Here is a 124883-nt window from a genome sequence, read left to right on the forward strand (position 1 = left end):
ATTAACTAATTAAAACCAAACTGATTAGAAAAATGAACACTTGAACGTACATCAGTGTCATAAGCGCTACCTAAAATAACGGAAACCATCTTTGGGAAGAATGTATTTGATGTGTATTTTGAGTTTTTAGTTTGACCCATGACCCACCTGCTAAGGGAGGGGTTTATGAGTTGTACCGCAGCCAGCCACCGGGGGGCGATCAAGAGATTTGTACTTTTGGGGAATGTCAAGCACCTTCATATACAGTCAATGGTTTGCGCCTACAACATGGGCTTACATCTTCTCATCTCAGTTAAAATAATGAAAGTGTTTTTGAGAAAAGATACCGTATCACAAAGCACAATATCACAATACTCAAGTGTATTTGTATTTTTCTTGCACCCCTACTGAACACTGCAGAAACACAACATGTGCAGCATTAAAGTGACTGCATGCATTCACACCCACACTAAGAGGTTGAACGAACAGAGCAGAGCCAGAGCAGCGGCGTCTCCTCCTGCTCATCTGTGGCCTACGTTAATATGATTAGACTGGATTATGGTAATGTGCAGGGGGATCTGGTGGGTGTGGGGCGATGCTTTGCTGCTCTCGTTTCGGGGAATAGTTAATTGGTTGGGTTGCTTTGATGTTGTGGTGATGAGAGAAGGGGGTTGGTGGGAAAGGCTGGCAAAGGCGCCCTACAACTCAAGCCCATTTTATTTTTGGCCTACGAGGGATCTGTGCTGGCGAGCGGTGAAAAGGAATGAAACCTGATGAAAGCAATGAGAAATGACGCAGATCTGGAGAGGCAACACAGTGAATATTCAGATAACAAGTACGGGAGCCACACAAGCCATATTTTTATTCTCTCCTGCTGAGTGAAGCACGTTAAATCAACTGTTGATCCGCTCTCACAGAGTTTAGTTTGAGGTCCGTTAAAGCTTCTTTAAATCGAGCAGCGATTCACAGTGGTTGATAACCTCTTGAAAAAGGTTGATAAGCTTGTGTTAGTAAAAAGAGGAGTTTCACACCATATTCTTCTACAAATGGAAATTAAAACACCCACGTCGCGTGATGCAGCAGCCTTGCACAGCTTTTCCAGCTCAGCTGTAGTTTTAACTCCATCATTTAAGCAATTTCAAATAGCCCTCACAGCTGGAGAGGTTAAGGGTGTGCAAAGGGTTTTAAATTCCACATTTTCAACACAGTTGCGGATGGGGAAAATGCTGCTGCTCCGCCTTTATATTCATCTGTAGGCCGTGACTTTTTAAACACGTTACTCTGCTGGCCACCGACACAATCGAGGCCAGCAGGTGTTCTGCCTCAAGATGTGAAACACCTGCCGTGATGGTGACCTGCACAGATAAGCATACATTTATATGTGCGGTAAATAAGTATACCAGTAGGCCGTGCCTGTTGCAGCTGCGTCCAAACCACATCAGTATTGACACGACACGCACAAAGTAAATGCAGCGGTGATGTGAAATCAATAAGCAGTTGTCGGACAACTCAAACTAAAAAGGAGATTGTGAGTCAGGCCTTTTGGTCCAACATCAGTGTGTGACCTCACAAATGCTCTGCTGCATGAATGGGCACAAATTCCCACAGAAACACTCCAACATGTTGTGGAAAGCCTTCACAGAAGAGTGGAAGCTGTTAGAGCTGCAAAGCTGTCTGTGTGTTTACTATGCTGTGTCATTAAGGTCCCTGTTGGTGTAAAGGTCAGCTGTCTCCAAACTGGTGTACTTAACACCAACAAATCTAAACATCAGCTTAGACTCAGCCCAAACATGAACACAGGACACCAAAACAAACTCATGAGGAAGCATTTTAAAAAGAATTATTTGTGTAGATTCACATTACTCAGTTCTTTACTTTGGATTTCATCACAAAGACTTGAAAGTTACTTCTGACTTGCAAAACAACTGCTTTTCTACGGTGGCCCTGAGGTGCCAAACAGAGCATTTCTGAAAACCAATCAGCAACACAGCAGCAGCATTTCAGAAAACTGTTCTGTTGATTTGTTTTTTCAAAATAATCTTGTGTTTTGCACCTCAGGGCCACCGTACACCAATACAGCATGATTTACATATTTATTGTCTTTTTAGCTTTTCAAAACACTCCGTTTCCTGTGAACTGACATAACCTTGGAGACTCAAAGTTAGAACATTCAGGACTGAGCCTCGCCTTGAAGACGGGTCACATTCCAAAGATCAAAAACCAAGGCGGCGCTTGATAAGTAAAAATCTTGCAATTTTATTTGCATATAAAGGCAGCTAAATATATCACAATGAACTGAAAGAGAGAACTAACATTTCCATGAAGAGGGATACAATCAGAGAAAGAGCGAGAGAGGAACAGAGCACAGAAAGAGCATTTACAGCTGCAAAGTTGAGACAACTATTGGCAACATTTTTTTGTGCTAGCAAGATTGCATTTACACACAGTGCAAAATTAGAAAAAAAAAGCAATAAAACACAAATACTATCAGATTTACACTTTAAAGGACAACTTAACCATGTTTAGGCAGGTGAGTTGCTGGGAACAACCGGCACCTGTTGAATTGTGACTCTGACAGATTTTCCTCTCTCATCCAAAATGAATGTCTACCCGACTGCGAGAGTCGATACAAAAACATTAAAGAAAGCTCCGAGGAGCGTCTGATGGGAGCATTTCAAGAAGCTTGTCAATCATACATCAGGTGCAGACACACAAAAAAAACGCACCAGATTTCCTTTTTTTTTTTCATCCAACAACTTTTAGTACAGATGTTTTACAACATGAATATATAATATATATATATATATATTTTATACATACATTTTCCAAATTAGATCAGAAATCCATAACGGGATGTTACAAAGGTAATTTTTTTGGGTTGTAATTTGATAGCTTGCTGTCCCTGCGTCAGTCAGGTGTTGTTTTGCGGGGATGACGGGTAATAAATAAGGACTTTTCTCTGAGCTCGCAGAGAGTGGGGCTCTAGCTGAGAACATTAAAGCTAGTTTAAGGCAGCGTCCCTGTCAGCCAATAAGAAAAGAGGAACTGACCAGAAAACAGAAAAGATAAAATAAAATGGACCTAAACACAAAATATCAGATGATACAACATAAAACAATGGCATCCATTGTCCGGCCAATGCAAACCAAACATAAAGAAATTGTACAAATTCACAAAGCATCATTTATCTTACAGATCTGACCAATATTTATCAAGAGCAAGATTGTTTCAACCACAAAATCCCTCTGAAAAAGGAGAACACCGGTGCCTCTCGCAGCTCATTTTAACTTTCCCTCCAAAATTCTGCATCACGTACTGCATTCATCCTGACTCGTTTACGCCTCCGTCACATGCAGATGTGATGGTACCGAAGTACGGAAGGCCGGAGAGGACAAAAGTGTAAATATTCCTGAAGTTATGTTTTTCATTTCATGATCACAGAAGTTGTAATTGCAAAATACTACCATAAAATAACACCATATCCCCATAATGAAAAAATATCGATAGTTTTCTGTGTTGCAAAGAGCTGTCACACCGCAGTAAAAACGGTCTTAAATCATCTCGCTCTCTTCTGGCGTTCTGCACTCAAGCAAAGTGATCATTTCCTGGATGAGGTTTCCATTTCTTGCTGGGGCGGTCAGGTGATTGACACCAAGTAGCACCAATTTAAATACGCTCAGCCCTACATGGCAAAATCAAAGGACCAAAAAAAAAGTTTCCTCTTGAATCTCACTTTGTGGAAGATAAAGATAAAAAGGTAAAAAAAAGTTTTTCAGACTACGCGAGCAAGAATCTGAGAGGGAGACCTGCATTGTTGGCACAAATAGGAAAAGATAAAGATAAAACACCGGTATTCTCCTTTAACCCTCCCACACAAACTCCCCACCCCATCCCATGTCTCCAAATCTCCTCAATCTCAACAACAGCTTGGAGAAGACCAAAAGTTTGCAAAGAAACACTTAGAATTTTTTTGTTTTTTTTTTTTAAAATTGACATATTTATAGAAAAAAAGTAGTTTATCCGGTCCGAGACCCTCCCCGCCCCTGTCCTCTGGTCTCAGGAGCTGGAGGGGTTGGGCAGGTCGAACACGATGGGGGGGTTGGTGGGCTGGAAGCTGACGGTGCAGGTCGACGCGTTGATGAACGTCGTGTAGCCGTCTGTCATGATCCCGTAGCCTGAAGGAGGGGAGAGGAGGGGGGAGAGGAGGGGGGAGAGGAGGGCAACAGCAACAGGCAACATTCAGTCAACCGTCAGAAAACTTTGCAGCGCCCACGTCTCATTTTACCGTCACTTCATCGTGTTCATTCACCGCCTTCTTTCCACGTCCTCATCTAGCTGCTAGCACTAGCTGCTAACGACTGGCTTGAGCCAAAGTTTCATTCAGCTGCGCGTATAATTCGTCCTTTATTTTTGCAGGATAAAAAGTTGTTTAGATGTCACGATTGTTGTGAGTGACCTCATCGAAGTTCTAAACGAAACTCTTTGTAACTGAAGGCGGGTACACAATCTTTCTGTTAACGTAAAGTAACTAAGTAAGTTGAATGTTTAAGATTAGTTTAAGGGAAAGAAATACATTTGATGAGTGCAGGAGTTAAGTCACCTCATGGAATGACAGATAATTTTAGGTTAGGTCAGAATCTCTTTGAAGGAACAACTCAGTCCGACACGCCCGGCGGCCTTGCGTGTTGGTTCCCTGTCTGTAACAGGGTCTTGTAAACCTTGAATGTGATCCCTGTGTGGATCCATCATTCAAACCAGACGCCGGGTGTTACGCTCAGTACCTTCGTGTATGCCTCCGAAGGCGTGAAGTTTGGGTCGCACCCGCTTCTGGACCGTGTTGAGCAGCTCCACGCAGCCGACCCGCTGCAGCTCCTTAGGGACCCAGTCTCGGAAACCTACGCAAACACACAAAGTAAAAATTCTCAGTTTCTCGAAACGGTCCGGGGGTCGTTTCCCAGTGTTATCAAGGGCTTCCATCACGCCAGAACCACAAGACCTTAACTGGATGTCATGAAGCGGCTGCAGAGGAAACACACTGAGCACCCATGAAGCAAAACTGTGAGGAGAACAGTGGAAACACTACATGTTGCTCGAGTGTAAAAACCAAAAAGTTCCTCTAACGCAGGTGAGCTGAGGTACACCAAAGTGTAGCTGGTTGTGCTTAAAAATCCTGGCACCGAGAAAATAACCTGCTTTTGCTGATAGTATTTGTAGCAGAGCTGCGAAGGTGTAGTCTGATACTGCTGTCAAAAATTTATGATAAATAACTAGATATTGTCTAGTATTGCGAGCTGAAAGTCTGGCTTTCCTCTTGAATGGGCATTTAGGGCCGACTCCTCCTGCTGTTACTCTGACGAACAGAAAAGCACTTGATGGTCAGTCACAGCAGCCTCCAGCGCTGAGAGCTTATTGAGCAACTTGTGACATGTAACCATATCACATAGTAGGACAGGACTGAAGACTCGACAGCGTCTGTCTGTCTGTGTGTGTGTGTGTGTGTTCTCACCTCCTGGAAACATAAATAATGTGTTTGATTTCAGAGAGCGTTGGAGCCTGTTTGCAGTGTGTCTCCTGCAAGCTGCACAGCAGAGCATGTGATTTAGAAGGAGCGAGCAGCAGAGCATTTTTAATTAATCCAGAGATGACGTGACTGACGAGTCCAGCTGACTGGTCACAGAGTAGACAGAATTTCAGTCAAGCACAATAGACTTTGGTTTACTGCAGCCCTAACAGCATCAGCTGACTCAGAGGCTTTGACTGGTGACCACAAAGCTAAGAAAGATCGACTGAAAGTTTATCTAAAAGTACATTTCTGAACTCATTCTGAAGCAGCTCCTGATGCCGAACCCTGTAAAGTAAGTACACGTTCGCGCAGATGAGACCTGCTCTTCATATTTCTTCCACAGTCGTGCAAACCCTGATTTTTGTTCTTTCTCTTTTCCACTTTCTCTCTTCCTGTTTCGGAGAGCCACCCCAACATCTCCGGCTGCAGCGTCCCCCCACAGCCCTGCTCTCCCCTCCCCTGGTCTCCAATCGTTTGCAGCGTCTGTCACACTGGTGCAAAATCGAGTTTCTATGCAATCAAATGGCCACAGCGGCTGCCGCAGCAGCACCGGCAGCAGCAAATCCTCCGTAGGCGAGAGGGAAGGAAATCACTCAATAAAGCCAGATGGAGGAAAGAAAAAAAAGAAAAGCCAACAAACTGGGAAAAAACAACTAGAAGGAAAACTGAATCAGTCTGCGGTGAAAAACAACAGTATGTATTTTCTTTTTCATAACGTCAAACACTAATATTGAATCAGAGTGTGTTCAGAGGGTTTGTTCCAGATACGGTTGGATTTAGACGAAAACACACACACCTACACACACACAGCCTGCTGAGACGCCTCCAGTGACTTCATACAGGTTTTGAATAATGAGGCACAACCTCATTAGATATGGTGATGAAGGGACTGTGATTGGTTAATTGGACTCACCGAGTGGAGGACCGTGGGTCATCAGGATGTCGATGCCTTCAGGGACCAGGTTCCATTTATCCAGCAGAGACTGACCTCGAGGCAGGTTGAACCCCCAGCCGTTAAACCACGGAGTCCTGCAGAGACAGAGAGGGACAGACCACATTAACATCGCCCGGGAGACTCAACCACGACTCTGACGTGAAGAAAAGCTAAAGCAAAAACATACGACTGATTTTCAGGCACCTTTTCTTCAGCATGCAACTTCTCAGAAGCTGCAGCAGTGAAAATGTTTTCATGTTTATGATGCTCCTTGAATAAATTCACTTCATAAACTGCTACAGCTTCGCCCACAATCTGTTTGCAAAACCACATAACTTCAAACAAAACCAAACTGTCTCCACATGTCCGACGCTGCTGCAGCTCATCCGGGTGTTTTTGTCCCCAACCACAGCAGAGTTAGAAAAATTCATTAAAATAGCTTAAATATATACATGAACAGCTGCAGGAAAGCAGGTCCATACAATGCAGCAGCTGGGGGGCAGAGTAACCAAAAGTTTGAGCCACATCAGTGTTGACTTTCAAACATTTTTCATTTAAAGTTCCTGCGCTGCGAACCACAACAAAACAGTAACGTAAAAACAACAACAAAAAGAAGACCTGAATCATGCTACAACACAAAGCTGAGGGCCACCCCTTTCACATAACATGAAGGTATTTCGTCTATTGCTAACATAAAATTATTGATTTTAACAGCTGTGAATGGCTGAAGTGATGAAAGTGGAAAAACAGGCACAATACACAGTATAAATAGTGCATTTCACATGAAACCTGCAAAAACAAAAATGCACATGCCACAACAGGACCCGCAAGATAAAATAACCCGTCAGCCCAGAGGACTCGCCGCTGCACACTCAAACGTTATGTAGTGACAACTCACGAGATGGTTAATTTGCTCCGACTGTTTACCCGGGAATGGGGGGGGCGCTTTAAATTCAAAGAGCCACAGTCAGGTTTAAGTAATTTTAAAAGCCGAAACTACACAGCTGACTGCACAGCCTGCTTAAAAAAAAGGAAAAAAAAAAGTGAATTTCTAAACAGCAGGGAGCCACATCATGTGTCAACCCCCATTCCCTCTGCGACACAGGCTACAGATTGATTGACAGCAGCCGGGCCACCTCCGGCAGCCTGGATGGGAGTGTGCAGCACAGGGCTGACAGGCAGCATCTCAGCCTTCCCCGCAGACACAAAGAAAGCCTCCATGTGGCTGAGTGAGGATGGATGGATGGATGGATGGATGGATGGATGCATGCAGGAGGGTGAAAACAGATGAAGAAATAAAGAGAGCGGGGGGAGGGGAGACTGTGGCGAGAAACAGAAATCGAGTAGAATCTGGTTGATAAATTGAGCCTTCATTTATCACAATAGTGGTAATGGCAGAAGAAGGCTGACAACAGAGGAAAGGAAGACAGATTATGGCCACATAATGCACCTCAGTACATAAGCCGACCCGCTGCCACAAGGCCAGAAAAAGATCCTTTTAATTTTAATTTGAGCTCTGCAGCAGAGAGTAACTCATGCAAAGATGAGCTTGGCTCTGTTATTCCCAGGTCACTGCTGGACGGCTTCCACTCACTTAGCGATATGGGCTGCGTGTGGTATTTGACCGAGAGGAAATCAGGGCTGCGCAAACATCAATAGGCTTTGTTACAGTGAGGGATGGATGCTCGGGCGCTGATCAATACTTCCTGTTGGACAGGAGGGCAGATGGGGCTAACCAGAGCCCGAGCAGCCTCATGATGTGTAAAACATGAGGTCTCAATCCCTCCTGGTTCATTTTAAAACACAACCAAGCTGCTGAAGTATATCTCTGCTGAAAACAAGACGCCACAAAATAATTCGGCTTGGCGAGAGAAAAAGAGCATTACTGCGTAGCCTGAACACCGGCTCAGGCCGTTCGGGTCCGGGTTTGAACGGTATCGAGTGTTTGTGCGTTGGGCAGACCTGAGGTTCGCTCTTTGATTTGCTCGCTCAGCCGTTGCCTCGTTCTCTCGCTCGGTGGAGAGCTGAGAAATGAGGTTAAAAATGAAATGTGAGGAGCGCGCGGGGGAGTGAAGGCCACAGACTGAACTGATTAATTAGAACTAATCACACAAATCGGAGTTAATGGAAGTCTAATGGATTACTGGGAAGACTCGCCACTTCTCAGATGGAAACGGCGCTGCTGCTGTAGCGAAGAGAAACTTCCAAAGCAGTGAATCAGAGAAGAGTTGGCTTGGTCGGCTGGCTGCACACGCAAAGAAAAAAAAATCACAGACAGAGCATTTGTCTGGCTCTAGTTTTGACTAATAGCGCTAAGGCCAAACTCTGAAAAATGGCCAAACGCATTTATTTCCCCCCCATCCAGAAAAATAAATCGTGGTTTCTTTCAGCAGAAATAAATAAACAGCTGGAACGTTGATTTTTGCGCCGTGTTTCACATGTTTTCCCCCGCATAAACACATTCGTCCGAGAGATGAAACATAACCCTCGACACGAGCCGTGGATCTGGAGCCAACCAAAAGGTCCTGAGTGAATGCAGAGCGGGACGCTGCAGCTCGACGCCACAATGGCCCCATTGTCGACTGTCTGCCTATGAAATATACCTTCCATGCAAGTGCATTTGTTAACCTCCGCCAAGATTAATGACATCCCGGTCACATAAAGGAGAGATTGTTTCCTGTGTGGCTGTGACACAGGTTTTATTATACTGTGCTGCTCGGTGTGTGTGTGTGTGTGTGTGTGTGTGTGTGTGTGTGTGTGTGTAGTGGGCACAGTGCACATCCACCAGCATCTGAGTAGGATGTCAGTGTTGAACAGAATGTACGCTGCCAGTGTCTCAGTCTGTTCTCAGTGTGTATAAATGTAGACCAGTGTGTGTGTGTGTGTGTGTGTGTGTGTGCACGCGTTGTGATAAGAGTACATTCGGAGCCTGGTCTTGCCTTGACACTTGCCATCTGGAACGTGTCGCCGTGGCAACAAAGGAGAAGCATCTAGAGCCAGGCGCAGTGGGAAGTAGCACACCATCACAGAAATAGAAGCACAAAGAGAAAGAAGAAGAGGAGGAAGGAGGTGGCGATCAGAGCAAAAGGAAGAAAAGATACAAAGGGAGGAGGAGGAGGAGGAGGAGGAGGAGGAGGAGTTCTGCTGTAAACAAGATAAAAGACAGAAACTTCACCTGCCGGACGCCACGTGTTTCTGGTGCAAGTGCGCGTCGACTCGAGATGAGGAAGGAAAAAGATCCCTGAACCTCAACAAGAAAACGTGCAGAAAAAAACTAACAAATAAACAAAAAAAACTACAAAATCGCATCTTTAATTGCACAAAATACTGCATTGAACACAGGTTAAAAACGTCCAGTCTGGGCCGGCGGCGGAGACGAAGCAGACAGAAACCATTTAGCCCTCGTGTGCAGAACGTCAATATTCAATTAGGCCGGTGGACATCATTAGGACGGAGGCGCAGCGTCTCTCTGGGCGTGACTCCACTCTTAACCCTTCTGCCCCCCCTGAGCTGCTCTCTCTGGGTCCCCAGACGGACTCTGATACCCCCCCATACCAGACACACACAAACTGAACGCTTCACTCCTCTCATTAGGCCTTTGAAAGCCGACTCCTCCTTCACTTCATGGATCATTTTAACCATTATTTTACCCCTCACTGAATCAGCTGTTCGAACGTTTAAAAGGTCCTCTGACGTTTCTGTGTCAACGACCCCGACATTATTTTGGAGCCTCAAAGGGTCAGGCGGACACTTGTCAGACCTCATCGACATGTGGTGTAGTTGCATTCGGTGCATCAGCAGAAAAATAATTCTGACAGTTACAAGTAAAAGGAAATTTTAAAGCAAAAACTTTTGTGTAGTTCCATCTTCAGTGTGAGGATTTACTACTTCTCTGTTGTATATTATAGTAAATATCTTTCAGGTTTGTTGGTCCAACAAAACAGGACATCTGAAGAACGTTTTTCCAGTATTTTCTGATATTTTATAGACCAAACAAATCACTGACTGAATCAAATAATCCACAGTTTAACAGACAGGTAACACAACAGCAGCCATATTCTGGAGCTTTACAAAACCGACTGGTTAATTTTGTTTACTGACTTACAGTTAAGTGTTATTATATTGATCATCATCTTCATCGCCGTCGTCTCATAAATTAAAGCAAAAATGATCCCAAACCACTGATTATTTTTCTGGGAGGCTCTGGGGTAAACACACTCAGGCCAACCTCATTCATGCGCTTCTTGAAGCAAACACACACACACACACACACGTACCTTCATTTACCCTGTGCACTCCACAGGGTAAATGTTTCCCAAACACAGGCCACCTCTGCTTGTGTCTCAATCAACAGACAACTGGGAGACAGCAGTACAGACGTCATGCAAACACCCCAGCTGGTAAGGCACTGACTGTCTGTTAAGGCCCTGACTGCATTCAGTTCTTCAGCTGAAAGTCCTACAATGTCCTGTAAATGTCCTAAAATGACTGCTTTGCCAAAGAGGCTGCAATGTCCGTGTTAAAGACAGCCTGAATGATAAAACGATGATTCATTTACTTAAAAGCAAAGACCAACGTTGTTCAAGTCTGACCAGCGACGAGACTGAAAGCAAAGTTTGTCCTGAGATGACGCCAGAGGATTTGGGCTCATTAAAGTTCACACCCACGAGGAGAAGAAATGTGGTCTATAAACTTCACATGATTTCAATATTTCTTGTATACAAATGAAAAACAAAAGGTCCTCTGGCAGGTGTCGCATCCACAGCAAACATGAATGAAATGCTTGGGATAAAACTGTTGGCCGAGTGGAAAATTTGACCTGAAGGTGGCACCACAGCAAAGGCTGAACGCACCTGAGACTGTTGGACTGTTGGTCGGACAAAAAAAGTGATCTGAAGACGTCACTTTGAGTTCTGGGAAACTTCGATGAGCAATTTAAACAATTAATCAAGGAAATATTCAGCAGATTAATGGAGCTGGTTCAGTCTTATTACGAGTGTCAGAGAACAATTTCTCCAACCAGGACAGCAGGAAATGGACCAGAATACGATGCAGCAACAGGACGTGATGGTTTTGTGATCACACTCGGTCAGCCATCTCGTTCTGAGCCAATGCAGCAAGCTCCCGAGTGATTATATTCCCCGTCACCAAATCTGAGAAACGAAGGTGCTGAGTGAATACTGACACTGGAGGAATCCCCTCGTCTCTGTGAGCACATCTGGTCTGCAGAAGAACAGTACAAGAACACACACACACACACACACAGGGCGAGACACAGCGCAGTGTGTGTGTCGTGGTTGTGTTACGAGAGCAGAGATAAAATCGAAACATGTCTCAGGTAAAGTATGAGCCTCTGCCTAAAAGCTGGGGAACAGCTGCACCCTGGGATATCAGCGCGGCGCTGAAAATGCGGCGGGACGAACAAGCCGCTCTGTGACCGGGCCACAGATAACAGCGGAGGGAGGGAGGGAGTTGTGTGCAGGTCCAGCGATCCATCGTGTCTGACCTCTGAGTCTGAGCGGCCCCGGGGTCAGAGGAGGAGGGGGGGGCTAATTGATCAACCTGTCAGAACCAATGAGGAGGGCCATGTTAATGGGACTTTTATAAGCCCCTTGGGACGCACCACCTGACACTCAGAGCTGTAAGAGTATGTGCAAAGCAGAGTGCATACCCTGTGTGTGTACCTGTGTGTTTGCGTGTGTGTGCATGTGTGTATGTGCAATCCCAGAGCCCAGGTAGCCTTATTAAAAGGAGCCAAGTGGAGACTGTGGCTGGGTTTTGACAAATGGCCTCTCAACACCAAGGCCACCTTTGCAAACTTTGGGGACGAGGTAGAAGGCGAAGTCATAAGGGTGAAGGGGCTGTGTGTGTGTGTGTGTGTGTGTGTGTGTGCGCTCTGCCCCAGCACTAATAACCTGTGCCCAGTGACTGATGGAGTGTGGAATGGATTAATCTCGCTGTAGTCATGCTGCCAAACGCAGAGGAGCTAAGGGTTAGCCACCAGACTTAGCCCGCTTAGGAAAGGCTACAACCATGGGGACGGGTTATCACACACACACACACACACACACACACACACACACACACACACTCCCCAGGGTTTGTCTACACGCTGAGATGCAGCCAGCTGCAGTTTGACCTGCGGGCCGCTAATGTGAAACAACCGCTGCATCAGCCAGCAGACACTTCACAGCAAACACAGCTGCTCTCGACGACCCAGCAGCTTCCAGCTATCCACTACATTCAGGTGTGAGAGCGAGTGAAGACAGAGAGACGATGAGTGGAAGAACGAGGAAGAACGAGGAAGAAAAGAAGAAGAGAAAAGCGGTCAGTGAAAAACACTGTAGCAGGAAATCAAATGAGAGCCGAGACGTTCAGGGTGTATCTCATGCTATCATTACATCGAAGAGACTTCCTCTTTAAGCACCACCAACCCCACCTCTCTCTCTCTCTCTCTCTCCCTCACACACACACACACACACACACAGCCTATGCAACCGGAGATACACTGGATTAGCGCAGACATCAAAGCCATCAGAGACTGCAGTGACTGAAACTGCCAGTATGGACGGGTGGGACTGCGTGAGCATGCATGCATGCATCGTGTGTGTGTGTGTGTGTGTGTGTGTGTGTGTTTGTGTGTGTGTGTGGCAGCAGAGGGAAAACAGACAGTTTGTTAAAGGGTAAAATGAAATCTACATTTGATGTGCTGAAGAGCTGAAGTACCTGAAAGCATCACATAAACTGAACCAACTGTTCAATATTCTACAGAAAACCATCAGAATAATCTGAAAGCTCTAATTTCGTGAAAAATCCTTCACAAAGAGGCTTCGAGGATGATATTTGTCTGAAATCACAGCATCTCATTTAAACTAAAACTGTAAAACTGGCTTTACTACAGAACATAAAACACTTCAGAACCAACAAACAAACAAATAAACCACAAGCGGTTTAATAAAAGAGCTCACAGCATCTGAAGTTGAGGCAGTTTTTCTTTTTTGTTTAGTCAGAAACTGCTTTGACATAAACATACCAGTTACATCAGTTTGGTCTTGTTTTGGCCTTTTTTTACGAGCTGAAAGTTAGCTATTTTCCACTTCAAAATCCATTAATTCTCTCTCTCTTCATCAACTCATTTTGAGGCATCGATACCAAAAATCTACTTGTTTATATTAAAAATGAAAATACACCAATATGTTACTGGGACATGTTTTTGCTTTCCAGTCAAAAAGTCGTGTCAGTTTTCTGTAGTTTGACTGAAGTCCAAACACACTGCGGATTAAAGTCTATGTTGCAACAGCACTAATGCAGGGCTGCCTGTGGATGTGGCGGGTGGAGTCTGGGAGGAGCCGCGTGGTGCTGTGGGAACTCGGATGCGTCTGAACTCGAGGATGGAATCTAAACACTTTGAAATACAGACATTCGGGAAGCTGAGCAGGTCTGCAGAAACTGGAGAGCAGACTAATAAAAAGAGGGGAAATCAGGGTCCTATTCAGAGAGGCCGTATGAGGGCTGGGGGCAGGGGCTGAGAGCCATTCAACCTGCCCCGAGACACAGGGTCCCATTACCCTCTCGCAGCCCTGACCCCTGTGAACTTGATCCTGGTGAACAATGGGGGGGGTGTAGAGGGAGAAAATGGGGGAGGATAATATCTCTGGGAAATAAGTGAGCTTCCCTCGGTGACAATAACCAGCAGACGGGGTTTCAGTTCTCAGCTCTGGTCCGAGGACCGGCACTGCGGCCTTTTCGTTGTCTCTAAGGATTTCGAACAGAACAAGGTGATCTTAAAATCGAATGCACACACTTCGTTACACAGGTGTGTCTTTCAGGCTGTTCAGCCCCTTACTGCTTTTCTTCCTCGGCATAAAGACTGCAGCTCCAGGTCCGCAAGTTAATTGGAAAAATTTTGAAAAAAAAAATTGTTTGAGCATCTCAAACTTTCATTTATGACACACAATACTGAGAGCACCAAAAGGATGAAAGAAAATTATTAAAAAGGACCCTTGTGTGCTTTGGCCTCTGCTAGTCCTTGTGCCAATTCAGGCCCGACGCTGAAGGTCTGCTGCTCTTCAGACACAGACAGAATTTTAACAGAAAGAGAAATCATACAAAACAAATCGAGATGCTTTGACATAAATTAGCCCAGTGCAGTGACACTAGAAGTTGGGACATTCAGACTTCTTTGTTGGCTTAATAAAAATCCAGACTGTGTCCAAAATCACTCACTATTCAGTACATAGTCCCCCATTTCTCTCTCCTGCTCTGGAGAGGTCAATGCTCCACCACGTTAGCCTTCCTTCCATGGATTTATTTAAGAGTACTCCGCCTATTTAGCATCACACTGCTGTCGAAACTCGGCAGTGGACTGTTCAAGCGATCAAAATCAATGCAACAGAACCAGACATATTGCTTATTTTATATATTAAATCACAATCTCCATACCCAAAGCTGGTGCTGCTTTTAGCCACAATTCAGCTCGACGGCAGACAGTCCCATCGCAGTCTACAGAGGTCTCACTCCACATCCACATCTACTGTACATTTATGAGCTACTTGCAACACAAAGAGACATGTCTCACTTGATTTAACTTTAACTTGATTTTCTGTTGCAGCCTGTGGCTACTGTTTCGTATTGGGAGTTGGATGTCAAGTTTCACTAAACTTCAAACTACAATTTGACTCCACAGTGTTTAACATTAAGAGGGCATTTAGTTCAATACAGCAGAATCTAAAGACAAATACAGGTCAGTGTGAGTTCATAATAAGATTTCAGCCTGAATAAAAACTTTTTCATACTATCAAAAAGATGTTCTAAGCCCTGACAACAACCAGCAAGTGGCTCAGTGCAGCTAATGTTCTTTCAGTTACTAAAATTGTCTTCAATCTCCTTCACAGCTTTCACACTAGTTGGCTTTCCTTGTCACAGTCAGACGCAGAGTAAACCAACATCATCAATAAAGCGTACTGCAGTCATTACTGCTCTGATTATATTCCTATTTGTCGGCTCTGTGGTGCAGAATTACTCTCCTCCTGAGGCATTTGAGAGAACAAAACGGCATGTTCTCACAGGTTCCTGTCAAAGGGCCGGGATCGCACCCTGCCTTGTCCTGACATGACAGACCGACCGGTCTTTACAGCGCAGTTCAAAGGTCAAGGAGGGAGGACAAGGCGGGGGGTGTTAAAGGCAACAGGAAGGGCCACAGGGTCAAGCCGGTGCAGAGACATGGCACTCTGTTAGCGGTCATTGTCTCGACCTTACAACGAGTGGATGCAAGCGGGGGCACAGAGGCGCAGTGGCAACAATAGGCACAGGAAAGCACACAAACTGGCATTGTTACTCTCATGGGCTTGTACACAAAGAGCCGGAACACAAGCAAAACAAAACGCACGGGGCCGAGCAGGCCGGCCTGCACAAAGGAGCTCGGGACGCACCCATAAAACAAAAACCACAAAAACACAAATTTGAAAAGAGATTATTTCAGGAGACTAAGATTATTAAACATCCAAGGGAACAGGATGTTTAATAACCCAGGGGAGCGGTAAACGATCGATTTAAGGTAAGTTAGCTACAGTCACACAGCTTTCAAACTCGACAATAAATCATTCCACTTCCCCATTAGTTTGGCATATTCCTTAAAAAACATGTTATTGCAACTGGTGGTTGTTCGCAGATCACTGAACGCGGGTTGCAGTGTATTTATTTAGGATTCTACATCCCTGCTGACACCTGGATGTTCCTACCACCCACATCGGGTGTCTAAATCCAGCGGGACGAGATAAGCAGAGTCCCGTCCTTGCCACTGAAGCTGTGCAGAGGTCAGCAGGAAGGAGGGGAAGTGCTGCACGACGACGTGAATGCTATCACCACCGAGCAGGAACGAGTAGGTAGGCTGCCCTTCTGTTTATGGAGCTGTCGGTGCCGCCGTGATTGATGGCTCGACTGCAGACAATCCACATCTCCCTCACGGGCCACGCGGTGACGTGGGAGACAAAGTGGGAGAAGCATAAGTGTGTGAAACAAAACACAACTTGGAGAACCAGTTCCAACCGTGGCGAACGTGAAGCTCGGCTTTTCTCGCACTTTCAACACGTCCACGACCATTAAATCAGCTCATGTTTTATCATTAACTCAATGGAGTTCTGAGTTTTCAAATCAGGCAACTTTCACTGTCTTATTATCACATTCAGAATAACAGAATCAAAGTTAATAAAAATGCTGAGCTCCTCCCGTTCAGTCCAACACTCGTGGCTTGTTCCACTTCATCCCAAAGGGGTTGTGCAGACCAGGCAAGTTCCTCCACACCAGACCAGCTCTTTAATGAGATGACTTTGTGCATGAGAACATATTTTCCTGATTTTCCAACAGGAAAGGACCTTCTCTCAAACCGTTGCCACAAAGTTGAGTGTAATAAAAGTAAAATAAATAAATAAAAATAAAAAAGTACAATATCCTTGCAGACTGTAGCTCCCTTAACTGGAACTAAGGGGCTCAATCCATGACCGACAGCCCCAGACCCCAGACTGCACATTATATGGACACACATATGGTTTGATTATGAATTCAATAATCTGCCCCTTGGTGTAAAATACAGGGGACCAAGCTTGAAATACGGGCTGCTTTTAGCAAAAAATATCACCTTCAACAGTCCCCGTTTTACTCCATCTTAAATCATTAATGTTTTCTTCCATCTAAAACTTGCAAGAAAACTCAGTGGAGCTTGCACCTCTTTTCTCTCTATCAAAAACCTTCCAGCACTTTGCATCTCCGCTGCTGTATGCAGACTTGTTGTCATTGCTGGCATTACTTATTCATCTGGGCTTCAGCTGCGGCAGCACTTCGGTTTATGACCTTTCGCACCACACTCTGCGGAGAATAATGGCGAAGACAGTTGGAGTTGAAATCTATGTTTAGACAGGGAAAAAAAAAAAATAATAAGTCACTGTGGTAAAAGGTGCAGCTAATGCAGGGCTGCCACACCTCAGGTCACAGCAGCTGGGGACTCAGGGCTTCCTCTGCCTTTCAAATATTTATCCCCCCATAGCGTGAGGCGCAGCATGGGACGGAAAACAAGATGGAGTCCTGCTGGGCCCAGGATCTGCCAGTGGACACACATACACACCAGGACAAACAGAGCAAAGAAAAAACAAACAGATGGGGCAGATTCAGATGTCAGAGACATACATGTGCCCCCTTGGTAACCACCACCACAGTGTTGATAATGACGGAGACCTGCTGAAAGAGCAGCCTGGAGTTTTTAGCAGCTTCTCCAGTGAATGAGCAGGTAGCCTGCGGTCGGAGTTCAGGTGCAGCACAGGGGACCGTCTGCTGACAGATCGTCTTTACTCCCCGGCTGCTTGCTGAGCCATCTCGGGCTCCCTTCCAGGGGATTGTGATTGCATTTTATAGCCTCGAGCAGCCTCCTTGTGTCATGTATCGCTCCTCGTGGCGCCGACATCTGCTTAGCTCTGGGCTCTTCTCGTCTCCCCTGCGCTCCCCGCTGTGCTGGATCGTTTGATTAAGCCTGCGTCACTCGTAATCAGACTCGGAGCTCCACCCAACCCCCATACCTGCAGACCTGCTTCCTAACAGCCTCAGTCACGTGACAGCTGCAGTTTGACTCTCTGATATGATGCATTTTCAGCGTAAACAGGAAGTTTGTAAAGCATGTGAAAAGAGCCAGAAAGGAACAACCACATTGAAAAGAAAACAAGGCTTTCAATTTGCGACTTGATGTTTTCTTTGACATATGATTAAAATATGATGTGAATTTATTTTATAATTTCGGTACAGGCACTACTTTGTTGTTTGTTATGTCCTTTATCTCGACTTGTGCAAATACATTTTCAGTGCGTAAAACCTGAATTATTATTCTTTCAACACATCATGCACAAAGTGATGACATGTCACCGGACGGCGTAGGACGAACTCGATTCATTTGTACATGCTTGCCTGTTAAATTCTGAGCAGAACGAAACCTATTTATTACCACTTGCTCACCTGCCCCATCACTAAGCTATTCATTATCAAGGTGACTAACCTGCACAGCCATTAGCTGCAGTACAATTCATATCCCGTTACTCGTCCAGTTAGCGCAGGTATGCTGTTAACGGGAGACGTGCCATTAATTCTGCAGGTACAAAGGAAGACGTGACCCCGTTTCAGAGAGCTGCGGCGAGCCTCTGCACCGCCAACACACCGCCGCCGTGTGTTTAACGGGCCTCGTAGGGGGAAAGAGACTTACAGTGTGTTTACACAGTGGCATCTCTGAGCTGGTATTAATAATAGAGCCACTTAGCATTCAGAGGCTCCGGTCTCAGCCACGCTGTTTGTTTCACAGGTCATTAAATTTATGCCGCAGCCCTAATGTTCATTACGGCAGCAAACCGGCCAGGGGTCTGTAACACTCGCTCACTGTCTTTAATCCCCCGCTGTATTCCTAACACTGGCTTTCTTTTCATCCCTCGCTCATTCTGCCTCTCTCACATCTCAGTCCATTTGCTCGACAACAATCTTTTTCCTGGTTTAATTAAAAGGACTGCACCAGTGTTTCCAGGTTTCTTGTCTTTGTTTCCTCCTGTCCTCGCTATATTTTTCAGCCAGCACACACAGGAAAAAAAAAAAACATCGCTTTCAACAAATGTAAGTGCAAAAAGCAAATATTTTAATGTGGAGAAAATGTTTGTGTTTTCGACTACACCCTTCAGTGGTGTAGTTCGTCCACCTGTGAAAGCTGTAGCTGCTGCTGCTTTCAACAGTTTCACCCTCATAGGTGATGCTGCCAAGAGGATGCTAATCTTTGCTCAGGTTTAAAGGCACTGAGACCACACCAAAGTCAACATGCTGCAAGCTAACAGAGGCTGCAGGTCAAAATGATAGACAAAAGACACACAAGAAATAATTTGAAATAAACTGACTGGCAAACACCAGGCAGGGAAACATGAAGAAATGAGTTTGTTTTTCCTTTTCGAACATTATTTTCTTAAAAACCATTTTCCTTAATCTCTATTGTCCACTTTTCCATCTGAACTATTTATTTTTGCCTCTCATCAGGTGCTGCAGAAAAAGCAACATCAATCCTAACCATCTCACACATCAGACCCACAGATACAACACCAGCAGGCCTGAAGGGGCACATTTAACATGCACACAACACTGCGTAGATTCATGTTGGAGTCACAAACAGCAGCTTGGTCCCACAGGCTCCAACCGCCCACCAATCCCTTCATTATTCCTTAATGCAGCTGATTATTCTGTTTAGAGAAAGAAAAAAAAACAACCCATTGCCACACAGTCCTGCAGGAGAAAAAGCAAACACTTTAAGGAGCGAGCAAACGCTCTGTTTAATCTAATTAATCTTCTTGGAAATGTAGCGCACTTTGAAGGCCGCATGCTCAGCTGCTGCAGGAAACAGCAGAGGGAAAACAGAAATTATTTCTCACAGGTGGTCAGATGCTAGCTGTTCATGCTAACACAGACTGCGTAGAGCCACGGGACAAAGGAAAAACAGATCTGACGTTAAAGCTCACAAAGACGAGACAAAGCAGTGATGTGTGTGAGTTAACTTGCTTCTCAGATGCAGATACAGGTGGACCGTGCGCTCCATTCATCAACCATCATTTATGACAGTAAATGATGCTGCACTAACTGGGGCACAAGTGGCCAGTTATCAGACACACTCGCTGACCAACAAAACCCAGGAAGAAGACATTAAACTCAAACAGACTCACAATCTTGAATCCTCCAACAGCTGCTGTGTTCAGAACCCAGCAGACTTGTGGTACAGGATGTTACTCATTTAACAGTTTTTATGATGACCCCAGTCATTGTCACAATCCTCCAAAGTCACTTAAGGTAGAGATAGATAAAAATGTCTCAAATTAGAATATGCAGAATTACAACCAGCATTTGTAAAACTGCGATTATACCCAATGTTTCTCTTGGGTTGGCTGAGTGTGTGTGTGTGTGTGTGTGTGTGTGTGGTCACATGTATCTGTGGTCCCTTCTGCATGGCCCAACCTGAATCTGAGTGAGGATCAGGGGCTCTGCAGGGCGTCCAGTCGTGTGGCTCTCTAATTAAAGCTGACGCAGCCACTGGAGCCCGCCAGCTCCTGGATCAAAGGTCACGGTGCAACCATTGATGCAAGCAGGTAGCCAGCCACTGTGACACGGGCTGTCAAGGGCAAGATGCCACTAACCACCACCCCTTCCCCTCATCCACCTCTTTAACCTGTCCTCCTCACCTGAATGATGGTCCCTGCTTCCCTCTTCCTCAATGCTCTCCCACCTCTCCACTCCGAAAGTTTCGTCTCCTCAAGAGAAAAAACACCCTCCCAATGACATGGAAGAGAGAGAGTCAAGACTAGAGGAAAGACGGAAAGAGGGAGGGAGGGAGGGAGGGAGGGAGCAGCAGAGCATCTATAGGAAACTTCAGAGCCCTTTCAGTGCGATGAAAGAGCAGAAACTCTGAAGCGAAGACACAAGGCCACATGTCACTGGAAAAGAAAATGCTGTAGGTGGAGAAGTGAAGCTCCCTGTGTACCTCTGGTATGAATGATGCTATCTGTTCACCAGAATAAAAGCATGCTGTTGACCTTTGCAAGTTCGCCCTTTCAGGGCAAAGTGGAACTGGCCTTTGGTGGATTTTCCCAGCGACATCGTCAACAAAAAAAGGTCTTCAAGGACGCCAGTGTTGAGGAAGAGGGAGCAACTGCACTAAGCAAAGCCATTTATCTTGTTCATAATAAAAGTACGAAGAAAAAAAAAAGGTCTCAAACACAAAGTGAAGGGGTCTCTTATTGTGTCCAGTAAAGTAAAAGTCAGCTACAGCTTGTAAACAGAAGTCACATGGACTCGGGGTGTTTAAAGTTCAGAGTCGTAACACCGCGTCTGCCCCGGAGGTCAAACACCGCCGGCTGTAGGAGGAGGTCCGGCAATAGTGTAGTTACTGCAACTCCACCTACAAGGTTCTCGGCCTTTATGCTGAAGCACACGGCTTTCGCATCACGAGGACCTGCTGGCTGTCAGATGTTAACACTCCAGCACCTCCTTCTGCTGCTCAGAAACTCTTGTGCTTTTGGTTTCCTGGAACTGATTGGGCATTGAGTATATTGTGCTTCCATCACTGGTTATTCTTTGACACTGCAATCTTTAGTTTTACTGCAAATGTCTATTGGTTCCAAGTACTGTTAATAATCAGTATCAGCCAAGAAAAAAAACAAAAAAACATATCTACTAGTGCAGAGACAAAAATGATAAGTCTATACTCATAGAAGCTGGGTTATGATACGTAACCAACGTTCTGTAAACACATTTAAAACTTGTCAATATTTAGATTTAAATCAGAAATCATCTGATAATAGAAAAAGTAAGCAACAACACTAAAAGGATCAGATGTTCAATGCCATTTTCAGCACCTCCAGCTGGTACCAAAAACAAAGTATGGAGATGAAGACTTTGTCCTATTTGTCATGTTTACAGATTATTTTAAAAAAGACAAAAAAGGCTGAAACCCAAATGGGACCTGAGAAGTGACAAACGTCTCTGTGAACACTGGAACCAAATTTAGCTGAGGCTGAGATGCACTTCCTTTCAGCCTGGCGCTCAGTGTCTCGCTGCCGCAGATGGACGTGTTCTTCACACTTGTGAAGAAAATCTAGGGCTTCAAGATAAAAGATGGAAACCACATTAGGTGATAAGAGCCCAGAGACTCACATGGCTGCCAGTTATGCATGTTCACATCACAACATGCAGACAAAGAGTGAAGATTTAGTGCCTTGAAAACATCCTGCTACATGAGACCGCTTGTGCACATTTTATATCCATTAGTTTCCATACGTTTGGTCACACAAGCAGAGAGACAGCGTTCCATATCTGTCTCTCAACGTCCCCGTCAAACGGACGAGGCCGTCGAGACAAAAAAAAACAAAAAACCTGCAACACAAGCATAGACATGTAAACCACCAATTACACCTCACAGCCAGAGGCTCTGCATGCACTGTGACCGCAGTCTGTCCACACAATCAGGGATGAGCACTAATCTGACCTCAGAGCAGCGCTAACAGTCTGCTGCAGAAACACACACGGCCGTCTCACTCCATTATCTCACATTATTACTTTTATTCACAGACCGCTCAATCTTACATCACACGGAAGGTGGGGAACCTCACAGGAGACTGAGCTGCAGACATAAACACATTAAAATTATTCATTTTGCTTTGATAATGCAGGGAGACAAGCAGAGCAGGAGGTCAAACTCCCCACAAAGGCCTCTTCATTTCTTTTCATCTCATTTTCTTTTTTGGAAAATTAAAAAAAAATAAATAAATAAAAAAAATAAAAAAATCAAATCAAAACAAATGTAGCAGCCAAAAAAAAAAAAACAAAAAAAATCGAAAGGCTACAACAGGACATATGCTGCAGCTTTCCAATCCAAAATAACGATCAGTACAGTCCAAAGTACTGACGTCTAGAGTTTCCAAATCGATACCCAACTAAATGACTAATCTTTCCTTTATGGGATCCACCAAAAGTGTCAAGAAAATGTCAACACAATTCTCACAGTGAAAAAGAGGGCTGAACAAAAAAGCAAAGCGCACGACCCTTCCTTGCTGGGAGATTTTATTTTCCTTCGCTTGTGTAAGAAAATATTCCGGACACCGAAGACGACTCTTGTTTCTGGAGTCTCAAGTCTCCAAACTGGGTGAGTTTTAAAGTGTGTTTGTCCATTCACCTGCGTCACCTTGACAGAACAAAAACCTGCACTCAAACGAAAAACTTTTCCTCCGACAACAAACCACGCTGACTGACTTTTCAAACTGGTTCATTTTCCTTCTTTCCTTGCAGTAAATCTGTGGCCTGAATCCGTGGCAGGATTTCGGCTGTGTCAGCCCTTTTTTCCAGGCCCGCGACTGTTTGATGGAGCTGCTGGCTGTCGCGTGGCGAACCCCCCCCCCCAACTGTCCGGCCGGTGACTGATGCACACGGGCCCACAGAGGAGAGCTTTATTAAACGATGGCGAGGACCCATCACTCTCCCTCTGACATATTGGGGGCTCACCTTGGTGTGGGGGTGTCAGGGAGATATGAAACATTTAGTCCGTCTGCATTAACACACCCTTCTGAGGACGTATGGTGTGTGTTTGGTTGGTTTCCAGTATGCTGCACTTTCGAATTTTGACTGCGTTTCATATTTTTGTTGCACCAGGGCCATCTGAGAAGGCTGCCTCTGTATGTATGTATGTATGTATGTGTGTGTGTGTGTGTGTGTGTGTGTGTGTGTGATTTAGCGGGGGACGCTGTGAGCCATCACACTGCAGAGAGCGAGGGCACGATGACAAATCCATCACTTAACCCCCTCATTCACTCCTCTGACACACACTGGAGAAGCAGAAAAACACGTACACACACACACACACACACTCTACAGCTGCAGACCCGGACCTCCTCCTCCTCCTCCTCTTCCCCTGCCCCTCAGCCCTCATCACCAGCTGCAGGAGGCTCCATACAGTCTGCACCTCCCAGCATCTGTAACCCGAAGACTACCTGCAGCTCCACCGGCACCCACGGGTGCACCAAGCAGGCCCAGCGACAGCAACAATAACACACAAACAGCAGGTGCGCCCGCCACGATGCAGCCTCGTTAAGAGACGCGTGACGATTTCCATTTTATGCTCCATTAAGTAAAGGTGTCACATTTTAACATCAATAAATCATTATCTCATTAACTTCTGAAATATTGCTGCAATTAACGTCAAACAACTGCTGACAGAAAAAATATTTCATTTCAAAAAAGTTTTTCAGGAAAGCTGCAAAAGGAAACTTTTTGTTTATCTGATCACATTCTGAGAAGGTGTACAAATCTGCAGCTTATCTCAGTTTATTTACGTGTGTTTCATGTTCATTTTGGGCCTGCAACTAACAATAAACTACTAATCAATTCTTTGGTTTAGAATACGTCAGAGAAAGTGGAAAAGCCCACTACTTCAGCTACTAAGATTACTTGTTTTATCCCACCAAAATCCAAAACAAACATCCTCGCAGTGTTTGGGACAAAAACGCAACTTTTTCTTAATTTACTAATTTTCTCGTACGACTGTTGGAGAACGCATAGAAGAGAAAGCAGAAAGAAAGAGACCATCCATGCGTCGTCTCCTTGTCTCCAGGTCATAATGTGACTTTTCAGAGGTTCAGAAAGCTTCACCAGACGAACTCTCTGCAGAGTGAAAGAAACGAGGGCAGAGCGGCCATGAAGCCCTTGACTTGTTGGTGACGGACGTTTGTCAGGGCCCATTACCTCATCAGAGCTAACGCTGCCATGTGCTCACACCCCGACAGAGCAAGCAGTGTGTGTGTGTGTGTGTGTGTGTTTGTGGTGGGCAGAAAGCCAACACAAACTGACAGAGGCTGGCGCCGACAAAGAGGTGACTTAGGGGTGATTAAGCTGAAAGCAGCTGACACAAATGTCACATCTCAGAGAAGCAAACAAATGAAAACATCAAGTTAAAAATATTGACTTTCACTTCTTTGTTGCTGTCCAAATGCACACTAAAGTTCTGATAAGAAACACCTCATTGCACCGAAAATGTTAATAAATTATTTTCTTATTTTACATCTCGGTTTTTGAAAGCCATATAAACTTAAAACCAATTTTTACATGCAGAAAAAAAATGTTTTGATTTCACTACTTGCAAGCGCAGGGGATTACGTATATTTATGTATAAAAAATATGTCTATTCAAGATCATTTAGATTGATAAATGTTTCTTTAGTAAATGTAGAAATTCAGCTAAATAAAACTCACAGAAGCTTTACAGATATAAAATGAGTTTGGAGCTTCCTCTCACACGTGAGTGAAGCACATAAAGTTAATTTTATTTTAATTTATCTGCTGTGAGCCCATACTCATTTGGGAGCTTTTTCTTTCATTTGATAGGACAGGATAGGATTAGACAGGAAAGAGCAACAGAGAAGGAATCCAATGCTGAGGACTTGGCTTCTTCGCACACGAGGCCTGCTCCCCTCCAGGTCGGCTATAAGACCAACCTGAGATGAATTCTGCTTTTAAAACAGCACATTTTGTCACATACCAACCCCCTTCATGTACCAGTAAGATCTGGACAGCTTTGGTCTTTAAAAACTAGATCTGAACCATCCACACACAACCTAAACGTATGAGTAGACCTATCACCTGTCTACCTGTCTGCCTGCCTGCCTGTCTGCCTGTGGTAACTGCAGATGAATAAAAACTCAGTGAGCTATCTGTTAAGAGGAAATACAGACTGGAAGGACACAACACACTGTCAGATCAAAAGTCCAAATAAGTTAATCCATTCTAAAAAGTTTTGGGTCGTTTCTCTGAGGTTCCTCGTTATTCTGTTTCCGTCAAATTTATTCTGCAGGTTTGTTGTGTTGCTTCTAATGAGGACACGACTTGTTGTCAGATGAGAGATCAGACAGTTTATACATCAAATGCAAAGATCTTATTAGATTCAATTAAAAGAATATTGCGGCCAGTCGCTCTCAGCCTGTCTTTTCAAACTGCACCCACCCAGAAGCAGAGAAAACCTGTATGTGTCTGTGTGTGTGTGTGTGTGTGTGTGTGTGTGTGTGTGTGTGTGTGTGTGTGTGTGTGTTCAGGGTCATGGGTGGTCTGTATTTTACAGCATCAGGATGTTCATAAAACAAAAGGCCATTTCCTGAGAGGCAGCGTATGAGAGAAAAGAGAGAGACTGAGGGAGGTGACAGGTTTTTTAACGACATACGCCACATGCTCAAAAGTATGTGGACACTTCAACATGATACCCAGCAGCGTCTCTACTTCCTGAGAAGGCTGAGAGCAGTCAGTGTTGCAGACGACACCCCTCGTCCCTCACACACACTCTGCACCCTCTTGCCGTCTGGTAGGAGGCATGGGGGGCATTCGGTCCTCCACTACCAGACTCTGAAATAGTTTCTTTCCCCAAGCTGTCAGACTCCTAAACTCCCAGGGACGGGACACACACAAACACACACACCCCACACCCGAAACTCGGCACCACACACACTTTGTCTTTGTCTGTCCTCTTTGTGTTTAACTGTGTATGTAATTTTGCACATTTCTATTTTTCATTTTACTTATGTGTAGTCTTCAGTGCAGGACGATGTAGGATCCTGGAGGAACTCTGTTTCATTGCTCCATGTTCTGTAATGACAAAGCTTCTTGAATCCTTGATACTCAAGTGATGAGCGAACATGTCATTCCCAAACCACCAGCATTAATCTGCTGCTCTAAGAGCCTCCAGTCTTGTGGTTTCTGGCTTTCCACCACATGCAGAACCTGCTGCAGGTGATTTGCTCCCATCATTTGCGGAGGTCCAACACTGACGGTAGGCGATCAGTTCTTTCTCTTTTCAGAGAAAAGAGTGCTGGACGGGGTTTAGGTTTTTGGGAAGCCCCCTTTACTTTATGGACTTTGTGCACAGTGATGTTATGTTGAAATACTCCAGTATTAAGAGCTTTCTTTTAATTTTTTTTTTGGCTGGAACTTAACCCCAGACCCCCGGACACCCTGTCCACATACTTTTGTCCACATACTCATCAGAGTAGACAGACAGGAGGGATTAAAAAAAGGGAGTCCAGAGGAAAACAAACCTCTCTGATCTTTGCCCTCCTCATAATGAAAACAACCAAAGCTAAACATGCTGATACTCAAACATCACTGCTGTGTATCCCTCTCTCTCTCTCTCTCTCTCTCTCTCTCTCTCACACACACACACACACACACACCCAAGTATGCACACATAGCTGACCTTTACAGTGAAAAATGAATACATGAATAAAACTAAAATCTGCAAATGACAAATCTGCATTTGGCCCTCCAGGTTTCCCCTGAGGTGAGCTTCAGAGAGTCAAATGAGGGCAGTCGGATTTAATCTGCCGCCTCTGGGATGCAGACACACACGCACGCACGCACATGCATGCGCACACACACACACACACACACAAATACATCCACAAGCCAGCAGACTGAGTTGCTATCGAATAAACCAACCAAACATTGATTTCCATTTCATTTGTTAAGAAGAAAAAACGAAAGCAAGTACTGCAAATAAAAAGAGGAGAGGGAAGAAAATCAGAGGACAGGAGAGGCAGGGAGAACAACAAAAAAAGAGGGATATGAGATGGAAGGAAGGAAGAGAAATGAGGAGAAATGAGGAGACAAAAGAGGACAAGAGAGGAGAAAGAAAAAAGCTACGGTGTCAACGGGACAGGAGGAGAAGAAAAGAGAGGAGGAGGGGAAAATTATGACAGAAGAGGAAGCTGGAAGAAGGGAGGAGAGGGGAGGAGAGTCTCCAGTGGATGAAGCAGAGGGGAGGAGAGTCTCCAGTGGATGAAGCAGAGGGGAGGAGAGGATCAGGAAGGTGGCAGAGGGGGGAGCAGCAACAGTTTGACCTTCGACCGGGGAGTTAAGTTGTGGTCAAGTCCAGAATCGCAAAACAGTTAATCCCTACAGAGGGAGAGGGAGTGAAGGGGAAAGAGGGGGAGACCCGCCTTTGTCTCTCCGCTCCCTTCTGCTCGTACTTCTCTGGTCTGAATCAGTCAGCAGAGCTTATCAGAGGGGGTAAAACCAGCAGGATTCCTCACATATCTGCGACCGGCCTGCCGTCGCTCCTGCGTGTGCAGCAGCTTAATGATAATTTCCAGGGCTTCTTTAAACTGTTTCATACCCGAGTCTATAAAACAATAACATCGCCAGGTTCACAGAGCTCAAAATGATGTCCTCAGGTCAGCGGATTTAGTCTCATTACAGAGTTTACAGTGAGAGGAAACAACAGCAGCACACAGTCACACTGGAGAAGCTGGGAAAAATCAAACAGACGGAGCAGAAAAACAGTTCTGAGTCCATTTCTGAATGAACTGCATCAACTCATTGTCCCGTTAGCAGCTGGGCTAACGAGTTTTATTTCTTCCTTTGTTGAACCTGCTATATTTGAGTTTCTAGACACACATTATCTGTCTGAAGGCTGCGGTCTACATCATCTAATAGTTTATTTTGTCTCATCTGTTTGAGATGGAAATATTTCACAATTTTAGTTGACAAAAGACTCCGTCATTGTTTACAGTCTTGCAGCTGCAATCATCTAACATTTCAGCATGGATCTGAACTGTTTTTAAGTCAGACTACTGAGCTGCACTTTTACAAAGAGGGCAAAACACAGAAATTCATATCCTGCAGTACATTAAAGACTGAAGATTATAAAAGGATGAATAAACACATTAAAATGGGAGAAAAGGAGTCAGAGCAGAAAGAGTTAACAACGTGAACGAAATCCAACGCTGTCATGCTCCAGAAGACCTTCAGCCCCTTTTGACGAGGTTTGACTGACAAGGCGCAGAAGCCTGCACGTCTTTCCACTGAGTGTGAGTGTGAGTGTGTGTGTGTGTGTGTGTGTGTGTGTGTGTGTGTGTGTGTGTGTGTGTGTGTGTGAGAGAGGCAGGAGGAGGCTCAGGTATTCGGTCTGTTAAGCATCTGTCATTAAACAGTGTGTGTTGTGTGTCTTTCATGGTACACTGCGTCGACTCCGAGTCTGAGCTGAGTTTTGCTCAGCACGTGTAGTAACGCAGCATCCGGAGCGACGTGAGGTATTAAAAACGTTTGGTAAAAATAAAAGGTGGCAGGAAAATGGGTTTTAAAAGAGGATGAAAAATCTCTAATGTCCTTCGGGTCATAAAATCATCCAGAGACAAAAACTGCAGAGCTGAAAATGATTAGTCGATTGATGAAATGCAGTAAGCAACACAGTCTGATTATTGATAAATCATTTATGAGATTTTTCAAGCGACAAAGTTGTTTCAGCTTCTCAAATGAGAGGATCTGCTGCTTCTCTGTATTTTACAAAGCGGGAGCAACAAGAAGACGTCACCTTACAAAGAGTTTGATTTCAACAACGATTAATCCAACAGAATAAAAAGCAGCCTAATCAATAGCAAAAAGAAGCTTCTTTGAGATAACTTGCTTTTCAGACACGCACACATTTAAGTAGCTAAAAAGCCTTGTGCGTGTGTGCGCACGTGCGAGAGCTCGGCCTTGTTCAAATCCACGTCGCTCCCAGCAGAGTCGAGTTCAGAGTAGGCTTTACATCCTCAGTTTCTGAAGATGAAAAAGATGAAACTATCGGCGTGGGAAAGAGCAGATCTTCACTGATACGGCGTGAGAGCGTGTTCCGTTTGCGTGTGCTCGCAGACATGGATGAATGCTTTCAACATGTTGCACTGACTGAACTCTTGCTCCTCCACCACATATCCAAATCTTAATGCTGTAAACGGTCGCATGCTGAACTGACAACCTGCTGCAGCTAATTATAACATGGACTGTGTTTAAAAAGCGTTGCGGCAGAGAGACATTTCACTGATGGACTGATTTTAAAACAATAATGGCAGCGGTGGGAGCAGTTTCCGATCAGTAGGTCAGAGCTGAATGTTTCCTTTCATCCTGTACAGAAGAAAACCTGAAGTGTCGTTATGTGTAATTACTGCGTATGAACTGCTGCTGCTCTGCACTTTCCAAGAGAAAACTTCAGAGTCCTGCATGCTCTTGCAGTAGAAATCAGTTTAACGGATCCGGTGGCTAATGTAAGCAGAGGAGCACACTCAGCTGAGTGCAGATCTCTGTCAGGCTTACGCTCGAGATAGCATCAAAGCGGGGATTTATTCATACTGCATCAAGACTAACTTCAGTGGATCACAACATGGCTGCTAAGGAATCAATTTGCAGATGTTCCCCTTTGAGATGAGATCAAAAATTTCTGGTTCTGGTTTTAAACCACAACAAAGGCCAAAATGTGGCTGATGATCCTGAGGTCTTGTGGTAACACAAAGCCTGCTCTTTATGACAGACTCACAAACAATCTTACCGATATTTATTTACTCTCAACGTAATGAGATTAGGGGTATGTGCTGTCACAAAAGGTACTGAAGAAGTACACTTCACTGGGACGTGTACACATTCGATGACACTATTTCTAATATACCCTGAGCATGTTTTTTGGCAGCCAAACTGATTCACTGGCCAGGCTCTGATCACCATTTAACCTGCAAACAGATAACGAGCCCATAACACACGAAGCATCTCTGCAGCTGGAAATGGCCCACAGCACATCAGGCTGTAAGTCATTTTATACTCAGAAAAGGGAAGCTAATTGACCTTTAGAATTCGCTAAGTTCTTCCACAATGTGGTTGATATTACTTACATTCAAGGACAGATATTAATACGTGTCGTCCACTGAAAGCAGATGTGTGAAGACTGAACTGGCCGCCTGTTCACATGTTCTCTCACTGCATTTTAAAACAGCAGCAGCCAAACACTACAGCAGCGTTTATCAGGTGGCAGTTACACGCTACATTTCCTGAGTGATGCCGTCGCGTCCCGGCCTGCAGCAGCAAAACCGCTGAGGACTCGGAGCAGCCCGGCCACCCAGGCGGCGAGCTGGTGAGCTGTTGATGAAGTGAGGGGTCACTGCAGGGCTAAGTGAGACCTCACACTGGACAAGCAGGCCAGACCTCAGGCCATGGTGGCATATGGGTGTGAAGGAGGTGAGGAAGCCGAGGAGGGGAGGGGACGAGTGGGGCCGCCAAGCTGTCCACTCCACTCTCATGAGACCCCCCAGCTGTCACAACAGACACTTACCAGCCCTCACACTAAACACCCACCAGGGAGTGGGGGTGGGGGAGTGGGGGGGGGCATCCTTCCTCTTTCACACAGAAGGATGGAAAAGAGGAAGGATGGAGGGAAGAGAGAGGGTAATCTCTTCTTCCTGCTGCTGTGATGTCTGAGGAATGCTGGGATCTGCCCCCGCCGCTGTCCTTCGCCACTTCTGAAGCCAGGCCGCAAACGTGCTAATTATAGCCGCTAAAGGATGGAGGTGTGACCTAAATAGTTATTTTAAGTGTGGAGCAGGCTTGTGAGAACCACTGAGCACAGAGAGCAGAGGGAGTCGCAGCAGGATGGACAAGTTCCAGCCCCGACCGTCACACAAGAAAACACAGAGCGGCGGCGAAGGCGAGCCGAGGTCAGACTGAACTCTGACAAACAAAGGATCAATAGACACAACCCAGTACTGCCAAAATACCAGCATCGGGTTACTGATAATAAACAATTAGTAAATTAGCAGTATGAGAATTAATTTATAATTTTGGTTTATTTTCTCTGTGTCACATTATTATATTTTTAAATCTTGGTTTTGGTTCCTTTGATCGTAATTGTAATAATTCTTTTGGTCTTAGGTAGTGATAGAAAGACTAATTGAGGCAACATGTGGAATCAGCTAATGCCTGCAATCACAAACAATAACACAGAGTATTGAATAATGCAGCTGAACGGCGTCGCATCAGGCACACTGACACAGCAGTCACTGATAACCCAGTGTTGTTCTCCGTTTCATGAATGAATAAAAACTCCATCAAAGGCAACACGTTCCTGCTGACAATAACATCAATGTTAAATAAATGTCCATTTAAATTCAGCAGCTTGGGGTCTCATTGGTAACTACTGTGCAGTTGCATTTCATCAGATGCACAAGTAAAAACAAACAACCTGATATCGGCAATGTGCCGTGCCCATCGGCTGCTCTGCCCTCTAAATACAAGCACCGACCAATGAAAAACCCACGTCCTCGAGCGCCAGTCTTGAACCATTATTAAAAAAAATAATAATCCATGGATGGAAATAACTGCTCCGGTCCAACATCCTGTAATACGAAGTGCAGCACTCATGATGTTTTATGATGGTGCTGGGTGCAAGCCAGGTTTCATGTGACGCTTAATGCACTTTATGCGAGCTCAGATGATAAAATCGTTAACACGTTCTATATCTTTATCTCATTAGGTTTGTGTATTTTACAACATTTTGCATATCTTGTCTTGAACTCCGGTGTGCGTATCACCTGCCCGCAAGATGAAGCTCCCTTCATCGCCTGAACCAAGAGTGCAGCAACACGATTAAACCAATTCAGCGTGTTATCGGCGTCTTGCTTACAAAACAAACGTTTACTGTTTCAACACAAACAACCTACAGCTTACCCAGGAATTTACTTTAAAATGACACCATGTTGCCATGTTTAACATTACAGCATGATGTTTCTAAATAAATCTGCACGTCAGTCCGGACATCCAGGAGCACAGCAGTGATCGTCATCATCGAGAGTTTCCTTCTATCCCCACACAGACTTTCTCTGCACAAACACTCCCACCCGCCTCTGTTTGTCGAATGCACGCCGCCTACACCAAACACACCCTCCCTCCCCTGCTTTTCTTACCACACCTGAGAGCCTATTGACAGAGTGTCCCGGTAACACGCGTATCACTTAACCCCGTGTCAAAACACAGGTGTAACGTAAGCCCGGGGAGCAGGCGGAGGTCCTGAGCTCATAAAGGAATGTGCGAGCTGGGAATAGCACCCTGCATGCAAGGGAGGCCCCCGACTGAGAGTGTACAGCAGAGTACTGAGTTACTGCAGGGAGGGGAGCTGGAAAACAGCCAGACACCGACAGAGGGGAGGGGGGTGGCACGGCTTCACCTCAGGGATCCACAACACAACACAACGAGACAGGAATGCGACTCAGCGGCTATGAAAGACGGAAAGTGATGAGAGTTTTGGATGCAGGGAAGAAAGAAAACGGTTGGTGGTCTTACCATGGCGTCCCGTATATCCGGAATCCCTTTATGGTGACGTCCGAGTCCTGCAGGTACACACAGTTTGTGAGGAGCGACTGGACATTGTCAAAGTCCTCTGGTTTGAGTTTGGAGACCGAGGGGAATCGGTAGTAATCCTGCTTGACCAGCTCGGCCATAAAGTCCTTATCAAAGGTGAGCTCGTGGTTGCCGGCGATCACCACCTTAAACTCGTACGGGAGGCCACCTGGAAGAGACAAGAACAAGCAGGAAGAGGGCAGTGAGCTGAGGTCCCTTATGCTGAACTCTAATGGAAATACTGAACACTTTAGAGTTATGGTCTGGCTGACCGAGTGGAACAAAGAAACTGCAATCTATAAAACTTTCTCTCATCAGAGGCTGCTCTTTAATCAACGTCAACGAGCAGATTTAGAAAATTAAGAGGCCAAAATTCAAGAGGTTTGATCTATAAGCATCTTAATATCCTGTTTCTGCATAAAGTATTGTGTTTTAACTGTTACGGAGATGTTAATCAGGACCAATCATACCAAGAACAGCTTCTGTTCATTTAGAGATTTCAACCAGACCTTAACCCAGCAGTGATTCAGCATTCCTGCTTCAGGGTGTTTGAGAATTCAAGCCTGAATCTCTAATTCTTCACATTGAACAAATCTTTCAAACACAGCATGTCTGGTCCATACCGTGCAGCTCCTTCAGGGCAGAGCAGTACTTCATAAAATCATAAAGGTGTTGTACTTTGTACAGAAACAGCAGGTTGTCCTTATATGTTGTACACGGAGCAAACACTCCCTCAGCAGCTCCTTGTGCACCTGACCCTGAGCACAGTTCAGGACCGGACAAAAACTCAGGTAAGTGGACGGGAAAAATACCCTCAGTTCAGACAGTCGGAGAGGTTACAACCACAGCTGACGGCTCTGCTTGACCCCAGCAGGCCACCGTCCATCTCCGCAGACGCCGGGCAGCTGGGAAAAGCATGAACCTGAACTAAATCGAGGAGAACATCCATTACAATTCTCATCCCCTCATCTTTCAACTTCTGCGGTGCCCTTTTCGCTCTCCTCTGTCGGGGTGATTTGTCCCAGTTCCCCTTCGCCATCAAGAAACTGACTTACTACTTTATTCCAGCCGATTGAGCACTCCAGCAAAGGGTCTGGCCTTCATCACCCTTCCATTCTCTCTCTATATTTCTTTTTTTCCTCTCTTGGATTCTGTTATTATTTTTTCATGTTTTTTTTCCTGTTGATTTTGTTCCAGTCTTCCTTCCTTTCGGTCGACTTTTTAGCCGACTCTGTGGGTTCTCCACAGGCTAATTTCTGTGCAGAGTTGGCTGAATTATCTGCAGCACCGCTGGCTCCAGGGTAACATCAGCCGCACAAAGCAGGCCATATAATTTCATTATCATTTGATTAATATCATAATTATTTTCTTAATTAATCTATTAATCGTTTGATCTGAGAGATGACAGAAAACACTGATAAACGCCACAATACAACCTGAAGAGCTGTCATCATATTTCTTGCTTTGTCTGAGTAACAGTCCAAAACCCAGACATTTCTGTTGACTATGACATAGCACAAAGAAAAGCATTAAATCCTGGGGGACATTTGGCATTGTTTTGGGGGCAGCCGCAGTCTAGAGGTTGGAGAAGCGGCTTGTGATCGGAGGGTCACCGGTTTGATTCCCCCACCGGACGGGCAGGAAAAATTTGGGTGTGGTGAAGTGATTAACGCGAAAAAATTGCTAGCCGTCTGATGTGCCCTTGAGCAAGGCACTTAACCCCCAATTTTCTCCCCGGGCGCTTGATGCTGCCCACTGCTCCTGTGTGTTTCACTGCATGTAATTTGCTGGGTGTTGCACATGTGTGTGTTCAACTAAAGATGGGTCAAATGCAGGAGACGAATTCAGTGTGTGTATGGAAAAACATATACTGCCAATAAAGTGATTCTTAATTCTAATTCTTAATTTAGGGCTGCAACGATCAGTCGATTTATCAATTAGCTGATCGGAAGAAAATTAATTGTGCTGATTGATTTAGCAAATATACAAGCAAATATATGAAACATCTGCGGGTTCCAGCTTCTTAAAATGTCAGAATTTGCTGCCTGTTGTTTGGCTCAATTAGAGAATCAGAATCAGAATCAGAATCAGAATCAGAAAAGACTTTATTGCCATGTAAGTGAAGAGGTTTCACATTACTAGGAATTTGTCTTGGTGATTGGTGCATACATAGAACATAACAGTAACATATAATTGAAGAATAAAAATAAAAAATAAAGATAAAAATAAAATAGAGTAAGGCAACACAAAATAAAATAAGTGAAATAAATATTTTTCTGGAGGTAGTTCAAAAGTAAGGTGCAGGGTGGAGTATAGTGCAAGTGGGTGAGGTAGACAGTGCAAATGAACAGCAGGTGAACCGTGAAAGAGCAAAATCAAATGCTAAGGTGCAGGGCAGCATGTTAGTCAGTTGTGTTCAACAGTCTAACAGCACAGGGGAAGAAACTGTTCTTGTGGCGTGAGGTTTTGGTCCGAATGGACCGTAACCTCCTGCCTGAAGGGAGTTTTACAAAGAGTCCATGTCCAGGGTGAGAAGGGTCAGCTGTGATCCGACCTGCACGCCTCAGAGTCCTGGAGGTGTACAGGTCTTGGAGAGATGGAAGACTGCAGCCGATCACCTTCTCAGCAGAGCGCACAGCACGCTGCAGTCTGTGCTTGTCCCTGGCAGTGGCCCCAGCATACCACACGGTGATGGAGGAGGTGAGGATGGACTCGATGATGGCCGAGTAGAACTGAACCATCATCTTGGCAGGCACCTTGAGTTTCCTCAGTTGCCGCAGGAAGAACATCCTCTGCTGGGCCCTTTTGATGAGGGAGCTGATGGTCAGCTCCCACTTGAGGTCCCGGGTGATGGTGGTACCCAGGAAGCGGAAGGAGTCCACCGTGGAGATGGGGGTGTCTGTCAGGGTGAGGGGGAGCGATGGAGCTGGCACTTTCCGAAAGTCAATGATCATCTCCACCGTCTTCTGGGCGTTCAACTCCAGGTGGTTGTTACCGCACCAGGACACCAAACGGTCCACCTCCCTCCTGTAGGCGGACTCATCCCCGTCCGAGATGAGACCGATGAGGGTGGTGTCGTCTGCAAACTTAATCAGCTTGACAGACTGGTGGCCGGAGGTGCAGCAGTTGGTGTAGATGGAGAAGAGCAAAGGGGAAAGTACACAGCCCTGGGGGGTACCGGTGCTGATGGTCCGGGTGTCCGAGACATTCTTCCCCAGCCTCACATGCTGTTTCCTGTCTGTCAGGAAGTCAGTGATCCACCGGCAGATGGGGTCAGGCACGTTCAGCAGGGACAGCTTGTCCTGGAGGAGAGCTGGGCGGATCGTGTTGAAGGCAGAGCTGAAGTCCACAAACAAGATCCTAACGTAGGTTCCCGGGGAGTCCAGATGCCGCAGGATGAAGTGTAGTGTCAGGTTGACTGCATCGTCTACAGACCTGTTGGCTCTGTAGGCAAACTGCAGGGGGTCCAGGAGGGGGGTTGTGATGTTCTTGAGGTGGGACAGAACCAGGCGCTCAAATGACTTCATGACTACAGATGTCAGTGCCACAGGTCTGTAGTCATTAAGTCCAGTGATCCTTGACTTCTTGGGGACTGGGACTATGGTGGAGGCTTTGAAGCAGTCTGGCACATGGCATGACTCCAGAGAGGTGTTGAAAATATCTGTGAAAACTGGAGTCAGCTCATCTGCACAGTGTCTCAGGGTGGAGGGGGACACACCGTCTGGTCCAGGAGCCTTGTGAGGGTTCAGTTTCCTGAACAGCTTGTTAACGTCCTCCTCCTGGATAAAGAGGGCTGTGGTGGAGGAGGGGGGGTCCGAGGTGGATACTGGTGGAATGACTTCAGGGGTGTGGGGGGTGTGAATGGTCGTGTTGATGGGGTGAGTGGGGGTGTCAGGGCCGGCAGATAGTCCATCAAAGCGACAGTAGAACTCATTCAGACTGTTGGCTAGTCGCAGGTCGTCAGTAGAGTGGGGGGCTTTGGGCTTGTAGTTGGTAATTTGCCTAAGCCCTTTCCACACAGAGGCCGAGTCGTTAGCTGAGAATTGCTGTTGAATTTTCTCAGAGTACAGTGATTTAGCGCTTCTCACCTCCTTGCTAAACCTGTACTTGGCCTCTTTGTAGCTGTCTCTGTCCCCACTCCTGAAAGCAGACTCTTTCACTAGCCTCAGCTGTCTGAGTTTAGCTGTGAACCAGGGTTTGTCATTGTTATAACTCACCCTGGTGCGTGTTGGCACAATACTGTCCTCACAATACTGGATATATGAGGTTACAGTATCAGTATACTCGTCAAGACTATCTGTAGCAGCCCTAAACACGTCCCAGTCCGTTGAATCCATACAGAAACGAAGCTCCTCCACAGCCTGGGTGGTCCACCTTTTAGATGTGCTCACCACAGGTTTGGCGAGCTTCAGCCTCTGTCTGTATGTGGGGATCAGGTGGATCATGACGTGGTCAGATAGACCAAGAGCGGCGCGGGGCACTGCGCGATATACTCCGCTTATTGTGGTGTAACAGTGATCCAGTGTGTTCTCCTCTCTGGTCGGGCATTTGATCAGCTGGTTGTATTTGGGTAACTCTTGGCTCAGATTTCCTTTATTAAAGTCACCAAGGACAATAATTAAGGAGTCTGGGTATGTTTGCTCCACACACAGTACCTGATCCGCGAGTACGCGCTGAGCTTCGTGCACGTCCGCACTCGGCGGGATGTAAACAGCGGCCAGAATGAATGAAGCAAACTCACGCGGAGAATAAAACGGCTTACAGTGTATGAACAAGTATTCCAGAGCAGGAGAACAGTGCTGGGAGATCACAGTCACATCGGTACACCAGCCGCTGTTGATGTAAAAACAGACACCTCCACCTTTAGTTTTGCCGGAAAGTTCCTTGTGACGATCCGCTCGGAGAAGTTGGAATCCCTCCAGCTGCAGCGCGCAGTCCGGTATCTGTTCACAAAGCCACGTCTCCGTGAAGCACAAAACACAAGATGAAGAAAAGTCCCTGTTATTTCTCATCAGCAGTGCCAGCTCATCCATTTTGTTGCAGAGTGAGCGTGCGTTAGAGAGAAAGATCCCAGGTAACGGTGTGCGCGTTCCGCGTCTGCGGAGGCGCACGAGTGCACCCGATCGCTTTCCTCTGCGTCGGCGCCTCACTTTTTTGACTAAAATGCGGATTAAATCCGCAGCAGATGCTAAAAAAACTGGAGATAAGTCAACGGGTGTGGAGTATCTGATGTTCATGAGCTCTTCTCTGGTGTAAGAGCATGCGGACACACAATAATTACACAAAAACAGACAAGACAGAGCGCACCAAAACACCAGGGCGTCCGTCCTTGGCGCCATCTTGGTTGAATGAATAATTAGAGTCATAAAGTCAAGATTTACATGACTGTATGGGCCCGATACAACGCTGCTCTGCTCATACATTTTGCAGCAGAAACCATCAAAAATCCCCACTTCCAACAGATTACCGAACCCTTAAACGTACCACCATGTGAGGGTGAGTGTGCAGAGCTGTGTATTCTGTATTACTGTTGTATGACTGTTGCAACGATCAATCGATCGGTCGACTAGTCGTTCAAAAGAAAATTAGCTGCTACTTAACTTACTTAACTTTAAACAATTAATCACTTAACTGTGATGGATTTGGCAAACTGATCTATAATTAAAATAACTGTTAGTTGCAGCCCAACTTTGGTAGCTCTAAAAAAAATCTGCATGTCACATTGTTTTCAAGTAACAACGATGTCAATGTGCACTCACTTCTTGCAGCAGAAGCTCGTGAATTCTGCATACATTTTTTTTTTATTTAAATTATTTTTTGAAGTTAAGATTTCCTGCAGAGCGTCTGCAGGAGGTTCAGCAACATTTCAGGTGTCTGACTGAAATAAGCTGAAGTTAACAGAAAAGTTAAAAGCTTCAAATTCCACATTGCACATATCCTTTAGCTTAGTGTTGAAACATAGCTGTCAAAATGATTGACAAACGTTACAGAAAAGAAAGAAGTCGTTCACATACGCTACATGATTATCACACACGTTTCCAAGCGAGATGCCAGCATCCACCTACAACACCGAGTCTGACTGACAAGAACACATTCGGCTCACCAGCACGCTGACTCTCCCATTTTAAGTTTCAGTTCCACATTATTCTGACCAGAGTGTAAATACTGAATATAGTAAATATAAAATATATATTTGCTACATAAAAATGATTTTGACTTCTGACATGCTAAGTGAAAGAAAAGATGTAAAAACGCTGCTCAATTCAGCACTAGAAGTAATAGACAGAATATAAATTCAGTCGAGATGCGCTGGCTCAATGCAGATAAATAAAAAATTCCCCCGCATCCGTCGCAAGTGTGTGTGCGCATGTGTGAGTGTGAGACAGAGTGTGTGTTCTCTAATGCTGAAAATGAAAGAATCATGGTTCCCCTGGTCTATAAGGTTTCATTCCCGCAACTCTAAATTAGCTCTTGTCGCGTCTCAGGATCATAAATTCCAGTCTAACCTTATATGAGAGCACCGTCTCTCGGTCCCCTGCCACTCTAACTGGATCACACAAACACACACACACACACACACACACACACACACATACAGGACCAAAAGCGAATCATCTTCTCCACCACCACCATGCAGTGATAAGGTGGGGGGGCAGGAAACATAATTACGCTCAAACAACTCCATCTCCATTACTCTGCTGGGAATTTCCACTGCTTTTTATTGCCACCGTGATACATCTTACAGAGGGGAGGAGGATACAGTGAGATTTATTTTCTATTCCTCGCCCACAAACAGGGGGTATGAAAGTCAGAAAGAGAATCAAAACAAAATCCCTGTGAAGAACAAGAACGTAGTGTGCAGAGAAATGTTTTGTCATTCCTCTCAAGAAGGCAGACTTACATTTGGGCAAGATTTAAGAAGAGAAAAACATCTGCACACAGAGTTTCATTACAGCACGACAACGAAAAAAATACTCTTTGAAACCAGTATAAAAAGAAATCATATACTACATCCTTTAAAATTAAAAAGGTGAACATCTAAGAAAATTAAATTGCCGTCCCTCTCATCTGCTCTCCCACCTCCTTGAGGGAATACGACTCCAGACGATCAACACGCCTTCCGGATGTCTTTTCAAACGACTTCCCGTCAGCTCCGTGGACGGTTTTAGCACCTTCTGGGTTTCTGCTCTGGTGTTACAATCTTCATCTTTACCATCCTGGTTGTTTGCAGCCGCGGAGGACAGCTGGTTACAGGAATAAAGATCTGACACACCCGCTGTGCTCAGCACCAAACAGAACACAAAGTTTAGAGCCAAACGCTTCCTGCAGCAGTTTGTGGGAAACAAACCAAAGCTAACAGGAACGTGAATGCTGCACCTACGATCGTCAGGTGGCCATTAACATGCTTGCTGGATGTGTAAAACTATTCTCACGTTCAGTCATGTTAAGTCCATAAAATGTCGGAAAATATTTTAACAAAGCCCATGACAAGTCACATTTCATTAAATGTCTTGTTTTGTCCAGGCGGTAGACCACAACTCAAACACACTGAGCAGGTCCTCGAGAGGAAACCGGGTCCCGATTATCAAAATAGTTGCTAATTATTTATCTTCCAAGCAACTAATCAATTAATCATTTCAGCTCTGGTGGAAATAGGCCATCCTTTGTTCATTCATTCGCCACAAACTCTTTACAAGTCGATAATATGTAAATACTGCTGCTTATGCAACTGACGCATCCATTATGATTAAAGACATTTTTCACATCAAATCTCCACAGCTCAGTATCTTGTCTCAAACGTTCAAACTGTTACCTCGACAAAGACATCGGTGTGTATAATTTTGGTCCTGTGCAGAAGCAGGGGTTGTGTGTGCTTTGAGCTAATTTGACAGGACTGTGATATTTGTTTTCATTTCACATGATTTACTCTTTAAACAAACGGAAAACTAAGGAAGAGCCGCAAATGCTGTGTCAAAGCATCTCCGGCGATGTAAAACGGGAAGTGAACAAAACCTTAAGCTGACTTAACTGTTCAACACGTATCATTAGCTCCCGTATGTACACGCATCACACACATCTGAGCTCAGACGCAAACACACACACAAGCTAGCGAGGCCTTATGGGAGCAGCTTAGAGCAGCAGATCAGAGCCGGCGCTCCACCATCAGACAGGCCGGGTCGGGCAAAGCTCGTTCCTCTGCATCGATCTCCAATGATTTCCCTCCACAGGCCCAGCATGAGTCGATGGCCCGGGCAAACTGCTGCCTCCCCCCCGAGTGTGAGAGGAGCAGACGGAGGAGGCCGGGAGGGAGGGGAGGCAGCAGAGGAGCACAAACACTCTGCTCAGTTTGCAGAAGCTTTAAGCCTACAATAACAACCTTATTCCAGTTTAGCCTCTGTTTGGATTTCGTTGATTATATGGTGTTAGTCACCACTTTGCTTTCAGGAGACACTAAATTACAGCATGTCGCTAAGAGGAAAATCCCACATGTTTTCCTGACGATTACACAGGAAGTTTAACATTCAACTGGTGCAAAAGTCAGAAAACAGTCAAAATTTAATGTGAAAGGTTAAAATTTGTCCACAAGTATTGTGTACACGTTAAGAGCCGTTTCAAACCATTAATCTCAATCTTCAACATCTTAGACACAACGGAAAACCGGTGTTGTTAATAATACTAACAGATGCTCGTTCCCCTTTATAAAGCAACACGTGACTACAAAGACGTGTCAGTGTAAATGACGTCAGTATGTAATTTAAATGTGACATGTAGCAGCTGAGATGAAACTTTAATTAATTCTTATAATGAGGACATCGTTCTCGTTTCTGCTCCTGAGCTTCATGCAAGCCAATTCAATTTTTCAATTCATTTATTTATATCGCGCCAAATCACAAACAAAAGTTGTCTCATGACCCTTTCCATTTAGAGCAGGTTCAGACCAAACTCTTTCAAGTCACTGTGGAAAAAGCCACCGTTTGTCTACCCAGTCAGGAACCGCAACCAATTTAATACCGATTCTTGATATCCAACCCTAATCCTCACATCCTAACAAATGTTTACTGGAAGACGGATTGTACAAGCCTCTGCAGAAAAATCCAGCGACTATCAGGACACAATGCATTTCCCAAAGAATATTTCAGTTGGTTCATAAATGAAAACCACTGATGATGATGGCAGAAATTATGAAGCTTCGCGTCTTGCAAAATGAAAAAGAGCAGGATAAAAAGAAAAGTTTGGTCAGTTTTACGACTTTTTGGGTGAGATTACAGCTTTAATCTCAACATTATGACTTTTTGCCTTGAGATCACCTGACCTGAAATGTTTTAGCTGTCATTATCTACCAACCTGTTAGCATACCTGTTACCAACTGCACTGAGCCAATCTCCACTTTGCTCTGCATCGATTCACCAATACGAACCATATTGCCATTTTCACCCCAGCTTAACTAAGCACAGACACACTCGAACACACATTTGACGCAGTCGTCCGTGTTGATGGATGGAGGAGTTTGATAGAAAAGCTGAGCAGTGAGTCCTCCTGGTGGTGCCAGGTGCTGCACTGGCGGTGACACAGCAGAAAAACAGAGGGGGGAAGAAATGGGACATGCCTGCATGTGCATGTGTGTGTGTGTGTGTGTGTGTTTTCAACCTTTGTGTGATGTTTCAGGAGAATTAGGGCACAGCACCTGGCAGTGCTTTAAAGAGTCAGCCTGGCAGAGTGGGTTCACCAACAACAAATTGCAGTCACAATTACTCAGAAAACTGAAACTCCAGCTTTAAAAGTGAGTTTAAAACTATGAAAAGACAATACTGAGTGTGCAATTGATCCAACGCAAGCCTGTGTCTTAAAACACAGCAGTCAAGAGTTCAAATCTTAATCCTGCAAGGGCATTAAACTTTACTTTCTCTGTTCTTTTAAGACATTGTGCTCCTCCCAGAGTTAAACTTCAGGAGGCTGTTGTGTCTCTCCTGTCGAGACCTGATCAACAGGCAAACACAAACGAGTGAGACGCAGACAAAAGAATTCAAAAGTCCTCAAACGCCACAGGCCAGTGTTGTGGGTGGCACTTATTGATTTATGCACATGGTGAGAGGGAATGTCAGACAGCATGCGTGTTTCTGTGTGTGTGAAACATGACTACATGAGATGGACCAAAAAAAAAAGCATGACAGCTCTCGTCTGGAAGGTCTACAGATGAAACAGTAGGACACACACACACTCACACACACGCAGCCCAGCGCTCACACCCACAGCTTGGGGCCAGAGAAAGAGGTCAAAGGTTAACTGAGCCAGGGTGTAAGGTCAGACGGATTAAACTGGACACTTAAGCACAGAAGCTGTGGGGTCAACCGGGGAGGGACGGGGGTTTGCTGTGTGGTCCAGTTATGGCTCTCATCAGACGCTGCGCCTTTGCGTGAGTGTGAAAACAGCGCGTGCCTCCAGCGGCTAAGCGTGTGCCCTGAACAGCTCAGTACCTAGCCAGTCGTTGAACTTCTTAACCTCGGAGGGCAGGCCCAGCTCGGTGAAGTCACCCATGTGCAGCAGCACGTCGCCGTAGGGCATCTGGATGCCGTCTGTACGCGAGTGTGTGTCTGACACACACACAAACCTGGTGTGTCCTGCTGGCTTGGGAGTGTCATAAGGAATGGGGTCCACCCTGAAGAGACAGAGACAAAGAGAGACGGGGCTGCTGAGATCAGGGCAGGACAGTGATGCACAGTAAGCAAAGTATTTCATAATTCATCAGTGGTGGCTTCTCATTTCTGCTATACTGATTTTGAGTCTGGATGGGGAACTCGGTTGCACGATGTCCCCCATCACGCAGTCTGCTGTTGTTTGTTTCACTTTGCTGCATCTTAACATAAACTGAAAAGAAAAAGTAAACAAAATGATCTGTCAGTAAATCATGCATCAGTGGGTTGAGATTTCTAATATCAGAGTTTGTTTCACTGAACTCGGTTCAGTTTGCTGCCCAGCTGATAGTGTGTGTGTGTGTGTGTGTGTTGATGTCGCTCCTCTTCTTTGTTTTCCTCCCTCGAAGAAAGACGTGTGCTACCCTTCAGTCTTTGTACAGTATTAACATCAGCTTCGACATGCAGAGATAATCAGCGACTCACACGTGTTTTATTGTGTTGAACGAAGAGTTTTGGTATCAGTGATACGTTTTGTTATGCTCTTATCTGTCAATCACCTGAGCCAACAACACGCGTCTCCTGTGACTGAAAACACTCCTTATATGTGGTCTTGCCGAGGAGCAGGAACTGCAGGCGTTTAGCCTCAACATGTTACTGTTCGTAAGCAACGTCTTCAACACCACACTGCACAGCTGCACAGTGCTGATATGTTACCATTATGACAATGTCATCAGTGTGTTCGGGTCCATGAAATCAATAATAAAAACTTCCACTCATTCATGAGATGCAAGTCCTTGCTTTAGTCATTTCACAATTGTGAACATTATTCTCTGAAATTCAATAAACGTGCCTTTTTTTCCCCTCTTTGTTTTTTTTTTAAAAAAAAGAAAATGTGCACTCGATCCACAAGCATATTTTTAGGAAATATATGCTAATTTCATACCAGATAACAGAAGGAGCACAGCTGAAAAGACTGAAACCTTAAAAAGATCATTTGTTGTGCAAAATAAATTACATGGTCCACAGAATAATGCATGCAGCCGAGCAAAACGCATCAGAAAGAGAAGAGGAGACATTACAACGGTGAAAGATGTGTAGTTTGGGCTGGAAAACAACCAGCGCTCGGGTTGATTTGTGCACACAAGGAGGGCAATGGCTGTTTTTGTGGCATCAGTTTGGCTAAAGAGACGGTGAATTAAAGCATGCTGGGTGCTTTCTCTCCATTATCTAAAAGGAAAAAACACTTAGACCCAAGTCTGGCTGGGAGAAGCCTTTTCTTCTGCCTTTCTGTCCGATGTAAGCACGTCTGTTAAAAAGGAAGAAAAACCTGTACTTTTTTTTCTGCACTGAAAGCAAAGAGGGAAAAAAATCATCTTGTCTGTAATTGAAGTCTACAATGTGCAATCTTCCAGCACTCTGCCACTCGACCATTATTTCATTAGAAGGGATGTCACTCTGTCGACAACATCAGACACATAATCAACGCTGCAATCTCCAACCTGACAAGCACACACACACACACACACACACACACACACACAGTTAACTTGCATGTGTGCAAAAACATGGCATAAAACCAGCCAGAGAAAAAGATGAAATCAAAGTGTTTCAGACTGCGGAAGATGCCATTAACAAAGGTGAAGAAAACACACACCTCAGCACAAAAGAAAATCTTATTGTGGGGAGGGACAACATTACATTTGTGGAGTTCTCATTTGAGGAGGTTTTATGTTGTCATTTCCAGTGCATGTTGAGCAGAATATTAGACATGGAAAAGCTTCGCAAACAGCCTGCAAGCTGTTTTGTTTTAGAGTTGAACAGTCATCTGTGAGGTCTTGTTAGTGGTGGGACGACGGTGGACCAGCTGGTCACCATCTGTAGTGTGTAGTCACTGTATGCAGTCTGTAGCGCTGCCACCATCTGCAGTCACTGTATGTGGTCAGAAGTCTGCAGCAGCAGTGGGCGACGCGGACAAAATCTTCAATCAAGATAAACGCATGGACGGAAGCAACAAAATATTCTATTCATGTTATGCTGTGTATTCTGAGAGCCTCGTGTTCAGAGACCTTTATTTTGAAATTGACGAGGTGTGATTGTTTTTGCTTCAAGATTGCTTCTGTGATGACTTTCCAGAGCAGTAAAATTCTGAACTTCTGCACAGCGTCAAACTGCTGGATCTGTAACTCAAACTGGAGCTCTTACGTGCCCCCAACAGGGCAGCCCCTTGCATTTCTGTTAAGACCCAGAATTTTCCATTTAGAAAAGAACGAAGTGAAGTGAAATTCTGTCTGGGTTCTAATCTAATCATTTGTGATTGTGAAAGCTTTTCTGATCGGTGAATTTAAAGACCACAGATTTGTTTTTAATGAACTCTGGCCAACAAACAGCCGCCAGTCAGTCAGACAGAGACTACTGGACAGACCCTGTAAACTCTTTGTGGTTGCAGCCTTCAGTCTTCAGTTCATTGCTTTAAAAAACTACTACTCTACTCAGTCTACTCTGTTGCCTGTTAATTCTCGTCTGTAGCCACCGTCAGTCGGTCAGTAGTTTGTACTTGGTAGTCAGTGCTCCAGTCCCGTCTTTAAAGCTCTTTCACAGATCTCAGCTTCGCTCTGAGATGCTGCAACAGAACGTGCAGGCCTGGACTCCACATTAAACACACTGGACAACATGGAAAACTAGTTACAGACATAATGTTATTTACTATTGACTGTGTGCAGTAAATAATTTTCTGTGCTCTAACACACACACACACACACACATTAACTTAAGCCAGCATAGCTGCACATACATTGCAGTGGAGCTGGAGATTAGATTTGGTGCTCTGTGGTGCCTGGACGTCATGCAGCTTTACAGGATTCGACAGTTCTCGTCATGGAGGAAGGACGAACGCAGAACCACATGGGATGACAAAACACCCAGCAAACACACACACACACACACACACACACACACACTTATATATAAGAACACACACAAGCATGCATATTAAAACAAAGCCAGGAGAAAAAACAACCTCCACCCCCTCCCCTTTCCTTTGAGATTTAATCCACCCTGAGAATGTAAGTAAATACCAGCAGCCCCTATCAATTAGAGCAGGCCCGGGCCAAGAAACCTTCATGATAATGCTGCATAGGTCTCTGACACACACACAAACACAAAGAGAGAGGGCCCCCGTCTTTCCTGTTAACATATGACTGTATAACAATCCAGAGGTTCGTTAGTAATGTATACAGGAGTGCAGGAGTTCAGCAGTGCAGCGCAGAGCCTCTGATCTATTGTAAACGGAGACGGCGAAAATGAAAAAGTCTTCTTGCACTCCGGCAGAAGGTAAAAGAATATTCTCCAGTGACGGACCGAGCCGCGTTAGCATGAAGGTTGGTGTTAACATGTCTGAGCTCCGGCGTGACATCAGAGGGAAGACTGCGGAGGGAAAAGGAGCGGGGGGAGAGCAGAAATGCTAATGCGCTCGAGGAGGGCAAGAGCACACTTTCAAATCCGCCATGACATTGGAGCTGACACAAAACCGAGGTCTGTGGCTGCAGAAATATCTGCTGCATGAAGGAACGTCTGTGATCCCTCGCAAACCTCACTGCGTTAACTTCTCCTCACCTACGGCTGTAGAAATCACAGCAAAACGTTGGCTTTAAGATCAAAACTGTGATTGTTTGTCGCATTTGTAGGATTATGTTACTGCACTTCTGCCACCTTCATATTCATTTTCACTTTGATCACAAAGTGCAGTATTTCTTGGAGCTAAAACAGGAATTCACAGATGACAAAAGATGCTCCACATTTGAGAACTAAAACCTCTCTGAAAACGGAGGCAATTTCTCCTTTTCACTTTTCCTTGTTCTGCTCTCCAGGTTTCTGTGCTGCTTTAACATCTGAGGTGGTCATTTATTCGCACCACATAAAGTCTCAGATTCAAATGTTTCTGTGCAAATTCAAAAAGGGCTTTCATGTGAATTTGGAAACTCCCCCCTCAACAAAACACTTCAATATCGTTTTATGGTCTGATTATTAACATTACAGCCCGCAGTAATATAAAAAGCCCTGCAGCCTCCATAAATCACATAAATAGCACATTTCTAACACCAGCACTAAAATGAGTCTGACAAGCTTGAGGTGCTTTGACCTAAGAAGCAGATCAGAAAAGTTAAATGCAAAATACAACTAAATCCTGCAATTGGATTGGCACACACACACACACACACACACACACTGCTTACATGTGACACACAGAAGAAAAGAAGAGTGAGACGAGCGTAAGTCAGAGTGGGTGAGACAGAAGGAGGGAAGGAGGAGTCCTCCCTGCTGTCTGTGGGAGGACATTCAATATGACTGAGCACACTTGGCTTCCGTGGCCTTTTGGAAAAAACACACACGGGGTCAAAGTTCAGCCCGAGCTTACTTCTTCAAACGTGACACTTCAGATAAGAAGGTCGCCGCTGATGTCGCTCCCTGACTCGTCGAGCTCTTTAAGGAAGCCACATAATCGTTATGATTGATTACAACACTTCCTCAGTTGTTTTTTCTTTTCTTCTTTTTCTCTCTGAAAACCTCCCGAGTCTTCACGCCGTCCAGAACAGACCGAAGCCGTTTGCTGTGCGGCCAAAAAACTGTCCAGCTGAAGAGCTCTTATCATACATTATAATATTTAAAGCACGCTATCCATCACCGTAAGAGATACGTCCATCTATACCACTGATGTATTGATAAGAGCTGACCAAAGGAAAGAAATACAGCACACGTCTTTCCCCCGTGAGGGTGGGATGCCTCTTTGTCAACCATCTGCATCAGCTCACTCACTCTTACAGTGGCAGCTTGTTAAATTTTAAGTAGTGTGTTTGTGGTGTGCTGAGGTCAGCCCTTTAACGTTTAAAGTTAATATTCTTCTCCAAGAAGAAGAAGAGCTTTCAAGTTTCAAATAAACTTTAAGTCAGTTTAAGAACAATTAAGGGTGATTCTGATGGCACAAAAGTTAAAATGAAGTTGACTCATAACCAGTGATTAAAGAAAAAAAAAAGATCAGAGGCATTAAGACTCACGTTCAGAATTAAACTTCAGCTTAGACAGAACTTCTTCTTCTACTTCCACCTTTAAATGTGTTTATTCATCAGTTAATAATTTAATGCTGTTAACGTGACAGACCTGAGACCTGCAGTGACTGATCTGCAGACAGAACCGCTCGAGAACAGAGCTGCGGCCACAAGTCGACTAACCGATTAGTCTGCTGAAAATTCTGATAATTGATCAGTGTTTCAGTCGTTATCCAACTTGCAGTCCTGCGCTGGTTCTTCACCCTTACTTAACTTGTCAGTTTTTCTGTCCTTGTTTCTAGCTGTACGTGTATTTCTGTGGAACAAACTGAGAGCCATGTAAAGCCGGAGACAAATTCCTTGTATGTGCACACATAATCAGCGTATCAAAGTCAAGATTCTGATCTGTTGGTTCCAGCTTCTTAAATGTCAGAATTTGCTGCTTTTCTTTGTCATTTGTGACAGCAAATAATTTGGGTTTCGAACTGCTTGCTGCACAAAAGAAGCAATCTGATGACGCCAATACTACTTCAAAAAATGTTTTATATATTAAATCATCAATGAATTAATCATGAAAATAATCAGTGGACTAATCATTTATGAAAACAACTGTTTACTGGTGTCCTACCTGGGAAATACAAAAACGGGTTTCATCTGTTTAAACTACATTTTCGCACATGCTATTACGCTATACATGTGCCATAAATAATACATAACGTGTGCACATAATAGAACAGGTTCTGTACATTCACTACAGAAACACTACAAGAAGTATGTGGATAATCAACGTGAACGGCTTTACAGCATTACAACCATATGTTATACCAGAACTGTGGGCAGCAATTCGCTGCTGCGGCTGCCTCCACTCCTCTGACAGATACTGACTGCTGGGATTTGCTCCCATTTGGCCATGGGAGCCTTCGTGAGGTCAGCCGCTGATGCTGGCTGATACGGCCTGGCTCGGGTTCTGCGTTCCAGTTCATCCCTAACGTGTTGGATGGGGCTGAGGTCAGGACTCAGTGCAGGTCAGTCCACTTCTTCCAACTCAAACTGGAAAACAGTTGCTGTACGGAGCTGATTTCATCATGCTGAAACAAGAAGGAGCCTTTTCTAAACTGTTGCCACAACGTTTAAATTAACTAAACATTATTATGTGCTACAGCATTTAGGCCCCCTTTAACTGGAACAACTGGGGAGTCCACAGACCTTCCCACTTGCAGACTAGCATAGGATATGAAGATTGTGTCCTGGAAGGGTTAATAGGGTCAACGACCTCTGAGCTGTCCACTTGTCTCAGACAGGAACACATGTCAATCACAGTCCAGTCTGCGTCTCGGTCCATTTCATATGTGCTGCCACCTGCTGCAGAAAGATTAGCCTCCAGCTCCTCCTTCTCCCTCTCTCCTTCCTGCTCCTTCATTGTTAGTGGAGTCGTCCCGCTAATGATTTCTCATCAATAAGGCCACCAGCGGGGACTAAAAAAACCACCTAAAACATCCAGGGTCAAAGGGGAAATGTGGAAATAGATTGCTAACCAACTCAAGCTGCCCTGTCCACACCTGACAAACCTGATCAAAACTCGCACACACCCTGGTTCACACAAAGCTCCAATCACACCGACTCTACAGGCAGCCATTTTTAGAGCGTGTGAAACTGCAAAGACAAACACAATTCAACAGTAAGCTGACAAAGTCAAACACCGCAGACTGCAAGATTATCAGATTGTTGTTAACCACAGCAACTGACGTGGCGCTTTAAGCACTGCTGGTTGGAGTGTGTGGCACAAAGAGTCGCACATCCAGCAGATCCAACACGTTTCTGAGAGCGTTCGGTCGCAGTCGGTCAGTTTGATTGTTCCCTCGCTCTCCGCCACACTGATTGGTGCACATCGCGTTTTGGCTAGCAGCGACATGATCTTTGGCTACGAGCCGTCCTCGGTCACGGCAGCTGGCTTGTTCTTAATGCAGCGCAGCAACATGGTGGTGTTACAGCTGAACTGAAAAGGAGCATCACACAGATCACATCACTTCTTTGTTTGTCAGGAGGAGAAGTGCGCACAACCGAGCTTTGTTTGGCGCACTTCTTTTATCTTCTTTAACTGCAAGCACCGAAGCCTTAGCAGTGCGTTTGTATGTGTCAACAAATTAACCCACAGACAGATGTGCAAAATACTGTCGATAGTCCCTACTCCGAGGTTTACCATCTGGCTGAATTTTAACTTCCAGAATTTGACAAATCTGCAGACCGTTTGTAAAATAATTGAATTTGAGTCCCAATCCCAGGTTGTCACAACGGTTTTGTGTTGGTGCTGAGCTGATGAGAAATGAGACTCTTTCTCTTTCTCCAGAATCACTTAATGGTGTGTTTACAGACAAAAACCAACACTTGCTGCATATTAAATTAAATAAAATAATTTTCACTTGTTGATTAGTTAGTGCCACATATTCTAACGCAGTCACTTGGTTTGACATGTGGGGGGCGCGCTGACAGAAAGAGTCGCTGCAGACAAAATGCAGCTTCAACGGTCAGAAGTAAAACCACATCAGCTGATAAATGGACCTCAAGACTCCACCACAAAGCCTGTCAGACGAAATTTGATATTTGTGTCCACTACGCTAAACGAGTGGTGCATTTAAAAGATAATCACAGCCAAACTGGAGACAAAATAGCTACTGTTCCACCACTGAGCTCGCACTCTTTATCGCTCTTTCAGGAGAAACATCAAAACACAATGCTCCCCATTTCCTCCATCTATAACCTCAGCATCAGCTCCCCTCCCCCCTCCAACAGACTCACTCACACACACACACACACACACACCGCTCACTCATCCACAGCGCAATACCATTTCTCTGAGAGCAGCAGAGAGAGCGCCTCTCTTATCTTCTGCATTTCAGCTGTCTGCGCTAATTCAATAAACTTCAGAGGAACAAAATGAACACTGGAAAAACGGAGAGGAGGCTGCTGCTGCTGCTGGTGGTGGTGCTGCTGGTGGGGGTGCACAAGGGAGCAGAGAACGAGGTGAAGGTGGGAGACGAGAACAAGCAAACGAGAGAGCCTGACAGGAAAAGAGGGGCAAAAAGCACGAATAGAATTCAGATGCAGAACGACATAAATTCATGAGAGGAAGAAAAAATGAAAAGAAACAGAGTGCACTGTAAAAAACAAAACAATAACAATAATAATAATAATAACATTCAGATGAGAATTGATTTTAAAGAACAGTGAACGACGGCCCTTTGCCTCCATGCCCTCCCCCTTCATTCCATTTGTTCAGGCAGGGTGCGTCCTCCTCATCCTTCCCATAATGGCATAAAGGCACACAAAGCCTGCGCTGGAATATCAGCACCACAGAAACCTTCCGGCACTGCGCTGGGAAATAAATTGCTTCTGCTAATGCCCCTTTCATTACGGCACAGCCCTTAATTGTGCTGCTGACAGTCCGCCTGGCCGCAGGGCTGATGGGAGGAAAGCTGAGGAGACGGTGCGATGTGGCCCCTGAAGCCAAACCCCAACCAGCAGACTAAACCAGTGGAGCAGCAGTCACCTGGACAGGCAGCATCACTCACAGCAGAGAGGCTGCATGTGAAAAAATAATAATAATAATAAACAAACATGGCAGCTTCACCTAAATGGCACTGCGTCAAGCAAAGGTCATCAGAAGCGTTTCTGTGAGGTAGCACTGACACCACTTCCTGTCGCTCAGAGCAACGGTCAACCGTGGGCAACGGGACTCATGTTCCAAATTACAGGGCAAAGTTCTTTCTGTGTGATCAGACAACATTAAATGCTTCGTTTGTTAAATGAAAGAGAGAGTCTGTAGAAAAGCTTATTTATCAAAAAGTACAATTTCCACACAGCCGTTCATACAACGATTATTTCTGACAAATGCTGCCTCGGTAATCAGGCAAACATACATCGCATGTGCGTAACACAGACGAATACAATTAATGCATCGAGTGCAAAAGCAGAAACACTGAAGTCCAATTATGAAAACTTCCTGAAAAGGCCCATTTTGTTTTTCAATCAAGATCAAAAACCTTTCAGGAGAGATCCAAAAAACGTTAATGTTTATTTAGGAAGCGATCCATCGACACGAGACTAACAACAACTTCTCACTGTTACGTCTGATCATTCACAGGAGAAATGAAACGCTCATCTCCATGTCTGCAGGTGGGGCGCGTTCAACAGTGATGTATCAGTTATATAACAGAATATCTTGAAGAAAAGCGTGTCTGCAAGCTTCCATGGAACAGAATGACCGAAACCCCGATGGCTGGTAAAGGCAAACCAAACACACTTTAAACTGCATAAATGGAGGACATGTCACGCTGACAAGTTGCAGGCCCGGGCAGCTTTACCTCCATTTCATGTCAAAGGAGGAAGTGACATCATCAGGAGATCGTGCCCTGTGATGCCAGGCGCCGCGGCTCAGAGGCCAAAAATCTCCAAGACATCAAACGGGCTTCAATCTCCAAAACAGCAGATCTGTCCAATGTCAACTGTCACTTAACCCCCCTCACCACCACCGCCACCACCACCGTCCGTCCCGCCGGGCTCCAACAGCAGGTCAAGGGTGGAGAGGGAACTTAATCAAGGGTTCTCCTGTTACAAAAGCCCCTCCACTCCTGCCGGCGAGCAGCGGCGGGCTGACAGAAACAAAAGAGCACAAAATGGGACTGGCTCTTTGTTCTCACGAGAACCGAAGCCTGACTGCCGCTCCTCCACGAACCGTGTGGGAGGAAAAGGGGGGACGGCGAGGTGAGAGGTAAGCACGAGGCTGTACCATTATATAGAGAATCTGTTTATTGTTGGGCTTTTTTGCTTTTTGTGTTTTTTTTTTAAAAAAGTGGCCATTGAGGCTGCTGAGGTGGTTTCAGTTCCCGAAAAAAAGAAACCCGTTGTGGGACATCAACGGGCTGATAAACAGACTGAACTGCTGTTTTGTTCACTTCATTATTCAGTCTGACATTATGTTCATGTTAGCCGTTTTCTGTTTGAGAAAGGAGGGGTCATTTCTCTGTCAGTATTCGACCCAACGTCACTGTTTTCCGTCCACACGGTAACGGTTGCTAAGTTAACTTAACATTCGTTATATGGAGTGAGGAAAGATGTCGATCTACAACACTCTGTGTAGCTCATGTAGCTCACCCACACCATGTTTTGTTTAGAGTGGACTTTCCAACCTAGTTCATCCATACTATATGGACAAAAGTATTGGGACACCTGACCATCAGCTTCCACTCTTCTGTGAAGGCTTTCCACAACATGTTGGAGTGTTTCTGTGGGAATTTGTGCCCATTCATGCAGCAGAGCATTTGTGAGGTCACACACTGATGTTGGACCAAAAGGCCTGGCTCACAATCTCCGTTCCAGTTCATCCCAAAGGTGTTGGATGGGGTTGAGGTCAGGGCTCTGTGTGGGCCAGTCAAGTTCTTCCACACCAAACTCATCCAACCATGTCTTTATGGAGCTTTGCTTTGTGCACTGGGGCACAGTCATGCTGGAATAGAAAAGGGCCTTCAACAAACTGTTGCCACAAAGTTGGAAGCATAGCATTGTCCAAAATGTCTTGGTGTGCTGAAGCATTAAGATTTCCCTTCACTGGAAGTCAGGGGCCGAGCACAAACCCTGAGAAACAGCCCCATCCCAATACTTTTGTCTATGCAGTGAATCATAATCAGTAAACTAATCAAAGAAGAGATTCAAAAGTCTCCATTAGAAATGAGTCGGGCTGTAATGAATTTCTTTGTTTAAACTTTCAACCTTCTATTGAGGGCTGAATGTTTAAATGGAGCTTTGAATTTTTTAAATCCCATTTTATGATGTCATGAAGGCGTTTCCGATCGTTTTTGTTTTAACAAAAACAATCTTGGTAAAGCCGGTTTTTAAAGGGCAAACTCACTTGGGAAAATAGCATTTTGGTGCTCAAACATACACTTGGATGTTTGCAACGTCCATACTGGAATACATAAGGAACAGTACTGGGAAGCTACACAATAAAATATCATTGGACCATTTCAGTAATTTACCAAAGTACAATATTGCTTAGCTGGGCTGTAAGAGCAGCGTAGCTCCTTTAAAGAACAGGGAAGACTTCAGCCTTTAACTGTCGCTTTTTCATGCAGAGAGGAAGGTGTCGGTGAAAGGAGTGGAGCAGGAGGAAAAGAGTGGCAGAAACTGTCAGTTTAGCAGTAAATGTACAGTGCAGGTTACAGTTTGTCAGTAAATAAAAGCTGCAGCTTCTTCAGACCAAAGTGAAGTTTGTGTGTGTTGTTTCCCAGCTGCTGGAAAGATGCAGGGTGTTTGCCCCGAAGCAAGAATCAACTTCATCTCAGAGGAAAACAAACATCTCGTCTGCTCACCGACTTCGGTCTGGAAACCGAACAGGGAAGGCTAACAGCTGAAACACAGTTTTTTTTCTATTATTGAGGTTATATAAACGTAGCGTATGGTGCTGTACGTCACAGATCGCTCTGTGAGATAAAAACATGATGTGAATTTTGTAATTGTTACTTCTATCTTTTTCAATAAATTGAGCTTCAACATGACCAATCAGAACCATGTGATCCAAACAAACATAAACCTCATACAAAGCATCTGTGGGAAATCAGAGCAACAAGCAACACAGGGAAAAATAAAAAAAAGCTGGAGAACAAAATCCTCAACAAGTTTTAGTCCCTGGATCATCATCATGTCATCTGGAGACATTCTGGTTTTAGACCAGACAGCCACAAAGGAAGAACAGAGCCTGGACAGAGTTTAACTTCAGGTTGTAACTGCACCGCAAGCTAATAAAACACTGTAACAATTACAGTGCAGCAGTGACCGTGAAAAGCAGCTGCTGCTATTTTGAAAAACACTGGGGTAAAACAGCAAAGACAAGTGTTTGAGCTCGAACATTAAATTCAACAGTCAAGGGTCTCAAATCAAGACAAATAAGCGTCGACTACAGCGGCGATGGCAGAACAGAAACGAGAGGAGCGGAAACACGACGGGTTCCACTGCAGAACGCGAAGCAGACCCTGAGATGCTCGGAAAAGAGGAACATTTAGCTTTTCTTTGCGTTTCTATCCGAGATCTACGAGCTGCAGCCAAACCCAGAGGAGAGGCTGACATCTCTGACAACACAGGGGAGTTTTGAAATCACTTCAGTCTGAAAGTCACAAATTCTCACACAATTAAACTGCCAATTATCTGAGCATTTGCATCTTCAAAGCAGCCCCCGCAGCTGAGGGGTCTGCACAAACTTGTTTATCCACATCATGATGCAGGAGAGGACACGGAGGGTCTCTCCTTGGACAGTCCATTTGGTGCTGAAAATTGAGTCACATGAGCAGGAAAGCTACTATTACCAACACAGAGATGGAAATGTCCTTTTTAATTATCCTCGGCCAGCTTACAACATGCTGAGCAGCCTCCTTCCATCTGATACACAATCTGCCAAAAATCTTTTCACCGTGTTCACATAAAACAGAGTCACCGTACGCAAAGAACATCCTGTAAAAAAAAAAAAAAATCACGATTCCTCGGATTTCCTCCACCACATTTACAGCCCTGTTCCGCCACACCAAGAGAAGGAAATGTGAAGGATGCTGCGGGAGTTCATTAATAAAAACCAAGGCGGTGCTGAGATGAACGTGTGAAGGCCGTGTTGCGCGCCGTTCGCTCACCAGCTCGTGTCAAAATATCCACGTGTGTGGATGCAGGCGGCGGCGTCATTAAATGATTCATACTTACGAGCTCCTCAATTATTCAGAAGGCTGGAATAATTAACAAGGCATCTGGAGGAGAGGAGTTTGCTAAATGTGGGATATTTTTTCTGGGCATGTGGCGGAGGGCAGGCTGAAGAATTTCCATTCCCCAGCATGTAAATGAATATTCTGTGAATGATGTTTTATACAGAGTAGACAACCGGCTAAAGAACATTTTAACACTGCAAGTTCTCAGGACACAACATGTCCTTTGTGTTTACAAGCGATGCTTCTGTGCCATGGAAAATCCTCGTTTCTGATTGGCTGCCCACACTGTTTCACTCAGTTTTTTTATTTCATTGTGTTATTTTAGTTTGGCAAAGTTGCTTTGTGTTAAGACAATCGTGAACACAGAAGCCTTCTGAAGAAGAGGTTTTGTACTCCTCATTGTAAGGAGCAACAACTTTTGTTACCTAAACTGAGATATTTAATCCCACCTACTCAGATCCGACAGTACGCACAGCGCACATCTGATCGATTCAATTCTGATTTGGGCCGCGTTCACACGAGGTCCTAAAATCAGAAACAGATCTGATTCATTGCAATGCGACCATCAGAGTTGTTTGATTTGGTGGAAAGCCTCTGACAGATGTTACAGATGACATCCTGAAATTGTGGATGAAATCTGTTTAACGCCGATCATGTGACAGTCCCACCACACACACACACACACACACACACACCTCCATACAAAAGATGCAGCCAGAAAAAGAAACAAAATGAAACCCTGAACATTGACTTCAGTGGCCACTGTGTTTACTCCCGCTCGTGTGTGTGCGTGTGTGTGTGTGTGTGTGTGTGTGTGTGTGTGTGTGTGTGTGTGTCACGTCGTATGATATGTTCACACTGTGATCAGATATGAGCTCCCCCAGTCACTTCATCAGCACAGGATAAGTGCAGGTTTTACAAAGACAGCCTTCCTGCTTTCCAACACCCCGTTGAACAAACCTGGAATTGAACGTCACGCCGATTTAAAGCCTGGAACACAAAAACAAAGCAGGCAGACTGTGAAACTAAAAAGAACTAAAAGCTCCGGCAGTCCCATTTCAGGTGCCATTTTGGAAAACGGAGCAGGTTTCTCTCTCCAGTTTGTCTCCCATCGCTGACCCTGGCAAACACCAGGGAAGTCTGTGGCTTGCCTGGCGCTCACATCCGGAGGAAATTAAATAAATTAACACTCCGAAGGCGTTAATGGCGTAATGCAGTTAAGTCATCGAGTGAGAAATGCCAACACATCTGGGATCGAGATCAGCCACAAACAACATTACTCCTTCACAGTCCAACATGATGCACTCGATTAACTGAACATTACTGAAGGCCTGAATCACTTTTCTCCCTCCAAATGCCTTCATGCACCAATTTCTTCTGTTTATGAAGCAACTACGGTCTGTACAAAATCTCCTACGCACGTTAAACAGTATTTCATCTTTGTAATATTTGTGTTGATCTCATCTTGGGCTGTGTGAAATGGTAATGGGCAATTTTCTTATATTTTTAAAGGATCTGTTGAAAAATAATCCTCAGTTGCAGCCCTACCAGGATTTAATTGGGAGGGGAAACTCGTGGAAAACATCATAACTGCTTTTCTGAGTCTTTGCGAATACGTCCCCGGGAAATGAAATGTTCAGAGCAATTAGGTTCAACTGAGTGCTTCAAAATACTGCAGCTATGACTTACCACTGACCTTTTTCTGGAGTCCAGTAACAGGAACAGGATTTGGGACATTTTAAGACTTCTTCAGACCTTAAATTCAAGACATTTTCAGACTATTTAAAAGGCCCACAAAAACCTTAAACACCCGAAGCTCTCCAGCCTACAGTCCTTTTAGTGTCAGCTCTGTCAGTTTGTCTGTCTGCCTGCGTCTGTGTGTCGGGCCTTCCCGCAGTCTGGCCCAGATCCTGCTCAAATTGGATTTTAAGCCATTAGTGTCCCAACTCGAAGCATATGTTCCAAGTTGCTGAGCATTTCACTTCACGAGACGACGATGAGGGGGCTGAGGAAAGAGACAAAGAAGGGGGAAAAAAAAACACAGACGGAGTAGAAAAATAAACCAGACACAAACAGGGCTGGACTGAGTCTGTCGCTCACTTACAGACAGACAGAGAGACAGACGTCTCATGCCCCAAAGAAAGCCCACTTTGACTTCGGGGTCACGTTCCTGAGCGTTAGCCTGTAACTGCCACTCTGTGTGTGTGTGTGTGTCTGTCTGAACAGCATGAGTGTGTACATGCATGTTTTCATATGTGGTTCAGGGAGTGATACCTTCAACACCACACAAAAGGCGCTGCTGTACTCCATCACAGAAATCTAAATATTCTGTCTAACAGGAGGGGGGAAAAAACATTAGAGCAGGGATTGTATTTCAAAAGGCAGGCGAACCCCTCATTTTTATCCTCCTTTTTCTTGCTTTCAGAGAAGCAACAACTTTATTTATGTCCAAATACTGTGGATGCAGTGAGTGAGAACCCCCAAGCCAGTCGGATCATTATCTCTCAAATCTAAACAAGCCTTTACTTTCCCAGAACAGAGCGAGTATTCTACAAGCACTTAAACATAGAGGGGGGGATGGGCTTATAGGAGCGTGTGTGTGTGTGTGTGTGTGTGTCCGTGATCCCAGGGTTCCCAATCCGAGTGTAAGAATGGCAGGGTAAAACACTGCAGGCTCTGTGGAAGCCAGGAAACAGCCTAATGTATTTATCCAAACACATATCTGCTGAGAGGCCCCGTGGCTTCGACACATCCCCTTCCTACAGGGGCTTCACCTCCAAAACCCACCACAGCAACAACCGGCGCGACTGCACCACATGGGCAACAAACAACTGGACTGATTACTGACGTGATTATTTGTTTCAGGAGGTTTAACTGCATATTTGCACTTTAAACACGCCGTTGCTGTTTCCTTTGCTGTGTTTCTCAGACCAGCAGGAGTTTGGTCTTCTTTTCACTCCTGCTGTCTGACTTTTAATACATCTTTTTTTTTTTTTGACTAAATACACCTAATGAACAGCTACTTTTTTTCCTACGAGGCAAACATCATCCACAATCTGTTCTTGTTTTTCTGTGTCTGGAATAAAATTAAACTGTCTCCAGATGATGATCCACCTTCAGAAAACTCTTCTCTCACTTTGCTCGTTTCTCCTTTTCCTACACAGAGCTTTTATGTTAGGTTTCACTGCTGCTTCTCCAAGTGAACTTTACTTACAGTCAACTAATGCTACACTGCAGAATAAAAGGCTGAGATGAAGCACACCAAGACCGCACAGAAAACAATCAAAATCAAAATCCTGGGCGCAAAAAATAATAAGAAATCTAAAAATAAGGAGTGAAATTGAATCAAAAATAGAATTTTGCACAGGTCTTTCTGTTATACTTTAAAGCCTGTAATAAGTGTGTACTATCTATTATTTGCCTTGTCAAAAATAAAAAGTGAGGGAACCTCTTCAAACATCCACCCAGAAACTGTTGTGGTGAATCCTGTGCTGTCTGGCGCGTGTTAACCTTGATTCATATTGAAGCGCTTGGCCTGATTTATCGCCGTCTTTGTCAACCATTAAAATGGACTGACGTAACACAAACTGCGAGGTGACCTCGTCTCCTTTTCCACATTCATCCACGCTCGTCGTGCTGGCAGCTCCGCTCGCGGCTGAGGAATCCCAAAACAACACGGGGCACAATGATGTGAACGCTGCCAGCACCGAGAGGAAGGTACGAGTCCCGCTGAGCTGTTTACATGATTCCATAATTTGAACATCTCCCCAAAATATTCCTGTTTACATGAATGTCCAGACAGAATGGTGGGAACCTCAGTGTTTGAGGTAAACAAAAAAAAAACAACTCATTTACCAGTTTGTTGTTGCTCCCCAAACGTTTTCACAGATCTTAACCTGCTGCACAAATCGTCCTCCAGCTCTGATTAATCAGTCTAAAAGTGTCTCCTGTATGATGTTTGTGTGTCCATGTGGTCTCCGTGTCTCCCGTCACATAGCGTAAACTCTTCTGTGAGTCAACTTTGCGACTGGTTCTACGTCACAGGATGGTCTGTGCAGCCCGATCGCCGCTCAGAACGTGGTGAAACAACTCCATAGCGCCTCCTATCAGATGTCCATTTATGACGCTCAAACGAGAGCTCGGATTCAGCTAACTGTTTTTAGATTTTGGGGTTCAAGAGCAGAAACATGTTTTGGCTTTGTTTGTTTTTTTTTTGGAAAATGTTTCAGGATCCCTGAAGCAACTCATAAACTAAAGGTAAAGAAATGGCTGTTTAAGCTTCAGTGTGTTTTTATATTGTCAAGATCTGAGGCCTGTAGGGGTGTTTTTACGGTTTATGGAGTCAGCAGGGGCTCCATTTTCTCACGCTAATGCCTGTTGGGTGTGTGTGACTTTGTAAAACCTAAATTAAATGTTGCTTGTTTTGAAGCGTAAAAATCCCCAGCAACACGCTGAATGTGTAATTATTTTGGTTGCATATTTTTATATATCCTGATGCCAAAGGGAATCTGAAAAGATGGTAAGAGCGTGTGTGTGTGTGAGTGTTTTTCTTTAAAAAATTATAATAATAATAATAATAATGCATCTAAAAACAGCCAATCAAACCACCCACCAAAGTTCAATCAAAGAGCAAGAGCTTTCATCACTTCCTGTCCCTGCTGCAGGTGTTTACACAACACTCACACACTGTGTACGCACCACAACCAACAGCCACAAACCTTTTAGAAAAGCTCAGAACAGCATGCAAACATGAAGCTCTGTGTTAATATCTGCCCACAGATGAAACACACAGCGACGTGTGTGTGTGTGTGTGTGTGTGTCACGATGGCTGCCGGGTCAGTGCTCTGACCCACACTAATGAGAGGCAGAGTGTAACCACATCAGACAAGAGCAACGCTAAGTAACTGGTCGGATAAATAAATAAAGCGAGCGCCCTAATGCAGACAAAGCGTTCATGCACCGCGATGACAACATGGCACCAACGATAACGGTCTCACAGAGCGACCACGAGGCGAGCCGTCCACAACGCACGGCAGGCAGATAAAAAAAAAAAAAAACCCTCCTGAGTCAGAAAGGCTTTCAGTCACGTTCAGTTTTCAGTATGTGACTGAATGCTGCATGTTTTCAAATTTCAAACCTGCCACACTCGCAGCAAACTTTAGCACGCAGATTTAACCTCCTCAGATGGGACACAGTGCAGTTTGTGCAAGGACAAAGTGTGTCCTCGCTGGACACCGTACCCCCTCTGAGCCTGAACCAATTAAATCAAAGTATAAACACACACTCTGCATCAAACAGCATCCTGACTGGCTTCCTGTTATACATATGAGCTTCCTGCACATAAAAATGTCTTAATTTCTACGGATAATTAATCTGTCTGAAAATTGTTTAAAACTTCAACAAAACCAGCCTGAAACATAAAATCTGCAATGAAATGGCCTCATAATAAATAAATCAAGCATAGAAAGAAAATTTTAAAAAAACACTTGGATGAGCGTATGTCTAAAATTATGTCTGACACATTTAATGACACGTACGTATTAAATTATTTTTCGGCATGTAAAAAAAACATTAATTATGCTTTTAGTTTACAAGCCCGTAGCAGGTGATGCACAGTGTGTGAGTGTGTGTGTGCCCTTACATGTGGACGTGTGGAGGTTGGAAGCGGCTCTGGTTGATGTTGTAGTGTGTGAAGGCCTGTGTGGGGTTGGAGCTGTACTCGTCCACCGCGATGGTCACTTTGCCATGAGCCATCCTTCCGCCGTTTGGACATGAGACGCCGTTCATTCACCGGGATTCAGCAGCGAGCCGTGCAGCGGTCATCCTTCAGAGCCGCTCAACAAGCCCAGGAAGTCTCCCCCAGCAGCAGCAGCAGCAGCAGCGGGAGCAGCGACCCAGCCGAGCAACTCGACCACGACACACTGCAGTCTGCACCGACAGGAGCAAAGACACACACACACACACACACAAGCTTTTGAATAGACTGGCAGGAAGGTCTTTCACAAAAGAGGAAAGTAAGAAAAAAACCCTCTGAGAGTCAGTTCACATTTTTACTGTTCACAAAATTAAACGCACAAGCAAACACAGGTGGCTTACAGAGCTGAAATGACTGTGGGGTGAAGCAGAGGAAAGACAGTAAGGAGCTGATCCTTTTCTAATCATCTCTAATCACTACGTTCATATGGATCCTCTACGCTGCAATTAGAGTTTCCTTGTTCGTTTTTTTAAGAAACCACACCGATTTTGTGCTGCATCACAGTTTGACTCCAGAGGAAATTAATTCCTGAAACAGCTCATTAAACGAAAAATGCAGCAAGGCAACTTAAACGTAATTAGCAGATTTATCCTACCTTTTCAAACAATATGGCATTTCGTTAAGAGAATAAACAAAACCTTTCAAAAACTAAACACTGGAATGTCATGCAACAATCTGCAATTCAGAAAGCGCACAGTTTGAGTTGCTGCTCTGCTGCTGCGCATAATCCAGTTGGTTTTAGCGCAAACAAATATATTCAAATGTAAAAATGACTGCCGGCATGGCCTCTGAGGCATTAGCCTGTTCAAATAAAACCAGGAGAAAAAAATAAAATCTGCAGGTGGTGATCAAATTGAACAGCCTTCAGTAAAACCAAGAAATTCTTCACAATGCAAAACAAGCCCGAGTCCCCGCTGACAGCTACAAAAATAAAGTTCTGCTTTTCTTTTCCAGGCCTGCTGCTCTCACTTCAAAATGGACGAGCTGAACTGCTCTGGTGTCTTTAACGTCAAAAGCACCACCGTACAATAAAAGGCTAAATCGGGTTAAAAACCACACACACACACACACACACACACTTTCTCTCCTCAAATTGTGGCAGCACAACAAGTGCGGTTCTGCGTGTCCAGAGCTCACTCACCGGGCTTCGCCGTGCGTCTCCTCGTGCGCCCTGAGCTTCCCTCCTGTCTGACCTCCCTGACTGACAGTAAAGTGGCCACTGTGGGCTTGGCAGCCTTTTTATACCAGGAGCCAGGAGGACGGGAGGAAGAAGAGGGGAAAAGGCAGAAAGAGAGAGAAAAAAATGCCCTCAATTTAACAAGTCTGTCATCTTTTTTTTTTCACTTTGGATGATGATCAGCACCTCCTGAGTTCATTTAATGGCTAAATCCTGTGATGCAGCAGTGGTAAGAATAAAAAAAACAAACAGGCTTCAACCTCCAATTGTTGAATAATAAGCAAACAACCTCCCGATTCAAAAGTAAAAAACTGTCCTATTTTCAGAAAAGCATTGATCTGTGTTTTCTGGGTCAGCCGGATGCTACGTCCTATGATATGTGCCATGAAGTTAAGTCAGAGAGATTTATTTCAGGTGGCTAAAATCAATCCCTGCAAATAAAAACACACACACACAGTTGAGGTTTAAGCAGCTCCTCTACGCTACAAAGTTTAAATTACATGACTCCCAACTCCAGTGAAACCTCGCTGCTGCACACAAGGCACAAGTTTGCTGCAGATCTTCCAGAAAATAATATGAATAATAATAATTTCACTTCAATTAAAAGCTGCTCCTGTCAGATGCCCGCACACACTTTCACCTCAGCAGTCATTTCTCCCAAAGCAAAATCTAAAACCCGAAGTACCACCGCTGCTGCCTTTCGGAAAATCTCTTTTTCTTTTTTCTTTTTAATTTTGCAAATGTAGGCCGAACAACTAAGGACGGATTTGTGTGCAGCATGTTTCACAGTGTGTGTGTGTGTGTGTGTGTGTGTCGGGCTGCTGAAACTCGTCTTGCTCGCCTGTCTGTCTCTACCTTGTGGCTACAGTAGCAGCAACTAGCTCTCTAGCTTAGCCTGCTAAAACCTGCCCTGGCAGTGGATTTTTATTATGCAGGCTGTAGCCTCCCAATGAGCTGCTTTTCTGTAACGGCGGTTCACTCTCACACACACACACACACACACACACACTGTCAGTCCCGTCGGTGAATACAAACAGAGCCGCGATACACACCGTATAGCTAACTTCACGAGTGGAAATCACTCCGGTACGCGGAGGGGAGTAAAGGCGAATAAATTGACCCTGTCTGATACCATGCATGTACACGATGTGTGCTATGCGCCGCTTGCTGTTGTTGACACTGCCGCTTGCAGAAATGTACACAAAAAAGAAAGGTCCGTGCGATCCTGAACTCTGCTCCCGGGATAATAAAAACACCCAAAGGTGGTCGGTGTCACAGCACCGCCGCGCTAACCTCTTGCTCGTTCCCGTAAATGACAAGCCACCTTTTAACCGACGGCTTTGTGTCAAGAATTTCTTTTTTCCCTCCGCGTCTACCCTCGCCCCGCTCCCTCCCTCCCTCTTCGGTTCTCAAAGCAAAGCGGAAATGTTGCTCTACCTTCGTCGTGTGGGGCTTTTTTGGTGCGTTTTTTATCTGGTCGGAGAAAGGGTGTCGGGTCGGGGTCGCCCTCTACGCGGCTGTGGTGGCGGTGGCAGCAGCAGCAGCGGCGGCGGCGGCGGCGGCGGAGGGACGCGGGTCCATGCGGCAGCAACAGGGGAGCGGGCAGGTTCGTCCGCGGCCGTCCGGGGGTAGCGGCGGTCTGGGCGTGTAGGGCAGAACCTTCGACCCGGCGGGACCTCGGCTGGCTCCTATGGAAAGAAACCAGACAAGAGAGCGAGGGGTAGAGAGCCGGAGAGGAGGGCGAGAGACACTGACAGACAACAGTGAGAGGGAGAGAGCAGACTCGGTCTGACGGAGGGGGAGCCGGAGTGCAGTGAGACGGAGCTGCCACTGGGGTCAGAGAGCAGAGAGAGCAGGAGCGAGCACAACCCCCCGCCACCTCCCGAGCGCGCGCCCTCACCGGCGGGCACACGCGCCGAGAGGAGGAGAGAGCACAAGAGAGGGGAGGAGGGAGGCAGGGAGAGAGAAGGAGGGCGCTCGTGCAGTCCCGCTCGGCCGCCGTGCTGCATTCAGCCGCTGTCGGAAATGACACCATTCTTTTGAGGTGCACTTATTACATGGCGGAGACCTATAATGAACCCTGTAATACATGTCAGTTAATAAAGCCAACATTTGATTTTGATTTGATTTCATAAGTTACTTTGTAGGGTTAATAAGTTGTTACTGATGGCTGTGCTGTGCTGGCTTTTTGCAGTGGGTTTAGAAATGGTTAGTCAGTTTTCCAAAGTGATCCCAAACTACTCGATGAACAAGTCAATTCAGTCGAAATGAGTTGTGTGTTCTGGCACAGTTATAATCAGTAACAAAATTATGTGGCTTTATGAATCAATTTTGTGATGATGATCCTGAGGTATTTGTATTTGAGGCCAGTATTGTTACATACAATAACATACACATTTCCTTTTTTGATAAATGAATGGTTCCACTTTCCTGTAAGCTTTAACCAATAACTGATAGGTTGTAATGGTTTTATTAAAGGTAAATAAATCAAGTTTGGTGGGGAAGCAGCATTGCTTGGAAAAACACACGACTAAATTGTCATGTTTTCTTTTTTAATGACACCATAAAGGGTCTGTAAGTTGTAATTAATGGCTTCTTGTTCTGTAAAAAATGGTGCGTGCACGTGGTTCGACTTTAAATTAAATAATAACCTCTGAGCGAGCCCTTCTGCATCTGTCCTGCTATTACTTTTATTGCCCTGGAAGCACAGAGAACAGAAACACACAAGCTCAACCGTTTCCTTCCCTCTTTGTGCGTCTCCTATTGGTCCTGACGAAAGGTCTCACTGTTTGAGGTTTACTTCTGGCTGTCGGGCTTCATGGCATGGCATAATACGACGGTTATTGATTTTATCCCATGAAATCTTAGGCACTATTCAATATTTTGGCTGCTGCACCTTGCACTCATTCACTACTGCCTCATTTTTAAACCAGCAAACATGCTGAAACTAATTAATTTTCTCTGTCACGATGGAAGCGAAGATCCTGATACAATAGATGCATTTTTAAATTGGTCTTATTGGAATAACTGGAACATGTGAACGCTACGCAGGCTTGAGCTGACCTGAAATATTTCCTCGTTTTCCTCGTCCTCCTGATCACAGATGTGTGGGGAAAACGGTGCCAGAGTATAGAAGGTGTTGCAAAATCTATGATTAGAAGACAACATGGCCCCTTTGGGTTCACAAGTAAACAATACTAATGAGTACCTGTGGGAGTCCTTCACACAACCTGAAATGGGGCAGCACAATTCATAAACTGGGGAAAACCCTGGAACATGGATGACTCAGTCTAAAAACACTTCCTGGTCAACACAACTGAACTCGTTGATCATCAGTTCACCAAATTATACATCAAGCATACATCAATGTAGCTGAGATGTACAACAAGTGAACAGACTTGCTCACACTCATTGGTGTTTCCTGAGTGTTTCTTTCCACGCAGCCCACTTTGCTAATAACAGAGATGGATTTATACTTGCAACGCTGCAGCTACAAGAGTTTGAAGCAGCCACTGGTGAACTGGTGCAACAAAATATTTTAGGCCCAAAAGTTTGTTTACTCGTTTTCAGTTTTTATTTTCTGTCTGCCTTTCATTGATTTCTACGGTCTTTTGGTTGGTGCTGGATGCTCCAACAACAGCTGGATGGATTGCCTTGAAATTCTGTGCACAAATTCGTGGTCCCCAGTGGGTTGTAGGGATACCGTGTCAATTCTCAGAAACACTGCAGTGGCTCTTAATTAACAGTTTACATTCAAAGATTTGTGACTGTGGTTCATTTCATGAAGTTGACATTTTAAAGTTTTGGTTGACATTGCCATGAAATTTGGTCCAAATATTCATGGTTTCCAAGTGATGAACCCTGATGACTTTGACTGACTTTTCATTCAGTAACACTGGTAGATCAGGGTTTTCCCTTATCTACCAAAAAATCTAAAAATCTACAGGCTGAATTGGCACACACTTTTGGCAAAGGCATTCATGTTTCTCAAAGGATCAGTCACAATGATTGAACACCTCTGACTTTCTCCTCCACGAAATAAAATGTCTCCAATAACTGTTGAATGGATAACCGTGCGGTTTGGCATTCATGGTCTTTGTGAACTTTGGTGATTCATGCATATGTCAGTTAACGGCGAGTATTACCGCCCACAGTGTGCCCATTCAGTCTGTCTTGGCCAGACCATGAAGGGCTTTAAAAGAGAGAGAAGTAAAACCTTTAAATGAAAAATTTAATCTTTAGGAACAAATCTTCCACATTTCACCAATGCACACAAAATAAACAGACAATTCGCGTCCTTGCACACAGAGAGTCGCAGTTTAACGAACTGCAGTAATTCTGTGTTGTACTTCCACACATGTTATGAAGATTCGCTGAGGCACAGAGGCGTAAAAATTCCTGCTAATGTTTCTATCTTGTGGCACATCATCTAATCTCTCATGTGCACAGATTAAACGTCACTCACAGATCCTGTTTGAAAGATGTGAATATCAGATTACAATCGGGACAAACTGTTTTGCCTTCATTGTGTGCTAACATGACGAGCTTACGTATATTAAAGTTTGTGTCAACTGAACCGAACTGCGTTGTATAAAATATGATAAAACTGATATTTTCAAACAATGTTCTCTATTTCTTCACATCTTATCAGTACAGTATTGGTCAATATCACCCATTTAGACAGACAATTGTATTACAATAAATAATTTTTCTGTAGGATGTTTCTCTTCTGGAAGAAGATAAACGACACTATTGAATTGCTGTCCATCACCGACTGCAGCAATGATTCAAATCAGTCAGGAAAAAAAAAGAGGAAGAAAGAATTAATTTGTCAGTGCCAAGGCTATACCTTTTAATACACTGATGGGATTTTTGATGAGAAAAGGCTGCATGGGACGGTCCATAATGGACTCATCTGAGGGGCTCTGCCACATTTACATGTCTGCCGGTCGAGGCAGAGCTGGATTTTTCTAATTTTACTGACATGCTTCAATTTCCCAGGCCCATCAGCACACTCCCCACTGCCACAACAGCCCTGCAAGTCATTTCCATTTGACTTTTCTCTTATCTGCGCAAAAAAAAAAGAAAAGCATTTCCATCTACTAGCCAGCGGGTGTTAATATGAAAGCAGGGTTTGAATTTTATGTGGAGAGGCCACATTTAAACATTTGACCAGCGTTTGTTCTCCTGACTGCATATAGAAAACTGATGATAGATAGAGGACCAAATGTCACGGAAGAAATGGCTTTTGCCATGAATGTTTTATTCAGCCCCGTGTCGCCGCCGTGATCACATTTATACAAAAGAAAATGTAAATGTTATGCAGAGTGTTTAAAAAAAACCCACTATATATTTTATGACCTTCTATAAAAGAGGGCAAAATGACTTTCCATCCAAATAAGGCAGAAATGAAACACATATTTAATGGGAGAGGGAAATAGGAGTGTGAGCTCTTTCAGGAGGCAGAGGGTGATATTCACTTAACCTGCCGGCCGAGGAGGTTCGACGGCTCTAACCGGCACAGATTTACGCCTGTCTGTGGCAATGCCTGTCTTTCCTCGTCACCATGTGGATAAATAAAATGGAGGCCTGTCTGTCTGAGAGGCTCATCCACAGACAGACAGGAGTTGGGTTTTTCAAATGTTAATGTCATTCAGATTTATGGGAGGCAGATAGATGGTTGCTGAGGGTATGGCAGGCCAGATACTGTTTATGTCATTGAAATGCACACAGACAAAAATGTTTGCCCCTGAGCCTCGGCAGCACATTGAAGACCGAGCTGCCGCCGGCACCAGACTTGTGTTTAGAAATGAACAGAGAATTGAATACAATCTCCAGATTCAAGGAGGTTGTGTTTTTTCTCTCTCTTCTCTGCTCAGCTTGGTTGTTATCAGCCAGCAGGAAAAAAAAAAAAATCAAAGCTATATACAAGTTAATTTTATTAGCACACAAAGTGCTTTTGTCCAGTGGAGCTTGAAAAGAAGGGGAGAGCAGGAGAGAAGAAAGGAGAAGAGAGAGAGGGAGCACACTGGCATGAAAGCCAAGTGTATTAATTCTCCTCCCATTCTCCTGCTGTGTTGTGATAGACTGAGTAATATGCAGGCTCACTTTCTATGCCAAAGGCTAGATGAAGGCTCACAGGAGAGGACTCTCTGAGTCAGTCTCTCTCTGTCTGCCTCGCCTGCTCTCCGTCTCTTTCTTTCCAGCCCTTTAAACTTCAGCAATGTTAAACTGTAAAAATAAAACAATCATTTAATTTCCCCCCGAGATCCACATTTATCCAGGCATTCGACACAATCTGCCCGCCTCCTCCCGCTCCCTCGCTCCCCGCATGTGTGTGTGAAGCGGTCAATACAGTATAAATTAGGAGAGCACAGAGCCAGACTGGCTTCCATTTGGACTGACTGTGTATTAAATCACGTTAATTGATTAGCTGAAGTTCAGAAGAGGACAACGCGGGACTGCACTCGGTCCTCAGCTGTTCTGTTGATGTGGCTCCTGCTTGTTTCAGGTGATGACCTGAACACCTACACCAGCAATTAATCTACTAGTCGACTGTCGATCACTGCGGCAACTTTCTCATGCTGCCGTTTGCCAAGAGGCCCAGCGTGACGCGACTCGAAGTCTAAATGTATACTGTATACGTGCTGCTTCACGTTCATGTTGCACACATACAAATAACAGAAGCTGTTTGCACTCTTCATTGTAAAGCTGCATGAGGCGTTTTCAGTATTCTCTCTGATTAATTTATTTATACGAGCTGAAAAAATATTAATAAACCCTCAAACTTTAGCCCTCTGTGTCTGTGCTTGGCTTTCACCGCAGTAATTTTTTTCCAGGGAGTGAGAAGAATAGCAGAGGATAACAACAGGATGAAAGCATGTCAGCAGGTCAGCTGGTCGAGCAGTGAGGGCTGAACTTCCAAACACTGGGACTCACCCAGAAAACAGAGTGACAGAAAGAGGACGGAGACATCAGATACAAGACAATGAACCCAACAAGAGCAGGAGGAGGAGGAGGAGGAGACGCTCGGGCGGAGAGGAGAAAAGGCAAAAGGACTGTGAACAACAGACTCTGTAAAGTCAGATGGCGTACATACACTAGAGTCTGGTATCAGAAAATCATCAGGTGTCAGTACCAGTAGCACCTTAGAGCTTTGTTCATTCTTTTATGGAAACAGGAGCATCAACAAACCGGGCTGTAAAGCAGACTTGGGATCTATAAAGAGTCATATTTTGAGCCTGGGTGTATTAAAGGAACTGTGCTGCACCTGAAATCACCCATACACCATTCCTACATAATAAACAGTCAGTAGTGAGAATCCTCATCATCAGCAGATGTTCAGGGGCGGCTGAGGCTCAGGAGGTAGGGTGGGTCGTCCACCCATTGTGCAGTTGGCGGCCTGATCCTCACCTCCCCCTGCCCACATGTCGAGTGGTGCTTGGGCAAGACACAGAGGAAGCAGTGATTTCCTACTCGCTGGTCTTGGTAAATTAGGAGGGTTGGGTCAGGGCATGTGGTGTAAAAGCGCATGCCAAATCAAATATGAGGATCATAGAAACCAGTTGTCCATTCCGCAGTGTGCAGGATCCAGATGGAAACAGGTGATCCACCGTGGAGACTCTTAATGAGAGGCAGTCGAGAGAAGATCATCAACAGACAGAACATAACCAGCCCCCAAGGCACTGATGCTACGCTACGTACATCACATAACATACGTACCGTGGCTTAAAACAGTATGTTAGCTAACCAAAAGCATGACCTTTTCCTAAACCTAACCAAACTCTCCAAACAGTCCAAAGCACATAATATGTTGTATAATAATATAATGATATGTTATGTTTGCCAGCAAATTTTATTCTGACAGCTCAGCCCTGAGGGTGACAAAAAGTGACGGGTAAGAAGAGCGTCTGAGTCTGAAGCTTAGAGGAAGGCTAACCAGGCTGATGAAGCTGACGAGAAAGTGATTTTCTATTGCTCCAACCTAACCACGGTTGAGGCTCCTGTGAACATAATCCAGACAGTGATTATGTTATCCGACTTTGAGATGAAGTCTAAAACAGGTGTAGAAATGTTGATATGACACAATGCCAACATTTTATTTTGGTTCCAATTAGCACCACACGTTCATTTGCAGCTTCTATGTCACTGCTGGGGGACAGACTTTATTATGACTTCATTCTCAAAATCTCAAGGTGGTCCCGTTTCCCCATCGTGCCATCCAGGTTCTGCTGTCAGAGGTCTACCTGGAGAAGCCAATTGTTGTTTCAGACCTTCGAGGAGCAGAGTGCTCAGCTTCCTGCAGAAGGCTACACCTGTGCCGTCGTGTTGGACTCTGATAACCTTCTACCTCCCTGAGTAAATGCATCTGCAGCATGTGTGAGTGTGTGTGTGTGTGTGTGTATGAGAGAGAGAGAGAGAGCCAGGTACGACAGTCGGGGATGAGTTTCATTGCTTTGTTCCCTGCTGTGAAAGTTGATGGGGTTTCCCACCGAGGATGTGTGAAATGTTCCTGGCAAGTGATTTGTGTGCCAGTGATTTGTGTGCCTGTGTGTGTCTGTCTGTCTGTGTGTGTGTGTGTGAGAGAGAGAGAGAGAGTAAGAGAGGTAGTATAATCTGACATTCTGTGTGTGTGTGTGTGTGTGCGTTACAACTGTGCCTGAACTGGTGAGAGAGGAAGCGAGTCTGATCGAAAAGCCAGGCGATGCAGTCTCACGCTGAGGCTCTCATTTTAGCTCACAACTGCTTCGAAACCCGTTTGATTGTGGCTGTGTGATTCATTTCAATGTCTGCCAATCTTCTGAAGACTCCTTCTTCCATTCAGACATCCCTGCTCTCCCGGTCGTACGGTGGCAGGGAGGGTTCAACGTGCTGCAAACAGGAAAAATACTGCGGATAGAAGACCTTCTCTAAAAGCCGATGAACTCATGTTGACACAGGATTTGCTATCCCAGTCTGATTGGTTCATTTTGGCTCATGTTAACTTATCACTGTTACATCAATAGCATCATGTTTGTAGCACAAAAATGCCATAGATATTTACACGTCACAATGTAGGAGATGGGCTCAGTCGCTGCTCGGCTGCTAAGAGCCGGCAGACATCTGGGTGGGACAACTGGACCTTCTGGATTAACACTGAAAATCACACCAGAGCTGAAAGTTTGCTTTTAAACTTCTGGGATTTGAAAGCGGATTTATGTGCACTTTCCCTTATCAATCTGTACTGTGGCGTGTCAGGGTGTTCAGGCGCTGCTGACTGCTGGACTGGAGGGGAAATGTTCTTTACTTCATACAGAGAAGACAGGCGCAAAAGATCTGAGGTCTCTGCTGTATACACCCAGACCTCTTCCTGTTCATATACTGCACTTAAACCTGCATTCTTCTGTTTCGAGATGTTAGTTTGGGGTGATTAACGTGTGAATAAATCTGTCCGCCCCCTCTGTGTCTCTCGACGGTGTGGATGGTGTCTCCCGGAGGAGAGGGAGAGCTGACGGAGGTGTGCAGGGCTCAGAGTCCTCCTGCCGCTGCATATTTTATCCTCTGTCACCGAGCTTTCAGCGCTGCGCTCCGCCCCCCAGTGATTTACTGTCTTACAGCAGCCTCGTCACCGCACAGAGGAAGTGTGTGTGTGTGTGTGTGTGTGTGTGTGTGTGTGTGAGAGAGACAGAGAGAGAGAGAGAGACATCACCAAATGGACCTGATGGTGTAAGAGATACGTGGGAATATATGACACGAGGAATATTTGTTGAGGGACAAATAATGTCCCGAAAAGTTAATTTAATCATCACCTGTGCAACACTGACTTTCTGGACCTGCAAAGTGTCACTTTGTTGACTATCGGTCTGGACACAGTTTGAGAATTAGTCTTGATTTCAGGCAATTAAGGGCGAAAGCCTGCAGCACAAGGAATTCTCATCTCATTTTTATAATGCAGTGCGACTCAGTTATTGTATGATTAATGAATTTGAACTGATCTCTGGTGAAGTTGAAGGACAGAGAGACAAAGTGTAGCTATGATGTCATCCGGAGACAAAAGTCCTGGAGCTCCTTCATGGATGGTGAATGATGGAATGACTGCAAGGACACGGAGATGGCAGCCATAATGGTTTTACTGGGAATAACCCCCTCCCCCCACATTCAAATAAAACTCAGTGGGGTGAAGAGGGTAGAGGTCTGTGGACAGGATCAAGAGTTTTTTCAATAGTTTAAAAACTGATGATCAACAGTAACATTGTGACTCTTAGTGTCTGCATATTAGAAAAATCTGGATCGTCAGAAAAGCATGACAAGGGTCCACTGTGTGTGATTTCTCATATTAGATATTTGGATGAAATCAGCAGCTTGAATTGAATCTGAATCAGTTTACCATCTGCTGGCTGCAGGTGGAGTTTAATTAGCCTACCTCGAGGTATATAGGATAAGGTATACTTCATTCAGTATGTCATCTTGGTAGTAATTCATGCCAGATTCTGTATTTGTTGGATTTTGATCTTGATTTTCAGATGGACTGGAGTGGCATGTGGCTGTGCTTCCTCACACATGTTGCACATAAAGCATGTGATGTGACTGTAACTAACTGCTCTCTGGTTTCTTTTTCCACACAACATCCACGCTTGGTGCCCACACAGTCGACGTGAACTCTCCCACCCGGGCTCCCAGTGAATCAGATAAGCTGCCCAGCCCCCATGAAGGAGATTACACAAATTTATGCAAAGCCTGTAAATGATTTATACTGCGGAGCACAACAAAGGGCTTTTTTACAACACTGCGGACAAGACGAGGCGAGCGAGACAGCGAGAGACACTGACACCTGCAGTAATCCCCGCATTCGCCACCACATACGTCTGACTGTGCCAGCGCCAGCAGCAGAGACGCAGTAAAACATGACGGAATTCGTGCTTCATTTTTAAACAATAATGCTAAAAGGCGGCATTCGAGGCACATTCAGTCGTTGCATTCCATTTCAAAGGAAATGCAAGGAAGTGAATAACACACACAGGACAGCCATTGTGGCTAATGCCAGCGTCATACAGGCGGCAGAGTGCAGTGATGGTGGAGCTCCATTCAGGACCACAGCACTCACTGCTGGCCTTGGGTCTATGTTTAGAAAGAGCTTTTAAGCACTCTGATGTCTTGTGTTCACTGCAAAAAAAACAAAACAAAAAAAAAAACATTTCATGTGTGCGTGTTTGCCATGTGCGTCTGTGTGCCGTAGTGCATTATGTTTGTATAAATGGGAATTCTTTATCAGGGAGGATAAAAGCCAGAAATGTGTTTGAGCTCTTCCCATCTCCAATGCCAGTGTCACTTCTCCTCACCCAACCCCACCCCCACCCAAGGATCCAACGCGTGGCCGGGTTTATACACTATTCATAAAGACCACAGTGTGGGAGAAAAATGGAGCCATTATTTCCAGGCAGCAATAGGATATGTTTGTTTTGTGGCCCTGAGTGTCGTGCTGTGGTAGTGAGTTTGTATGAATGCATTCATGTGTGTGTCAAGAGTCACATTCACAACACGTTTGCATGTTTAGACTTTTGTAGCATGTATCATGCAGTTAATCGGAGGCCTTGTGGAAGAAGCATTTCCACTGCACAGAAGCTTAATTGTACAGTTTCAAGTGTCTGGATGGACAGAAGGTACCAGTAAACCGAAACAGGAAAAGAGAAGTACCCTTCCGGTATCCCCCGTAGGACCGTAAAATGACTTTTGAGCTGCTGGAGCTCATTTCTTGGGGATGTCTAATTTGCCACTGGAGTCGCAGGTGAGGAGCTGCTGAGGAGAGCAACAGGAAGCTGCTCTCGGAAAGTTTACCTCATGTACAGTACGTTTAGCTTTTTCTCTCATAAAAGCAAACACTGGCTTAACTCATTATAAGGTCTAAATCTTCTCTTTGTGCTGCTTGTCCGAGTAGGTTTTTTATTGCGTCCTCCTCCCCTCAACCCGGCACAGCAAACTGGAAAGGGCTCACTGCTGCCCCTTGTGGCTGATTGGGGGAAAACAGCAACTGCAGAATGTATCAGAGCAAACCAAAGCTGCAGCAGGTGTCTTTTGCACTCAATGACGGAGGTGGAAAATGTAAAAACACACAAATGTGTGCTATAAATGCCACATTCTCCTCATCTCTCATCTGTCATGTCTTCTCATGTCTGAGTTCCTGATTCACAAACTTACACATTTAAGATTGAGGATTGGAGGCAACATATGGATGCTCTGAGTGTGTTTGTCTTCCTGATTTCCTTAAAAGGACCCACTGTGGTTCTGACTAAGCCCTCCCAGGGACTCCCGCTGGCTCCAGGATCAGAGCTTGGGAACGCCTGCTTCAGGTCAGTGGTCTTGCCCGACATCAGTGCTGCTTGTTCCCCTCCATGCCTAAACACCACCATTGCTGACCGATGGACTGTGACCACCCCCCCGCCAACTTCCACCTCCCATCCATGCCCTGTTACCAGGTGCTGAGCCCCCCCACTGCCCCCTCTGCCCAGCCACCCCTCCTCTCCCCTCTGCCCCTTTAACCCCGTCCCTCAGACAGCATTGTCTCGACTAACAATGGAGTCATTGTTACCTCAAGGTGGCGTATTGTGAGGGGTGTCCAACGAGGGGCTGCAGAGGTGACCCTGACACTGTAATTTAGCACCCATCTCACCTCCCTACACACACAGACATCCACACATACACACACACACACACACACACACACGGTCTGTAGTTCCTAAACTTTGCCGCTCTATTCAGGCTTCAGGTCACAGGGGACATCCAAGGTGGGGAGCAGCGTCCCTGTCCTACAGCACAGTGTGTGTGTGTGTGTGTGTTTTCAAACAGCAGTCCTGCAATCGCACACACAAAGCAACTTTATCGACATCCTCAGTTATGCAGTAACATTTAAATATTTATTCTTTAAAAACGTATTTACTCTACCTAAACTATGCTGGCATTTCTTGCCAAAAGACAGAAAATATTTTGAAAAATTCTCTTCTGGAGGAAATGAAAAACAAACAAAATCTTAAAGCTTGTTTTAAAGGTTTAGGCTTATTTTGCATTCCTGTTTGGCTGAAGGGTTAAAGGTTTTTCATGACATCACGTTTCTGTTCATGGGTGCACTCTTACTTTTGTTGTTAAGGCCTGCATATGCGAGATCTGTCAAGTTTTGGCGGGAAACTGCAGAACTGTACCACAGATCAAGTCCTCTTGTTCCTAGTTTAACACACCCTGGACCTCTGACTTTACCAGTTGTGTAATCTTCAACAGAAATTTGAATAATCAGAAAGCTGTCATTATGAAGTAAACCTGGTGGGACGCATTGCAAAGCAAAGTAACGTAGACACCCGACTCTCCTCGGGCACTTCCTCCAGCCTCTCCTGAGGAATCTTCGCTGTCTAGGTAGGATATGTAATCACTCCAAGGTGTTGTTCTGCCTCTGGGTCTTCTCTCACTTGGACGTGCCCAGAATAACTGCATAAATGCTTTTTGAGAGGTCCTAAAAAACACTCCCAAACCTGCTCCATGTGCTTTAAATGGGTAAGAGTGACACTTGGCAGAACTTGGTGGCCTCGTGCAGCCAGGCGTGACGGAGAGGTTTACGGGCCGGCCATCGAGTGGTGCAGGGATGACGTGTTTTAATGGAGCAAGTAGTAGATGAGTTTCAGTGTTGCTGCAATCCTCCGTCGGCCCATTTAGCAGTTTGTTAGCAACCACAAAAAAGATTCAAAATTCCCAAGTGAGAGTAACATACTGGCATCGGCTCATGTCATCGAACAACACGTGAAAATCCCTTCATTCCTGCAGACTCCTCACCCTCACTACATCTGCAGACAGATGTGGGTTTACCAGGGGCGGCAGGAAGAGAAAGCTAGTTTTGTTTTCAGTAAACGTGTGAGATGAATCGAAGTGGGTGTCAAAGAAACAATGCAGTGAAACATTAAAAACATTTATTACTATTGCTACTCTTCAGCTCGACTCTTATTGGTGCACTGAAGTTCGTGACATCACCTTCTTCCCACTAAGCCCCGCCCCCTTCAAAACCATGAGCCAAGACAAAGACAAAAATACACAAATCTGTCATGTTAAGTAATTTAATCTGTTTTAACTTTGGTGGAAACTTTTGTGATCCTGCTGGAGGTCGTCAGTCGCAGTAAGAGGCTGACTGAGAAAACTTCTTTTCAGGGTCTTTAAGGTACACTCAAACACTTCAGCTCACAGACCATTTTTATACATGATGTATGGGGTTCATTTCAAATTACTTTACTTTATTTAGGTTGATATTATTACCCTGCATTGCATCCCCGAGCCTTGAAAACAGCTCTTGACAGCAAGACAGAGAACTTCTGTTTCCTGAAACGGACTCGGTCTAATCCAACGTTTCCCCTCTGTGGTTATCTCTGTCTGTAATGTCAGGGTGTGGAGGGACGACCCATCTGTCCGTCTCCTCTGGCTGAATACCAGGCTATCATCTTACATACACCCACAGCTCACTGTCAGTCTGTCTCCATCTTTCTGTCTGACAGAGGACGAGGGCGAGGGGACAGACCTGCCTTTGTCAGCTTGTATCACGTTGGTTTGCATTGGGGAGGCTTAAACGTACTTCCTGTGCTCGATCGTCGGACCGTCCATCGCTCGGCGGCGATGGAACGCCATGTGCTGAACGTTATTATGCTGCTTTCAGCTGTACGGTTTCATGATTCTCGTTGTTTCAAGAGAAATGAACTGAACTGACAAATCTGATTTGAGTTAAAGAGCCTTTTGAATGAAATCAAATAAACAAACAAAAACGAGAAATTTTCCTCTCTCTTTGTGTTGTCGTCCTTCTTTCCCCAATTCTTGTTAAGGACAGTCAGTACTGCTGCCCCACTTTTTAATTGCATACCAAGTAAAAATATTCCATTCTTAACTGCAAATCAGTCCAAACATTGAAGTTATACTACATTTATTTTTTTATTATAATGATGGTCGGCATTTCTGGTGCAATAGACGTTCAGTGTGCTTACAGTCAGTAATGACCTCACTGTAAGGCGGTTTGCATTGTTAGCGGCTGAGGCCAACATTCACACACTGGATTCAGGTTTTGTCCACACACACACACACACACACACATCAGCCTCACGTGCAAACTGAACATTTCCTCCTGCTGACTTTTAGTGTGAAGAAAACTCATCTACAATATGCTGTCATTTTTCACATTTTTTCATGTCAGATCAGTTTTAAAACTTGATTCATTGTTATAAACCAAAGTTGTCCTTGGTGGACAAAGTACACAACTTCAGTACAGACAGTCAAATATTACTCCAGTACACGTGAAAGCTGAGAGGTGACAGTCATAGTTTTTAAGTCAAGTCAAGTCAAGTCAACTTTATTTGTATAGCCCATTTTTACAAGCAGTTTGTCTCAAAGGGCTTAACATAACATCAGCAACATCCTCTGCCCTTCGACCCTCACATCGACTAAGGAAAAACTCCCAGAAAAACCTTTAACAGGAAAAAATGGAAGAAACCTCAGGGTGAGCAACAGAGGAGGGATCCCTCACCCAGGACGGGCAGACGTGCAATGGATGTTGTACAGGCAGGAAAGCAATTAACAACATGAGAAATGACATTACTAAAAAGATAAGCAAAACAAAATCTCAACTGTTTAGTTTCACTTTTGCTACCACCTCAATATGATTTTAACATTTCACAAGTTATAAGAAAATTATAGTAATGAAAATTAGAATGAACTGCTGTAACATTCATGTATTCTTTTTTTTTTTTGTGTGATGTTGAGAATCACTATCATATCAGTTCGATTTCGGCCCGTAGGGAGAACCACCACGCCCATAGTCGGTACATAGAGGAATGACAGGCAGATGTCAACAATACACATTGGGTTGGTCATAGAGCCGGCTACAGTTCAACTTGAAGATCTGGATGGAGAGATACCTGCAGAAAGATACAGAGAGAGAGAGAGAGAGAGAGGGAGGGAGGGAGGGAGAGACACAAGACTACGAGGAGCACTGGACACACAGTTAGTGACGTAAAATAATGAACTGCATGTTAATCTGACGAGGGGAGAGGATAGAAGAGGAAAAGGAGGAGGGGAAACTGCTTGGTGGATCATGTTTGTGTCCCCCGGCAGCGTAGGCCTATAGCAGCTTAGCTATGATAGAGATTTAAAGATTAACAGTTAGTCAGACCTATTCTACCTGTGGCTATATATCATGAGGTGGGTGAAACTATGCCTACCAGCCCTACACACTTTATTTGGTGCTAACTATATGCTTTACTAAACAGAAAGGTTTTAAGTTTAGTCTTAAAAGTGGAGGTGGTGTCTGCCTGTCGAACCCAGATTGGTAACTGGTTCCACAGCAGGGGTGCCTGATAGCTAAAGGCTCGTCCTCCCGTTCTACTTTTATAAATTCTGGGAACTGTATGTAAACCTGCACTCTGTGATCTGAGTGATCTATTGGGAGTACATGGGACTATTAGATCCTGCAGGTATGATGGGGCTAGTCCATTTAGGGCCTTATATGTAAGTAGGAGAATTTTAAAGTCTATTCTGAATTTTACCGGAAGCCAGTGAAGAGAAGCTAAGATGGGGGAGATATGATCCCTTTTACTGATTCCTGTTAAAACTCTAGCTGCTGCATTTTGGATCAGCTGCAGGTTATTAATAGAATAATTTGGACATCCTGACAACAGTGAGTTGCAGTAGTCCAGCCTAGAAGTAACAAAAGCATGAACAAGTTTTTCAGCATCACTCTGAGAGAGGACGCTCCTAATCTTAGCGATATTACGGAGGTGAAAGAAGGCGGTCTTAGAGGTCTGTTTAATGTGATGAATAAATGACACGTCTTGATCAAAGATAACGCCGAGGTTCCTTGCAGTCGTACTGGAGGCCAAAGTAATGCCGTCCAGAGAGAGTATATTATCAGCTATTCTATTTCTAAGGTGTTTGGGGCCTAGAATAATGATCTCAGTTTTGTCTGAGTTTAATAATAAAAAATTGGAGGTCATCCAGTCCTTTATGTCCTTAAGACATGCCTGGAGTCTGGCTAACGGCTCTGTTTCTTCAGGCTTTAAGGATAAGTACAGCTGAGTGTCATCAGCATAACAATGAAAGTTTATGTCATGTTTCTGAATAATATTTCCTAGAGGGAGCATGTATAAGGTGAACAGGATCGGCCCAAGCACTGAACCTTGTGGAACACCGAGGCTAACCCTTATATATGAAGAGGAAACATTATTAACTTGAGCAAAGTGAAATCTATCTGTTAAATATGATTTGAACCAGCATCCCTGTGATCCTAGTCTCATGTTCTAATCTGTGTAATAAAATGCTGTGATCTACAGTGTCGAAAGCAGCACTGAGATCTAGCAAAACAAGTATGGAGACAAGCCCCCGGTCTGATGCCATGAGGAGGTCATTTGTGACTTTAACCAGAGCTGTTTCTGTGCTGTGATGGGCTCTAAAACCAGACTGAAACATCTCAAAGAGACTGTACCTGTGTAGGTGATCAATCAACTGATTTGCAACCACTCTTTCGAGTATTTTAGATAGGAACGGGAGGTTGGATATCGGCCTATAGTTTGCTAAGATGTCTGGGTCAAGTGAAGGTTTTTTAAGTAAAGGTCTAATAACAGCGGTTTTAAACGCCTGTGGTACATAACCTGTTGTTAAGGATAAGTTTATCTGATCTGATGATCTTTTATTAGAGTTAAAGTACTTGCTTTTAAAGATAGTTCAGTATTTAAAAAGTACATTTTCTTTCTCATGTCAGCACGTGGATGTGAGTCCACTGAAAGAATTTTGGCCAGTAAAACTAACTCTTCATTTTCACTAGCCAGCTATTTCTATGTGTCAGCAGTGGACTCACGCAGGACCATAAAACCATAACAGACAGACAGAAAGATCAGGAAAAGTCGCTTCGTGTATCGTTGAGAATGTTGTACACTGCACATGATAGAGTCTAGAGTCAAAGCTGACGGAGAGATGAAATTGTTTGCTCGGCTGCAGTGTGAGCAACATCACTGGCTGCTTTTGTATTGACAAATCAGCTGCTCAAAACGCGTTTGCTGTCAAGGACTGAAATCCTAAGGACCAAATAACGCTTTAAAGTGATTATCAGCCATCTTCTTCTGCTTAAGTTTTTGTTTAAAACAAACAAATGGAAACTACAGAATCAAAAACTAAAACATATAGAAGCAGCTGATGAGCTCAGCATGGAGGAAGGTTCTGTTGCTGGGCTCTGATGCGGCCACAAGTGAGTTGTGGTCCACAATGGTCAGAGACATGCAAACAGCGAAGGCGAAGAGCTGCTGATGTGGTCGGGCGTGTGACCTCACCGCCGAGGTCAGCGGGGGCGACGTGGGAGGAGACGAGGTCAACTGCTAATTAGAGCTCTAAAACACTGGGCAGGTCAGAGGGTCAGATGACCTCACCAGGACACATCAGTGTATTGTAAAAAGCCGACTGCTGAAATGGGCTGTACTCAGTCCCTCTGACCTTTGACCCCTGACAAAACAGGTGATTAGTTAGTGTAGGTCATGAATGTCTGACTATGTAGTGTTTTTGATCTCCATCAGTGCAGCTGTAATGTAAGTGACTGTATTATTTGTATCTTTGATTAGATTTTCTTATAAGTTGTCTGTAAAGATATTTTCTCTTTAAACGTCTTTGAATGAAGCACTTAAAAATGTTTCTTAGAAATTCTCCTGTGTGGAGGCAGTTTTAAACAATCTGTCATAATTTTTTATTTTTATTTAGTGAATGGAGTTCCTGGCTGTGAAAAGTGAAGCCAATGCAAAAGTTTCTCAGACCTGCATTCCTTCTAATGTCCAGCAGGGGGCAGCTCTAATGGTTTCAAAAAGAAGCTTGATTGTATGTAAGCTTATGAGAAAATGAGTCGACTTCTCAACTGCTTTATGACCTCAGTAAACAGTTTCCTGATGAGTTTCAAGTCTTCTTCACTACAGCATGACGTTCACTTTGTAAATTCTAATCCCATTTAGAGTAGAACTGACCATAAAGCAGGGTAGGTGGGTCCCTGCCATATCGTCCCCAGCTCCACCCTCGTGTCCAAATATGGTCACTTCCGGCCCCAAAAATCCAAGATGGCAATAAAGTTGAAACATCCAGTCACAGAGTTTGAGTATCTGTGAGCCCTGCTGACAACGAACAGAAGGCAAAAAGATTTAACTTTTTAGAAGCCTCAAAAGATTCAGCAGTTTTTAAAACAATGACTTCATTCTCACATTGTTGATCTCTTTAGGATGAAATACAGCAAAGTGTTTTCCTCAACACCGTAACAACGAAGCATTTTGAATTCGCCACCGCTCTGATTCACGCTCTGATCGGACGAGTGAACAGACTCCAGCAGCTGCAGTCTTTTGTTATGATACGTTCAGGTCACCTGCTTTTCAGTAACAGACTCCAATGCTCAATCAGTACATCTAAATGCTTTAAGTGAAAGGAAATGGACTTTACGCTCACAGTGACTACACACCCAGCGTGGTGAGAGCAGCACATTAGCTGAGCAGCAGCACCAGTCAGTTTTTATATTGATTTTCACTCTGTCCTTTCTATGGCCATGTGGTCCTGTCAGGTTCCCTTCAGCCCCCCCTTTCTGTCCCCAGATGACGACCTCATGGCTGTAAGAGTCACACTATTAAACAGCCTCTCGCCTCTTTTTCACGACCGGCCAGCCCTCAGCTGGGTTCATGTGGTCCCCATCAGACTAAATATAGAGTTATACTCTCCACACCGTCCCCTTTTAACTCCTCTCTCCTGCTCCAGATTTGTCTCAGTTTCCGTCTACACGAGGAAGACATGCTCATCCACCCAGCTAGCAGCTGGGACTTTACATCATCATATCATCATTTTCTCTGAACAACAAAACAGATATGCGATGTAGTCACTTTGCAGCAAAAAAACCCTCTTCCCTCAACCTGCCTCATCTGCTCAGGCTTCAGATAGAGGTGCCCTCACATTCTGGGGATGGCAACAAGTCCCCGAAAAGTAAGAAGTAAAGACACAGAGCAAGTGTCGGCTCAGTCAAAACCCAACTGCATTCTCATATCTGGCGAATCTCATGCTTTCTTTACCCACGAGGCTCCTGTTTTGGTGCCTGTGCTCACATCTCCGAGGCCGTGAAGTGAAAATGTCACAAGGCTGTCACAATATCAAAGGAAATAAAAGGTCCACTGTAATCCTTAGTTGCAGTGATAAAATGTCAATGTACTGCAGAGCACTCTGGCTGGATGCAGCTGCCGAGTCGCTGACAGCTCTGTCAGCAGAGGTGGAGATCAGCAGCACAGGAAACAGTAACATCAGCAGTCATTTTCATCACTCTCCAGCTGTGCTTTGGGATGTGAAGAGCTGAACTTGCAATCCCTCTGCAGCACATGCACATGAAGGCAGCAGTAGCCAGTCTTCAGTTGGCGGTGGCGTTGTGGCTTACACAGACACATGTCCAGTTCAGTCCAGTTCACTTCAGTTCAATCCAGTTTAGTCCGGTCCTGTCCAGTTTGGTTCATTTTGTACCAGTTCAGTTCAGTCCAGCTCACTCCAGTCCAGTCCGGGTTCAGTCCGGTTCAGTTCAGTTGTTAGTGGTGTACCATCAATTCTGATCAGATGTTGCGTTGCAGTAAGCCGTCCATCACAGTGATGCAGTGAGCCAGCATGACCGACAGTGCTGCGTTCCAGTACTCATACCATCCGATTTAGTGTGTCAGAACAAAGATTTAGCTTTTCCCAGGACTGTCGGGACAAATCTCAGTCAGTACCAACCAAATGCTAAAATGACTTTTCAAATGTGAGGCTAACTGCAGCGAATCCCAGGCTTCCCATGTCAGGCTCAGGTGTTCATGTGACGTTTATTTCTGACAGAGAAGAGCAGGCAGGGCTTTGGGATGGATTACTTAAACAGTGAGACGTATGAGCATATGAAAACAAAAAGCTTTTGTCACTGCTGATGAACAATAAAGTTTTCTGAATTGCAATCACGTTCAGAGTGCTAACATTAACCTCCAATGGAGAAAGTAACGTCTCCATCCTCCTCATCTTATCAGCACCTCAGCTTAATTATTACTTGGCAAGAAAGTTATTGTGGATGTGATCGGTATTGGTGAAACGCCCTCTAGTGGACAGAACGTATAACATATTGGCAGTACGTAAAACCAGCATATACAGTGTGTAGTCACATAGTAAATATTAATAATAGGCACAGCTTGAGCAGTAAAATTTAGAATAGAATTTGAATACCAGAAATCTTCATCCAAAAATGCAGGAATGGACCCGAGGGAGAATGAGATAAATAGGCCAATAAAAATAACTATTTTTATTAACACCTGCATCTGTGTGCCAGAAAAAAGGGTTTAATGTCCATTAAGAAACTGATCCTCATCTGGCTGTGCAGCAGCAGAAGATGCCACCACACCAGGCTTTGTTTTGAATTTGTTCAGGATGATCCTGAAGGAGGTGGCATGTTCTTTCACAGATTCATTCTGTTGAACTCCATTGTTCGAATGCTACTCGTGCAGTGCAGCTATTCTTTTTTATAATAGTTTTCATTGTTGTACTCTGGACAAAAGCCTGTGCATGCGATGGTGAAGACGACCCTGAATCACAGGTTTATTGTTACTGCAGTGTTTACCAGCCTCTTTAGTTTTCCTTATACAGAGAAATGATGCGATGAATCCTCTACAGCTCAATTGTAATGAGAATTGCCAGCACTTTAAACATTTAAATGTGCAGACTTTTCCTTAAATCTTCACAGTTGTGATTTACATAATTTCACTCAGTTATTCACACCAACAGACACTTTATTGGTGTCTGTAATCACGGCACAAACCACAGGAATTCTCTGTTAACAGTACGTTTTCACCTCTGAGGACCAAATGCGCTTCATTCTCCCCATCACACACACTGGACGTGCGACAAAGAGAGCTGCAGTGATCGGTGCTGCACTAAATGGTATTTGAGCAGTGGGGCTGTCTGACATAGCAGCCATGTGTAGGCTGTGGCCTTCGTACAATAGCCTCGCCCCCCCGGGGAATCTGGATCCCATCTTTAGTTTGAAGCTCATTAAGCCGATTATTCCCATAATCTCTCTGATGGCAGGCAGAATAAAGAAACACACTCTAATAATTGCCTGCTTACATTTTGGTCTGTTTGTCCCTGACGGCTGCTTAAATGAGAGACTGAAAGATACACACTTCTGTTTTCTGTTCTGATATGAGTGTGTGTGTGTGTGATTTATTTGTTATATCTCAGAGAGAAACGTGACGTATGGCTGAAGCTATTGAGACAAATGATTTCGAAATGCGTGTGATCACATAAATTCAAATGCAGAAACATAATGGAGCTTTAAAAGCTTTCTTCAAATCTTTTTCTTTCTTTTTGTTGTCTGTTCTCTCTCTATTAGCTCCCCTCACACACACCTACACACACACACACACGCATACACACTCCTTTGTCTGTTTCCTGTCAGTCGGTCTGTGACATGACTGACAGCTCTGACACGACCAATCAGTTGCAGCTCGGCAAGGTCACACACTGTTGCCTGCTTCTGATTGGCTGCTGTGCTTCTACCTGTCTTCCCTGTCTGTTTTGATCACTGTGTGTTAGTGGGCATCAGTGTGTGTGTGTGTGTGTGTGTGTGTCCATTGTGTGTTTGACATGTGTGGTTGTGTGTGCATATGTTTGTATATATGGGTGGGTGGGAGTGTGTCTGTGTGTGTGGATGTGTGTGTGTGTGTGTGTGTGTGTGTCTGTGTTTGTAATGGGGTCAAATTGGGATGGGAAGGTGCGTGGTGTAAATTCAAACTAAGACAGGTTGTTATAGAAGGTAATTAAATCACAGCAAAATCAATTAAAAGTGTGTGTGTGTGTGTGTGTGTGTGTGTGTGTGTGTGTGTGTGTGTGGAGAACAGATTTGGTGAGGCTCAGCAATTCAACATGCAGCATCACTGGGAATCATTTTTAGCTTTTCACTGTTTACTCTGCCACTGACTGGTGACTACAAATGAAAAAGTCAGCTAAGATGTCAGCAAATGTAAATGTAGTTACTTATTGCCTTATCAAACAATGTGCTGTAACTTCACAGCTTACAAATGGGTGTGTGTGCCATGTATGTAATATGGTGTGTTTGCAAAATCCCCGTTTTGTGTTCCAGTCGCTGCAGTGTGTTCAGGCCTCAGTCTGAACCTTCAGAGCCGCGACCAGCAGCACCAGGACCCTGAAACTGAAGCAGCTGAATGGAATCCAGCCTTCATTCATGTGATCATTCACACCCGTCACCCGACACGCTGACTCAGGCTTTCGGGTGCAGTACGCAGCTTTGATAATCTGGTTGAGCACGCAGAAACCTCATGCTCATGGCCCATGGATGAAGTGGAAATGTTTGAAATCCAGTCCCATGCAGTCATCATGTTGTCCCTGCTTACTGCTTCGTCAACAAGATGAAGTCTTTCTTAACACAGCGGCTGCCTTCACAGACATTCAGTCACGTGGTGTGCGTTAGACAGCGTTAAGAAGAAGGACACTAAGTCCATTTTAAATTCAGTGAGGCCTTATTCTGTTTGTCACCAGTGTCTGTTAACGTGCTCCTGAATGTAACGTGAGAACTGCTATAAAACATGCGACGCCATTTATTAACTGCCTCTCTTGACATTTTGACTTCATGTTGTCTCCTTTTCCACGTTATTTTATTGATCATTTATTTTATTTTTCTTACTCCTACTTATTTACTTATTGTTATTAAATGATCAGTTATTCCTCTTTATGGGGTCATAATCAATAAATAATGTATTGATGTGATGTGTTTCTGCGTCACACATGTCCTGTGCAGAGCTCAGCGCTGTGCGACAACACACCAGAGAAAACAATAATAAAAAAGAAAAACATTTCCGTTTGTAGTTATTCCTCTCACCCATTAAAGTTTCATTTTTCCTCTACAGTCACCCGCCACTTTGGATTGAATTACCCATCAGGCCTTGCAGGACGGTGATCAACTCCCTGATGGCCGACACTAATCACATCTGGTTAGTAAGCGGCAGGATGTGCTGCCAGAATCTCCCTGTGCTCTGCTACTGCCTTGACCTCTGTGACCCCGCCGGCTGACCTTTGACTCCTCGCCACATGATGAGTGTCTGTGACCTCTGACCTGTTTGGATAATTAAAGAGGCGTGACCTCGAGGAGATTGCATTGAAAATCTGTCGATGGTGATTAGTGACTTAGCATGAGGTGAGGGGGCGCGGATGATGACGGCGTCGCCTGTTTTTGGGAATGTGGATGTGGAACGAAGTGTGTGTGTGTGTGTGTGTGTTTTAGTCTCACTGTGTGTCTAGCAGTGAAACCTCTTCAACCTTTCGTCATGTACACCAATCAGCCACAACAAAAACAACTAACTTTGACACACACCAACCACCTAAACACTGCAGGCCAAATACTTCAGTCATTTTTATGTATTCTTCATTTGACTTGCAGTACGTTTGCACTGGATTTTTAAGTTTAAAGTCCAAAATCCGAAAAGAATATTTGATTTTTTTTAGCACTCACTAATGATCTGTTAAATTTGCTCATTGATTGGTGGAGACTAAGTTACGCACTGAGCAGCACATTTTGTCCCTGACAGGTAAACTCATCAGTGCTCTCTGGTGGCGGACTGTGCAGCGGCGACGCTGTCTCTAAAACAGATGGACAATCCTTCACAGCAATTTTTCATCGCTTACTGGCCAACATATGCTTAAATGGCTGATTTAAATGAAAATATTGGCTTACAAGGTGGGCTGAAAACATTATTTCACTGAACTGAATGCAGAAGATCGCGAAGCCTTGGCAGAAGGTCAATCTCCTCTTGTGTTCCAACTGACCAAGCAAACAAACCTAAATCAGACTTTTCCCTTCATGAGAGCAGTGGCAGCGTCCACTTCATGGTGCTCATGTGAACCTGGCCAATGCAACGTGCACTTCTGAACAAAGGAAGCTGCGGCAAACAGATCTGAGCAGACGAACGGCAGCGAGTGAAAAGACATTCCACACTTCTGCACTCCGCTTGGTTACCGTTGCTAAGGCTGGAAAACTTTATCCGGCACGACCAAGCGGAGAGGCGGAGGGACGCTTGCGTTGATGTGATCCCCTCCCCTCAGCTCCAGCATGTTTGGAGTGTGTGGCTGTGAGGATGAGAGGGTGAACCTATTCAGTCCCATCAGCCAGTACAACAAAGGTTTTCAGCTCTTTTGTCGGGAGGGAAACGCTCAAAGGTTTGCATTCTGATGCCTGTAGAGCCTCTAAGTTACTTACCTCTGGTGCTGTCTGCCTGTGCAGGTACATTTGGGGTTAATGTGAGGCATCTGTCTCAGAAGGGTATGTTTAAATACAGTGAAGGTAATTAAGTAGTGGGCAGTGTGTTCTGTAGGTTGTTCACAACTAAAATTATCTGCACAGTAAATGTCACAAAAATGTCTTTTCTTTGTTCGTGCAAACCAAACCTCCCACCTCCCTCAGCATGTAAAGTCCACACAGAGCCCTGACCTCAGCCCCATCCAACACCTTTGGGATGAACTGGAACGGAGATTGTGAGCCAGGCCTTTTGGTCCAACATCAGTGTGTGACCTCACAAATGCTCTACTGCATGAATGGGCACAAATTCCCACAGAAACACTCCAACATGTTGTGGAAAGCCTTCACAGAAGAGTGGAAGCTGTTAGAGCTGTTTGGAATGAGACGTCATTAAAGTCCCTGTTGGTGGGATGCTCAGGTGTCCCAATACTTTTGTCTATGTTGTATATCTCCTGTGTTTTTATGTCCGATAGAGTTAGACGCTGCCACGAGGCGACAGGCTGTGAACTCATCTGGTGGGTCCATCAAAGTGGGTCTTGGTGACTGCATGTCATCAGGTTCACCTCAGTGAGCTGTAATTCACCTGACATTTTCACATGTGTTTAATTGCTGTTCATTCTATAATAGAGCACATTGTGCTCATAATGGCAGGAAATGTCAAGTCAGCTTTTAAAGGGGAGGATCCCGGCAAATTGCTTTCCTTTTAGGTGAAAATATACACCTCGGTCCACAGCCGAGGCTCGGAGCAGTGTGACGGCACTGTTGACATGTCTGATTTGGCGCCTGATTCATCATACCAGAGGTTGTGCTACTGTAGCCTCATTCATGGCATTTAACTTGAACCCCCATCGGCTCAGAACACGTAATTTACCACACGCTCTTATTTAAAGGTGAGGGCTACTGACACGCCGAGTTAGATCAACTGACTTTCATTATTTTTCATGATGTATTGTCGTGTTGTTTTGTGTTCGCGCTCCCGCTGAGCTTTACGTAACCTTTGAAGTATTCCACAAACTTTTTGACACTTTGAATAACACGAGTGAAGATATTAAAGAACGGAAAGGACAAGGAAAATCAGCACTCGGAGCGCTCGAACTCCGGTGTTGTGTAATGTGTAATTAAAGACCTTGTTCCTTTGTGTTCTGAGCGAAACACGCCTGCGATAAAGGTTCAGGTTGCTAGAGTTTAATGTGGATCCTCATTGTTTGTGAAGAAGTGCGGAGCGTTCAGTCTCCACAGCACGCAGCCTCGGCGTAAATGCTCCTCTTAGATCTTAAGATCCTGCAGCTGTTGCCTTATTTCTTCCCTATTGCATTCATCTTCACAAATATGACGAACACAATGTGCCCGTGAGACGACCATTTACAGTCTGGATGCAATCTGTCGTATTCATCAGAATCCCTCACAAACAGACGGAAAGTGTTCAAAGTCATCGTAAGATAACCTTGACAATTGAGAAGCCACAGAAAGCGTGAAACACAAAAGGCATCATGAGGAAGGTGAAAGGAGGAAGGGGGGCGGGGGGGGGGGAAGGAAGAGGTGGAGGAGGAGGTGGAGGGAAGCGGAGGGAGGATAAATGACATTCGACTCCGAGGTCCACCTTGGCCACCTGATTGTTCCAAAATGAGAGCAATGCCCGAACGGAGCGCGGAAAGAAAGAGAGAGAAAAATCAATACGGCGCAATTAAACACAAAGCATGGCTCTGTGGAGCTGAGGGGAATTTGTTATTTATTAAATTCACTCCTCCACCTTGTTCACCCCCCAAAGCCCATAACTCTCCTCAGTCTTTAATGCATGAGCTGCCGTTCTCTCTCCTGTCCTCTCTTCAGGTACTCTGACCTTTGCGGTTCGGACAGGACTGGAACGATTGCGATAGAAGACCGGGGAAGTCAGGAGTGCTCTCGTTTATTGATCCAAGCCCCTTCAGCTTTGCAGCAGAAGACGACTTGCTTTGGTTTTGGAGGGAAGGCGAGTCGCTCTGGAAAATTATTACACCGCTGTGGCCACACTGCAGGGCAAGATGTGCAGTTCTGAGTTAGATCTCACATCAGAGGTGGATTTTTAAACACACAAACATCTTCTCAAATTCGTGCCCTCCGACTGCCTTCTGAAAGGGTGAGAAAACACTGTTTTAAAAATAAAACAGTTTGGACAAAACTAAATCACATTTCAAATTAACTTTGAACGTAAACGTATGTTGTTTTATGACATGAAACATGTGATGTCTTGTCACCCAAACGACCAGAAAACACATTTTTCACTCAACGTTTGCTGTATTGGACAAACATCTGGACAATTTATAACACTTCATAACTCATTTTATGAGCAGCAACCCATTTACATGTGTTTACACTGTGGCTCTTTAGTCTCTGGTTTTACACACACAGGCAGTCTGGTTATCCTGCTTTCTCTGCACTCTGTTGTACTTTATGTAGCATATGTTAGTTTATTTAGTATGTTTAGTCTATTTTTCTATTTTTTCCACTACTTACCACTGCTTACTTTTTGATTAACCCACACTGCTGTAATGGGCTACTGGTGCTTGAATTTCCCTTTGATCACTAAAGTATCTATCTATCTATCTATCTATCTATCTATCTATCTATCTATCTATCTATCAATTCAGAGGAAATCTGAACTGTCTATAATATTTTCCGACAAGAACAAGTGCAAGTAAGAAGTACACAATTTAACAACCGAGAAGAGAGAGTCCTCCTGGATGCTGTTCAGCCTGTTGAGTCCATAGAGTATTTTGATGCATTCACAGAACCGTGCAGACATGGTGAGCGCCTGTAGTTCACGAATACGTTATGACGCTTTATGCTGCTTTAGCGTGTTTTGTTTGATTGATTCTGATATGTCGTCACACTATAAAGTTGATATGGCAGAAGTGTTAGCAAACATCTGCCTTTTATACGTCCAACAGGCACAGAGCAGCATCAGCGTCAAGCCGCCGGCGTGCACATTTACTGACGCCTTTGTGGTCACCACAGCAACCCATACAGGTAAGTTAGTGATGTCATGGACACACAAATCCCATCTGATCACTTGCAAATAAAAATCAGTGTGGACAGTCCGTCTGTACTATTGATTATTACAGCTTTAAAGGCACTAAAAGGGAAATCTGAGGGAAAAGGATGTGGTCTAACCTCTTTCACTCTCCTTACAAGCTTTCAGATGGTCTTTGAGAATGGCTCCAGGTCTTAAGAGCAGGTTAATGTGACACAATGAGCTGCCGAGGCGCCGCTTGCCGCCACTGTGACCCCGTGACTCGGTGATAATCGATGCAAAGCGAACAGCTGTTGATGCTGGAGTGGACAAGATGAGCAGGAAGTGAGGAAGACCTGGCGGAGAAGAAACTGAAAATCTTTTGACATGCAAACTTGACATGGAACTTTGAAATACTTTTGAATTTCAGTCTTTTTAGAACGTTTTTCATTTTAATGCGTAATCACATAAAACAAAAACGGAATTTCCTCAGAAACTGAAGGACAAACACGAGTTTTTCTTTAGAGAGCGACACTGTGGTTTTCTTTTCTCTGATGATTTCGTGTGATTGACGACCTTGTGGGAGCCTCAGTGCGTTTCCCCCCTCACACACACACACACACACACACACACACATACACCTGACCTCCACCAGCACCTTCTCCAGAGCCCGAGCTTCCCTCCCTCCCCCCAAAACCCAGAGGAAATTAGAGGCCTTATGTCGTTGTTTTCAATGGAGCTCGTTTCTTTTCTTCTCCTCTTCCTTCCCTCTTTCTCCTTTTCTCTCTCCTTCTCCCTCCGTCCTCCTCTGTTGGTGAATTTGATCCAGGCCCGGGATGGCAAAGCGGGGTGAGTAAATGAAATATTGATCCACTGCTCCGTGGCCTTGCCTTCACCTTGTCCTGCGTGCTGAGTTACCGACTCTTCCGTTCTGCTTGTAATAGGAATTATTACAGGAGGCCGGGGCGAGTAATTACTTGGCATGGCGGAGAGGGCGCAGAGGAGGGGCCGCTGTATATTTCCTCTAAAGAAGTTATTTACCGCACTTGCTACCTTCAACCCAGCGCTGCCCCCTCCCTCCCCTCTGACCGCCCCTCCTGCCGCAGACATGTCTTTCTTAACCTTAATTCAATTCTGTTAACCATCATTAATCATACGGGGCGTCAAGGGAAGTTTATCAAATGCTGTCTGAACCGAGAGGCTGAGGCTAACTCCGAGAACACAAGGGCTGTGATTGCAGAAATGTCAGGGATCCCGGCCTGTTTATGGCCGTGTGTGTGTGTGTGTGTGTGTGTGTGTGTGTGTGAGCCATATTTGTCTTTATTTCCTTAGCACTGCCTCTGTTGCTTATCAGCTGCTTGCTACTCGCTCTAACCATCAGCCATCTCTCGAGCTTGGAGTGTAGCGCTGAAGGACACTTTTGTGCGACAGTGAAATGCAGCACAAATGGAGGGAGGGTACTTACAAATGGAAAAGTAGCTCATGGTGGTGTGCTCACTTAAAAATATGATAGAGGGTTTTTATTCTCTCATTGTTGCGCTGCATTTTAATTGTTTAATCCATCAACTAATGCAGTTCAGTTAGCGTTTGTGGCGCCGTGCGTAACCTACTGGAATATAAAATTGAGCAGAGTGTCAGTTCAGTCAGTTGCTTCGTTCTTCACTGACTGATGAGCTGACATCCAGTATCTTCACTCAGTTGCACTTGTTGCTTGAAGGAAATAACACATCACGATTGAGGAAACTGTCAATAAAACAATACACAGTGATTTTAAATGTCCCAACACGCTGACAGGATCAGCCGGATCTAATGTCGATTAATGTTCTGAAACACACAGTCGTGTGGAGTAAAGCTGCTGTCCTCCTGATAAATCCACCATCAGATGTCTAAGAATATTTATTTCAGAAGCCAGAAGTTTGACTCTGTTTCCTCTGGAGAATTTCTTCATTGATATCATGTTTATAACTGCAGCCTTTAGTTCTGCTGCTTAAATGTGCCACAATATTTGGTGCAGAGACACACAAAGTTAAAGTTAGCCTACTTGTTAGTCGCTTATCGCTTGTTTTGGATGTATTTAAAATTGGCTTTTTTAAAAAGAGAGTGCGGGCAGGTCACCTAGTGATGCCTTCAGTGATTATTGTGAATGCACTGAGTAGTGAATAACTTTTAAATCATTTTAATAGCACCTTGGCGTCATCCAAAGCTGCAGGCAGAGCATCACCCTCTCTGTGTTTCAGGATCTTCGGCTGTACGGTGCTGATGATGAAGATGCTGACGATGAGATAAATGCAGTTGTGTGTTTGTTGCCTAACTGGTCAGCAGGTTTCTTGATCTTTGGCTACATTCAGTATCTTTTTCAAGCAGTTCTGATATTTTGATCTTGATCTTTTGATATTTAAGTTTAAGTTTTAGGTTTAGGGACATCTTGTGAAAAAAACCTCCCGGTTGCAAACTCGTGTCATGAGATGGCGAAGGTGAAATCCCCCTCACTTTCTTTCACTACTCAGCCAATCCCTGCTGTGTAATGAAACATACTCATTTTATGGATGAAGCATGACATTTGCACAAATTTCCCAACATTTGTGATTGCCAAGCTCCTGTGCGAGGAGGGAGTTGGTGGACGGGACACCTGCAGCAGTGACCTGCTGTGGTGCTGGAGTTTGATGTATTTCCGCGTCGCTCCATGAGGAAGTGGCCGTTTGTTTGCGTGATAGATCCACAGCGGTTGCGTCCTTGCCTTAGCGGCGGCTCGTCTGGTGCTGCCAAGCCCGGTGATATCCCACTGCATCAGAGTCCCGCTGAAGGTCACCACTGATGGGACAAAAGAACTAGCGGCGATTCATCGTGGGACTGGACATGGACTTAACAAGTACGTGGGGGGAGGGGGGACGACAATAAGCAAGTCAAAGCTTCCTCTTGTGAACAAGTTGGTTTAATCAAAAACAGCCTTGAGAACTTTTTCTTTTTTACCGTCATGCCAGGAAGTCTTTTCAGGCACATTTTGAAAACATATTTTAGAAAGAATGTATCCTTTTTTGTTATCAAGTAAACGTAATGGACTCCTGTTTGTTGCAGTTAACCTGTACTGTAGGAATGTGCAGAAGGAAACAAACTTCCCACCAAAGTTCACGTGTCATTCAAGTTTAGTGACTTTCAGACATTTTTTTTCAAACTTTATTTATTATTTTAATAATAAAATAACTGAGTACCAAATGTAAAACCAAAGGTCCTAACACTCTGCTGTAAGCTTTGTATGTGATGTGCTCTGTGTCTGGATGTATTTTTGATTTTGTCATGTGGGGGAGATTTGCTTGGTTTCACGTTTTCTTTCGGTGCCGCACTTTGTAAGCCATTTTTAAGGATGTGCGATGTAAATTCAGATGCTGACGTCCATAAACTTACAAACTGCATTGAAATTCACTGTTACTCTCAATCAATTTAAATGCAGCTGTAACTCTTCAGAATCAGAATTCCTTTATCTATCCCCGTGGGGAAATTCTTTAAATCTTTACATTTCCTGCATTGTTTTTGTTTAATCATAAAATTAGCCTGACAGTGAAACCTGCAGTGTGTGCGCACACCTCTATTGCCTGCAGGGACGTGCAGAGACCTCTGGTGGGGCAGGGGCTCAGTTTATAAAAAAGGGCACAAAACATTTCAAGCAATTGAACTTTATTTAAAACTGAATTTCAATAACAACTTAGTTTCTCGATGAGGTTGCTCTACATTACACAACCCAACGCAAAAAACAGCCCTAAACAATGTATTAACTTGTCCTTTCACGAATCATACAACATGAATGGTCAGAAAAGTGAACACTGTGATTCGCTGCGACCTTACCACGCGCCTCTCCTTCTTGCATCGTCTCACTTGATGGCCGCATGCACACGCTTTCGATGGGTTCGCTGACCATGTGACGTCATGAATCGTGGCCGCAAGGTATTTAGGTGTAAAGCGTTTTTCCCCCCAAATGTATAACTTCGCATATGATTTAGGAGACATTGTGGAGAACTTAGCTGTTGGAACTCATTTATTTATTAAAAAAACAAAAACAAAAAACAAACAAAAAAAAAACAGCCCTGTCAAAAGGGCACTTTGAATGTCCATCAGGAAAAGGGCAGGTGCCTGAGCCCCTGTAGCCCCCCTTATCTGCACGTGCCTGGAAGATAGTGTAGACAGATTTAGGGATGCAATCCCATCACAGCTCCCCTCAGCACCATGTACCAGTACAACAGACCGTACTGATTTAAATGTTACTCCTGCAGCAATTGATTCTTTTGTTAATAACAGTGCAGCCACGTTGCACACAGTTTTACTTATGTTTTTAGTAATGTCATTTCTCATGTTGCAAATTGCTTTCCTGCCTGTACAACATCCATTGCACGTCTGCCCGTCCTGGGTGAGGGATCCCTCCTCTGTTGCTCACCCTGAGGTTTCTTCCATTTTTTCCTGTTAAAGGTTTTTCTGGGAGCTTTTCCTTAGTCGATGTGAGGGTCGAAGGGCAGAGGATGTTGCTGATGTTATGTTGAGCTCTTTGAGACAAACTGCTTGTAAAAATGGGCTATACAAATAAAGTTGACTTGACTTGACTTGACATAGAAGCTGTCCCCCCCCAGGACACACATCCATACACACATCTTATTTTTATGTTTAATGAAGTTACATTTGGTTTTCACATCAGGGGCCTCAAAACACAGGACTAGTTACTCATAAAATGTGGAAATGATCTGATCTCTTTTTTTGGTGGACTTGACATTGAGTGATCGTCCTGCTGGTTATGTAGGTGTACTGCAGTTTTGGACACATGCGTCCAAAGCTTTATGAACAGTGTGATATCATCAGTCAAACTGTGAGGAATGAGCAGACCAACAGTCATTATTTTTTGGACACACTGCATCAATTTTGCGTTTGAAGTTAGACCGTTTCTTTGTAAAGTCATCAGCTTTTCTGCTCCAGCTCGGCTCTCAAGCTGCGTGTTCGGCTTTGCTTTCACGTTACAGTCCACTGAATAAGACGTGTCGTCTGGCTTCTGCCTCCTCTGACGTCCATGTGATCTCAGCCCTCATTTGTGTTATGAGGTGAAATCACAAGGCATTTAAGATTCATAGATCACATGTGCTTAAATTACAAACGCACTGAAGCTGCTTATGGTTTTTTTTATGCTCAGCATCTTTTCTGAATCAAATGTAAGTCAGAAATGATCTTAGAAGACTAAGTTTTGAGACTTCAGCTTAAACCAAACCAACCAACCAAACCAAATTCAGCTTCCTGACGTCCCAAGACGTGTGATGTCAGAAAGCTGAATTTGGTTTCTCTTGATTTAATGGGCATTTTGTGCTTGAGAGACTTTGCTTATTAACCATTTGACTTCACTGCGAGACTGAACTGATGGGACTGAAGTGATGTGTGGGTAAAGTAACATCACAGCAACGTCTCATGAGATGTATGAGGTGGTTTTTGACGGCCTAATTTCACACGCAGGCTTCATCTCGTTGTTTGCGTTACTGAGCAAATACAGACAGCAAATTTCCACAGACGCGTGTCAGTCACGTTAGCCTCTGCTCGTGATTATCGTCTGAATATGGGAGGAAGAGACGGTCAGAGCTCAAACAATATGAAACCCATCCTAACTGCGGAGACACCTGACGCTGCAGAGTGTCTTGTAGCTGAAAGGTTGCAGTTTGACCCTCGTGTCGAGTCACAATGCCCTTGTGTAAAACACTCAACCGTTTCTTCCTCACTCGCTGTCAGATGTTTTCAGTCGCAGGTTTTTTCTGCTCTGGAAAGCAGTCTGTCTGCAGTCCAGCAGCAGCAGCTGTGGGGGCACAGAAGTAAAGTCTTTATTTCATACACTCTTCATTTTTATTCTTTGTTTTTGTGCTTTGTACCTTTTAAAACTCATCAATTTTTGATTGATTTGGGTGTGCTGAAGGTCATTTCCAAACACGTTTGTCCTTAAAATCTGTGAGGAATAAATACTATGTGTATATACTTAAACCTTAAATCACATTTTCTTAAATATGAGAAATGGGAGCAGAAACAGCAGTGTTGCTTTTATATTTTTCATGGGTGTAGTTAAGTCCGGCGGGTCCCAGACGAGGGGTCGGTCCCACCAGAGGGTCATCAGATACCTCTGAGAGCTGAGGCAACTGAGGGGGGGCATTTTGATACAAGTTCATATTTAATCTTCCTAATCTTTGATTGTTTTGTGAAGGATTGGATGATTTTACCTCTTGCTGCTGTGATGTGAGCAGTTTAAAGGGAAAAAAAAAAATCATTAGAAACTAAAGTACAATGTTTGACTCTACAGTGCAGTGGAGTAGGTTTTTTTTTGGTGTAATCTGGTATTTCTGACTTCTCAGTGACATGTGGGCAGTTGGTGGACATTTTGCACTGAACAGAAACTCATGAAATGTCATAAAAAATAAAAAACATGTCTTTCAAGCATACAGTACACACTGTACATACTGTTTCATGGAGACATAAAGCTGATTCTACCTGCGGAATGTTAGAACGTGTGACTGTCAAAGACTTTAGAACTCTGTGATGTCACAAAGGCCTGCAGGGTTCAGATCAGTCCGTTCTGCGGTTCTGCTCTCACTTTGTTCGAGTGAGTTTCAGCACGAGGACAAACCTTTCAGACATTTCAGTTTCGACACGGTGAACGAGACACGGAGAAACACCAAGCAACAAGATGGTAAGTTGAGTAAATAAGTTTGTTTCTGTGCAAATTAGTCACATTAAGTTTCTAGCTGATCTCAATGTTAAAGTGAAGGCATGTTTTGGTTCACATATACTTTAGAGTCCACTGAGCATATATATTTGGCTAAATAGATGAGCAGCTCAAGTTTTTTTACACAATTTTTAATGTTTGTGTTGTATTTTTATGAGATCTGCAAGTTTGGTGCACATGTGTTTAGTTAAATGGCATTTGGACATGATGAGAAATAAAAGAAGTGGGAATTTGGAGCATCTTAATTTGAAATCTGTGGGAGTGAAGTTTCTGAGTTAACAGACTCACTATGATTTGAATAACAAATCATAATAATCCTTTTCTGTGTCTACTTCTCTTTGCTTCACCTCCAGTCTATGAATTACAGGGAGAAAGTTCAATCTTTGACATCCTCCTCAGATGACGACTCTCTTGTTATTTTGGACACCCTGGCCTCCCCCTCCTCCAAATACTTCGTGAAGTCTATTTTGGGGGAGGGCAGCTTTGGAACCGTCACCAAGTGCATAAAGGCAGCCACAAAAGGAACGGTGGCTGTGAAGATAATGAAGAAAAGAAGTTTAACGTCCGAGGCGCAGAATGAGGTATGATGTTTGTCAAAGTTTTCCTTTGTGCTGCTTCAAATGTACTTTAAACTGTTCACCTCAAACCATCTCAACATCTCCCTCTTACGTTCCCCAGATGGCCATCCTTGAATACCTGAGAGCTTTCGACTCAGACAGATTCAACTTTGTCAAGTGGACTGATAGCTTCATTGACCGAGAGCACGTTTGCATAGAGTTTGAACTGCTCGACATAAGTCTGTTCGATTTCATGCGGAAGAAACATACCTGCTGTCTCTCTGTGAACGAAATACGTCCTATCTTATACCAGGTATGTGTCACTGCTGTTAACATTACAGTTGGCCCACAAAACATTTTTTGTGGTGATGTTGCATTGCAGTGTATTTTAATGTAGGAAATATCCTTACTGTTCTAGTGGACTGCATTGTGTTTAAAAGAGGACTGTAGAGAGAGGACTGTATTTAAAACCCATATTCAGAGACAAAAACTGACCTTCTTACATGGCTTGTTTATGATTTCAGGTGGCTACAACTCTAGAATTCCTGAGGAACCTCGGACTTGTTCACACCGACCTCAAACCAAACAACATCATGATGGTGGACCATGTAAACCAGCCACTGAAGGTTAAAATGATCGACTTTGGCTTAGCTCGTCACGTCTCACAGTCACAGAGGGGCTCGTATCTCCAGCCACGCTATTACAGGTAAATTGCTAGGCAAATGGCCGAGAGCTTTAGATTTTATTTCCAACAAAGCAGGCAACCAAACTAAATCAATGTGTTTGTATGTCTCCATCTTCTCTAAGGTCTCCAGAGGTCATCCTTGGACTTCCCTACACAACAGCCATTGACATCTGGTCTTTGGGCTGCATCGCTGCAGAGCTTTTCTTGGGCAATGTCTTGTACCCCGGGGACAGTGAATATGACATGGTAAGTCAGTGCATTTTCCACAAAGCAAAACAGTTCCTCTAGTCAACAGCAGTACTTGTACTTTTTCTTAGTGAGCTTTTCCAACACAATTCACAAAATATAAGTGTGTAACTGACATTGGGACCTATCTGTCTTGTGCAAACAGTTACGACATATTACGCAGACTCAGGGTCAGCTGCCACAGGAACTTCTCAACAATGGACTAAAAACCGAGTGGTTTTTTCGGAGGAAGATGTATCGTCAACGTCAGTGGACATTAAAGGTATGAACACTAGAACATCTTTCATTGTCTCTATTGTTCCCTCAAGCTTTGTCTTTCCGTTACTCACTGTGTTTGGGACAATCAAATATTTCTGTTTAGACACCATTCGAGTATGGACGCGCAGTTTTTACTGAGACTCATTTCAACTCCCTGGATGATCTAAATAAGGTATGAAATCCAACTGGCAAATCAGATTGTTTTTAAACATGAGAAAATTTGTCACAAATCCATTACCATGAGCCATTAAGACCCCTATGATTTATTCTGATTCAGGTAAAGCCAGTCTGCCATCTGTCAGATGAGGACAACAGGGCAGAAATCACAGACAGGGAGACCTTTGTAGATCTGCTGAAGAAGATGCTGCAGCTGGATGTCAGCAAAAGGATAACACCCAGTCAGATTCTTGAGGATCTATTCATCACCATGACTGACCTTGCAGCCAGCTACCCCAACAGCCTCTAGTAAGTCTACGTTAAATCTCAACATTAGAATCTCAATGTTAGAATCTCTGCTGGTGTGCCTCGATCAATGTAGTCGCTTGATTTAATTAATGGTTTTCTTGCAGCAAAAAATCATCTTGTGAAATGATGCAAGTGTGTCAGGATCAGCAGCCATGCCTGAGCCCACAGGCCTCCACCAGCACCAGCACCAGCACCAGCACTAGCACCAGCACCAGCACCAGCACCATCAGCGCTGCCCCCCTGGACCAGTCAATCTCCCGACAGCCACGTCCTGCTTGGCACAGACACAAAGAACATCCCCTCATCCAGAACATTGCATCAGCCATCTCCAGCAGCCTCTCCATCCACGACGACATATCAGAAGCTCAGCAAATTAGCTTTTCTGTTAACTACAAAAGGAGCGAAGCAGGTGATCAGACACCCAAAGGTAGGCTCATTTATGTCAACACAGGTTTGACCATTTAAGGCATACTGTGAGGTGTATGTGTATGAGACTACACAGTTTTAGGAGAAATCCTATATATTATACCTTTAGGTTTGAGTGTAAAGTAAACACTAACTGTTACATTAGAACTAGTTTGTTTCACCACTTTGTACAGCTGCACCGTCTCTATTTACGTGATAAATGAATAAAGTGAGATGTGGCCAAACATTGCTGCAGAAAGTTGTTTCACCTGATGCAACATTCACGTAAAATGGGAGAGAAAACTATTACTAACTAGTGACAGACAGGAAGAGACCGACGATAGTCGAAAGCAGTCTGTGGACAGTCACATCTGAACTGGCCAACTTATATAATAATTCAACAATCATTTCTCAGTCATCTCTATGTAGAAAGCAGGACGGTGAATCTGAAAGTTCACTCCATATGATTCAAAATGTAGTCAGTATTTATATGGTGAACATTAAGAATTGCTTTCCTGAACTTTGTTAGCATCAAAACATCACATTTTTACCTTTTACTCATTTCCAGAATTACCTCAAAACACTAACAAGACTCCAGCAGAAGCAACATCCAGCGCAGCCGAAGCAAAGCATCAGAGGAAGAGGACATGGGCCACTTTTGTAGCCTCACATAGTGGGACAAGGTAAGTACTTCTTAACATGTCAATAATGATTCAGGTCTCCTGTTTAAGTTCAAGAGATTCAAACACATATGATCTATGCAGAACACCAGGCACTGGCTCACCAAAGAGGAAGAGGATGAGGATGGACCCTCTTCACGACTCGAAAGAGACTCCATTTGAGGTTCAAGCCTGTGTGGACGACGTTAAACCTCAAAAGAAAAGGAAGCGGGACACTTTCACAGACTCACATCTTGGCTCACCCAGAAGTCCAGACAACTCCTCACCAAAGAGGAAGAGGATGAGGATGGACCCTCTTCACGACTCGAAAGAGACTCCATTTGAGGTTCAAGCCTGTGTGGACGACGTTAAACCTCAAAAGAAAAGGAAGCGGGACACTTTCACAGACTCACATCTTGGCTCACCCAGAAGTCCAGACAACTCCTCACCAAAGAGGAAGAGGATGAGGATGGACCCTCTTCACGACTCGAAAGAGACTCCATTTGAGGTTCAAGTCTGTGTGGCCGAAGTTCAACCTCAAAAGAAAAGGAAGCGGGACACTTTCACAGACTCACATCTTGGCTCACCCAGAAGTCCAGACAACTCCTCACCAAAGAGGAAGAGGATGAAGATGGACCCAGAGGAGGTGGAGAAAAAAACAAGTAAGCTCATCTTTGAATCCAATTCAGGTCTCAGTTAAACCATGTCCTGTATAAAAGTGACACATTTGTAGGTAGTTTGGTGAAATTTTGTGAATCAATTTCCAAATGTTGGTGAACAAGTGAACTTCCTTGTTTTGTTTTGTTTTTCCTTACAGAGGTGTCCAACAACTCTCACCAGGCTTCATCTAGCATGTCCAAAGAGTCACAGCGTGACGAAAAGTAGGTATTACATCACAACCCCGTTTTCATTAGATTGTACTCTTGGAGCAAAAGATTTAAACAACATTTGATCTGTGCAGAAACCCAGACTGCTCATCTCCAGACATGCCGAGGAAGAGGAAAAGGAAACAGAAGAACCTGGATGGACCATAGACAGTTTGCCAGCACTCACACTTGAGATTAATTTGTTTTAAATCAGTTTAGCCGAAATTGTTATGTGATATGAACATAAGATGCAACAAGCAATCAATTCTGTCTCTTTATCTGTGAGTACATATGTCCAACAGATGGGGAAATACTGCGATACTCTGAGGACACTCCAGCAGCATCTCTAAAGAAGTCCAGACTGCTCATCTCCAGACACGACGAGGAAGAGGAAAAGGAAACAGAAGAACCTGGATGGACCATAGACAGTTTGCCAGCACTCACACTTGAGATTAATTTGTTTTAAATCAGTTTAGCCGAAATTGTTATGTGATATGAACATAAGATGCAACAAGCGATCAATTCTGTCTCTTTATCTGTGAGTACATATGTCCAACAGATGGAAAAATACTGCGATACTCTGAGGACACTCCAGCAGCATCTCTAAAGAAGTCCAGACTGCAGCTCCACATAGTGGAAGAGGATGAAGATGAGCTGGGATGCAGGTGGACAAACACATACAGGTAGGCTCATCTATGGCAGCTCACTCTCAGGATCGGCTGATTCTCAATCAGTTCACTTCTTAGTGTCTTTAGGTGTTTCATCATTAGCAAGAATTTATTTACATTTATTTATCATTAGCAAGAACTTAGCAAGATGAATTGACCCTGAACACTCACAGACAGCTTGACTCATTAAGCTCAGTTTTACTCAGTATGAGGCGCACTGATGTATAACATCTTCTGTGGTCCTGGAGGACATTTTCCAAACTTTTATGAAATAACCCTGGTGATTGTGTCAGGGTTTTTTCTTCTTTGACATGAGGCTTAAAAGTTATTCATGGTAAGCTTGATGTAGAGATTGAGAGAAGTTGGCAATTGAAGGGATGGAGGGTCTAAATGAGGATGCCACCAGGCCGCCCGTTAATGGTTTAAAATTTGACACAAACAGTGACAAGTTTTCCTGACTAAACATCATATTTTATTAGCTCATACCAGACAAGTGTAAGTATAAGACAGATGCTGCTGTGAGGTTTTCAGATTGCCGCTGTTGTATGTTGGATAACGATGATGTGAAGATGTTGAAAGAGAGCTGCGCTGTCTTGCTTGCATAAAAAGGTTTATTACAAAGCAGTCCAGCATCAATTACATGCATGTGAGTGGATTCAGGCCAATACAACCACACTCCTGAATCATCTCTAACCCTCTGCTTTTATAGGTTGGTTGTTTACAAGAAAAGGGGAGCATTCATCTAGACATGGACCCTTCCAATACACAAAGAGAAGGGGAAGAGAGACCTCCTTCCTATATCACACATACCTTTGAAACTTGGGACGCCTATCTAAACATGGGCTTTGAACATATTTACTAAAGGGCCTCAGAAAAAACATCATTCTAGTCTCCAAAATCCCTACTACACTGCTGCTTTTTCACGTTGGTGCCTCTTTACAGTAATCATGTTTGTCTCTGCATGATCCCAGGCCATCGCTGTAACATCAGCCGCTCTTCACCTGAGAGCTACGCGAAGGAAGGACCAGAAATGGACTGCAGGGAAGCACAGAAGAAGGAGCAACGAACACCGGGAGATAAACGGTGACGCCTGCATTGACTTAATTAGCAGCACCAGGCTTGTCTTTTTGGCCCATCGACACTAAACAGTCCCTGGAAGGGGGTTTCCTCTTGTGCGAGCCTTCCCAAGGTTTCTTCCAGACTCTCCCGTTAAAGGGGTCAGTTTGGGAGTTTTTCCTTGCCCGCTTGAGGGAGGTGTCGTAATCACGTGGGCTTGAGATTAATATTACTTGATAGTTTCCGGCCTGGTGTTTTAACAGCATTTAATTTTACCTGTTACCACACAGCTCATAAATAAGATAGATGACTGTAGTGTATAATCTAGTTCAGGGCAGCACAGTGGTGCAGTGGTTAGCGCAGTCACCTCACAGCAAGGCCAGGGTCTTCCTGTGAAGGCCCGGGACTTCCTGTGAGGAGTTTGCATGTTCTCCCTGTGTCTGCGTGGGTTTCCTCTGGGTGCTCCAGTTTCCTCCCACAGTCCAAAGACATGCAGGTTAATTGGTGACTCTAAATTGCCCCTTGAACAACCATGCAACAGATAGGTGGTGACAGATAATGCATTATTGTAAAGTATAGCGTGCAGGCGTTACTTTTAGACATATTCATAATTCATAATTTCTGATAAATCTGACAACAAATTAAAAATAAATGATTAAAATGGATGTAAGACTGTCAGTTTCAGGAATGTTCTGCATTTTAAGTAGTAAAATAAGAAGTGTTGTCCCAATGATTGCAAAGAGGTTTTATTCTTGAACAAAGTGTCTAATGTGTGAAACACTCACCTGAAGCTGAACCTGTAGATGGCTTCCAGAGCTGTGCATCGACAACGCAGCTTAACATCCATCGACTTCAGGTTTAATTAGCATGAGTAATACAGGCTTTTCAGGCTTTACACAATAAATTTACTTCAAAATGGATTCATCAGGGTTTTCAGAAATTTCATAATTCCTGTTCATAGTATTTACATTATTTAGAAGTTGGGAGCTGATAATTAAAATTATTTTCTGTATGATTTTAAAATGGCATAAAATGTGTAATGGCATAACACATGGCATGTGCAGCACCGCTTTTCAAAAAAAATCCTCCTCCTCCTCAGGGGATTTTGCATGAAGAAGACTAATGTGACCTTGTTTGGCCATCTCACACGGTTGATACCTCATATTTCCTCTGGCTGGACGCCTTTTGGACAGAAGGACTGTGGATTTTGTCTCATTTCTTACACTGGTGCTGCACTGGGAAGGGTGTGCTTTGCAGCCAGTGCGGAGAAGAAGAACGACTACAGGAACCAGTAGCTCTGCCAAAGTACATACGGGCATGTTAATGTTGTGCCAAGATAGCCTTGAAAATATCTGAACTTATCCTTTAACACTAAACAAGGGTACAACATAATATAGCATCTCATTTCTATGTGTACCCAACAACATTCCTCTGAAGTGAGCTCCAAGGCCTGATTCTCTTCTCGGTACCATGTGTTTGTTATGGACCGAACTAATTAAAATAGGTACAAGGTAGTCTGTATGTATGTATAGAGATGTAGGCCATAAAATGACCCCAGGCCTGCTGTTGCACACTCACAGACAGGCTGTAATGTGTTCATTCTAGATGTTAGAAGTGAAATGATGGAACAACAACAACAGCAGTTTGATTCATGCGTGGGTCGCTCTGTTCTGATGCTATAAAGAGGTCTTAATTGCATGATTCTTGTGTAGTTGCTAACATAAACTGGCAAACTCTGATTTAGCTGCTCTAATGTTTTCTTTCACACCTTATTTGTTCTGATGCACAAATAAGGTAAGTGAGCCAACCAAAAGGCCGCATTAATACAAAAATAAAGACGGTAAAACCACTTCACTGTCAGAATAATGGACCCAGTCATTGATCATGAAACAGATCACAGATCAGATCACTTTTTGGTTTTTTTATTCCTTTTGCATTTGTTGTGAAAAATAATGAAATTGCTTTTGTAGGCAGCCATTTCTGCCCCATGAGCTCTGTGTGTGTGTGTGTGTGTGTGACACACTTCCCCAGAATGTTTCATAATTAACATGACACACACATACATATTAGTGTGGCTCATGCATCAACAGATCAAGCTTCTTGTAGTCCAGGACTCAGACTCGAGTCCGACTCGAGCCCTAATTTTAAGGACTTGTGACTTGACTCAGACTTGGGCACTGCTGACTCGAACTTGTGCATTAACTGCATTCAAACACGTAAATCGCTGACAAGTCCTCAGATTTTTATTTTATTTTATGTAATGTACCATAGTAACTTGGCACAAGATGATATCTACGTTAAGTTCAACATTATATAATAATTAGACGATAATACATTTGGATTTGACTCGACTTGCACTTGATTCAGATTAGCAGTGGATCTGACTTGGACTCGACTCGGATTTTTCTCCAATAACCTGGACATGACTCTGACTCGAACACTGGGAACTCAAAGCTGGACTCAGACTTGAAGTTTGGTGACTCGACCACAACACTGAGTATTATCCACCTGTTTCAGTACGTGTTTGGATTCTTTTGACCTTTGTCACCTGTTTGAAGTAACTCAAACCATTTGAGCTCTGAATGCACCGTTAGTATGAACCAGTTCGAACCAGTCCGGAATGAACTATTGCATCTTTGACTTTAGCTCCTAAACAAAAATCACACTGTGGCATTAATGTCTACACTGTACAGTTTTGATTTTATGATTGCATTAACTTTCGATGCCTCTGCAATATCTTGGCATGAAAGTCTTGAACAAAGCCTCCACCCAGGCAGCTGATGGCTCAGAATCCCGATGGAGCCTTTCCGGGCCGACCCGCTCTAACAAGATCAGACCCGGCCCTCATAGATTCTATTACCCAACCGCTCTATTACATTACATCTCCATTTACGAACCTTAAGCAGCTAAGAGCACGGCTGGGGCTTCGACCTTGTCAAAGAGGAGAAACTCTGACCAGATCGAGTAAGAGAGAGGAGCGAAGAGACGAAGAAGGAAGAGAAAGCTCGCAGAGACGGGCTGAACTGTTGGAAGTGTGTCTGAGGAGATGGAGAGGAGGGGGAGAAAAGGGAAAATAGAAAATCGATAAGCCGGGGGAGCAGGAGGATGAAGATTGAAGGATGATGTGGATGGGATTTGGGGGCTGGGGAGGAGGTGGCGTTTGAGAGATTGCAGAGTAGCTTAGGGCGCCGGCGGTGATGGCCATCACTGAAAACGTATCGATGGAGGCGATGTCAGACAGGACGGCAGCTCCCAGAGGTGACCCGCTCGTCTTCAGAGACATTCGAGGGGGTCGCGGCTTCCCAACTTCAGCTTCTGTTATTGAGACCTGTCCATTTTCTCCCTTCTCTGGGCTGAAAACGTGTCTCAGGAAACTAGCACATGTGACACTCCATCCGCTTCACTGAGGACAATCACTTTTATTTTTTTCAAGGTGATCATCTGTTACAAAGAAAACAAGTTGATCTGTCAGTCCTCACTCAGACTGCAGTGTCCTTGTCCTATTGTGGTGAAATCACTTCTCCAACAGACCAAACAGAAAGCCATTTGTTCACCAGGAGAGAAAAAAAAAAGGTAACTCATTATTTTCAGCCACTTGTTTGTGTTCAGGGTTAGAAGAATGCTGAAGAGATGCCATCATGCAATGGAAAGTGATGGAAGGCAGGAAAACCATCAGAATTACAGGCAGGCAAGCAAACACTTCAACAATCATCATTTCAATCAATTCAATCACCAACGCTTCAGCTGTCAAAGCTGCAGCCTCTCTGGCAGTTCAGCTTTTCTTCGCCCTGGAGATTTGATTTTTACAAGAAAATGAGAGATGGAAGTGCCAGATTTTGGTCTTTTCCAGCTGCACTGGCGTCACGGGACTACAACTGTGGTGCATATCTCGCAATGTAACAGGTCATTAACATCACCAAACTCTTGGAAACATCTGCCACTTTTCCGCACATGGAGAAGATTTGCAGCTGAAATGCATTTGCAGATCAACAAACACGTCCTTTCATGTGAATTTGAAAAAGAACTCACTTGTTGTGCAGCACGTGTCGTGTCCTGCGATGTGGTGTTGCAGCTAGCCAATCAAAATTCAGTACAAACTTCTGGAAATTCAGTCTTTGATGGATCGGTCACGGTCCACGGTAAATACACCAGGTGACAGATTCAACATTAGCAGAATGTCGTCTTTTTGGCGGAGGATTCAGTTCAACGTAAAACTCACATGCACATGTATTTGCTGAGAGTTACTGGTCGCTGTAATCATTTGAGCAGTTCATACTGGCCTTGATCCAGTCTGTATCCAGTGCTAAAATCCAGTCTAAGGTTCAGGTAAAGCTAATATGTTGTTTCAGCAGCTCGAGTTAAACAAATCAAGTCTTCATCCTGGCAGATCACTGCTCACTTTGGACACGAGAAATGATTACAGCAACCGATAACATAAGACACTGAGGTAGACTTAACTGAACTTTTCCTCCATTCTCACTTCACTGCATTGGTTTCCTGTTGTTTTTAGAATTGATTTTTAAAATTTTGTTGCTGGTCTTCAAATCACTGTGCTGCCTTGCACCATTTTACATTAATGACCTGAATGCAAAATGGAGGTAGAAGGTAGAAGGGAATTTGCCATAAGGGCTCTGTAAGTGTGGAATAGTCGTCCTCTGCAAATCCTTTTTTAAAAATTCACTTTTTTAAAGTTCAGGGAGGTTTACACAGTAAACCGTTCTCTCAGCAGATGCTTTATTTTAAGCTTAGTAAATTTATTGCTGTATAAAATATTCTTCCATCTTTTGATGTCCATCCATCTTTATTCATTCATCATTTTCTTCCGGTTAGCTGAGGTCTGATCGCAGTGGCAGCAGGAAATATAAACCAGGTCCATTCTGGAGTGTCCAGTCAGTCGTGCCTGGAAAACCTCCAAAGGAAGACGCTCAGAACGCATCCTGATCAGACGTCGAACCACCTCAGCGGCTTCACTCCGAGATGCCCCCAATGTCCGAGCTCCTCACAGTGTCTAAGTCTGAGCCCAGAGGCGCCTCACAGACCAAAACCAGTTCAGCAGCTTGTATCCACGACTCCCCAAAGCTCGTGACCACAGCTGGAACGTAGTCTGAACGTAGATCAACTGGTAAAATCAAAAGCTTTGACTTCCGGTTCAGTTCCGTCTTCACCCTAAGTCCCCCCACGCTTCATTTTGTCATGAGCAAGACCCGAAGATACTGAAATCCTTCCCTTAGGGCAGTGAGTATAGCACATTATTTAAATTAATACATTTTGATGACGTGTCATGGTTATGAGGCTGCACAGGCCGTTGGTCAGGCTGGCTTAATGTGGCCTTGGGTGTCGGCAGAGACTAGGAGCAGTCGAGCACGACAGAACCTGCACGTGTTTGGTCTCTAAACTTGATTCATTCATCATCTTTGTTTAGACCAGGAACTGAACCCAAACCGCTGAACCACCACCTAAACACCCCAATGGGACAATTTTAATACCAAATAATCCACTTCCACTGCATTTTGAGGCAAAATAAGTCACGTGGACCCCTTTGGTTGAAGAACAGCAGGGAGAGACTTATAAATTATTCTCCATTTGTCAGAGTGAGCGATTGAGGCGTCCATCGGTGATGGTGATGCATTTCCCCTCCCTCGGTCCTCATAGTGATTATAACTCTCATTTGGTTCTCATATTACATCACTGGAAAGCTTGCCAGCGCTCAGGGCTCGCATTACTTACAAACTAATGTACCCACCCGGCCCAGACACACTATTGCCATGCCATAATGTTGCGTGCTGCTCCATAAACATGCCCATTATTTGCCAACACACTGATGTTCTCTCATCATGTTTGGTAACTGAGGAATATGCAGGCTAATAAACAGTCATAAGCAGACACACAAACTCTCCTCCCTCTCCTCCTGTCTGTCTCTGTGTCTACCCGTCTCTCCTCTCCTCATCCCTCCTCAGCCTCTCCATTTCCGAGGAAGACCTAATGAATATTTCCCTTTGAGTGGGAGAGTGTAAAACAAACACGGGCCTGGATCTCGTTTCCCTTTGCGTGCTTCCTCGGAGGGGAAAATGTGAGATGCATGAAAAGGGCTGTGAGACAGAAGATCACACACAGTATTTTGGCATCTGCACTGCCTCCTCTCCTCTCACCAAATCCTCTCCTGTCCTCTGATCATCTCCAACAACATGGCAAATGCTGATGGCAAACAGCGGGATGAGGATGATGAGAGAGAGAGGAAGAGATGCTGCTGCAAGAACTCGAAATCAGCAGCTGAAAACGCTTGATGTTGAAAAACTTGATGTTATAATTGCATCATGTAGGAAAAGTGTGACTGTAATGTGCATCAGAGTTTATCTTGCTGGAACATGCAGAGAAATTTGACCTTAGCACCAAGTGCCAAAACATGCCAAAGATTTATGCTCCGTTTTCCTGATTTAAATCCTAACTTTGCCTCTATTTCACTGTGTTTGAATCATACCCCAAATTGTATATGGCTGTTTGTGTTTAGACAGCTTTGCAAGTCTGAGGAGTTTTGTGTGTTTATGATCCTCAAAATATGAAGAAATTTAGGGCAACAGCAGCAGCTCAGCCTTGCTCTTCTAAATTGTGTCTAACTGTGTTATTCCATTGGTCCTCTGGTATTCATCGTCCTAAAAGCTCTGAAGAAGTAAAGCATTAATGAAACCAGTTGGCTTTCCAACCATCCAAGGGTCTTGTTTGAATGGACACGTCACCTTTTTATTCAAAATACTGTAATACTCAGGCTAACCAGCTCTGTGACAATGAGAATTTCCCCACTGAAGGACAACCAACCGCGTTGTTGCACCGACACGAGAGTGCGGTCGAGATTCACGACAGTTTTAAGAGGATATCTTTCTAATGCACAGGATTACAGAAACCATGACCACAAAGATGAAACCCATGCTGTTACGCTGATGGCCTCATGAAACCTGATTCTTTACTATTTTTATGTCCCGGTGACCACTGAAGTGAAGTTATGGCTCTCATCCCCACTCATTTCGATAGCCGCCTTGTTAAATAACTGCCTGAGGATATTGCCAAGATGGCTGCTGACTGGACTTGCCTCTGAGGACTTTGGGAATATCTCCTCCTCATATTCTTCGTGTGGCAACGAAATAGTGTGAAAAAAACCCATAAAGTAGCAGGAAATGTGTGGGTGAAAGGCTAAACGATAAACTCCCAGTTCATGATGTCTTGTTCCCAACTGGGAGCACACATTATGTTAGCAAGCATGTGAAGATATTTCAGAAACACAAAGAACCTGGAAGAAGCATTTAAATGACAGGTTACAGATACGAAGTCTACGTCACGCATTTCAAATGTTGATTTTTTTCCGAATGAGCTGCTTTCCGTGGTCAGACATGTTGAAGTAGGCTTCTATTCTGATCGTGAGTGTAACAGCTCATATTGTGCTCTGCTGCCTCCAACCCCCTCGCTGGTTCTCCGGGGTGGCTGCTCGGTGCAGCCGGCCTCCCCGTGGCCACGCCTGGTCTATCGACTCTGATCAAAGGGGCTCCGGCATGAAGATTACCCAGAGAGGGAGCACTCCAGCCTGGGTTTCCGCCGGGCACAGATGGCACACAGCGAGGCTGGAGGCCCCGAGCAGGAGCTGGTGAGGGAAATCAGAGAGATGCAGGCGCGGTGCTGAGGCCGTCTGGGGAGAGGAGCCCCTTGGCCACTGACAGTCCATCCAAAAGGAGGCATTCTTGCAGCCCTTCGAGGGAATGGCTTGCAAATGTGCCTCCGCTGCCTCCTTCCTGCTAGCGTGCCTCCATCTCCCTCATCTGATGTATGAATGAAGCCGAGCAGGAGGAGGGTGAAATGAGGAATCGAGGTGGGGGGGTGGAGATGATGTGGTGGAGGAGAGGGAGGCAATCTCTGTGTGTCCTTTGAAGCTTGTCTTATGGCTTTTCTCTGTCAGGTCTCTCTCCAGGGACACTCAGGGAATCTGGCTCTGGAAGGCATCCCTACTCTCCCAAATCTGTGACATTCAGACTTCCCCTCGTACAGAGGCAGCGACATGTGAACAAGACACAGCAGCATGAGCATACACAAAGCAGTACATAGCTGGAGGAAAAATCTACTTTTTTATTGTTGAGCATAGTGTGCACCTCCACCTCCAGCTGGGTACAGGAGCAGGACAAAAAAAGAGCATATGCAAATATATGAAATATGCAAGCTACTGACAAACTTTTGATGCGACGTTTCTACCAACGAGGGCTTCTTCACGCATTCGGTTCTCCTGCTTTGCTGTGGAAATTTTGGAGGTGGGGGGTGGGGAGCCAGAACAGCAGTCAACACAAGCCTTTACCTCGTGTTTGTTCAACAATAACATTGACATTCTTCTTTCTCATTTTATTTTTTTAAGCCCTCAGTTTGGATTTGTCTCGTAGTGGCGCTTCACTGCCACTTTTATGATCGCCACAGTCTCGGATACGAGACAAACCGGTTTGGATCTACCTGTGGGAAGGATGCAGAGTCTGCCCGTTCTTGATTAAACAATGTTTGTTGTCTACCTTTCTCCCCTCCGACTCACTTATAGCTCATTTCAGTGGTCTGTTATCTGTCCCACTCACTGACTCGAGTCGCAATGCATGTCAGAATGCACAGATTTGATTGGCTGCGGAACATCAGGCGAGATGGTTTGTGACGCACGCAGCTGGTCTGTGAGCTTCCAGGCTGGCTGGTGCATTAAAGTCTAGACATTTTCCCATCATCACAACAGGATCTCTCCATTGGTTTGGGTCCGTATAGGACCGGTCCAGACCCGGACAGCAGTCTGCTGAGCTCTGGGGGGAGGGGGGTGAAATTGAAATATTGCGGGTTTATATCAGGGATGCATTGTAGTTATTTTGTCAACAAGCCATCTTCCATCACCCGTAACATGTTACCCGGAATCAGCATGAATCTGAAAGGGCAGACCTGTGTGTTTGTGTGTGTGTGTGTGTGTGTGTGTGTTTTACTCTTTTCTGCAGAGGTCTCCAGTCAAAAGCCTATCTTTAGCCTGCTGCGTGATTGTGCCAGAGCTCTGTAGGCCTTGTTTAGTCCCATAGTGCAGAACTAATGTGCTTCAGATCAATAGTAGCTCAGAGGCAGGGCTGAGAGAAAGTGTGCACACAACAGCAACAGAAACATGGCCGCTGTGCTCTCACCACGCCATCCACTCACTCCCTCTCTCTCTCACCAGACAAATGCAGGGGGTGCCACTTCAGACTTCCCCTGTTTAGTCTGACTTTTAAAAGGTTTTTAACGATTAAAATAAAAGTACACCACCGCCGCAGATAGAAAACAGGGAATAGACGCACCGTTTTTTTATCTGCTCTCAGTGTGACATATTTTCCCTCAGACGTCCACATTGATTGTCTCGAGTTCTTTTTCTTCTTTCAATTTCTGCGAGGCAATTCATGTACGGTATTCTTCGAGCTTGGTCAGGACTAAATAGCCTTATCTGAGCCTGCCTCGCGCCTTGTGTGCGGCGTGTCAGAGACGATTGTTTTCAGAGGACATCACAGGCAGATAGACAGATGCTGCCGTGTGCCCGACTCCTTGTCAGTTCTCAGAGCGGCAGCATGTGCGTTCACTCCGTGTTATCAGGCGGGAGATTGATTTCTGTGTCCATCTTGTTTGCCCTTCCCTTTGTGTTTCAAAGCTCAATTTAGAGAGGCCTATGATGTATTGACGCGCGCGCCGTGAATTACCCGGCTAAAAGATGCAAGCGCACAAAACATCTCGCAGAAACGGATAGGTTCTGTCCCTCCATTTGCGACGGCGGGTCGTTGCCGTTCAGGGCACGTCCTCGTCGTGAGGCGGCGTGTGATGTCTCGCAGAGATGAGGCTAATGTTTGGCAGCCCAGCGTCTGACTGCAGCAGCACTAACTAGATCAAGCCGCACTAAAATAGGATGTCAATGGTGACTAATATGAAGAAACTATTTGCCTCGTGGCAAAGCTTTTTACTTTTCTTTTTTTTTTTTTTACGGGCCCTATTCGCCTCGCAAACTCATTCATCACCGAGAACACAATAAGTGAACAAACACCATCACTCTCAGCAGAAACCCGCCATCCCCCCTACACACACACACACACACACACACACACTTTATCCACTCTCCTGCCATAAACCTGGGTCTTTACTTCATTACCTCGACAGGCCGTTTGTAGGCCTGAATGCGGCACATCTAATTAAGAAACTTGCTTAATTAAAAAAGCGGCAATAAGCCTCTAATGGTGACGAAAAATAATGACTATGTCAGTGAGGGACCCACTAATGACCAAATGAAATACTTGCTGTGTGCTGATACTCAGCCAGGCCTGTTTACATTGGACTCCTGTCTTCCTCGATCGCAGCCGGACCTGCAAAACCCTCAGCCAGCCACCATTGTTGTTTGGTCAGGAGGACAAATGAGATATTTAGTGGCTGTAAAAGCTACAGTGGCCATATTAGCCCTTTTGCTCCGTCACCTATCAAGAGCCGAGCAGAATATCAGCCACTAAAGGCCTCGAGGAGAGGAAGCACGTCTCCAGCATACAGAGGAGCATCCAGCTAAATGCCAGCGAGCCACCGTCATTTATCTCCCCGTAATGTTTCATGACTATTATTACGCTCATTCATTCAGAGTTCAGCAGTGTCAGATGGTTGTAACAGTGTCGAGCGTTGGGTTTTGGATGCTAATTGTCCAACATTTGACCTCGTCCCCCTGAAGCCGGGAATAAGCTCTGAGACATTTAAAACCATGTGGGGAAAAGTGGTTTTTTTGGAGATTACAGCCCACAGGACAAAAGATATCATGTGCTGTCCTGTCTCATTGTGCACAAACCAGACTCTCCACAACCAAGAAAATCATTCTTTGTACATAACTTTGTTAACAAATCAATGAACAAAACATAAAACTTTTAATTGTGCCACAAACAAACTACACAGAAATACTGAGTAAAGAAATGAAAAATAATTTTTTTTTTACATGACAGACTAAAGATCATTTGTTTATTTCTTTAAACTTAGTTTGACCGTGCAGTATAATCTGGTGTCTGAAGCCTGTTTAATCATGTGTTTCACATCAACCACACTTTTTCTCTTTTCTTTCTGATTTAGAGGAAATTTAATCCAGTGATTTCCCATTTTTCTTCACTTGTCTTCTCGTTGTGTGATAGTTTGTGTGGGAAAAGTGGAGTCTGCATGAGCTGCGACTGAACTGCAGTTTCTATTGGCGGGATTGATGAGTGCACAAGGACGGCAGTTGCCCCAGACTCGTTCAAATAATAAAAATAAGACAGGACGTGAAGCGCCGTCAAGAGCTTTGAGCTCTTCTACATGAACCTCCACATGTAAAGCATCAGTGAAACCTTGGGTTGGTGGCCACGCAGACAGAACAGGTGTGACCCAATGAAAGTCATCAACCAGCAGCCAAACCTCAAGGACAACTCGCTAACAACTCAAAAAGACACAGAGGGACAAGGAGACTGCAGCCTCCGCAGAGGAAACAGGCAAACAGAGCTGTGGCTGGTGGGAAGATTTATCATCTGGCTGCTGATTGGGCTATTAGGATCAGGTGTGCAGGTGGGTGTGGAGCTCAGGTGCTGGTGAGAGGCTGGAGCACTCAGAGAGAGTGAGACATTTTGACATTTTGATTTTCCTGCTGTTTAAAAGGCCTCTGACAGGACATGACCAGCATTACTGCTCACACTGAGAAATCAGACAAATGATGCTCAACACACTGAGAAAATACATTTAAACAGGACTAACATGATGGTTTTGACACTTTGTCTCACCTATGGGCTTCGTTTAAGGTAACTCTTTAAAGAAGGAAGCACATTACAGCCTCTTATCAGTCAAACGCTGAGTTCCTAAGCAATAAAACACACAGTGTTCAATGCAGAGCCTGGTCTCAATCGCAGGCTGCTGTTTCAGCACGTCCTTCAGCAGCTCATCCACATGCAGGAGGTTCCCTTTAGCATCCGGAGGACACGCGCCGGGTTTTGATGTAACTCCAAACACATCCACGCATCTCAAACGCAGCATGAGACGATCAGAGCTGACTGAGACGGGTGGAGGTCGGGGGGTTGAGTGATGGGTCATCAGGTGGAAAACATTTTCACATCAGTCATTTCAATAATAATGTAAAATACTCCATTGCAAGTAAAAGTCCTGCATCCAAAATCTTACTTGAGAGTTAGTTTAAATCACTTTGTGTCAGACAGTTTAGTCCCCTGGTGCCTTAACTTAAATCTGAGGGGTCATGAGAAGATTCAGGGGACAGGAAAGAAGAAGAAAAAATAAACATCCACTTCACATGTTTGTCACATGAAACTGTCTTGAGTTAAACTGCCAAAAAGATAGACCACTGATTTATCTGATGTGTCATATTTTATAAGCTTAAATCTTCCTTGAAATGCACTATTCATCTGTCATAGTCTGGAGTTTCTGGTTATTTTGCTTCCTGTTTTATTTTATTTTGTACTCTTCACGTTCTCTGTCTTATTTTGAAAGATGCCATCTGTTGCAGTGCTGCTTGCGTTACACTTCTTGTGTTTATTTTATTCCTGGACTACCAGTCGCCTTTTGTTTGCTTCTGTTCCTTTTCCACGAGTGAATCAATTAAATTTGTTTTGTTCAGCTTACCCCTCGTGTTCTGTCTGTCCTCCATTTTGTGACTTTATAACGTCATCGCCGTGAGCCCATCCTCTTCGCTTCGAGATATTCTGTGAATTGTCCCTTTAAGGGGAGCCATCATAACTCGGGAGAGCGCCATAACTTTTGGCGTGTGCAGTGTGCGATATAAATACCAGCAGCGTGGCTTGTGAATGCATGTAAATACCTTCATGAATGCTAATAGCACATTTACAATACAAAGCAGCGCGTGGCGGAAGGTGAAGGAGCTCCAACGCCATAACAGATGGCTACGTCGGGCTGTAAATTTCCTCACACAAGGCCAGCGACTCTGCCGTGATGTGACCCAGCCGGCGAGGAGAGCGGGAAGGAGGGAAGATGGAGGAGGCTGAAGTCAAGTGGGCTGCAGCTCGACAGCCTTGTTTGTTGCTGCAGCGAGGCGATAATCAATGCCTGTCGATCAGCGTGTGGGAGGGAATTTGTGGAGGCCCTCGGGAGAAGAAAGAGCAGCGGTCAGGGATAGCGTTCAGTGTGAAATGGCAGCAAAGGTCAGGAGCTTTCATGCACGGGAAACAGGCCAGAGTTGCACCCTTTTTAAGTCAGACCTTGAAGTTAGTGATGAAAGTCAGCGCAGTTTCTCACGTCGTGATTACAGACATGAAAGAAGGAAAAGCGAAATAATTCACCTTCGCCGTGAAGCGAACGCACACTCTTCAGTCACACAACGCACGGTTTCTTATTTCAGCGAAAGCAGCCTCTGCAGCACAGCGACTTTATTGTGTTTCACTGTTTCCCAGTTGATTCAATGAACTAAAATGAGATGAGACGCATCCAATCCCGAAGGGACGGGACAAAAGCTCTCCCGAGCAGAACCGCTGGACTGCAGCTGGAATAGAAAAGAAAAAATCCTCATGCATCAAGGTTGCTTGTTCCGGGCTCATGTAAAACGGCTTGTCATTCATAAAAGAGATCAGACTGTGTCTCCCCTCTGCAGGTCTGGTTGAATATATTGATAATATGAAGTGAAGTTTCATCTTATTAATCTTATTTCTTTTTCCAGTTTTTAAGCATGTACACAGTGCTGCAACAGGAAACGTGTTTGTAATGTTAATATCTGTGCAGCCTTGTGTTGAAAAGATTGTAGATCTTTTTTTCATTTATTTATTTATTTTATTTTATGACTTCAGGACTTTTTATACAACCAAATGTGGATATTGAGTCATTTTAAACACATACTACTGAAATAGTTCTGAAGTGTCTTTGTGCTTTTGATAACCCTGTCACAAAGCACTGAAAGCCAGTTTGTCATATGAGCCTGTAGAGGGCGCTTTTTTGTTTGTTTGTTTGTTTTTTTTGCTCTCAAAGCAAAAGAAGTAAAAGAGAAAAATCAAGACTCCGAGTCTACAGCCACGTTAGCATGCCTGTGGGGCTCTGAACTAAGAGCTAATGTCAGCCTGCTAACATTGTGGACATCATCCAGTTTCAGATTGTGGGGGGAAAAAGAAGAGACGTCAGCATGCTAACATGCTAACATTTGATATTTAGCAACAAACACAAAGTACACTCAACAAACACAAATGCAACTTTTTTTCCCTGAGTTTTCACAAGCCAAAGTCAACGAAGACGAGTAATTTCTCATCTGTGTTGCTGAGCCAAGACCGACCATCCACCTGTCAGGTGTGGCTGATTATTGCACAGGTGTGGCTTTGGCCTGGTCACAACATAGAGAGAGAGGGAAAACAAAAGTAAAACGAGAAGTGTTCATATTTTTGGCTGTTATGAATGTCAGACACCAAGGTGTTGGATAAATTAAAAATGTGACCTGATGATGGGACTAGAAGGAAAGTTATGAAAGTATAAGTTCTTAAAATATTTCCTGAGGCCATGAGTGTTTGCACCTAACTGTGTGCAATCCACCAGCTGTCAGGACATTTCGTTCAGGTCAGCGTCAGTCAGCAGGATTCAGCCTCTGGGGAGCGTGATTGTCCAACACATTCTTGTCCCAGTTCATTGATTTGGACATGCAAAGCCTTCGCGTCACAAAGCCTTTCTAATACGAGCTTGACATGAAACATCACTTTGGTTAAAGTTCAGGCACAAAAGGAACAGGAAGTGAACGCCGGTCTCCTGGGTGAAAGTCTTGCCCTCCATTCCATTCAACCTCGACCTCCACCCTTCTTTATTGCTTTGTATTCTGTTCGCTCTGATTTCAGTTTCAGTTTCAGTTCTGCGTTTGCACTGGAGGTATCTGAGCTGTACCCTGGGAATGAGACCAAGGCTGTACAACATTTCATGGCAGTCCAATGAATGCTAAGATATTTTGGTCTGAACCAAATGAAAGAGGTTGCAAAGTCACGCCGCTAGCGTGGCTAAAAACACGACGCAAAACAAAAAACTTCCTGGATGTTCTCGCATTTCAACTGATCAATCCTTCTTTCTTCCAGGCACTAAATACCAACCAAACATGTTCTCTCTGAATGGACACCTATGGGCAAAAAGCTGGAAATGTTGCGTATCAGGTGTCTGAAAGGGGCTTTGGTTTCATTTACCTTTCACTTCCACACAGCACCTTGTGACCTTCCTCCTCTGATGTCCGGCCAGCGCTGCCTTCCTCCGCGATAAACAGAGTTTCCCACGATGCTCTCGGTGTTTGAGCGTCTGATGAGCACGTGGACAGTGTAGCGTTAATGGATTTGTGAGTGCTGTTTTAATTTCCCATGTGGAGGCCGGGGCAGCCCGTCCTCCTGACCCTGGCGCGTGTCGGATAGCCCTTCCAGAGCTCAGCGGAGAAAAACGGCCTTATTAGCCCAGTTCATTAAAATCATTAATAGTCATGAAATGAGAGGCACCAGAGTCCAAAAGGCTTAATGCTCCATCCATATTAATTAGACACCCACAAATCTGAAGTGAGGGAGACCGGGGCTGCTGCAGCTCCCAGCACACACACACACACACACACACACACACACAAAGATGCACACACATTTAAGCAACCTGCCCACTGTGGCGTAACCTCCTCACACCCCTCCCCTCGCCCAACTGTCACGCCGCTACCCTCCTGTTACCACTCCCGATTAAATTCCGCTTTAATTAAAACTGATCACATTAAGAAACTGATGTGGTTAATTAACTGGACTCTGGTGGAAGTGCCTTCCTCTACATCTGACGGCTGCATTGTAAAACACTTCCCGTCGAGGGGAAGGGCGCTGCGTGTAATACCAACACCACCAGCAGCAACCCCGCTGTCCCCCCACTCCCACTCTCCCCCTTCCCCTCCTCACCCACCCCTCATCTCTCTTTAAATTCACCGCAAAGCTCATCTTTCTTAACAAGTCACTGAGACTCATTTTCAGGCTTCAAGACTCTTAATTGAAGAAGAAATCTTCCAACTGAGTGGCTCCACCCGCCGTGATTTCTCCGGTTTGAACAATTTTCAGGAGAAGTCGGTTCAGTGTGGCTTTTTGGTAACATCTACTGGCAGCTGCAGAAAACTACAGGTGCAAAGCGCGAGTCACATTCTCAAAGCTTATTTTACTCATTTCTCGACTTGTGCTTCCCGTTTCTGGTTAAATGAGTTCATAACCCGCTGATCAGATTCAGTCCCAGTTGGGCATCAGCAGCAGTGAGGACCCCATGAGTAGTTTACAGGACCAGAAAATGTGGAGTCAAGACTCAAGGAACCTGGAGGTGAAGCTTGCAGGTTGTACTCAGGTCCACAGCACGTGATGTTATGTTCGCTGTGTGTGGAGAGCGTCTTCAAACAGACAGAGACAGAACACGGCTGGTCAGTATCAAGAGAAGAACGTTGGATTCATTGTGGGACTTGAATAGCTGGCTGAGACACTTCCTCATGTATTTTCTTCCTCCTTTTCCCTCTCTCCTCCATCTCTTTCCTGTCCCCCCTCCCTCCTCCTCCTCCTCCTCCACCTTCGTCTTCCTCAGACCACATTGCGCTCCCGCTAGCAGGTGGAAGTTATGGTTTGTGGCTGGCGAGCCGACAGCGGTACAGCGGAGGGCGAGATAAGGCTGTGACCTCTCTGGCCGGAGAGGATGAGATGAATACATTTACTCCCCCGTGTGTGATGGGAGGCTGGCGGTGGGGAGGTGGTGCGTGCCGTCCCTGAGCGCCGGGCCCCCCAACTAAATCTGCTGTATCTGTAACAAGGCTTTCAGACAGCCGGGGGTGGGGGGGGGTTGGTGTGTGTGTGTGTGTGTGTGTGTGTGTGTGTGTGTGTGTGTGTCTGTACAGTGTATATATACAGTGTATGTCGTCTCTTCTTTTTCCCCAAGGCCTGATATTGGATGATGTCCCAAAATCAAGGCCTCCTGCCACAAGGTCATGATTCATCACACAAGAGTGTGTGTGTGTGTGTGTGTGTGTGTGTGAGAGAGAGAGAGAGAGAGAGAGAGAGAGTCTCCTGTATCTGTGTGCTTTTACAGTCTGTCTGCGTCTCCCCGTCTTTATTTTTCATATTTAAGCGTCTCTGTGGTGTCTTGAGAGACTCACCCTAAGCTGCACAATCAACGAAGGATGAGAGCAATGACGATTAGCCAATCATAGGCAGGGAAGAGTGGGTCATTCCTTCGCCATCTTAGGAAGCTGGGACCCAAAATGGTTGTTTTGCTCCATGAAAGTGTGTGTTTTTGTGCTATGGAACAACACTGAGAAGCAGCAGATGTCTTCTTCTGACAGGCTGACAAACAAATGGTGTTTTTCTCTCCCTTAAAGGACTCGTGTTTTTTATTTTATTATTATTTTTCTCTGTAACTGCAAATTGCATCTATTTGACATTACTGATAATTTTCCAATATAAATTCATACCAGATGTGTTTCAGCTTCATTCACTGATGTCAGTCCATTTCAGCACACAATCAAAGTGAACTTGTGGGCTGTTTTGAAACTCTCTCTTAAGCTGCATTCAAAGACAGTCCGAAGTGTTAAAAGCCAACTGGTTGCACCGATGGCCCATCAGTAGATGCAGAAAATATGTTAACATGAAAGTCACAGACGAAATGAGCTATGATTCCATGTTTTTGTCGACCTTTTGTAAATCATTTATGAAGTTTTAGATTGTTGGATGCGTTTTTGTTCCCGGCAGCCACTGGCCTTCATTCTGTGCGAACAGGATTTCGTCCTCTTCGTCACATGCCGGAGCTTTATGAGCAGTTCCACCAAACACTGATGCTTTCCTCTCACATTTCTTCATCTGAATAGTTTTCCTGAAGAGGACAAAGTATCAGGTTTTTCACACGAGACGTGAAAAGATTAGACGTGAGCCAAAACAATTTAAAGAGATTTTTATGTCATATGGAAATAAATTAGAAGTGACAGATGCTCAAAACCGAATCTTCGCATTGGAGTGGTTTGCCAAATGTTCTGCGTGATTAGCAGGACTGAAACTCACAACACCATTTTCTTTTTGTTGTTTTGTGTGTGTGTGTGTGTGCGTGTGTGTTTTGAATGCGTGAGTCCACCAAGGGCATCGTTTATCCAGCAGCCCAGAGGCAAAAACAACCTGCTGCCAGTATTGATGGCTCGTCCTGCAGCACCTTTGTGGATTGGGTTCAGAGGTCACCAGTCACAGGCAATCAGGAGTAAATGGAGCCTGTGTAACACTAGACAAACGGCTAAGAGCTTTAGAACAAAGCCAAGGCCGAGCGTGCTGTGTGTGTTGCTCTATGTGTGTGTGTTTGTGTGTATTCCTGCAACACCCCGACTCCCTTATTTCACTCGCCGTTAGCTGCTGTAACAGGATTAATTCTTGTTGATTTCTGACCTTGCAGATGATCCTTTTATCCTGACTTCTCCTCATGCCTGCAAACCTCACCAGAAAAGTCACATCTCTTTTATTATTAACCACGTAAAATGACTGCCGGGTGAGCCACTCAGCAGCCTCAACACATTTCCAATCCTTTTATCCCCTTAGTGAGGTTTAACACTCCTGCAGTCAGCCTCGGCCCCAGTTCATCCGCAGACTAATCCAGCACTGTGTTATTGTCTTATTGACTCTGTGAGCCTGAACGCCGAGAATCATAACAGCTTGTGGGAGGCGTCGCGAAGGCAAACGGACGAATTCGCCGTCTCGGAGCAGGACGAGCCGAGGAGGAAGACACATATCAAAGGGGTATTAAATGCACTGATCCATCGTGCCTTAACTCACTCTTACATCATCATAAAACATCATCCAATTTACCAGCGCTGTCAGAGAGGAACCATAACACATTTGCATAATGCAGCGTCTTCACTATGTTAATTCTCCCTCGACACGGCCACATACGAGGACTCTTTTTGGACTTATTCTGTGTCTTTATTGTGTGTGTGTGAGTGCATTACACCGTGGTAGCATGTCAATGACTGTGAAAGATTATGGAGGTAAATGAGGCTCTCCAAAGCCCTCCAAGCTCTCCATACAGCAGTGCAGTGATACCACAGGGCGCCGCAGGAAGTGCAATAGAAACACATTACTGCTGAAATCATGTTGCCAGTGAGGGGTGTAAGTTAGTGGGTAAATGGATGGAGCACACGGGGTGGGGGGGTGGGGCTCTGTACAATTTGCATCGACACATGTGATCTCTTTTTGATTCTCTGGCTGTGTGAAATATGGAAAACGACTTGATTAAATTCTGCCTCGGTTGGATTCTGATGCAAAGCGGCACTCGCTGGCTGACCGTGAACCCGCCTCTGGAGCCTTTGTTAAGTTCAAGTGTGTTAAAGGGAGAAAAGCTCCTTCAGGCGCTCTGATGCTGTTTTATATCATCGATCTGTGACTTTCAGTGAAGCTCAGGACTTATTTTATAATGAGGTGTTCTGATTTTTTACTAAAGTGACTGTAACGTCAGTCAGTCGTGAAACACACTATATAGTCAAAAGTATTGGGATGGGGCTGCTTTTCAGGGACTGCCAACACCTTTGGGATGAACTGGAACGGAGATTGTGAGCCAGGCCTTTTGGTCCAACATCAGTGTGTGACCTCACAAATGCTCTGCTGCATGAATGGGCACAAATTCCCACAGAAACACTCCAACATGTTGTGGAAAGCCTTCACAGAAGAGTGGAAGCTGTTAGAGCTGCAAAGCTGTCTGTGTGTTTACAATGAGACGTCATTAAAGTCCCTGTTGGTGTAAATGTCAGGTGTCCTAATACTTTTGTCCCCATAGTGTATCTCGAGTATTGGATGGATTGCCTTGAAATAATGAATCCTCATGACTTTGGTGACTTTTCCTCTTGTGTCACTCTGATTTCTGTGGCTTGCAGTGAAATGTCGCAAGCAAATATTAAATGTACTGTCATGAAATTTGGTAAACCAATTTGTGTTCCCGTCGGCACAAAGTACTTTATTGATCCTTTGACTCCATCAGGTCAAAGTTTCATCTTGTCCAGGAGCACCTGCAAACATTTCCAGCCTCAGCTGTACTTTGTGTTTAATGCTAATTAGCAAAGGCTAACATGCTAAATTATGATCATTATCAGCACGCTGGCCTTTGATTTCCCACCAGTTACTGGTTAGATGATGGTTCTTGGACCTTTTCACATCAACAAAAACTGACACACATTAGACCACAGACTCCCACTGCATAAGGTTTTGTTCCAGAGTCCAACATGTGATCAGAGTTTTGCGTTTAGCACAGAAAGTGTATGAAACCCATGGCCAAAACAGACATACACTCTGTCATTTCTCAAAGTAAACATAAATTCTTCATCTTTTTGGTGGGGACCCTGTGAGGCCCCCTTAGGGACCTCTGGGGGTCTGCGGACCTTACCTTGAGAACCACTGGATTAGAGGATCTTTACAGCGGTGCTTCTGAAC

The 124883-nt window shown here is 44.6% G+C and overlaps 2 protein-coding genes and 1 long non-coding RNA gene across 8 annotated transcripts; 2 read left to right on the top strand and 1 right to left on the bottom strand.

Moving 5' to 3' along the window:
* Window positions 1–2211: 2211 nt before the first annotated feature.
* On the bottom strand, window positions 2212–65702 carry mpped2a (metallophosphoesterase domain containing 2a). Of its 6 annotated transcripts, none has more exons than XM_046395276.1 (8): window positions 64987–65512; window positions 63514–63607; window positions 62259–62545; window positions 43675–43856; window positions 33143–33368; window positions 6456–6571; window positions 4761–4874; window positions 2212–4154 (listed from the first exon to the last, which is right to left on the bottom strand). In XM_046395276.1, the coding sequence occupies exons 3-8, from the start codon at window positions 62402–62404 to the stop codon at window positions 4036–4038; spliced, it is 903 nt and encodes a 300-aa protein (XP_046251232.1). In that variant the 5' UTR covers window positions 62405–62545; window positions 63514–63607; window positions 64987–65512; the 3' UTR covers window positions 2212–4035. The 6 variants fall into 6 exon arrangements, 4 of the variants coding, with proteins under 4 accessions (XP_046251232.1, XP_046251256.1, XP_046251247.1 ...); XM_046395300.1 differs by lacking the exon at window positions 64987–65512 and adding an exon at window positions 64843–64866; XM_046395291.1 differs by lacking the exon at window positions 64987–65512 and adding an exon at window positions 64602–64822.
* A 32251-nt stretch (window positions 65703–97953) lies between these two features.
* Window positions 97954–102603, top strand: LOC124064502 (homeodomain-interacting protein kinase 1-like). Its single transcript, XM_046399035.1, has 10 exons — window positions 97954–98547; window positions 98937–99164; window positions 99262–99453; window positions 99665–99846; window positions 99948–100071; window positions 100217–100333; window positions 100433–100501; window positions 100607–100794; window positions 101931–102372; window positions 102592–102603. Exons 1-10 carry the CDS (start codon window positions 98545–98547, stop codon window positions 102601–102603), a joined length of 1557 nt encoding a protein of 518 aa, XP_046254991.1. The 5' UTR covers window positions 97954–98544.
* Window positions 102604–103344: 741 nt separating this feature from the next.
* Window positions 103345–105104, top strand: LOC124068384. Its single transcript, XR_006844951.1, has 2 exons — window positions 103345–103407; window positions 104364–105104. It is a non-coding gene; the product is annotated as an uncharacterized LOC124068384 (long non-coding RNA).
* Window positions 105105–124883: the final 19779 nt, after the last annotated feature.

Source organism: Scatophagus argus, chromosome 1, assembly GCF_020382885.2.
Source record: "Scatophagus argus isolate fScaArg1 chromosome 1, fScaArg1.pri, whole genome shotgun sequence".
NCBI classification, from domain to species: domain Eukaryota; kingdom Metazoa; phylum Chordata; class Actinopteri; family Scatophagidae; genus Scatophagus; species Scatophagus argus.

Bases quoted from the DNA above. Each gene is read 5' to 3' on its own strand.
- mpped2a (XM_046395283.1), bottom strand. From the start codon at position 62,404: ATGAACGGCGTCTCATGTCCAAACGGCGGAAGGATGGCTCATGGCAAA. The intron at 33,369-43,674 runs GTACTGAGCTGT...TGTCTCTTCCAG, and splicing joins GAAGTTCAACGACTGGCTAG to GTGGCCTCCCGTACGAGTTT. The intron at 4,155-4,760 runs GTACTGAGCGTA...CCCCTCCTTCAG, and splicing joins CTTCGGAGGCATACACGAAG to GCTACGGGATCATGACAGAC.
- LOC124064502 (XM_046399035.1), top strand. The intron at 99,847-99,947 runs GTAAATTGCTAG...ATCTTCTCTAAG, and splicing joins CTCCAGCCACGCTATTACAG to GTCTCCAGAGGTCATCCTTG. The intron at 100,795-101,930 runs GTAAGTCTACGT...CTCCTGTTTAAG, and splicing joins AGCTACCCCAACAGCCTCTA to TTCAAGAGATTCAAACACAT.